A 115,158-nucleotide genomic window follows, 5' to 3' on the forward strand; every position below is an offset into this window, starting at 1 on the left:
GACTCAGCTCTTACTGACTATTGATGGACAAAAATGGCCCATCATGTCTGCAACAGCTCATACTTCCCATGTGAATCAGGTCTGCCCTGATGAAAAAGCCATTTCTATATCTTAGCAGTGATTCTTTTGCATCCCAGATTACAGCTTGATGCAGCTCTCGGCATCAAAAACTTTTGAAAGGCTATTCAACCTTGGGGGGAAATTCATTTCAGGGCCTAAACAATGAATACAGTTGCAAAACTTTAACATCTCTCATTTCACATGTGTACACTTGAATCATCCTGACAACCAAGGACCACCATATATGCCACTACAAACAGTTGTAAAGAGGAATACATAGTGTAATCCCAACATAACTACAACTTCATTTAAAGGCAGCATTTTTTTTTTTATGTTCTCTTTCTGCTTTCGGTACTCAAGGCAGTTATTTTATTTCCCATTTTTGGTAAACCTTCTATTAATCATCTGGATCCAATAGCCAAAGAAGAAGAAAAAACATCCCTAAAACACATGTAAGGATTGTAATAGCCATCATGTAGGATGGGCAGAAGACTAGCAGAGCACATCCATAAGCACCAACCAATAGTACAGTAAGAGGACATGATGAAAACTCCTTATTTGCAACACACATACAGACTCAATCATAATTTCAATTTCATATGAGCATACTAGACCAAGTTAAATGGCAAAATGCTATGGGATTCTAAAAACTTGGCATTCAGACATATCAGTCATAGATAGAAATATAAACCATGCCGTTCAAAAGAGACTAAGATTAAAAAAACTAAGGAGACAAAAAGATCAGAACCCATCATCTCCAGCAACCAACATCCCAATAAGCAGGGATTAACACCAGATAACCAAACATAATGAAGGAACTTCCAAACAGAAGACCACATCCCTATCAACAGTGATGGGACAAGCTTCTGTATATAAACTGGAAATAAACTTCACTAGTACTGATGTTTCATTACCTGACAAGGAACATTATCTGAAAGCAGACAACAAAGCTTGGAGAGCTCCAAGTACAAAATAATATTTCTGGAATGATATTAATTTCATTTGTTGACAGACATATCAATTAACACATTATGTCCAAATATTCAGAACTTAGCACACTTTCATCCCTAGTTGAAGGTATAGAATTATTTAATGTTGTAATCAACATACTTCAAGGTGCTTCACAGATTTCAATGATCAGTATGAAGAATGTCCTTAAGCTCATGCAGGAAACGGCTCTGGGGTTCAGTATTAGTGGATGGAAGTTAAAGGTGGAAGTTCGACTTTGTTAGGTTTGCTCATGTTAGACTGTTCATTGTGCACTAGCTACTAGCCTGTTCTAGCCTGGAGACTTTTAGAGGTATGGATCTGCTAGTCTTACTTGCTAGGGAATTGTGAGAATTGCAATGCAGATATCTGGAGGGGACCTAGGTTGAGAGAACTATTTAAATGCACCATTAATATGAAGGTATTGCAAGTAAATCTATTGGTGGGGTTCCAGACTTACCTTCCATTCATCCCAAAGATCTGTCATCTGCTCAATAACTAGAGCTATCCATTTGTCACCTGCTCCCACCATGTCCTTTAGTTTATCCTCTTGCTATAGCTGCCTCTCTCGCTCCTCTTAGTGCCACAACCAAGCTCTTTCTCTGTGCCCTGGGATTACACTAAGCATATTAACATTTTCTGCTAACAGTGTTACCTTTATGTGCAGAAAAAACTATGAGAAATGTTAACCCACAATTCTAAGGATGAGCAAGAAAGATCACAAACAACAGTTTTAAAGAGAATCTCCTTTAATTTTAAAAACATTCGAAAATGGTACCTTGCTGATAATAAAAATGTGACTTAATGGAAGTCTTACGTACAGGTTAATATTACGTATCTGTACCTTAATCAGTTTCTTTTTATCGTTCAACTCCATCAGCATTTAAGGGAAGACTAAAAGAAAAAAAAATGTATTCCTTCCAAACTCTCAGATCCTGTAAGAAAAAAACCCTACTTTTTCATTTTTTAAAAAAACTTGGGGTAGTGCTTAATGCATAAATCTAGTTCAGGAGAACTGAGTATGAGTTCCCTTTGTAAGAGTACCTGGTTTGGCTGACTTGACTAAAATGCTTTCTACACAACTGCTTCATTTGCCCCAACTCTTCATTTGTCCCCCATCTTTTAAGAATTTTGCTAGGCAGCTGTGCAATACTCACCTTCCTCTCCTTGAACTACCAGTATTCCCTCTACCTAACCAACGGGAGAAAACTAAAATATGGCCACTAACTTGTCCCCTTCTCTTGCTTTGTTTGCTTTTCGTGGGGGAAGAAGAAGGAAAATAATTATGGCTATTATGTAAGAGAACAACCTCTAAGAACACCCCAGAGAAGAAGCACTTTCACTTCTATGGCTCCTCACTCCTAGGAGAGAAGTATCTCATGGAGCCAGGATTTCTTTTGCCAGGGGGTGACCACAGAAGCAAAGATGCTTTTGTCCTACAGCATTTTCTCTGGAGCCGGGGGCTCATTCAGTTCTAAATTAGCCCAGCACACGAATCTTTCTGGAAGCCCGGCATATCATGACATTATGAAAGATGGTTGTCATTTGGAATTGGTTTAGCCAGTGATGGGATTCAAATAATTTAACAACCGGTTCTCTAGGTGTGGCTCGGTGGTCATGTGACCATGTGGGCGTGGCCAACTCAACGTCACTTATGTCGATGGCGCTTAGCTGTTACAATGTAATAAGGGTTAACCAGAGAGGCAGTTTCTGTAAGCAGGGCAATAAAAATTAGGCTAGAAACAACACCAGAATGTTTCCTTTTTGCCTTCCTTACAGGATTGGCCCTGTAAAGTGGGAAAAAACAAAATAAGATTTCTTCCCCACAACCAGTTCTCTGAACTGCTTAGAAAGTTAACAACCAGTTCTACCGAATAGGTGTGAACTGGCTGAATCCCACCACTGGGTTTAGCTCATTTGTATGGAAGACTTCCAAGAATGCTAAAAAGTAATACTTGAAAGGAAAATGGGATACAAGCTACATTTTTATTTAATTGGGAAATTTATTAGAATGTTCCTTATATAGTGCCGAGTGAACCATTTACTTTGGGGAGTGCTATCCCGCCAGAGTGCCTTATGCACTTTATATGGCCACCTACTTGCTCAAGCAACTCTAGGCACTTACAAGCAGTAAAAACACAGTATAAAAAATGAAAATAATTAAAAAAAAACATTTCCTCCCCCATTCCCCCCAGTGACGCAAAGTCAGATGATGCATTACATGGGGTCCTCCATCCCACAATGGGTTTCCCAGCCCTGTTGGCAAAGCCAGGACTTCAGGGCTTATACTATTCATGCTCCTTGGATGAAGAAATTTGTAGAAATATACGTGGGGTACTACCATTTTTACCCTCCAATTCTTACCTGAAATTATTTTGACTTGTGTTCTTCCTCCTTGGTTGGCTCTGGAATTTCAAGGGCTCCCGCTATGCAAATGACAGACAAGTCAACCTATTCTCCAGCCCTGGGGAAAGCTGAACACTTCCATGACTCCATAAAGAATGGAAAACTGGACTGTTGTACGCAATGTACAATTGTTTGCTTCTAATGTACTAATGATATTTAGTACTGCATTTAGTACCATCATTCAGTTCATACATGCTCCATAAGATACATTTTGATCATGTTGGCAGTTTTGTGTAAAAGGTTGTTTGCATTTTTCTACTGGTTTTAAACAGGGGTGGGCTTCAAAAATTATAGCAAGGGGCTCTTTGTCTGATTGCTGGGTGGGTGGGGCCATGGTGAGCGGGGCCTAGTCAGTGTCCTGCACCATAGCGGAGTGGTGGGCATTTTTACCCTCCCTGGGCTCCAGAGGCTTTCCTCAAGCCTTTGGGAGGGCAAAAATGGCCTCCCCAGGCTCCGGAGGCCCTCTGGAAGCCAGAAACGGGCCCTGAACTTCCTGAACTTCCGGTAAGCCTGTTTTTCACCCTCCCTGAGCCGCCGAGCACCCTGCATTTACCTGCATTCAAAACAGGCCGCATGGGGACTCCTGGGAGGGGCGGGGCCAGCCAGGAGTGGGATTTGGGGATTCTCTGAATTGCACAGAATCTTACCTAGAGATTCTCCCAAACCTCTGCAAACTCCCAGCAGCCCACCCCTGGTTTTAAACATATTGAAGTATTCTGAAAAGGAACAGTGCCACTTCATATAGACAAAAAGCACCTAATATTTATTTCCATTGTCTAGTCTACAGTCAATAAAACATGGCATGCACTAAGAAAGTGCATCTTAATGCTTATTCTACTTTTGACTTTTGGTCCTGTGAACTTGATTGACTTTTTGCTGAATTTTTCCTTTTGTACTTATTAAACTATCTCTGAGGAGGATCTTGTGACAAAATTTTGAAAAAATGGGAACTGTGCAAATTTCTAAGTTAGGCTATCAGAGAAAAAACTAAAGCAATATTCAAGATTTTTTTTTTAAAAAAAGAGGAAGATATACTAAGTGAAAGATGGCTTCATGCAATGATAATCTAGATTATTCAGTAATTTAGGTGACTGAAATTTGTATGAAAACTTCAAGAAGTAAAATACAAAGGCCAGAGTAAATGCATATAGAATCAATTGTTGGTATGATTTCTCACTAGAAAACATGAACAAAATATGTTGGCTTGGTTACATTCTCTGTACTTTCCCATCTTGTCCTAAATCTTCTGAATCCATATTTAATCTCAACTTCCTTTATTTAGAATTGTAAAACGTATTATCAAAGCAGGAAGGAAATGTACACCACTATAGTTTAAAACATTACAAAGATGAACATGCAGAGACGATGATCAATGATTTATAGACTGCTTCTTCAGAATTTTATCTGACAATGGCTGTTATAAACCCCTTGCTTTGGTCTTTTCCCCCCTGTACTCATTGTAGAGTAACATGAGAATCGGCTCCAAAAAAATTATTGAGACTTGTTCAAAGGATCTTCATGCTGATGAAATTATACTTCTCTGATTTAATTCTAAGGTGGAAAAGAAATTTCAGTTTGGAATGAGTAAATTGCTGACTTAGATTATGCCTGTGAATAATGTGAATTGAGAAAGGATTCCAACTTTGTTTGAAACATCTATAATAATGAATAAACCAAAGTGAAGAAATTAATTTTCCAATCCCTCCTGATCTCCTCAAACACTTGCTTGATTTAGAATTCAAAATGCTGTTGAAAGGCCGACTTACTTTGCAGGATCAAGGCTTTAAATGCCAATAACCAGCCAACTTCCATGAGAACAATTAATTGCATTGTATTCCCCATGCTTTAACCTACATAAAAGGTTTAGGGAAATTGGACAATGCATAGCATTTTTGTCAATAGTCTGCTGTACACTAGATTATGCAATACAACAAGCAAAACTCTACTCTATCCAATTTCTTCCAGTGAATATAACCAATAATCTAAAGGAAAAGGAAAGACAAATAATAAAAATTGTATATGCATCATTAAGAAAAATGTTATTTATTTTGAAAATAACACAGCTGTGACAATATTTTTATGAAATCTGGCTAATAGTGGTTGCTGGATGTAGAAAGATAATATATGAGCTATATTGCAACAATTGTAGGCTAAAACATTATAGAAAGATGGAAAATTAATAAAGATGAAACCAAGTTTGCAAAAATTGATAGACGTTCCAGGTTTATCATGTTTCATTCAAGACACAAACTGTTGGTTTTAATTCTCTCTTCTTAATATTATCAAAACAAACATATAAAAAAACAAACAAACTCTCAAACAAACCCAATAACCAAGCAAGCCAGTTATCAGCAATATAAAAGTACCGTAGTGAATGATTCTGTTTAAAAATATTATATTATTATCGTAGGTCAAATTATGGCTATTAAATTCACGACACCATAAAGGCCCTTTGGTTAATTGACTCTTGCTTTGTCCTCTCCATCTAGCCGACGTGAAGGACTCAACATTGCTCACTCATCTAACTTCAGGAGGACAAGTTAGAACTGGGAGGGCTTGGTGTTATTTGGGATAGGAGACCTAGCAAATTGGAATGAATGGAAGTGTCTGAAAAAAAGCATAGCATCTAATAATTTGGAGTTAGGGGAAGGGAGATTTCTTATCAATTTTCTTTCTGACAGATTAGCTGAGTGAGGAGAAGCAGTAGCAGCAGCAGAACAGTCTTCTATGGAAGAAAACCAATCTTTACCTTAGATCAACAAATGTTTCTGAAAATAATGTACTAGTACTTCACACTACGACATGGTGATATTGGTGGGGTGCTCTGTATTGGCAGTGTCCTTGGTTGTTCCTCTTGGCCGGAAACAATTTTACCTAAAGCACCTAAACCCCAAGAAATGCAATTGAAAAACTGTTCAGTTCAGTGTGCTGAAAGGCAAATGAAGCTCCTTGTCAAGGAAACTGTTAAAGTTTTTTTTAAAAAAAAAATAATCAGAGCTAATACTGCTGTGAATTGTATCTGGCCCTGCGTTCTTAAAAAACTAAGCAAACCTACACCGATATCCCATCCCATAATTTTGTTAGCTGCCTGTCTAACTTTTGACCTGCCTCCTTATTATTTTAAGAAAAGATGTAAAGAATGGATCCTGGCTTCACTTGAAGGCAGGTGGCCTACCTGGGAACTAAACTATTTGACCACTGAAATGATTAACTGTTCACTTTTTAAATTTGTTTTAAATCAGTTTGTGACAAATGTGCAATGTATGATTCATTTGAAAAACTATAATTGCCTGTACAAAGTAAGCTAAAAATTAAAAATATATATCATAAAATAAAACATTTAGGAATGTAGGAGTAAGTTGTAGTGATGCTATATTGTTAAAGACTAAAAAGCATATTAGAGATGTAACTATGGGTTCCCTTCTCAGAAACCTTATGATACAATTAGAGGCTTGATGCTTTTTGTATTTTCATTAGACAATATAATCAGTTGGGTGATAATTAGAAAATGTTATCACAAAATAATTTTAAAAGCTGATTGAAAAAAGTATATAATATATTTGAAGGAGATAGACATAGTACTGGCCATAATTTATAGAATAATTCATTTTAGCTATTGTAACACTGGACTTTAAATTGGCATGTTTGCCTGCAAACATTCCCTAACTCTATTGTTGCCACATCAACTAAATGTTTATAACAAATAGTCTGACTGTGCCTTAAAAAAACAACAACCAAATATAACATTGAGAAAAGCTAAGGAGGTAAATATGAATATTATTTCAAAAATGGAAAATTGTTAATAGATCAACCAGAGGAAAATAATCACTATATATACCCTCCTGTCTATCTGTATGATACTCACGCATGCACACGCACGCACACATATCCTAACTATAGGTATATAATATACCTGTTCTACTATTAATACAATGTGATCAAAAGTAGCTAAAATACTTTTTAAAAAGAGGACAATGAGGCACTTTAGAACTACCTCTGGTAGAAAAGAGGACACTAGAATTTTTTTTTAAAAAAGCCCTTTTATAATGGGTTGCTTTCTGAGTGAAGCAAAACTGGAATACATGTTTGCATTGTGCAGAGCAAAGGAGACATGAAATGTACAAAAGCATTTCGGCTACCTGCTCATTAAACCTAAGTAGCAGCCAATGGGGAGTACCGAGGTATCGTCAGTGGATTAAAAAAGGCAAGATGGCAGCCACAGCCAAAGCAATCCTCTTCATTGTGCCATATTACTACAGATAGGGCACTAAATGAATGGTGGGAGACCTCCAATTTATGTAGGGTAAGGCACATAGGAACTGGTACGGGACCTAAATCTCCTAGATTTTTCTGCCTAGTAAGTAGATCCACTTTTGAGCATGCTGGAAGGTATTTTGGGCAGTGGGTATTGCAAACCAAAGTTATTAAGTGCTGTCTCCAGCCTCAGAAAGACTGAATAATGATAATCAAGTCCAATTGCTGGAAATGACAAATGCATGCCAATGTAGCTTAACTGGCCACAATAAAATTGCTTCTTGCATCCTGGGAAAGTTTTTCAATTTCCTAACCAGCCCTACAGCCTTAGGATTTTGTATTAGTAGTTAAAAGTCCCATCAAAGGCTACATTTTCCAAGATCTACCTGTTGCAACTAAATACCTCTAGGATTCAACAGAATACAATGGCGGTTACTAATAACCCTCTGAAATAAACCAAAGATATAGCTGCCAATTAGGCAGTGAGGCTTTTTGCTTACAAAGTGCACAAGCAGAAAGAGGAAAAATGTATGATCCATTTTTCATCCTCTTACGGTCTTGGATAAATCCAAGCATTCCTTTTTAATCTCTTCATTTTATCCAATGAAAAGGCAGTCTGCTGAAAATGTAACATTGATTGTTCCTTTTGATGACTTGCCTCAATCTTTAGATGAGTCTCCATGCACTCTGTATTTTTTTTTTCTTCCCCAAAAATGCTGCTTTAGCTACTGTCCTCAGCTACTGCCCGGGCAGCTGCAGAATCAGCATTTACTTTGGAATGCTGAAATGAAAGAAGAAAGGCAGGCTCCAGCTTAAATGTCTGAGCTTGAAGTTCAGTAATTATAAATCTTAAACAATGGACAAGACTTTTCTGAGTCTCGAGTGATTTCTGCATGGGACTTCTCCTGTTCATCTGTCCATTTTCTATCCTTTCTAAGGATACATTTTTAAAAGCATCACTTGATAATCCAGTAAGCGAGTAACGGTCAAGTAAAGTTGCAAGAATCAAAAGGCATTTGTCCCAATTGGGCCCGGTAGACTCTTTTGCTTGACCTTATGGAGACGTGCTTTTGTCACGGGGAGAGCCATTTCATCCAGAAATTATTGTGGCTATTAAGTGAAGATAATATGTTATAGATTTTCTTCTGATATTCTGATTTAGCAGGTGGAAACATGAATGACGAACCAATGCGTATCGTGACGGAAGAGCAAATTCTGCATTAAAGGTTGAAAAAAACGTAATCCCAGTTCAGAAGCCACAATGAATTATCACACAATACTGACTTGAATTGTTCTGATTTAGTCTGTGGTCCTACTCCAATACTCCTGGTCTCAGAAAGGACCTCTTTCGATAATTCCAGGCTTCTGTTTTAGGTTACAGATGAAGGAGGGATAAGCTGCAACTGTATTTTGATATGATTGAATGAAGGGAGATATGCACGTTTTCCCACTGGGTGGAATTCCCCAGTACTAGCATATACAGGAACACAGAGCACTGGTAACCCTAGCAATCTGATTTTGACTCAGATGCTTGTTCTTCTTCTTGCTCGGGGGCTAAAGGACTGTCACAAGATATAGTAGATGAAGTGTTTGCTTCATTCAGAGTTGAACTAAAATTGAGAAAGAAAAAGAGTGAGAATTAGGACCATTCAATTGTGGTAGACATAGTTGAATGGCATGAATCATCTTCATTCTTATCATCATCGTCACTATCATCACAATCATTAGCATCAGAATCATCATTATCCAGTTTGATTTTGGAGCCAGTGATGCAAGATGACAGAAAAATTCAGGAAAACTTGCTCTAATTTTGAAAAAGAAATAAATTTCTAGAAGATAATTTGGAGGGGTTATTTAATGAATATATTCTTCAACAGAAGGCATTCTGCAGGCCTTAAAATTCTTTTCAACAATATTTTTCATATATATATATATATATATATATATATATATATATATATATATATATATATACACACATACCTATATACATATATACATATATATACATACATATACATATACATATACATATACATATACATATACATATACATATACATACATACATACATACATACATACATACATACATATATATATATATATATATATATATATATATATATGTATGTATGTATGTATGTATTTCTCTTTAGCCAGGTTCTTCCTAAGTAAACCAAGATTTTTATGCAGCCCTAGTTCAGTGAAATCCCAATCCACTAGTTTCTAGGCTTTTTTCAGGTAGCCAGCAAGCACCCTGCTACCCATCGGGAGACTAAGGAGACTAAGGTAGATCTATTTCGGATTTATAATCCCTCATCAGTTAGCCACACCTTCATCCCATGTATCCTCCCTGTAAAGGTACACTATTTGTTTTTTCTTTTTGTAGGCCTTTATGTGTATTTCTCTTTAGGCAGGTTCTTATATATATATCTCATATATATAGCCAAATATATGTATATTTCTATGTAAAAAGTTAAAATCTCGGTGTTTTCCAGCATCATTAAAAGTCTGTTAACTGAAATAAACTCCTGGCTAAAATCCCAGCTTAAAATCCTCCAAAATCCCAACAAAACACTTTTTAAGGTCTTTTGAGACTCTGGCTAAAATCCTAACCATCACTTTAAAAGTTATCTTTTTGGCAACGTTTCGACAAGCTCTCTAACTTGTCATCATCGGGCCCCTACTTTCAGTTTAGAAGCTGTGGGTATGTTGCGAGATCGGAGTTGTCGCTTTTCTATGTTCACTGCTGCTGACGTATGCTGGTTAGCCTGCAACTTTGTGGCCTGATTGGAGAGCAGCAGTTTTTTTCTCCTGCTTCATTATCCTATATATTTCTATATGTATATTTATTATAGTTTTCTTCGTTTTACATCACAGTTTCAAACTTTGCAGCAGCAATATACCGGTATACATCCACATTTTTTTCTTTTATATTATATATTCTATTATGTCTCTTAAATGCAATTTCATATTCATAATTATTGTTTCCATATTTCTAACCCAAATCTCTCTATAATTATCATTCTATGTATTTTATTTTACATTTTTATAACATCCTACTATAATATTTACAATAAATATTCTGTCTATCACTATACTTACATTTATTTCTAAATTCTAGTCCACTGATCGTCTTTCATTGTTACTTTTCTAAACTTTGCATCTACTCTCCAACCATTTGTACCATACGTCCCAAATTAGATAGTGTTCTGTTTCTTCTTTATCTTTAATTTCGATTGTCAATCTATCCATCTCAGCAGAGTCTAATATTTTCTTTATTATCATTTCCTCAGAGGGTATATTACCATTTTTCCAATTTTGAGCATATACAATTCTAGCTGCTGTTATTACATTGTAATATAAAGTATTGGCTTATTAAATTATATTTCCCTGTCAATATGCCTAATAGAAATAGCTCTGGTTTTAAATCTATTTGCTGTTTTATCATTTCCTCTATCCACTTTTTTATTCTTATCCAGTACTTTTTTGCCGAAGGACAGGTCCACCACATATGATAGTATGTTCCCTGTGTCTGTTTACATTTCTAACACTCTGGGGACTGTTTGGGAACATTTTTGTTAGTCTTGCTGGCGGTAGGTGCCATCTATAGAACATTTTATATAAGTTTTCTCTATATGCTGCTGACATTGTCAATTTATAATTTCTTTCCCATAGCTTTTCCCAATTGTCTAATTCTATGGTATAGCCGAATTTTTTTGCCCAGGTTATCATATTTTCCTTTACAATTTCTTCATTTTAAACCTCAAAAAGTAGTTGTAAATTTTTTTTATCAATTTTTCATCTGTCCCCTGTAGTATCCTGTCCAATTCTTGTGGTTCACTATAAAACCCATAGTTTTCTACATCTTTCTTATACCTCTTCTGAATTTGCATATAGGGCCACCAGTCCAAACCAATTCCCTAATTTGTTAATTCCTGTTTTTTTTTTGACATGAATCATCTTCATTATTATCATCATTGTCACTATCATCATAGTCACTAGCATCAGAATCATCATTATCCAGTTTGATTTTGGAGCTAGTGATACAAGATGACAGAAAAATTCAGGAAAACCTGCTCTAATTTTGAAAAAGAAATAAATTTCTAGAAGATAATTTAGAGGGGTTATTTAATGAATATATTCTTCAAGAGAAGTATTCTGCAGGCCTTAAAATTCTTTTCAACAATATTTTTCATATTATATCTTCCTAGTCAAGAGAACAAGCAGTTGGGACGGAATAATGTCATGGTAGGCGATATAAATTAAAAATATTCTAACCTTGCTCTGCTGCTAGAGGCCTCCGGAGGGTTATTATTGTCTCCCTCTGGTTTTGGATCAGGTAAAGGAATGATATAATCATTGTCCACTCCATTCTGCTCCACAGCTGTATAGAGGACAGAACTTGAACTGACACTGTCACTTGCAGTGGACCTAGAAGGACTGAATCCTGTGTTCCTGGGCCTTGTACGCATAATAGCAGGGTGATCACTTTTCAAGAACTCTTCGTTGACCTGTTGATACTTCTGCTCGCACGCAGAGGCAATGAGAATAGAAAGAATGGATGAGTACATATACCTATTCATCTACAGAGCTCTACATTGAACAGTGTTTTATACTTGAGTTATAATACATCTGGACCAGAGGCGGGTTTCAAAACCTATTGCTACTGGTTCACTTGTGGGCACACATGTACTTGCGCGTGCAATGCTTCTGCGCACGCAGAGAAGCATCCAGGCAGGTGGGTGGAGCCTTCTGCCACCGTCGCTACAAGTTTGCCCGATCCAGGGTGAACCGGTAGCAAACTACCACTGATCTGGATGTTGCAGTAATAGTGAATATATTATCACTGCAATTCCAAAGATATAGAATTCATGGTTACTGAAAATGGATAGATCTTACTTTTAAGTAGATTTTTTTAGACATATATGACATATCTCCAAGACATATATACATATCTCCAAGAGTAAATGATGAGGTAAAGTGCATTTCAACATGGAGACTATGAATGCATTCTGTGTTTACCTTTGGTTTTTTAGAAAAAAAACCCAATGCATTATATAAATGGTCATGTATCTATATTTTGCTTACTTGAGATATGCCAGCTTTATCTTTCAAACGTTTGAAGGGCTTTTGGACCATGAATGAAGCTATTTGTCACATGAAATCTGGTTTAAACTGGGGCTGTAGTGCATATCTTGGTTGCAGTCTGGTGGACCAATCTGTAGCCATTATATTTCATCAGATTCCTTTTCTGTCTACATGCCTGATTATTTCAGAATCACGAGCACACTGACTGACTTCTTGAGGTCACCAGAATGTAACAGAGTTTGAACAGAACAGTTCAGAAAATGCCAAATGTTAGGTTTGGTAGAAAACTATTTAATATTTATGCTGTCCTTTATTGCCTCCAAGAATGTCAACAAATTAAGATTTGAATTTTGTACATTACTTTCTAAGTTTATAGCAGCAGTTCAAAAGAAAAGATATTATCTAGATAGATTTTGATTTAAAAACTGATCATCTTTCTCTGTTCAGGTCAAATATAGTTTACCTTCTTATAGCTGTCTGTTAGCAGGTTCCCCATAAGAAGTACCAGTTGAGAGAAAGAAGGTCGAATCTCAAACTTCTCTTCCCAGCATTTCTGCATAATTTCATAGCTAAAAACATATGAAAGAATATTTCAAGGTTTGGGAAAGTTTTGAAAAGTGGATGACATTTCCCTATAAAGACAATTGTTTACCCAAACCACTCACATTTCATTGGATGCATGGGTAGGTTTGGACATCCGGTAGCCACGTTTAATAGCATTATAGAATTGGTCATTCATAGGCAGTTCAGGATATGGAGTCCCACCTAAGAGCAAAAGAGTGAACTTAAGCAACCACCATTTCTTTCTCAATTTCACACAATGTCAGTGGTTGTCGGGAATGGTCCCTCACAGACAGAAAAATGGATGACAGAAAACACTAATATAAATAGAGAAGATTATGTAGATAGACTACAGAAGTAACAGTTTTTCATTTTAAACACAGAATAATTGGATGGGAGGATATATCAAAGGTTAAGTTGCACAATCCTGACCAAAGAGACATACCTAGAGTGAATATTTCCCATAGAAGAATCCCGAAAGACCACACATCACTTAAGGTAGTGTAGAGGTTGTTGAAGATGCTCTCAGGGGCCATCCATTTCAAAGGCAAGAAGGTCTAGTTAAAAAAAGTAAAACGGATTTTATTTTTTTTAAAAAAACTTCCCATAGTACTGACCACTGAAGGTTTTTGAATGGTTACTTTGCTAATGATACTTTTCTGTGAATGTTAATGGAACTCGTTTGGAACCTAGGAAGAACTATAAATCCATCTCAGTCAAGAAGGGGATCTCATGACTATAACCTTGCTATTGTCAGTCCTGCTCAGCATGATTCGCAATATGACAAAGTGTGACTCTGATCAGCTGTAAAACACTTAGTCAAGTAATTAACAATAATACGAAGTTTTAAATTTCATATGTAGAGAACGGATTGCTGCTTCAAAAGTAATTTAAATGATGATCCCAATCCAAATCCAATTTCAAAAAAAGGACGGCTATTTCAAAAACACAGATGGAAGGAGAAAAAACTTCACCATTTTCTTTACAAGTTACAATGTATGGAGAAAATTCCACCTCTTGAAAGCTAGTAGGGCTTTAGTGAGGACACTGCCTCTAACGTTTATTGGTGTCTGGTCATAATTTTGAGTCTGCAGGCATCCAAATGGAGCAACTTGTACATAGAGACAAGTTACTTACTTGCCTCTTGTACTTACATTGTAAATATTATATGTATTGGATTGTTTCCATAGTGAAATACGACAGTGCGGTGAGGAAGAATTGGAAATTCATTCAATATTAGAAAGACAATATAGCCGCAGACTTTTGGTGCCTCTTAAGTGCAAAGTAACTCTTTGGGCTTTCCAAAATAACTGACAACTCTCGATAGTTTTATTTATTTTAATAGTTTCTAGTTTTAATGGATTTTATTTGTACTGAAATACATCCGGAGAACTGTTAGTCATAGACTATCCTATGTAAAGAATGGGTGTGAGCTTCTAGAGATCAAAGAATTTAAAAACACAGCCTGAAATAATCTGGAGTAACATTAAATTGGATAGGAAAAAAAAATGGACTGGAAGGACAGCTACATTATGCTTGTTACCATCATTTACTGTATTCCTCTCTCCAGTTTATGCTTTTCTGTGACATGTGAAATCAGTCTGCTTCTGTTTTTTTCTTCTTCTCCCTTTAGCAGTTTGCGTACTATTCTAATAACCATCTTCTAGACTGAAAGAGGGCTCGGTTGTGCAACTGGCACAAAAAGAATAATTTCCAGGAAGAATTGCAAAAAGCCAGGGGTTTCGTTTCCTATTTAGTGGGGACAGTGACAGGGTAAGGGAGATTTAGAGACGTGCCTTCTGTTTCCATCTGTGCAAAATGATTCATATTGGGACTCTGGTCATTCTTATGTTGAGGCTTTCAGGGATTGAAACCAAAGTTTATGTATGCACATACACACACACACACACACCAAATTCAACAGAAAGCGATCAGCATGGGAATGATAAAATCAATTGGGTAATTTAAGTTTTATGCATGAGGAATTTGGGAGCTTGCTTATCTGTATCCATAATGATTATTATGAGCATGTTGTACTGTGTTAATAATATAGCTATATAGATATTAGCTGAAAAGAATTGATTGGCAATCTGAAGTTCATTAGATGTTTCAGATTTCAGCTCCATCCAGGTCTTCCCAGCTTAACCAATGAAAAGGAATTATACAGATTACAGTTCTAAATATATGGAGATTACCAAATTGGTGAAAATCTCTTTTTAAATTCAGGAAAAAGTTCATATTTCCGGAGACTTAGAAATGAAGATACTTCCATGCAAAATCATTTATGAAGAATATCAAAAACAGGTACAATTATCTGGTGGGTGAAGCCAAAATAATCTATGTGGAATATTTTGTTTCTTTCTGAAACAAAACTCCTTGAGATACTTTGCGATTTCATGATAAAAAATAAGTCACAATTTAAACGTTTAAATGAATAAACTTTAGAAAAACAAAAATCATTAAAATTGTTAAAACAATAACAGCAATAGCATAAACGTGTAGATCTACTGTGTTAAAAGTGTATAGAAAGAGCCAAATTATTACGACTCATTTAAAAATTATCAGGGAAATTGCTCAATGTATACTTTTGACAAGGCAAAACAGGCATGCGCTGTTACCACCAACAACCAAGAAGCCGTAACTATTCAGGCTAAGTTTGGTCTAATTAAAACAGAATGAAGATGTTGTCTTCTGAGAATTCATGATTCCTACTCTTTTAATGGTGGCTCCATGTGCGTATATGGCTAGCCACATAAAACAAATCTTCAGAATGCTTGAGGATTTAAAATTTAGATTTGTGGGGTATGTGTCTTCCCTATGAAATTAAAAAGGTCAGGTGGAGCAAGGATCCTAAATGTATGTTTAACTCTTCTTATTTTGGTTAAAGGGGCCACCCACAGGCCAGATAATCTCACTACTCACATTTCCTTTGGAAATATAATTTGAATCCCGCATGATGTCCCTGGCTAGGCCAAAGTCACAGATCTTCACCAGTTTCCCTTCGCAGATCAGTACGTTTCTTGCAGCCAGATCACGGTGCACACACTGGATAATAGGAAAAAGACATGCTGAGTATGTAGACATATATCTTAGGTGTCCTAATTTTTCTTTCAAAAGTAATTATTGTGCATTGGATTTCCTCAGAATGAAGCAACATCACAACATGCAGTGAGACATGTAATGCACATGATGAAGAGTTGCTCAGGCAGCTGCTCTAGAGACATGTGGAAATACCGCTGCCTAAGCTTTATTGTTAAATGGGGTCGAAAGAAGAGGCAGGACTCTATATTGTGACTTCAGTTTTTTATTTTAAAAGATTGGTAAACTTCTTGCCTGGCTGTCTGACAGCTCCCTCTTTTAAAGGGACCTGTCAGGCAGCCCAGCCACTGAAGTTACTTCATTTTCCCGCTGCTCAAATGGACCAATGAGCGCCGGGTATGTTAATATCTCTTTTTGAGACCGGACCTGAGTGAAGCCTTTGCTCAAGGCATCACTCTCTATTTAAATATGTAACATTTATAACTTCATTTTGTCCTCTCACACCGCAGTCTCATTTTGTAAACTTCATAATCCTTTGCAAAGGTGGTGCAAGAAGACCCACAAAAATGCAAGTAGCAGTGCTTTGGCTGGGATACTTATTTTTAAGACCATTACCCCTGGGACTGTCACAGGTCAAAGCATATTTGGGGTCAGTTTAATATTTATTTATTAAACTTATACAGTTCCCACCTCATTGTTTGGGGCAACCATTAGGTGAAAACAATGGTACACATTCATATTTTTTTGCAGCTGCTGCACACTGCTGGCTCATATTTAAATGGTTGTCCACTAGGACTACAAGATCCCTCTCACAGTTATTACTATTGAACAAGGTACCACATATACTGTACCTGTGCATTTTGTTTTTCTTGCCTAAATGTAGAACCTTACTTTTCTCACCATTGAATTTCATTTTGTTAAATAGCACCCAATGTTCAAGTCTGTCAAGATTCTTCTCTATCTGAAGCCTATCCTCTGGAGTGTTGGCTATTCCTGCTAGCTTGGTGTAATCTGCAAATTTGATCCAACCCCTTTATCCATCAGCCTGCACTCTAAAAATAAGTGCATGCTGGGAAGACAGATGTTCTGACCTGGTTTCCAAATATGACAAGCACACGTTTTTTAACTAAATGTTCCCTTTATTAGGAGCACCAGCAACCCCGGCAAAGAGTCTCTCTCTCCCTTAGAGGGTAACTAAGTCTCTAAGTGAAGCTTGCTCCCCTTCCCCCTGAAATGGCTCCAACTCACCAGGAGTCTCTCTTACTCACCACCCTCATAATGAAAGTCCTGGAAGGTGCGCCCATTTTTTCCCCCAGTAGCGGAGACATACACATACACACACACACATACATACATACATACACACAAACACAAACACACACACACACACACTCCGAAGGCGCACCCAACTCTCACTTCCTATTAACACCTTTCTTTGGAGAAATAGAATAGAATTCTTTATTGGCCAAATGTGATTGGACAAACAAGGAATTTGTCTTAGGTGTATATGCTCTCAGGGTACATAAGGAGAATAAAATACATTCATCAAGAATAAAAAGATACAACACTTAGTAATAGTCAAGGTTACTAATAAGCTATCAAATTGTACTAGGAAACAAATAAAAACAATATAATTGAAAGATACAAGCAACATGGTTATAGTAATAAGTGGGAAGTAGGAATTGCAACCAGCCACAAGGGAACAGAAAAACTAAGAAATAGTTTGTTCCCGTTGTTTACTATATTGTGGCATTTCCCCCCCCCCCATGGTTCCAAAGAACCTAGAATCCTACAAAATTGCAGAATTTGATTTTGAACACTAAGTTTATACGTCATGTTAAGCCATCTTTTGTTTTAGCACTGTTTGTTGAATAGCCACCATTGCCTGCTTCACATAACGTGCTGTGTTTTAGAAACTATAAAGGCTGAATTCATACTTCATTGCAGAATTAGTTCCTTGTACTTTGAGATGCTGCAATTCTTTTGCCCTTCAAATTCATTATTTATTACATGTACTGTATATGCCACCTATCTTGCTATTCAAATTCATTGCTGGGTAGAAATTGAGAAATTCTCTGTTTTACAGTCAGGATGTTTCCCAGCCATATTTTTTTTTTACCTTGTGGTACTAGCAATTGCTTGTGACATCCATACTGTATGTGACATCTTAATGCTGGCTTGTGAGAATGCACTTTAGGAAAAACGACAGATTATGTGGTAATTTAGAAGCAGTTTCTTTGTCTGCACAAGTTTTAGTCTTTTTTTCTCCTTGTCACCACTATTACCCAAATGCCTCATGTGACCAAAATGGCTCAACCCTGATCAAGGTTATGATAACATAGACATGCTGATGAGTGAGTTATTATGTCTGAAATGAATCCTGTGACACAATTAATTGGATTTTTTATGATACTTACTAGGCTGCACTACAAAACTTTTTTTGCTGCTTGAAGGAGAAGAACCCTTCCATTTAATCCAAGATGGATTAAATATTAAACATTAATACCCCAAGTTAACCAGGTTTGGGAGCATATAATAATAATAATAATAATAATAATAATAATAATATTATTATTATTATTATTATTATTATTATTATTATTATTAATAATAATAATAATAATTTTATTTCTATACCGCCCTTCTCCCGAAGGACTCAGGGCGGTGTACAGCCAATTTAAAAACACAAGACACAACAATAATTAAAAATTAAAATAATTAAATAGATTTGGCCGATTTAAAACCCCAAAAACCCCATATAAAGCAAAATATATTCACCAGATCTTCTATTTAATTGGTAAGGAAGAATACAAACCAACAGTTGGCGTCCCATTCACAATCTATCAAATCTGTATTCTGAGGGACTACCTCACTTTGCTTGAAGAATCTGAACATACATGACCTAGTCTTTTCTTACTGAATGCCATGGCTTTTGGTTTGTGCATGCAGGGGGATTAGATAAACATGGCTGGTTGTGAAAAAACGTTGCAGTAATGTCTAAAAAAACAACATACCAAAGTCTAGTAACATCTACACTAACAGCCCTCCTATTTATCCTTTTGAGAGAAACACCCTTGTTCATCTCCACCTCTTTCTGTTTTTTTCTTGAGCACAAACACGTACTCAACCATGTCCCCTTTTCCTTTGAAACCAGATATCCATAAATATAGTTATATAATCCTGAGTGCAAATATATTTACGTTTTTAGAAGCTAAGAACTCCATTCCCTTAGCCACTTGGAAGCTGACTCCAACAAGATCAATATAGGTGAGAAGAGGAGACTCGCTGATCAAGGTCGCTTTTTCTGAAGCTGGAAATATAAAATTGTTTATTAAATCACCTTTTAAAAGGACAGAGACATAAAACCTTTCTGCACACATACACTATAACGGTCTTGCTGGAATATAAGATTCTGGAATATAAGATCAATGGAATCAGACGCTTCCTTCACCCAACATTAAATTACACAGGTGATCCTCAACTTATAACCACAATCTGTTATTGAGCGAAGCAGTCTGTCATGCCTCAGAGTACAATTTTTATATATACTGTTGTTGCTCTCTAGCCCCATCTAGTGGCCACAGAGATAAATACAATTATATTGTTTTGAAGCTGATCCAACCCCTTTATCAATCAGCCTGCACTCTCAAAATAAGTGCATGCTGGGAAGACAGATGTTCTGATCTGGTTCCCAGACATGACAAGCACACAGTTTTTAATTAAACGTTCCCTTTATTAGGAGCACCAGCATCCCCGGCAAAGAGTCTCTCTCTCCCTCAGCAGCGTAACGAAGTCTCTAAGTGCCTGTGGAAAGTGAAGCTTGCTCTCCTTTTCCCTGAAATGGCTCCAACACACCAGGAGTCTGTCTCACCACCCTCATAATGAAAGTCCTAGAAGGTGTGCCCGCTTTTTCTCCCAGTAGTAGAGACACACACACACACACACACACACACACACACACACACACACACCGAAGGCATGCCCAACTCTCACTTCCTATTAACACCTTTATTTGGAGAAATAGACTAGAATTCTTTATTGGCCAAGTGTGATTGGACACACAAGGAATTTGTCTTAGGTGTATATGCTCTCAGGGTACATAAGGAGAATAAAATACATTCATCAAGAATAAAAAGATACAACACTTAGTGATAGTCAAGGTTACTAATAAGCTATCAAATTGTACTAGGAAACAAATAAAAAAAATATAATTGAAAGTTACAAGCAACATGGCTACAGTAATAAGTGGGAAAAGATGGATTCTAATAAGGAAGAAAAGAATAATAGTAATACAGTCTTAGTTAATTATTTGACAGTGTTGTGGGAATTAGTTGTTAAGCAGAGTGGAGCCAAACAGCACAAAACTGTGCCAGCCTCAGCCCCCATAGTTGATCCAAAAGGATACCATGGTTGATAGCACTGAAAGTCACTGAAAGGTCAAGGAGAGGAAGGATAGTTACACTACCCCCATCCTGCTGTTGCCAAAGATCACTGACAAGTGTGACCAATGCTGTTTCCATCCTGTAATGGCCATGAGGGTATTGGAATTGCTGTAACTTTGGCCACAGGCTTGTAAATCCTTTTGTACTACACTGTTGTAACTTTGAATGGCTGCTGAATGAATGGTCATAAGTTGAGAACTACTTCTCAACTGGATGAAGCATTTAAGAATGAACAAAACTTCATTTTGTTTGTAATTACGCAAACTGTTTTTTGGTAATCTCTTACCTGAAGGCGAATAGCTGTCCAGCTCATAGGTCGCACCATAATTGGAAGAATCAATGTCTACATACTTGATTTCACCCTTCATGTCAGACATGGGCACATAATCCAGTGATTCATCCTTACTCATGTCCATGTAGCCTCCATCACTTTCTACAGATATGGATGTATGGCTGCAAAGAGGGATAAGTTTTTTAAACCGTTTGTCCCCTTAGAACAGGTTTCCAGTAATAAGCCACCTCCAGTATAAAATCAGGAAGGCAAGAATCAAAACTTAACAGTGTTTTCTTTCCCCCATTATTTGTTTACAATAGTAAAAGCTGCCCATAGGCAAAGAAAAGGAACAGTGCAAGAAAAATTATTTCACCGAGGAAAAGAAAATTAAGTGCTGTGATTTATACACACATTATTTATTGACAAGACTGAATCAACGATTACTGCATGTGAGACATGCAGAATGTCCATGTGGTCAAATATCTGAGTTATGAAGCAGTTTGCCTATCAGTAATTGAAGGCTATTATATAATAGCCTTATTATTATAATAGGGCTGGACCTTTCACTTTCTATTAACACTTTTCCTTGGGGAAAGGAGCCAAACCAGTGCAAAATTGTGCCACCCAGCTTCAGCCCCCATAGCTGATCCAAAAGTATACCATGGTTGATGGTACCGAAAGTCACTGAAAGATCAAGGAGAGAAAGGATGGTTGCACTACCCCCATCCTGCTCTTGCCAAAGATCATTGGCAAGTGTGACCAATGCTGTTTCAATCCCAAAACTTGGCCTGAATCCTGACTGAAAAAGATCTAGATAATCTGTTTTATCCAAGTCCCTCAGAAGGTGCTAGGCCATCACCTTTTCCACAATCTTCAGCAAAAAGGGGAGGTTGGAAACTGGACGGATGTTGTCCAGGCTGGTGGGTCAAACCATTCCCAGGTAATGAGGCAAGACCCCTTCCCAGCATGTCAAATGGACTTACTCCATGCATGAGATCCAACTCAGAATGAATCCAAGCAACTTTGTCCATCAGGTGTTGAACATATTCCACTCTGCAGCCCTGAAGATGATCCTCTGAGCATCTCTGTCCCAGGAGGAACTGGGTGAGCCAGTACAGGGCTGACAGGTGACACACTAAGGGCAGTTGTTTTGCCGGTCTAACTGCTATGAGATAGACCTTCATAGTGTTCTGACACAGCCTTAACAAGCAATGAGAAACCACTTACTCATAAGTAAACAAACCCCCTTTTAAAACAGGGCAGGAACAGTCTTTATTCACATTGGATAGACAAAACTAAAAATAATTAATCACAAATGAGAATCTTTTCCCCTTCTGAAACGGGGCACAAACAGTCTCTGTTCACATGAGAACTCAAGATTAAAAGTCCTTCAATGATTAAGTCAAGCAGAAACAGTCCCTGTTCACCCCAGCTGAGGCAAATTCACTACCTATCATTTCCCAGCAGGGAGACTCAGTTGACACCTCAAATACAGAGCCATTAGTCCAGACAAGCCTGGTTCCGGCAAAGGAATCCGACTTGATTGATTCCCCCGTTTGACTCTCGCAGCCCAACGTCCAAGTCCACAGCTGCCCGGAACCAGTCGGCTAGACGGGGTGGGTAATCCTGGTATACACATGCTTGCCGGAGGTTCCCAGTCCAGGCCCATGTGAAATTGATGGACCAATAGGCGCTCTGGCCATGCTCTCAGCCTCCCGGCGATCTTACGGAAGTCATGCACGTACTCCTTTGCCGACCGACCCCTCTGCTTAAGGGCCATAAGCTCCCCTTCTGCCAGCTGTCATCTTCAAATCTTGTTCTCAGCACTTCTAGGAATAGTGCCATATTTGCCAATTCTCTGGCATGGTTACTATGTAGATTGGCCACCCAATCCGCAGCCTCCCCTGTGACAACTGCCATGACTGCCACTATCATCACCCACTGGGATGGGTAAAAGCATCCATAAAGATCCATATGGCTGAAGATCTGACTGAGGAAGAGGGCCACCTGATAAGAGCTGCCACCAAACATGGTCTGTATTGGTGGGGGACCCCAGATCGCCTGTTGAGGCCACATCCCTGGGGTCCACAGAGGAGCTTGGTCGGGTGCTCAAGCCATACCTACAGCTCGATTATTGGCCTGGTGGGGCCCTGGTTGTCTTCTATGGGCCAGCTGACCCACCTCCTTCACCACAGGGCCCCTGCTTGGGGCCTGGTCCACGCCTCACACAACATCCCCCAAAGAGGAGGCTTGGTCCCAGGTGCCCTGACATTCTATACCCCTAGACTGGCTGGGTACTTGATCCAAGCGTAACTTTGGACTGGCAAGATGGAATCCAGGGCCTGTGCCCCTCTTGCCATGTGACTGATGGTTTCAACCCTGTTGCCCAAGGTTGCCAGGAAGGGGCATCGTGAAAACTGGCTTCTCCAAAACGTTCTCTCAGGATATTCATAGTATTAGCATCAGGACCCATGGAATAGCTCCACTCATCCTCTTCATCCTCAGTCCAGCTTCGCTCCCTCCATCCCTGGAAGGGGCTCCAGCATGCGGGGGTATAGGCATCCTGGGCCCAGCAGGTCCAGTCAGGGCAGAGCTATGCCACCATTCCCCTGTTGGTTGGTTGATTGATTGATTGATTGATTTTATTTTATTAGATTTTTATACCGCCCTTCTCCTACTGGACTCAGGGTGGTGAACAGCCAAGGATAAAAACATCACATGCAAAATTTAAGATTAATTTTAAAAGAATTAAACAAGTTTTGGCCCAATATAAAATTTAAAACACCCCAACTAAAATCAATTATAAATTAAAAATATCTAAGGGGGGGGAGGCAAGCCAGCCCAGCTTGATGAAATAAAAAAGTTTTAAGGGCAGGACGAAAAGCACAGAGATCTGGGATCCAACGTATCTCCGGGGGAGGTTGTTCCAAAGGACAGGTGCTGCCACAAAGAAGGCCCTCCCCCTGGGGGTTGCCAGCTGACATTGCCTGGCCGACAGCACCCTGAGGAGTCCCTCTCTGTGGGAGCATACTGGCCGGTGAGAGGCTATCAGTGGCAGAAGGTGGTCCCGTAAGTACCGAGGCCCTAAGCCATGGAGCGCTTTAAAGGTGGTAACCAACACCTTGAAGCGCACCCGGAAGACCACCGGGAGCCAATGCAGCTCACGCAGGAGAGGTGTCACATGGGAGCGCCCCATTGCTCCCATAATCCCCCGCGCGGTCGCATTCTGCACCAGTTGGAGCCTCCGGGTGCTCCTCAAGGGGAGCCCCATGTAGAGAGCATTACAGTAGTCCAGGCGAGAAGTGACGAGTGCCTGAGTGACCATGTGTAAGGAGTCTCGATCCAGAAAGGGACGTAACTGGCGAATCAGGCGAACCTGATAAAAAGCCCCCCTGGCCACGGCCCTCATATGCTCTTCTAAAGACAGTCGTGCGTCCAGGAGGATGCCCAAGTTGCGAGCCCTCTCCGTGGGGGCCAGTAACTCGCCCCCAATAGCCAGTGATGGCACCAGCTGGCTATATCGGGACACCGGAAGCCACAGCCACTCGGTCTTGGAAGGGTTGAGTCGGAGCCTATTTCTCCCCATCCAGACCCGCACGGCCTCCAAGCACCGGGACATCACTTCAAGGGCATCATTGGGATGGCCTGGGGTGGAGATGTACAGCTGAGTATCATCAGTGTACTGATGGAACTCCACCCCAAAACCACGGATGATCTCACCCAGCGGCTTCACATAAATGTTGAACAGGAAGGGTGAGAGGACCGACCCCTGTGGCACCCCACAAACAAGGCACCTCGGGGTCAACCACTGCCCTCCTGCCAACACCAACTGCGATGGGTCAGAGAGATAGGAGAGAACCACCATAAAACGGTGCCCCCCACCCCCAACCCCTCCAACCGGCGCAGCATGATACCATGGTCTATGGTATCAAAAGCCACTGAGAGATCTACCAGGACTAGGCTAGAGGAACAACCCCTATCCCGAGCCCCCCAGAGATCATCCACCAATGCAACCAATGCCATTTCCGTGTTGTGCCCAGGCCTGAAGCCAGAGTGGATCTAGATAGACAGCTTCATCCAGGTACCATGGAAGCTGTCGCGCCACCACACTCTCAACAACCTTCGCCACAAAGCAAAGGTTGGAGACTGGACGGTAGTTAGCCAAAATAGCTTTTTTTATCATGCAGATACTGCACAAATTCCTCAGCCTGACCCTGAAAGGGATCCTCCCGCGCTCCCAGATGGAGAAGGGAGTGGGTCACCCTAAACTGGGCGGCTGGGCAGTTATCTGCATGTGATATGTAACCAGTCCCAGCTCCAGTTAATGTTCCCTCCGCCATCCTGGGTAGCTCAACCCTCTGCACTCAGCACTCCAAGCAAGCAAGAAGAAAAGAGAGAGAGTGCTGACTTTCTCTCAGCCTGGCTAAGCCAAGCCCGTATGGATACAAATAAAAGCCAGGATCCAACTGTGCAGCTGTGATGCAGAGCTTTATTGCCACTACAAGCCCAGACCCAGCTCACACCGAGTCAAAGTGTTCTTTAAAGTCAGTGCTGAGAGCTTCTGGCTCTCAGCGCCTTTTAACGCCACCTCCCCAGCAAGCCACCATCCGGCGCCCGAAGGCCCTTCCCCTCACAGCTGACCGGTGGTGGTTCAAATGGGTCGCCTGGTGCAGCTTTCCGCTGTCACCTGGGAGGCCCACTGGGATCACCGCCTTGCTGCTGCTTGGACGCCGCAAGGATCACTGCCTTGCCGCTGCCTGAATGCCTTTCCGGGATCGCCTTGCCATTCCTCCCATCTCCGTCAGCTTCTGCTGCTGCTCTGCTCACTCACCCCCAGGTGTGTGTCGAGCCCTGGACTGGGGCTCGACACGGTTGTCTACAACAACAAATACTTGCTATTTGTTTCCCAACCAGGGAGGGGCTGGCTAGCATCTACGAATCCTCCCCCTAAGAGCCAGCTTATTGCTGGCTCTCCTCTCCCCTCTACGCATACGTACAATTGGGATGGGCCCCATCTGTTCCTCCCCTTCTCTCAGCTCAGGCCCTGAAGACAGCCGTCTGTCCACCTGGGAGTGGACAGAAGGCACCAGATCTGTCCTTGCCTCTGATTCTGCTTCATCATCAGAGCCTTCAAAGGCTCCAAAGCTGGCTTAGACTTCTCCTCCCCCTCATCTGACTCTGTTGGCATCTGGCGGGCCACAACAAAAGGAACTAGATAATCTGTTTTATCTAAGTCCCTCAGAAGGTGCTAGGCCATCACCCTTTCCACAACCTTCACCAAAAAGGGGAGGTTGGAAACTGGATGGAAGTTGTCCAGGCTGGTGGGTCAAACTATTCCCAGGTAACCAGACAAGACCTCTTCCCAGCATACCATATGGATTTGCTCCACGCATGAGATCCAACTCATAATGAATTTAAGCAACTTTGTCTAACAGATGTTGAACATATTCCACTCTGCAGCCCTGAAGATGATCATCTGAGCACCTCTGTCCCAGGAGGAACTGGGTGAGCCAGTACAGGGCTGACAGGTGACACATAAGGGTGGAGAAATAATTTTGTTTCACCAGTCTAACTGTTATGAGATAGACCTTAATAGTAGCTCTAAATCATGTCTAATGGGAGTCATTCTCCAGCAACACTCTTAACATCTCTTAACCTTTTCAAAACCTTCTTTTGTGACCATAGGAAGTGATGGGTCAAGAGAGCTGCAGGGGAATGATCCTATCCAAGGCCTTGAACTCTTAGGTTCCAGGGTGTTACTAAGGACCATGCAGCAAAACTTCCAGGATATCCCCCAGTTCCCTTTGGAACCCAATATGAGAGAAATCTGATATAATATTTTTAAAAACATGACATAAAGTGAATAAATCCAATCTGAGTTGAATTGACTTTAATTATATTCTGTTTATAAAGAGGAAGCAATCCCCAAAGATCTTTTTGAGGGTACCAGGATCATTATAACTAAAAGAAGCAGGGTTTGGGAAGAACACAAAACTCCTAATCCTCAATGCTGTGGCACATCAAAGAATAAATCTATTCTGGTTTTTCAGTGAATTTTTGCATATGTTTCTGTATTGGTGGGTTTTGCAATTTGTTATATTTGTGTTTCTAAACTCAGCCTTGCTATTGATACAAGTTGGGTATGACTATGTAAACAGATAACTGCAATTAGATTTACAGGCACCTTTGCAGCCGGTCCACACGCATGCCATTCCCATACAATTCTGCTTCTTGCTTGGCCTTCTCACTGTAGCACTGCAGGAAGGTGTGCTTGTTCCTGTGTAGATAGTCCACCAGGTCTCCATTGCGACAATATTCGGTTATGATGTAGATGGGACCTGTACAGAAGGCCATTTTCAGGAAGTCAGAGAATACCTTTTGTTCATAAACTAATGATGGACTTGCTGAAGTTTCAAGTCTTTAAAAGCATTCATTTGGGGTATTGAGGTAATTGAGCGCTCCACTAAACTTCAAGGCTACCATTTCCAAACAAAAGCTCATCTAGAATATTTCTTCTTTGAATACTAGATTTTTTGCATGATGGAACATTTTACTTAGCGAAGCATGTATTTTGGGGGAATCTCACAGGTGTAGTGAATATAGTCCAGGTTAAAATAATATTACGGTACTTAAATGTGGGAAGTAGACTTCCAGCTCTTTTTCTGTATGTCTGTATCTGAGAAAGAGATTAGTCTTTTTTTTTTAAAGTGTTTAAATGTCTCTACATGCTTTTGTAGAAGCTTGTAAACATACCCTTATATTTCTCAGATGTACTGTATGTCCAATTTTCTTTTATTAAAAATCAATAATGCTACGTCAAAGATCATTTGGAGTATCATTACTATTGCCAAGTATCGAATAATACAATGGATTGATACTTTGAGGATATCTGATGGCCAAATTACCCTCTCCTTACGCAGATGGATCAATTCATATGCTTATTGGTTGGTATTCTTCTATAAGTAGTGGAACAGAAGACACAAAACTCATTTTCCCAATGAAGAGACACAAAAGAGTTTTGCATATAAACACACACACTTGTATGTGTGTGTGTGTGTGTGTGTATCTATATATCTGAATCCATATCTATATTTCTGTTGATCTATATGATCAAATAAACATTGATTGTATCTGCAATCAGATTACAATAAAATAGTGATTGTAAACAAATGATCAAGCACATATTGATTGCACAGAGATTTGTGCTGCTGTCTCTTGGAGCATTTATATCACACATCTGCCATCTACTGACTATTCCACTACAAAGCAAGAACTTTTAACTGGATGAACATGTGAACCAGCTCCTGGTACCCTGTTTCCTGCACTGACTCTCTACTGCTTTCATTATTTGGATTAAGTAATGTTTCTTTTTTCTTTAAGAGTTGCAAATACCTGCACAAATTACACAGCATAGCATACCTTCCCTAACACTGGAACCTGTTCAAAACCAGGAAAGTAGGCAGGACATGCAAGTTATAATTTTTAAAAACTGTAATGTGATTTTAAACATTTCAGCAGGTGGCAGGAACCCTTTTATTTTGATAAAAATAAATATATTCCAGTGTAGCTATATCAGATGATGGTCGTGTTATTTACAAACCCGGCTATTTTCATAATCTTAAAAGCATAATTGAAAGACAGCTAGCAATTTTGATGCAATGCATATAGAGAAGAGGACTTTTTCAGAACTAATCTCCATTAACATTTGAATTTATTTAGTGATCAGGACAGTCTCTATAGTATTAAAAGCAAATAGCAAATAAAGTTGTGTGTATAATGGATTCAATAAAACTAGCAGGGCTTTCATTATACATCAAAGGTGGTTCCATTCAAGGCACACGCTACGTGGCCTTGGCTGATCTTGAAAAGCTAAACATAGTTAACTGTCATCAGTAATTGGATGGAAGACCACCTGGGAAATCCGGGGCTGTGTATGAAATGGAGATTTTTTTAAAAAAAGTCCTGGAAAGGCAAGACAAACTATTAGTGCAAAATTCTAACTAGACTTCTCTGTGTAAATCAGCAGAAGTTGAACTTACATTCTAATGAAGAAATTGAAATATGTGTGGTTTGGAAAGAGGTAAATGCTAGTGTTTCTTATTTCCATTGGATGGAAATTGGGAGGGTGATAAAAGGCAGGCTATGTCCTTTTCAGAAAACAGCTATACAGGAATAGCTCATTAACTTATGAAAACATGAACACGTTCATCTATTTGCCAAACTCCATGCCAAATTAAAAGACAGCAATTCCAGTAAGTGGAAGAAAATGGCAAGGGGAGAGAGAGAGAGAGAGAGAGAGAGAGAGAGAGAGAGAGAGAGAGAGAGAGAGAGAGAGAGAGAGAGAGAGAGAGAGAGAGAGAGAGAAAGAGAGAGAGAGAGAGAGAGAGAGAAAGAGAGAGAAAGAGAGAGAAAGAGAGAGAAAGAGAGAGAAAGAGAGAGAGAGACATCTGGGTTGAAGAGATTAAAATGAAAACGGTACCTCCTTTGGTGCAAGCACCAAGTAAGTTCACAATGTTCAAGTGAGGCCCAAGGTGGCTCATGATCTTCAGTTCTGACATCAGAGCCTGCTTTTCACTGCTTCGGGCTGTGGCTGTAAGGTGGATGAATACAGTAGTGAAATATGGATACTTTTTAAAATGCAATCCACACTGGGCGTATACAAGAAAGAAGATCGGGACAATCTTGTTGGGTACTCAACCAGATTAATCATGTAAGCTATTATTTAGATAACATTATACATTATATGGACACCGTTATGTATGCCATGGGATTGGTACCAAAGATAATTGAATGGGAAGGTAGATAAACAATGAATATGACAACATATTGTTAAACGGCCTAAAGGAGAAAGCCAGGCATGGAAGACGGCATGATTATTTGTATTTCCCTGTGCTGGGAGGAAGAAGAAACAGTCGAAACTCACACTTGAGCATTTTCACAGCAACTCTCATGGTGGACTGGGAATGGCTGAGGCTGTGAGCAATTGCTTCCACCACACGGCCAAAGGCTCCAGAGCCCAATGTACGTCCTGCAGCAAGCAGAAGATCAAATAGCTATGCAATTTTTGCTTCCTATAAAACAGCTGAGAATAGTAAGATTGCAGCAGTCAAAAATTCAATAAAATACATCGTCTTCTCTAACTACAAACAGCTATGATGGGGAGGGCTTGACAGAATTGTTGTTTGGACTGTCCTTAATATGAAAATTTGGGCAGAAAGAGCTACGCCACAGGGAATGACTTAGGGGTGGACCAGGGCTGGCCTCTCCCTGACTGATCAGGTAAAGAGTGTGATCCCAATTAGCAGAGTATGCTAAATGTGACCACTAGAGGCAGAGTAATTACAAATTTTGAGCTTCACATTCTCAGACGATTTGTTTGTCAATGTATTAAATTTCTAGGTCACCTCACTTCAGATTACTCTCTGGACAGCTTCACGGAATTTAAAGAAACACCAATACTAATACTCTTCCTTCATTACTATACTCTTAACTGTCAAGGCCACTGTGATGATATTCATGAAATACAATTTAACAACTACATTGCATTCAGAGTACCAAAATGTATATTGTTTATACAAGCTTGCTGATTATTTTTCTAAGCCCACAATGTAGGGGCTTTTCTCCTCTGGCATTAACATGGTTGATGTCTCCTTGGCAACCTCTTTTTTTCCTTCCTGACTCAGCCTTCCTCTTATTCCCAGCCCAGTTCATGTTTATGAAGCACCTCACCACATAGATACACAAATGTGAATTACTGGGTTTTCCTATAATATTAAGTAATACATATTATATTACAATTTGAATATAGTTATTCCTGTAACCCATCTTTCAACATCCTTTAAAAGTCTCTGAAAAATATGCTGCAGATCAAAGGATGAGGCTTCACAGTCTAAGAGCCATCTAGTAAGAAACGAGATTCAGACCTGGAATTCTGAATGCAACCTTCCCCAACTTTATACAGATGAACTCTCATCCTCCCAACTGTCATGGAGAATGTCAAAGTTGGGGTTGAATGAAGAGGCAGAACTCGGCTCAGTGACTACAGCTCTTTATTTTAAAGCTGATACAGCAAAACTTTCCTGGTTGTCCAACAGCTCCCTCTTTTAAAGGGAGCTGTCCAGCAACCTGGCCACTTAGGTTGCTCTGATTTCCCGCTTCTCGATGTGCACCAATGATTTTAAACTATAGCCATTTCCCGCCTGGGAAGTGGACCTGAGTGAAACCTTTGCCCAAGGCTTCACTGCCTATTTACATATTTAACATCCCTCCCATCTGGAAAAGACATTATCCAATCAGTGAGGTTCAACTGATGTAGTCATGCAGGTAGGCAGGGCATTGGTGGGTGTGACCTGTGCAGCTCAGTTGGAACAGCGGCGGCAGCCTGGGCAGTCTGTGGCTGCTTTGGACTCAGCCAATGGAAACATCTGGAAATTCTTCTGGAGCTTGGCTGACTCCGCCAGAGTCGACTGCTGCAGAACACTTTGCTGGATTCTTGGTTCCTCAGGTGGGTGTACGCATTGCCTATCCGGGTGTGAGTCTAATGTGTGTGGATCCTCAAGTTGTAGGTCGACTTCTAAGGGTGTTTTGGTTGTTGTTTGGGTAGGATTCCCTTCTGGTTGCCTAAGGACAGAGTTCCTTATTTGGAGGCATCTAGTTGATCTATGTGTCTCCTCCATATTTTCCATTCTTCTAGCTCCACTTGGTAAGAGAGGGGACTGATAATCATGATTATTTTGGCAGAGACCCAGGAAGGACTCCTGGCATAGTTATGGGCATATACTAAGTCCCCTATGCTAAATGATCAGTGCTGGCTGGTCGAATCGGTGGGTACCTCAGCATTGTAATTGGGGTGTAGTCTGTCTGGTTGTGATCTTAGTTTGTGACCCATTAGTAATTCTGCTGGGCTCCGATTTGTGCTGGCGCTAGGTGTTATGTGCTATACTAGGAGAAACTTGTCTATTTTAGCCTGCCAGTCTCCAGGGCCCGTTTTAGCTAGTGCTTCTTTGGTTGACCACACCATTCTTTCTGCTTGACCATTGCTCAACAGATGGACTAGGGCATGTTGGATTCCATGCTCTGCTAGGAATATCTCAAATTGATTTGCTGTGAATTGGGCCCCATTGTTAGAGACCAGGACGCCTGATAGTCCATGGGTGAAAAGAAGTCTCTGTAATACCTTGATGACTGATTCAGCCATTGTTGTGGTCATAAGTATTACCTCAACCCATTTTGAATATGCGCCTACAACTATTAGAAATGTTGACCCTGGACCGGTCCCATGAAATCAATGTGCACTCATGACCAGGGTGCTGTGGGGGTTTCCCATTCCCTCGTGGGTGCTGTGGGTGCTGCTGGTCTGGATTCCTGGCATGGAGTACAAGTAGCGACCCATTCTGTTATCTTCCTATCCATATTTGGCCATCAAACATAGCTCCTGGCTAGTGCTTTCATTCTGACAATGCCAGGATGCCCCACGTGTAGTGCCTCTAGCACTTGTTTCCTTAGTTTATAGAGTACAACCACTTGATCCCCCCACAACAGGCAACCCTTTTGGGCCGACAATTCATGTTGTCATGCTAGGAATGGTTTAAAATCATCCCCCACTGGCCCCTCAGGCCACCCCCTCCACCCCCAATTCAGAACTTGTGACAGAGTTTTGTCTTTTGCTGAATGTCCCACTATCTTGGCCGATGTGACATGGCCAGATGCAAAATCCTCAATGAGAAGTATGGGTGCAACAGGGACAGGATTCTCTACAAAGTCTGGGAGTGGGCAGTGGCTGAGGGCGTCGGCGTGATGAATGTCTTTGCTTGGCTGGTGTATTAGCTGCTAATTATATGCTGTCATGAAAATTGTCCATCTCGTCATTCTTGGGGATAAAACGTTTGGTGTGGGGTGGTCCCCCATGAGATTGCCAAGAAGTGGTTTGTGATCTGTAATTATTTCAAAGTCCCTCCCATATAAGTATTCATGGAACTGCTTGACCCCTGCCACTACAGCCAGTGCCTCCTTGTCCAGTTGGCTGTAGTTTTGTTCCATTGCTGATAGTGTTTTTTGAGTAAAATGCAATTGGGGCCTTGGTCCCATTTGGAATCTGGTGGCTGATGATAGCCCCAACGCCAAATGGGGAGGCATCGCAGGTTAAGATGAGGGGCAGAGTCTCATTATATCAGATGACAATAGTTTCTTAACAGCAGAGAAGGCAGAGGCTTCTTTCCATCCCTAGGTACATTCCGCCTTCTTGTCTAGCAATCGGTGTAGCAGCTCAGCTACAGTTGCCTTCTGTGGCAGAAAAATACTATAAAAGTTTAACAGTCCTAGAAATACCTGGAGTTCTGTCTGATTCTTTGGGGTGGGGGCTTTCTGTATGGCTTTGACTTTGCTTTTGGTTGGGTGTATTCCCAAACCGTCAATTAAATATCCCAGAAATTCAGCTTGTGGCACAACTATCTGGAATTTTTCTTTTTTAACTTTAAGTCCGGCTTCTTGAAACTGACTCAGGACTCTCTTTAGTTGGTGGATGAGCGCTTGTTTGTTGTCCAAGGACACAAGGATATCTTCGCCCCCGGAATGCCCTATACTTTATACTTTGAAAGAGTCCTGGTGCCACACTTACACTAAATTGCAGCCAGCGACATTTAAATGCCCCTCTATGTGTTACAATAGTTTGCACTTCTGCAGTGGCATTGTCAACCGGCACCTGCTGATAGACTTGGGCTAAATCTAGTTTTGCAAAAGTTTTGCCCTTCCCTAAAGAATGCAATAAGTGAACGATGGGCACAGGGAAGGCATTCTGTTGTAATGCCTTATTGATCATGCATTTATAGTCCATGCATATGCAGATTGAGCCATCTGGTTTGATTGGTGTGACAATTGGGATCTCCCAGTTAGCATGATCAACTGGCTCCAGAACCCCTGGGCAATTCGTTTGTCTAATTAACTGTCTATTTTGGGCCGGAGAGCAAAAGGGACCCTCCAAGGTTTTATTCGGATGGGGTGAGGTTGGGGTCTAAGTTGAAAGAGATGGGTTTCCGCATGTACTTGCCCAAACTCATGTTGAAGATGTCTGTGAATTCTTTTGTCAGCTCCTTGATGGCATTGATGATCCTAAACCCAGAGAGTTGAACCACTCCAGCTCAAGCAGGCTTGGCAGGTCGTCATTCACCACCAGTTGCAATGGTCTGAAAAAATTTTTGAATTTGACTTGGAAGGATCCATTCCCTATGACAGGGATGTGGTTCCCTTGATAGTCCTTTAAAAGTATTTTCTGAGGCGTTAATCGTTTCTGTCAGCTCCAGAACCGCCGCCTTTATGGTTTTCCAGGACACAATGGTCATGTTTGACCCCATGTCCACTTCCATGTCACAGGGGGACCCCTCAATGAGAATCGTGAAATGGATCTTCTTTGAGTGGTGTGCATTAGAATGCCATTGATTGTTTGGTGTGTTTCTCTTGCTTCTGCGACTCAATTTTCTCTTCTCTTGGGCTCTGGAAACTGCACTTTTCAGAATCCCATTTGGGATGTAGGCTGCCCTGCAGGCTGCCACTGGCGGTACAAGGCAGGCTGGTTGATACGGTAAACCCTTGTTATGTGCCCCTTCCGCTTACATCTTTTGGAAATTGGTGTCTTGGAATCAGCAGCCCGCTCTGGGATGATTGCCCCCACATCAGGCACAAAACAGTGATCTGTCTCCTGGTTCTGGGATTTCCTTCTTTCTTTTGAATCGTAGGTAATGGATTTCATTGTCCTTATCTGTTGAGTCTTCGGGCTCAATGCTGTCTTGATGCATGGTAGCTGCTCCTTGCAGAGGCTGTGTATTCCATGTTTTTTGGATTGTCGGTGCTGACTTATTGGAGGCTTCAGTTGCTCTTGCTTCCTTGAGCGCTGTTTTAAACATGAGATTAGGCTTCGCTAGTGTAGATTGATGTCTCTCAATCTCAGAACAAGTCTATCTGCCATCACTTCCTCTATATTGCTGAATTTGTAACACGCTGCGATTTTTCGTAGGGCAGCAACATGTTGGTTAATCATCTTACCTTCTTCTTGATTCCTGTGGTAAAATTCGTGTTTGTTCACCATCATTGCCAGTACAGGTGCATAATATGCTCGGAGCATTTCCTGGAGTGTTGTCCATGATACCATCTGCACATCGGCTGGTTCTGCTAGTGCTTGAGCCATATCGAGAACTTCGGGTCCGCAGTAACTTAGGAAAAGCACTCTCTTCCTATTATCTGACAGACCCACTAGATCATTTGCTTCCAGGAAGCAATTAAATCGGAGCATATATGTTTTCCAAGTTTCCTTCGTTGGGTTGAATGGAGCTGGTGGGGCGTGCATGGTCATCTTGGAGGCTGATGCAGAGTCACAACTTGCTGTGATGATAGCCAATGCTAGGTGGATGCCCGGCTCAGTCCAACTCCTTTGTCTTTTGTTCTCTTCATATCCCACCTTTGTCTCCAGTGTTAAAATTGGGGTTGGATGAAGAGGCAGGACTCAGCTCAGTGACTACAACTCTTTATTTTAAAGCCGGTACAGCAAAACTTTCCTGGTTGTTCAACAGCTCCCTCTTTTATTATTTTTTTAAAAATAATATTTATTAAATTTTCCAACATTTAAAACACAAAACACAGATTTACACTCATTACAGCTTTTCCATATCGGTAACAATATCCTTCGTAACAATCATATCTACATAAGTTTTATTTCTATACCTCACTATCCTATATTATACCATTGTTTAGATTATAATAATACCTACTCACAGTCATATTATCATCAATATTATATTTTTCTTGTAGATTTTATATATTATATTTTTTACAATTTATACCTTACGTTTTACGCTTATTCTCAAGCCAGGTATACTATCTATTTCAAATTTGGTAGTACTCGGTTTCTTCTCTTTCCTTCATTTCCATAGACAGTCTATCCATTTCTGAACATTCATTAATCATTTGATCTGGAGGAGTATCAGCCTGTTTTCAATTCTGTGCGAAGACTATTCTGCTTGCCGTTAATATATGTAACATTATGTACTGTAGTTTTTTACCCATTTTCCCATCAAAAATACCCAAAAGAAATTGTTCTGGCTTCAATTCTATCCCCTGTTCAATTATCTCTTCCAACCATTTTCTTATCTTATACCAATATTTTCTAGCCTTGGGGCAGGTCCACCACATGTGGTAGAACATTCCCTGCTTGTAGCCACATCTCCAGCACTCAGGTGATTGATTTAAGAACATTTTGTCCAATCTGGCTGGTGGCAGATGCCACTGATATAACATTTTATAGAGGTTCTCCTTATAAGCAGCTTGTCAGCTTTGGAAGCCATATTAGGCCGGAAGCTTCCATGCTGCCACCTTCTCCTGTATGGGATTTAGTAGAGGGGTTGTCTGTAGACATAATAGTATTCTTTCTGTTGGTCAAGGTCAGGGCGATCCTGCATCTGGAGAAGGAGTGGTCGGAGTGATGTCTCGAGATGGGATGGTGGTTGATTGGAGCATGTGATTGACTGAGGAGTGAGGGGATGGTTTTGGGGATTTTGATTTACTGAGGGAAAACCTGGACCTCTCAGATTTGGGTTTCCCCAGAAGTACCAGTTTACCTATTCTAGTAAATAGAACTTTGAAAAATTCTTGCTTCAGAGTCTTTACTTGGAGTGGGGGTTTTTCTGGAACACTGACACAGCTGACATCGTTAGTTTATAGTTTTTCTCCCATAATTTATCCCAATGGTCTAATTCAATATTATGTCTGAAATTTCTAGCCCAACTTATCGGCTCCTTCACATTTTCTTCTTCCATTTTAAATCTTAATAAGAAATTGTATATTTTAGTAATCCTTTTTTCCCGTCCCTAATAATATTTTGTCAAGTTCCAATTGTTCTCCATAGATGCTGTATTGTTCTCGATCTTTTTTATACTTTGTTCTAATTTGCAGATACGGCCACCAATCAATTTTTATTCCTTGTTTTTAGATCCTGATCTGACTTTAAATTTCCTTGTTCATCCAATAATTCCAATACCTCACCACATTTATTGTCTATTATGTTTGGATAAATTATTGCCTCCATTGTTGATTTCCAAATTGGAACTTTCATGTAATTGTTTTTCCTAATTTTATCCCAAATATTTATCTAAGCATTTCGCACTAGATGTCTCTGGAAGTATGTATGAGTTTTGTTTATCCCTTCCCACAGGAATGTGTGCCATCCCAGTTGGAGATCATGGCCCTCTAGCGTTAATACCCTTTTGTTGTTTAATTGGATTCAATCTTTAAGCCACGTCGCTGCCACCGCTTGATAGTATAATTGCCAATCAGGGAGGCCAAAACCTCCTTTTTTTTCTAGAATCCTGTAAAAGTTTAAGTTTTATTCAGGCTTTTTTCCCCATATCAAATACATTTACCTATTATTTTATTTAATTGTTCAAAGAAGGTTTTCCCTAGTCTTATTGGTATTGTTTGGAAGAGATATAACAATTTGGGTAATACATTCATTTTTACTGTGGCGATTCTGCCAATTAGCGATATTTGTAATTTTGCCCAATTATCTAAATCTTTTTGTATCTGTTGTACTAATTTATCGTAATTATCCTCTTTTAGCGAGGAACATTTTGCCATCAACCAAATTCCCAAATACTTCACTTTTTTAACAATTTGGCCCCCAATTTCTCTTCCAATTCCTTATTTTGCCTTTTTGTAAGATTCTTAGTTAGTATTTTAGTTTTTTCTGTATTTATTTTGAGCCCTGTCACTTTACCGAATTCTTCAATTTCCTGCACTAATATGGTTCCCGTCTCCAAAGGATCTTCTATAATGAAAGCCAGATCATCTGCAAAAGCTTGTACTTTGTATTCTTCCTGTTTGATTTTCAGTCCTTTTATTGTTTGGTTTTGCCTAATTTGTATCAGTAGTATTTCCAATGATAGTATAAATAGAAGAGGGGATTTGGGACATCCCTGTTTTACCCCTTTAGTTATACTAATATCCTCCATTGCTTCCCCATTTATTATTATTTTCACCGAATCATTCCTGTAATTTTTTCCCCCAAAATTCATAATTTTTAATTGATTAATAAGAAAGTTTCAATTTAAATTATCAAAGGCCTTTTGGTTTATAAACATTAATGCCACTTGCTTTTCAGGATGAGCCTCATAATATTCTAATGTGTTCATAATGATCTGTGTATTATTTCTTATATGTGTCTATTGGGCAAAAATCCATTTTGATCAGAATAAATAATTTCATTTAATATTTTTTTGGCCCTTTCGGCCATTATTGTCACAAATATTTTATAGTTAACATTAAGTATGAGATTGGTCCCCCTTTTAGCACTCTCCAATTCATGGTCCCCCTCCCTCTCTTTTTTACTCTTCCCTTCCATTTCATAATTAGCGGATTATGGTCCACTTATGTATTTGGTGTTATCTCTACCTCCGCTATATTTTTACTTAATTCCAAATCCATCCATACCATGTCTATCCTGGACCATGAATCATGTAGGTTAGAGAAAAAGGTATACTGTCTTTTTTGTGGATTTAATTCTCTCCAAATATCCTTTAAATTCAGCTCTTGCAGCATATCCAAAAATGTAGTTGGTAGTGTTTTTCTCTTCTTCCTTTTATTTTTTTCCCCCAGATGTGTAATCTTTTTTGGGATCTGCCACCGCATTGAAATCATCTAATAAGCAAATATTTTCCAGTTCTAATTCTACTATTTTCCCATGCAGTTTGTGATAATATACCCTTTGTTTAGTGTTTAGTGCATAGATAACTGCCAATGGGGTTCATTTTTGTCTTATTATTTCAATTAATAGTGTTCTCCCTTCATCGTCTGCGTAATTTGTCTCGGTTGTAGCCAATCCTTTATGTATACTGCTACACCCCTCTCTCTTTTTTTTTTAATGCAAGAGCCAAATAGAGTTTCCCTAATTTGGGGGCTTCTAAAATGTTACCTTGTTGTCTTTTAATATGGACTTCTTGTAAACATGTAATGTCCATATTTTGTTTTTGGAGTTTGGAAAGTACTTGTTTTCTTTTAGCCGGAGAATTTAAACCGTTTATATTGATTGAGATTAATTTAATTTCTTCCATATTATTGTTTGTTAATAGTCCTTGTTCCTTTCCTTGCTTTTATCTCCCGTTGCGTCCTTGTCCTTATCTAATTCAAGGTGTATTATTGCCTCTTCCAAATCTCGATTTGCTGCCAACAGTCTTTCTTCCATTTCTTCCAATTTCTTCTCTGTTTGCTCTGTTCTTGCCTCCACTGACTTTATTCTCTGTTCATTTTTAGCAATTGTCTCCTGTATTTCCCCCATTCTATCGTCTAATTTCCATGTGTCTTCTTTCACTTCGCCCCTATCTTTCTTCATTTCCTCATGGTTCTTACCTATAGACTTTTGCGTTTTCAGGATCACCTCTTGAATCATGTTCAATGTTGACTGCATACTCTGTAAACTTAATGAGGAACCTGATTTTTCACCTCCCAACATATGTCCTATTAATTTCTGTCCTGCTGGGGAGGCTGTCATCTGTGTATTTTTTTTCACAGATTTAGTGATCGTTGCCGTACTTGTCATGCTTAAACTCTTAAAGAGCTTCTTCTACAGTACCATAAATTGCCTATTCTTTACTTTCTCAAAGAACCTTTTTCTAGTAAAAATTCCTTCTACTTTGCTCACTTATCATATATCTACTATTATTAGATAGATCTTTATCCTACATCAATATTCTCTCTATAACTTAACCGTTATTTTCCAATGTTAATAATTACTTATTTAATTAATAGTTCAACAGTTCTGATTAACAATACCGTTATCAATTTCAATCTCAATTCATTTACTAATACCCAAGCAGATAAAATATAATAAATAAAAATTGTATATCCAAAATATTAACTAGGCTTTGTATATCAAGACCCGACAAATATTACCTCTTAATCAATTTATAAATTTATCTATTTATAAATATATCCAATATATAAACCTATGTATACCTCTATGCAGTTGTTTATGTTTATGTTTATTGGACTTCTATACCGCCCTTCTCCCGGAGGACTCAGGGCGGTGTACAGCTATATTAAAACACATATAAATTTACAAAGTTTAAAACAATTTAAAATCGAATATATAGAAAGATTAAAACAAACATACACCCATTATAAAATTCGTATTAGGCTTATATATATTAGTTATATATATAACTTATATATATATATAACTACTAGTTCGTATTAGTTATATAAACGTTACCATCAATAATTTAAATAATATATACTAAATATAAATATACACAGTAATAAGTAATAAATAGTAAATATACATGGCTGGTATCTGATATATGCAATCCAAAGTCCTTCACCAGTTTCAAAAGAGTTCTTCTAAGTCTTGCTGTTCCGTCTAAAACTCCTCCGTCCTCCGCTTTCCAGATCCAAAATGTCAGCTTCCCTCTAATATGCACAGTCACTGCCATTTCTCTTTGCTCTCCAAGCCTTAACATCTCAGTCTGTATTGAAAAATACTTTTGTGCTTATTCCTTTCTTATCCACTTTCCATGATCCACAATCTCTAATCACTCGACATCCATCGCCGCAAATTCAGTTTCGCTGGTTAATACAATTTTCCAACACAGTTCTCATTCAGATCGTCAGCTCACACACCCTCCTCTTTTTACCGTCTTCTCAGTACTTCACTCCCACCACCAAGGCGCCAGAGTCTTCCCACTTTGGAGACTCACTTGTCCATCAGCTTGTAGCTTCCACCGATTTAGAGAAGCAACCCAGTATCTCACTTTGTCCTGTCACTGTCCACTGATACTTCTCGCTGCTTCTCACTCTTTGCTTCCTCCACCATTCAGTCAGACTGTCATGCCTCCGGACCCGACCATTACAGGTCTCTTTCACACTGAATTCAAGGGGTTCCTCCTTCCACAACGGGGGATCGCTCTTCTCGCCATCATCCCTAGAGTATCCCGTCTACGATGCTGACCCCTCCAGGGTCAGACCTTGCCTCTACCGGCCTCCAGATGCAAAAAATTGGTCAGAAAGAATGGAACGCCATTTTTTCAGTACCACACCACTGTGACATCACCCTGGAAGTCCCTCAACAGCTCCCTCTTTTAAAGGGAGTTGTCTGGCAGCCTGCCCACTGAGGTTGCTCTGTTTTCTTGCTTCTTGATGTGCACCAATGATTTTAAACTACGGCCTTTTCTCACCTGGGATGCGGACCTGAGTGAAACCTTTGTCCAAGGCTTCACTCCCTATTTACATATTTAACAAAGAAGAATCAGTAAAATGGTTTCATTATAGATTAAATCTTTCTGTTCCCCATAGAATTGCATTAAAAAAAAACCCTAATTTTAATTGCAAGAATGCTATCTGTTGTCATACAGTGGCATCTAACTTCTATGTATTAAATGTCTCTCTTATCCTGCTCTCCTCTTCTCACCTAAAACCAGCCTGTCCCTTGGGACCTCCCAGCTGGAATCATAAGGCAGTTGCATAGGGTCCACGTAGATATATTCATGCCCATCAGAGCTGACGGACTCAATCACCTTCCAGCGAATTTCATATCGAGGCTTCTGGTAGAAGGAAACAAAAGAGTTAGAAGATGGCAGGGCTACTCCACTGCAAGAAGAGGCTCCCTCTGGAGATCTCCTCCTTGTGCAATTTGCACAAGGTATTATTGCACACCCAAACCTATAGTCTGTCTTTACGTACAAAGGCCTTTCTCCAAGTGCTGCCTCCCTCCCTTCCTTAAGAGAGCTAAAGTAATTCAAGTGGTACATTACAACATCAGCAGAAGTTTCTGCACAGAAATAACCCGTCTTTGAATAAGGATAACAGCCTGTAACTAATCCCACTCATTCACTGGGACCCCAAAACAGTCATTTAAAAGCAGCTCCATTAGCTTTGTTAGCTTCCATGCTATAAAAATAAAAAATATTTTACAAACTTTTGAACTTTAATACTATCTCCTATAGACAAGTATATATATGTCCTACATTATGGGGAATTTTGTAAGTACTGTAATCTCTGATTGGCATTTCAGATTATTCTCAGAACCTTGACATAGTAGACTCACAGTTCATAATAATTGAAGTTAAGCAAATCAACTATCATTGTTAGAGCTATTATTCCTATGGCTTCAGGAGTTTGTTCAGCCAATTGTTCTCTGAAATTCAGCATAATTATTTAAAAGCTGATAATTGAATAGTCTGAGACACTAAGGGCTAAAAGCAGATTCTTACTTTTCGCCACAAGAAAATGAGGATCACCAGGAAAAGAACCATAAGAATCACAAAAGCCACGATTACTGAAATAACGATCACTTTAAAAGGTAGATCTAAAACAAGAAACAAACAGAATTACTAAATTTACTTATACCAATGCTGCCCCAATATACTTATTTAGATTCTTAATCCATTTTTCACCTGCAAGGTTTATAAAGAGACTTAAAATAACAAGGTTACCATATTCCTTTTTAGTCTGTCCATGCTAATTACCCATAGTATTGTTGCTAGTAATTTTGAAAACTTTTGTGCTTTTTGATAGATAGATAATGTAAAAAAAAATTGCCTGTTGTTCATATATTTCTCTTTCCCTGCTTCTGCCTGCCTTTTTCATGTTTTTGCTAGTTAAATGTTTTGACACTTACTGATGTTTATTAAATAGCGTTAAGCTATATTTTTGCTAGCTAAGCTGAGTGGCATATGTGCTTGATGTGATCTGAATATCGGGACTAACTGGGATGATGCTGGGTGCAAACTAAACTGGAAATTACCCATAGTTATCACCGATGTACAGCACAGCTAGGGAACACAAAACCACTTCTGCCCACGCCAGTGAAATAACACTATTACTTATCTACATGTGTGTCAAAAAATAATAAGATGGATATTGCAGGACTCACTGTATGGAACCAGTGTGATTTGCTGAGTGTGTGCACCAAGGAGATTTTGAGCTGCACATTGGATAAAGATAGGCTCATCTACTCTGTGAAAGTGGAGCTTGCTTGTCACAACATATATTTTTCGGTCATCTTCATAAGTGAAATTTGTTTGCAGATTCATTTCTTCTGAGGTGTTTCCCAGGATCTTAGTAGTTGCTCCCGCACACCTGTTTTGGAAAGCAAGCAAAGAGAGTTTAACCACTATCTCCATTATACTGAGCAATATGTTACATCTCTACAGTACCATATTCCTCTGTCTCTGCATCTAAAGGTTAGTCCCACTAAAAGTTTTCCCAGAAGTAGGTTCTGTACATTCAGGAGCTCCATGCTTAGCTTCTCAAACTGTCCTACTATAGAGTGAAGTGTTCAACCCAGAGCAGGGCATGCAAACATATATTTCAGCCACCTTCCTACAAGTAAAAAGGTCTGTAGCCTGGGCAGTGTTGGACAGGAGAGCACTTGGGAACTCTTTGGATGTTTCCTTGGTATCCATGATGGAAGAAAGACAGAACAAAACTTCAATAAAAAGAAAAGTCTTAAGTGTGTCCATACTTGAAATATACTTCTACAGTCACCACATTTCAAAAAATATATTGCATGTGCAGAAAGGGGCAAAATGTTTAAGAATTCAGGAATATCCTATGAGGAAAGGTCATCAGAACTGAGGCCTTAGGAAAAAGATATTGGATCATGCATATAAAGCAGGGGTAGCAACGGAGAACGGTAACCACCAAGGCATCTTTTGGGAAGCCAAAGAGCAGCAGCTATTACTCTTATAATTATTCTGCAGTTCTCTCAGAGTACTTATGGAAAAAGCATAATGGCCAATAATTTTGGCCAAAAACAGCCACTGTGACACCACAGGAATGATCAGGGAAGGTTTGTGGGAGTGAACATCCACCTCTTCCACCTCCCCCTTCAAAAATATATGGGATAACAGAACCATTCCAAAACAGGGCTGAATATGCTCAGTAACCATGGAAAGTTGATGGTTAATTAAAAAAAATGAAAACAGAGTGGGGGGGGAAACGGAGGATAACCTGCTGGAATTGGGGGCTTGGAATGCTGGACATGCATGCACTTATGAATGCACTGAGACATTTTGATGCTTATTTTACTTCTTGTGAGATTCAAATCATGCTCTAACCAGCAAGATCTGAATTTACCTCATGTACTATATAATGAGATTATAAAAAGACTGGTCTGCAGCAAAATCCCATGGTGAGTTCTTTCCTGCTGCTCTCCCCACCCAGAACTTTAAATGCAAAAGCACTCAATATGTTTGGTGCAAATGTTCTCCTTACCATTTGTCATTATTACAGGTATACCAGGTAACCTCTGGTTGGGGCATTCCTTCTGTAGTACAAATCACGGTTTGCTCACCATTTGTTTTGTTGCTACTGTCTCTCAGCTCAGTCACTGTAGCTGGGACTGGTTATATTGGAGAAAAGAATATGAGATAACAAATAATTGGTGATAGGGGTATACAGTTTTTGCAAGGGAAAGCTTCCTGAAAAATGAACAATACAGTACAAAGGATACTTTCTGAGAGTCAGATGTTTAAATTCACTGCTATATCTTGCTCAACTGATATTCCATTTATCCTATACTCTATTTTTTTAGAATTTTTTAAACTGAGTGGTTTTAGTTTCATAGCCATGCATCTCTGGAATTAATTTTATTTGGAAATCCCCTAAAGTTCTGGTGACATACACAGTTACCACTAGTTATTGAGCAATATTGCTACTTGGAAGATTGCAAATAAATAATGCATTATAGTTACAGAGCCTGTCAGTAAATTAATGATCACATTAAATCACAGAAAACACGGCAACATTATTACCTAATAGCCAGACTTGTTGTTATGCACACAGTGGTCCTGCATTGAAGACACACTTTAATGCATGCACAGCAATGGGAGAAAATTTCCACCATTCTACACACACAAAAATGGCAGACTGAAGGTGCCATACGATTTTCATTCATGTGAACCACTGCAAATACCCACTAAGATAACATGCCAAGGTGTGATTTTTCTTAAGAATTATTGCATAAACAACAATTGGCTAGGTATGCTGAATCATAAACCATGGTTTTTGAGTAATAACGATTGGGTTTACACAATATTCTACGCCATAATGTAGCTTTTAGGCTTCAGATTAGCATGTTGTATGAATCTAACCAGAACCGTTTAGGTGAATATGAATTGACTATAATCACAATCACTTTGGCTAAGAAGTAGAAGGATAAGTAATTGTTAAACTGTGGGAAATCCAGAAAAAAATAATTAAATCCTTTAATTAATCAAATGATCATAGATAAACTAAGGATCTCCACTTCCTGTTGACAGAGAGCAATTTAGCTCATCAAAGCAGCATTATCCTAATAATTAAATGTCAAGATGACATTTAAATTGAAGCCCATTTAGTAGTGTTGCGCATGTGACTCTCATAAAAAAAATGGTGCCGTTTCAACTGCAGTGTTGTGGCTGCCAATTTTACTTTAAAAATTAAATAAAATTCCCATTGCTTCATCCCCCACAGATGCCCCTGCATTAAAATTCTTGACATGCAGTGTTGAGTTTCTGATAGCTTTTACTAACTTTGAGCCAGGGAGCTGGACATGGACAGTAACACATGACAAAGGAAAGTCTGGAGTAACAACCACACAACGCACTTGGAAGGAAGAATGGAAAACTGTTTTACTCCTTAATGGGACAATTTCAAGACCCACTAAAAAGTGACAGCTTTAGGAAAGGAAGACGCTTTTTGCTCGAGAGGCATAAGAAGCCCTTGAGAACAGCGTCAAATGAAAATTGCATTAGATGATAAAATGACCCATTTATTTATTAGCCACCATTCTTCCCCAGAAAGAAAAAAAAAAAAGACACTCAATCCAAAGATTCTGGGATTTTAGAACAATAAAAATAAAAGGAATATTAAAACAAAAAGCAATAAAGAATACACTATGGCCCATAAATATATCTTAGACATCATAATTTTCCATATTAAATAAAAGGTTTTAGCATCTTTTTGAGCAGTGAAACAATGTGAGCCAGGCTCTACAGACAGAATGTTCTGCAATTTGGAGGTTATGCAAGAGAAGGCCTACTTTCTAATCCATGTCCCCTTTACTTCCTGCCGTGATACTTTAAGACGGCCTTCCTATTATCATTTCTCCAATACTCCAATTTTTCCTATTTATGTTTACATTTTGGCTAAAAAGGGGAAATCGTGCAATGCTAAATTCTTCTCTTACAAATCCCATTATACAGATTTTGCAATTTTCTGCCTGCCTTGCCTTTGAACCCAACTCCACGTCTCCCTGTTTAGACTGCAATCATCCAAACAACCGCTTGATGGAAGCAAGGCTTTTATTGAACAAGCAGGAGAGAATAAGAATATATTTGGAAAGCATGACTGATGACAGGAGCCTCTCAATCTCCTTGTTTTAATAAGATTCCCCTCATCCTTTGATTAGCTGCATGAAGGAACTGCAAGTGTACCAGGGACACCCTACTGCGTGCTAATGTTCAGCTGTAGCTGATAAAGGAGGGATATGCGGACATTCACAGCTTGCTTCATTTTCCAAACTGCCCTCCTCTTTTCCAGGTTCTGAAAAGACCACAACAAAAGAGGACAGTCAATTTCTTTGATTCTCCAGATGGCATTGGCCAGAAATAGGATCATGTTCTCAATCAGAGACCCCTACACACGTCTATTCTTCATTCTGCCAGTTTCTGCCAGTGGACTGTCTTTGGGTACTCTCGTTGACATTGACAAGTGATAGCCAATAGCTACAGTTCTTGAACAGAGGTTCCAGGCAGGGGTGTGGCTAGCCTAGGAAGCCGCAAGTGGTTTTTCTCCCCCATCACTATCCTTGCTCAAGAGGAAACATATTCTCTTTGGATAGCCAAGACTATCCTGTGCTAAAATTGGCTCTGGAAGAAAGTTATATTTTTTCTTTTTGCAAGAAATCTCATGACATTTCGCGTTCCCAAAAGTCTTATGAGAGTCCGTGTGATATACATGTAATCCTTGACTACTCATTTAGCGACTGGTCAAAGTTACAGCAGACTCCTCCCCCACTCAAAAAAACCCCTACTTATGACCAGGTCCTCACGTTATAACTGTTATAGCACCCCCCCCCCCATGGTGATTCACCCTACTCTTGGTATAGTTAAGTGAAAACTAATTGCCCTGTCCTGGATATTTAAAATATGACTTAAAATAAAGATACATTTAATAAAGTATAATCTTTGCAAAGAGGTTATTTTGGCTGTAAATAAAACTGAGTGATTGCAAGGAGGTGTGCTCACCATTAATCTGCAAATGAAAGAAGAGCTCTTTTGAGTCATCTTCGTGAAATGCTCGGACAGTGTACAAACCTCCCTCACTTGCTTTTACCCTTACGAGGGTCAGAGTAGTTTGATACCTGGAGAAAAAAAGAATCTTACAACAGTCGAGATAGCGGAGCTTATATGGAAGCACAAATTATGATACTTTTCAAGGGGGAAAATTTTCACTCAAAGAGAGAAACTCAGTTAAATTAAAATGAATTGTGATATTTGATAAACTAGAATTGCCATCATGTATTAAATGAGAACTAACTTAAATATAGTGTGCCATCCCATTCGGATTTCTGATTTAGGAAATATAAGTTCCTGGATGCTTGATTTATATTGGACTAATTCTTACAGAGAAAGGGAAACAAAAAACATTTCCCTTATCTTTATATTATTACTATTATCAACTTTTTCCAAATGGGTGCAAAGTTTTATAAAATCCATTAGTGATAGAAGATTTTTCTTAATAAAGGGAGGATAGATCCCCATCTATGATGTATACAATATATCAATTAAAAATAATAGATGGCTTAACGCTGCATATACTAAAATATTGAGATGAAACAGTTTACCTGGTTTCTGACAAATTCCTGCTGTTGATAGCAAAATCACTGTTGCTCTCAGAAGTCAGGGGCTTGTTATTCTGAAACCAGATGATGGTTGGAGTTGGATAGGCTTCGATCTGTATCAAAAAGGTGTGACTTTTGTGGAGTTCTGCAAATACGGTCTCATTCAGAACAGTGTGAAAAGTCACAAAGCCACGCTCTAGATCAGAAAGGGTAAATCGAAAAGACACAAATGGACCTATATTAATTTTTTTGTTTCACAATGTGAGTTAATGATGAGGATAGTTAATTGGTTCTCTGTTTTAGCACAAATTGACTATTTTAATAAGCAGCATAAAACTATGTGTTTTAAAGAAAGAACTTCAACTTGAATCTTAACATTACTATTCTAATTTATAAACACTGTAACCTGGACTTAGCCTTTCTGCAATTAAGCTTTTTTAAAAAATGAAAAAAATAAAGTGCCAACTTGTGTGAAGAAAGGTCATGGTTCAGTGAATAGCATTACTAGTTAACTTAATGCTATAAATGTTAGAGGATTCTTTTTAAAATTTTATTTTAACTGATCACAGAACAGAAATCACTTATCACTGCTTTGTAGCAGAGGTGAAATCCAGCAGGTTCTAACAGGTTCTGAAGAACCGGTAGCTGAAATTTTGATTAGTTTGGAAACCAGCAAATACCACCTCTGACTGGCCCCAGAGTGGGATGGGAATGGAGATTTTGCAATATCCTTCCACTGCCACTCCCACCAAGCTACGCCCACAGAACCGTTAGGGAAAAATTTTGAATTTCACCCCTGCTTTGTAGTGTACTGTCACACTACCTTCTTTTTTTTAATGAGGTATAAAGCACAGAAAGTTTGAGAATCCTTTTTGTTACCTCCTCCTTACAGTGTTGGATTGGTCCAAGGTGAGTTGTATTAGAAAACCTGGAATATCTGTTTTCTTTCTTGGAGGCTAGAAAAAAAAATCCCTTGCTCTTTAGCAGGGGACAGGCGGATCTGCAAAATAGGTTGTTTTTATTTTTGGTGGCTTGCTTTTTTCAGAGAGAGAGAGAGAGCAACTGTTTTGAAACAGAAGTTCCTCTCTATGGAAATAACCAAAATGCATCAAAACGTTAGGCAATTTTGCCTAGGAATTCCTTGATTTTCTTTAGTTCCCCTTTAACATGAAGCGTTATTTTGAGAAACTTTGCAAGCAAATATTTCTCTGTTTCTGAATGAACAAAACTATCAGGCAACTAATAAAGAAAATACTGCTTTGCTATTTTTGTGAGCAATTTGAGCTGAAATTTGGCATATCTATCACATAAGGTTTTGTGAAAGAAACCAGAGTCTGGAACACAATTCCAGTTTAATAATAATAAAAAAAACCTCCTGTGCCACTTAGGCAATCTATGTTTTTTCCTGGGGAAAAAAAGTTGACATCTTGAGCAAAATATAAGAGATGCCTTGTAGTTTTGTTTAGAGTCTTATGACAAATGTGCATTTCTTAAACAAAATAAAATGATACTAGTAAACTGATTTACACATTACAGGTAGTTCTCGACTTATGACCACAGTTGAGCCCGAAATTTATGTTGCTAAGTGAAACATTTGTTAAGTGAATTTTGCCCCTTTTTATGACTTTTCTTGCCACTTTTGTTAAGTGAATCACTGCAATTGTTAAGTTAGTCTGTTAAGTGAGTCTGGCTTCCCCATTGACTTTGCTTGATGGAAGGTTGCAAAAGCGGACCACATGACCCTAGGACACTGCAACTGTCATAAATATGAACCAATTGCCAAGCATCTGAGTTTTGATCATGTGACCATGGGGATGCTGCAAAGGTTGTAAGTCAGGGGTGAGTTCTACTTACCTTTACTACCAGTTCGCAACGGGGCCGCGCGCGCATGCATTTTGATGACATCGGGGTCGGTGGGCGGAGCCTCCTGCCGGTTTTACTACCGGTTCTATAGAACCAGTGTGAACTGGAGGCAACCTACCAACTTTCACTGTGTGAAAAGTGGTCATAAATCACTTTTTTCAGTGCCGTTGTAAGTATGAACGGTCACTAAATGAACTGTTGTAAGTAGGGGACTACCTGTATTATTATTTTTCAATTGAAATGAATTAAAAGGGATTTGTTTTCCAATGTTGCCTATGAAAATCAGCACTATGTATACTACTGAAATGCCTAAAGGCGTAAAAGTTATTTCAGGAAGAGTATCAACCTGGTGACAAAGAAAAAGATTTCGCCCAACATACCAATCACTCTGATAAAGATACTTTTTTCTTCTTTTTGTCCAAAATATGTATCCGTGGTCTCACATACATATAGACCTTGATCATCAAAGTCTGCATTTGGAATGGTTAGGATGGAATTAGTATGATGTTTGACTCCTGGAACGATATGTGTCACGGGTTCTACTTCCTTGCCTACCTGTAAAAAGAGGAAGTAATACTGAGTTTCCAAAGCTCAAACAACAAGGAACATAACCATATGCTGTCTCAAATGATGAAATGCTTTCATTTAATGTATTTTCTTTACTGTGAAAATATGACAATTGTTCCTCTCTTGTTAGTAGAGTGTCCGATGGCACGTGTGACACGTAAGATTTCAGGAGAAAACATACCAATAGCAAACCTGAACTATATATGATAAAAGTTGCAGTATACCTTTTCTCTCCTCAAGAAGCAGGAGGCTAATTCTCTTTTGTAGAACACTTCTTCAATGAGGATATTTGATAGGAATAAAAATATAAATCTGCTACTCTGGATGATAAAATGCACATCTTTCTCAGCTTCCATGTTAGTTTTAAAAACAAACATGAGTTGCAGCAGAAAATATCGGTGGAATACTGCTTTGTCATATCAATAATCTCAGATACACAGAAGAGAAGTGAAGGGAAAAAAAGTCTCTGAATTGCAAAATAATTTGCAGAATGACAGAGCTAAATTAAATACTGAGAAAGATGCTGCTGATTTCTGGAACTGAGCTTTAGGATTTGGAAGATATGCCTTAAAGCAGGGGTGTCAAACTTGATTTCATTGAGGGGCCTCATCAGGGTTGTGTTTGACTTCTGGCAGGCAGGGGTGTGTGGCCGGGCGTGGGGGCTGACCAGCTTGACGTCACTCGTGTTGAGGGTGCCTGTGGTGGCCCAAGCATTCTGCCAGCGAAAACATGCTCCTTTTCACTGGCAGAGGAACCCCGGGTGGGTTTGCTGTTTCCAGGGAGGCCCTGTGGGCCAGATCTAAGCACCCCAAGGGCGAGGGCCAGCCCACGGGCCTTGAGTTTGACAACCCTGCCTTAAAGCATTCTCCTTTAAAGATATGGGGGCTCTCTTGGATCTAGCACTCATGCTGGACAGTCACATAGCTTCAATGACAGGGAGGGCCTTTTATCAGAGATTGCCGATAATCCAGGTTCACTCCTACCTAAAGGAGAAAGACCTAGTTTGGGCAAGTCATGTGATAATCTCAAGGTTGGTGAATTGTAAAGCTGTTGTTTAGCCAGTGCTTGAAAGTGCATCCAGAAATTGTTGTTGGTCAGAATGCAGAAGCATTCTGGTTGTCCATAATAACTCACCTGTTGAAATAGCTTCACTTCTTGCTAGCTGTTTTCTGAAGCCAATTCAAAATGTTCACAATGGCAGATATAGTAAATACTTACATAGCTGAGGCCAAGCTACTTATTGGACTATTCCTGTATAATTGACCATTATTTAGGGGCATAAATATAATTAACACCAACAACTGATTAGGCTCTTCCTATGGTGGGGCCAACATAAATGGATTTGGTAGAGTATACACAATACACATTTTGTCATTTTGGCTTTATTGTCATTAGGAAAGAACATCTGTAGTTATTTCTGTAATAATTAAGAAAGGAAATGTCTTTGTTTTGCTTAGAGGACCAAATATTTAATTGCCATTTTGCAGTAATGTCTAAGCATACTTCTTTAGAGAAGATATCTCGGAGTCTATTTTATTTCCTATGATTAGAATAGAATTCTTTATTGGCCAAGTGTGATTGGACACACAAGGAATTTGTCTCTGGTGCATAAGCTCTCAGTGTACATACAAGCATCAGGTGATAAATCATGACCACAATCATAATCCAATTGTCATGAATCATAAGATAGAACACTCAATGATAGCCGTAAGATACTAAATAAAATAACCAGCACAAATCATAACAACAAAGTGATAGTCATAAGATGCTAAAGGAATAGGTAGAAAGATATATATTTAGAAAGATATTTAGAAAGGTAAGGATAAATAATAGTAATACAGCCCTATTACATGGTTTGATATCCTAGGGCATAAGATAGTGTTGTGGGAATTAGAAAACACAGACACAAATGCAAACATTCACACAAAGATCCATATCTCTTTGCTTACCATCTGTCCAGGATAACTCCAGATATAACTGATCAACTCAATGCCCTTTACGGTACATGTCACAATGATATTTTCACCTTGTTTCAAAATAGTTTGCACCGCACTGATAGAAACATTGATGAAGGATGTAGGAGTGGAAGAAACTGTAAAAGAACAAAACTAGTGAATAGGGAAGAAAGTTAGCTCACAGCAACTTCTATGAAAAAAACAATTGCAGCAAGCTCAATCAATATGCTGCTGTCTCAGAGTGAGAAAATTGTTTTCTGTGGGTTTCACTGCATGGACAATTTGAAAACTTCAATATTAATAAAGCATAAGATATTAACAGTGAATAATAATTAGCCCAGTATGGAACTACAACAAGAGCCCCTAAAGTGGAGTTCTTGATGCTCTCTGGGTTTGTTTGCTTGCAGATGTTTCATTACTCAACTAGGTAACACCCTCAGGCTGATGATGTTACTTAGCTGGGTAATAAAATGTCTGCAAGCAAACAACAAAGCTCAGAGAGCACCAAGGACTCCATAGTTCAACCCTGAGGTAGATACGTTCTCTTCTATTAGAGCCTAAAATTCTTAAAATCTTGTGGAGAACAGGGCAAAGGCCTTGGCCTATCATTGAACTTAATCACAATGGAGATCTGATTAAGTTTCTGCTCTGGCAAATCAACAAGGTGACCTGACATGACCATTCCCTCAACTTCAGGCTGAAAGATAGTCAGAAAGATAAATTCACATTATAATAATCAGACAAATGCCCTATATGCAAAGCAACTTAAATATTATAGCTCAGATCAAACAGATCAGCCTACTATAACAGACATATCAGCCCTGCTCAAGTGCCAAAGAGTAGCCCATTATTTTGGCAACTAATGATGTAGTTTCCGCTACAACCTGTTCACTTCTCAGTTGTTTAATGAATGTGCTCTCACTGAAAACAGAGGTATTTTTCCCCAAAGGAAATACAAGATGGATCTCTTTGCAAAGCTTGCTCAAGATTTTTAGTAAAGCAGATATACAAGATTTATCAATTCCACCCACCAGAATGATGCCAGGAAGCAATGAGCAGAATCCGCTCTTTTGTCTTTTTCAGATGAGCACAAGCTTTTTTTTTTTTAAAATAGGGCTTCTCTTCTGTGTGGCGTTCCCATTGCTGGGTGGCGCAGTGATTAGAATGCAATATTGCAGGCCAATTCTGCTGACTGCCAGCAGTTCGATTCTGATTGGCTCAAGGTTGACTCAGCCTTCCATTCTTCCAAGGTCAGTAAAATGAGGACCCAGATTGTTGGGGGCAATATACTGGCTCTGTAAACTGCTTAGAGAGGGCTGTAAAGCACTGTGAAGCAGTATATAAGTCTAAGTGCTATTCCTAATGCACCTCTATCTAGGATGATGTCTTGTTTTCATTCAGAGGATCCTTTCTGCTCCACACACTGGCTAAACCTATAATAGTGAAAACGTGTAAACATTGAGCCAAGATTCACCTTCGATATTGTAGACATAGAATGTTTCAGACTCAAACTCTTCATCTTCTATCGTTGCCTTGCAGATATAGGCTTTGTCTTCAAACTGTCCTTTAAAGCCTTGCTGTGGAAAATACATTCCAGGGACTGGATCATTAACCCTCTTTTCATGAAGAGAGACCGTGGCATTGGGGTTTGTCACACGGCAAGGAATAATGACTTCCACAAAGCCTGTGCTGAACACAAAGGTGTCTTCCTGGGTGCTTGGTAGGAAAGGCATGGAGAGATCTATGAAGAAGAATGGAAAGAAGCTGGTTTTGTCATCGACTAGGGAGGTATCTAAATCACAAAGACTGAAGATAGATTGGTTACCTCAAACAGCCTCCTAAATCAGGTTTCTCCAACCTTGGCAACTTTAAGACTTGTAGACTTCAAGTCCCAGAATTCCTCAGCCAGCAAAGCTGGCTGAGGAATTCTGGGAGTTGAAGTCCATAAGTCTTAAAGTTGCCAAGATTGGAGACCTCTGTCCTAGATGCAACAAGGAATACACTTATGACCAGAGCAGCTCAATATGGAATGTGGAGGAGAAAGGCAATGATGATGTTTTCTCTGCAGAGGGATGTGGCTTGGTTCTTCTCTATTACACTGTTCCACAGTATAATAGATGTGTGTGTGTATTGGGGTTTAGCATGTGTATAAATGTATGAGTGCATATATATGTACATCTCCACAGCTGGTATGATAGGTATTGGTTTTAAATAGGCCGCAAGGTTGTAACTTTTATATATGGAGGCAGCAGAGGAATTTATCTCAAAGAAAAAACCCTGTGTATTAATCCTGTATTGATAGCATAGATCGGTTTAAAGGAGGAACAGGATTTTTGCCTCCATTTCAAAGTCTTTATTCTCATAGACAAAATTTGTTAGGTTCTGCATTACATTGGTGGCCATAGCCAAAGCTCAAAAGTAGGTAGATCTTAAGGTATACAGCTTTGATGGCGAACCTATGGCATGCGTAGCCATATTGGTGGGCATGCGAGCTCAGCTCTGCCAGCTGATTTTCGGGCCTTCTGGGCCAACCAGAAGTAGGGAAACAGGCTGTTTCCTGCCTCCAGAGAACCTCGGGGGGTGGGGAAGGCCTGTTTTTCTCTCTTCCCAGCCTCCAGGAGGCTTTCTAGGAGTCTGGGGTGGGCGAAAACAGCCTCCCCCCCCGGAGACGGAAACGGCCCATTTGCCAACTTCCGGTGGGACCTGAAGGCCTGTTTTTTGCTGTCCCCAGCCTCCAGAGCCTTTCTAGGAGCCTGGGGAGGGCAAAAACGGACTCCTCCCCAGAGTCCTCCAGAAGCTGGAAATGGCCCATTTGCTAACCCTACACGACTCCTAGAAAGGCTCTGGAGGTTGGGAACAGCAAAAAATGGGTCTTCCAGTCCCACCGGAAGTAGACAAACGGGCCATTTCCGGCCTCCAGAGGGTCTCTGGAGGGGATGGGGGAGGCTGTTTTCGCCTTCTCCAGACTCCTAGAAAGGCTCTGGAGGCTGGTGAGAGCAATAAACTGGGCCTACCATGCCGTCATGTGCTAGGTGCGGAGGGAACGGGGGTGGGTGGGCGTATGCACATGCATGGGGGCAGGGCACATAGAATTATGGGTGTGGACATGCGCACGCAATACAACCCACCCACCCACTCCTGGCCCCCAATGGCAAAAAGGTTAGCCATCACTGGTATACAGTATATGAAAAACAAAAAAGGATATTTACATCTAGACATCCTACTTCAACTTTTGAAGGTCCTCCCCAGCAGGTAGAGATGATAGTAGGAAGAAGCAAATACTGTATCATTAATATTCTAGGAAAAGTAGTGTGGCCTGGAAAATATGTAAATTTGACTGAGTTATCTGGAAATAAGCCATGTTTGCATCTAGAACAGAGAATCATTGTTTTTTCTTCTTCTGAACTTTCTGTTCATTCCACAGAACCAAATACCTGCATATACATGAAGCATAAATTACAGGATTAGAAGTATCAAAGTTGTGCAATCGCCATTACCTGGCACAAAAATGTAGATGGCCTTTCCATCCAGGGGTTGATTGCTGGTACAGAAATATTCACCTGTGTTCAAACCAGTCAAGTTCCTTAACGTGAGGGTGTTGGTAAAAATGGTGCCCCTTTTCTCCAGCACAGTGTCTAATTTGGTATGCTTGTTGTCTGTTTCCCAGTTAACCTCGTCATTGCCTGAACATTTCAGGGTAAAATCAGTGTAGAGATTGAGGACAACTTCGTGGGCACTGGGAGTAATTTCCAGGGAGCTGATTTCTTTCACACCTTTAAGAAACCATTTGGAAATCAAATGAGCAAGAGACAGAACATAAAGGATAGCGGAAGAATGTACAGAGATGAATGTAAGGACAGGGATAAAAACAAAGCAACTGTAAAATCTAAACATTTGAACTGCTTGAAAAGCAAAATCATTTTCCATTTGGAGGCAGGGGCTAGAGGCCAGCCAGTCAAGATATTTGATTAAAAACGAATTCATTGCCATGAATGAAAGGGTCTTGTTTTCATCTAATGCCTTTTCCTTCTAGGAAGAGCCTGAGATTGGTCTCAGGCAGAACAATAAATTATGAGTAATTGCATGATGTGAGTATAATTCAGGCATTGTGTACAGAACAACTGGAAAACTCCAGTGTAATAAGGATTTTTTTTCCTTCCTAGAACATGGCATATTCTGACCCATTAATTTTGACCCCTGTTACTGAAGTGTCTGCTGTGATTTGTGTTGAAGAAATCTAAACAAGCTAAGGATGTGAAATGAAAATGAAAATTGCCAGGAAATCCATGGGAAATGATACAGTAGAAAGCATTTTCCTGAATTGCTTCCTACAAATCTCAACAATGTGCCTCTTTTCTCTGCTGGCAACAACTCACCTCTTTCAAAACTTCCATATCCTTTCCTAAAGACACTCTTTACAGTTGAGTCACCAACCAGAAGAAGGCTTCTCTTTTTAGATAACCTACTCACCATATTGCTGATTTGCAACACCTGCAACCCTTCCTTATCCAAGACCTCTTTTTCCTTGCCGACTACAATCTCCTGCCTAGTTCAGTCATCATCACCACAAAAAGCTGAATCTGCCATCTTAGTATGAAGTTCAATAGGAACACTTAACTATTATATAGGGACACACCAAAAGTATTATGTTTATGATCCACAGCTCTCACTCAGGCAGATCCAACAGTTGTCCATACTGCCCTTCTCCTGCAGGGTCTTTGTGGAAGAGGGGGCTGACAGAGGGGCAGCTCAGAACATACCAGCTGAGTCGGCCACCTAATTTCAGCCTGAAGAGCTAAACTAAAGACTAGACTAGCAATCTGTCCATGTAAGATAGCAATTTTCATACAAATAGGATAGTGCCCAAACTTTTAAAAAGTCCCATGGAAAAATAGCTGCAAAACAAGTGTTGAATGAACAAAACATCCTAAAAATAAAATTGCAATCTCATAAGCACCTACCAAGGATGAATTACTGCTGTTTTCAAATTACTGCTGTTTTTAAGACTACACTTGCTCAGATGCACACATCTGGTCAGAGGTCCTCACAATAAGTAACTTCACAGAGTTGTAAGTTCACAGAGTAACTTTAGAGAGTTGTAGTTATAAGATTCATGTGCAGTGAAGAATTTATCACTGCCTGAACACAACTAGCTGTCACATCCTAGAAACTTTCATCAACCAGAAGGGACAAGTTCTAATTGATACAGTAGATGGTTGCACTGATGGCCTTGAAGACTCTGCCCACTTTGTCAAGTCCAACAGCATTTGCACTATTCTCAGATAACTGTACAAGATCTTTCCCCAGGTATCTCACATGGATCTGCACCATGTATGGATTCCAACTGGGAATGAACCCAAGTGATTTTGTCTGCCAGGTGTTGAACAGGTTCCTTGGTGCGTTCCTAAAGATGATCACCAGAGCTCTCCTATCCCATGAGGGACTGCCAGCTGGAGGACACTCTGAGGATGCAATAATGATGGAAAAATAGTAATGTTTTTCCACTATTACCACCACAAGCAGCTCTAAGTGGTATCTAGTTGGAATCCTCTTTCATTTTCTTCCAGTGATACTCTAGGTGTCTTTTAACACTTTTCTGAACCTTCATCTCCTCCATGAACCATGGGAAGAATTAGGGCTGATGAGTCAAGAGAGGTCACACAGACATGATCCTATCCAAAATCTTGGCTGCCCTTTGATTATAGGACGTTATCAGAGCTTTGGCAGGAACATGCAGACATCCCCACTCTCCGATATTCCCCAGTTCCCTCTGGAAACCATTTTGTTGCCATTAGTTGCCAGGGACAGATTGCTGGAATGGGTCTGGCCTCCCTGTGGAGAGAACAGCATAAGAGAATCTGAAGGCCAACAGGGCATGATCTCCCCATGACAAGGAGGATACCAACAGGTTGTTCTCCACTAATCATGTTACCATTGCTTTGACAAGCAAATCATATCTGGCATGTGATTACTGTCCCGAGTTGGACTTGACATGATTTGGATTAGGCCCATGGCTGTATAGTAGTCATGATCTCCTGGTCCCCTTCCAAGGCCATACCCACAGATGGCAGATTGAAGTTCCCCAGGACCATAAGCCTGGGAAACTCTACCACTAACCCTGAGATGGCCTCCAGCAGCTCAGGCAGGGAGACTGTTATGCACCAGGGAGGCTGGTACAGTAGGCAACACTCCCACCTGATCTGATGAGCTCAGCTTCCAGAAAAAGTCCCATAAGCCCAGCTTTCCAGGTTTCCCAGCCAACTTGGGAAGCAAGGCCCTTGAAGGCCAAAAGAGATTCTCAAATGGTTAATGCCACCCTTCTTCCCCTGCCCTAACCCACCTGAAAGCAGAGCTATTTTCTTCTGGAGTCTGCCAGATCTCAGTGATGTGTGCGCTCCTTCTCAATAAGGTCTTGGATGAGGAGAGCCTTACTACTATCCTGGCATTCACCACCAGCAGCTAAACCACAAGGCCTCCAAGGATTTCCAGGGGCTGGGAGTGAGCTCAGAGCACAAGAACATGCCACTGGTACTAAGCATTGGTGGCATCTTCTGCTGAAATGGCCTGTCCTATGGCTCCCATAGCAACCCATGCCCGTCACCACTGTTATTTGTTCCCATGCCCAAGAGCCCACAAGATGGTCTTCGCCCTCCGATCCTGATCTCCCTCCTTTTGGACCACAGGATTTGACATTCGCTTCATTCCCTTCACGTTCATTCCCTCAGACACTTTCAGTTAGTGGACTTCTGCTCCATAAAACTCTGAATTCAACTCAAAGAAGTATTAAGAGCTCCTCCTTTATAAAATAAACAAATGCCCTAGTTTGCTTTTACTTTTCCCACATCTAAACAGACTTTGGACTGGTCTGCAGAATATTCACTTCAAACATAGAATTCTCACCCTGTTCTTGACTGTTATTTTATTTATAAAATTAAAAGATGAAAAGGTACAATTATTGCAGAAATAAAACAGGGTGTAGAGAAAGTCAGCAATGGAACTTAAGCACCAAAATTTAGGGGTGGCATTTAAGACAGCAATGGTGGCAGAACTCTTGGAAACTGGAAACTGTCATGTTGATTCATTTGATGCCAAGGTTCTGCATCCTTATTTTGTGAGTCCCCGGCCTCAAGGATGTCTCTGAGACGGCCTCTCTAGCTGCCTTAAGTCTTTCTGTTTATTTAACAGACCACTGCAGGAAACCCATGCAACTTTCAGGCTCCAAAAATGATCCCAACTCATGGGATCAATGTGTCTGTGGCCTGCCAGTACCCAACTGCTCTTTCTTCCCTTCTTTTCAGAGAAGGAAAAGGAGAAGGCTGAAAAAACTAATAAGAGTTCAAACTAAACTGAGGCATTTATTTATTTATTTATTTATTTATTTATTTATTTATTTATTTATTTATTTATTTATTTATTTATTTATTTATCTATCCATCCATCCATCCATCCATCCATCCATCCATCCATCCATCCATCCATCCAATTTATATGCTGCCCTTCTCCGTAGACTCAGGGCGGCTTACAATGCATTATAGCAATAGCCTGCATACTTTTATGTATATACCTGCTTATTAGGGCTTTCGCCCCCCCCCCCCACAAGCGGTGGTGTTCTATACAAAGCTGGCTTATTGCCCCCACAATCCGGGTCCTCAATTTACCTACCTCAAAAGGATGGAAGGCTGAGTCAACCTTGAGCCTGGTGAGATTTGAACTGGCACTAATTGCAGGCAGCTGGCAGCTAAGTGCTAACACTTAACAGCACTTAGTCCACTGCACCACCGAGGCTCTCCCTCCCCTCCCCCTACACTAATGAATCCCAGGTTTGTCATCTGAGAAGATGGAAGTTTCAGAGGAGTATTTTTGGTAGGGTAACCTGCATCTGCTTTTGCCTTATATTCATTAAAACACCTGCTAAAGATGTAGAAGTCAGCTGAGAAGGTTTACGTTGATGATCCCGGACTCATCTTTAGTAAAACATACTGCAATTAGAAAAAGAAAACCAGACTATCCAAGGTAAAAGTGGGGATGGTATACAAACCACTTGTTTGAATGCCTTTTTGAAACAATATTCATGTTCCTACTGAAACAAAGCACAGTATTATCAACTGAATTCGATCCAGAGAAGAAAAGTATTATTTCAACATATAAACAGGGCTTTTTTTCAGCTTTTTTTTTTTCTTGAGGCATTAACCTTCCTATCCTCAGGGCTAAGGAAGCTTCTAAAGCAGTAGTCCAGAAAACTCTGCCTGTCTGGTGCAAATGCACAAATGGTTTGCATATACAGCAGAGCTTCTATCCTTGGACTCCAGCTTTAATTGATTATATCCAGCACCAACACCTTTAGGGTGGCTAATCAAAAGTGGCCATCAACATGGAAGTAATTTTCATGGAAATCAATGGGACCTATATATATTAAACGGGCAGTGAATTGGTTGACTTTTGTTTAATATAACAAATTCTGTAAGCCTGAGTTACAGAAGTATGTGTGCGAGCGACGACTGCATGTTGCAGCTAAGAGGCAAATGCTATTCTTTTAAGATGAAGGTATCAAAGCAATTGTATATAGACAATAATGTCACAAAATGTGATTTGGGAGAATTTCTTTTTTCTCTCTACATGAAAGATAGCCAATCACAGCCTCTCTCTGTACAAGATGGAAGTTTTGTGAACACTTTCCATAGAAGCATTTGTGCCCAGGTGTTTACTTACCTGTGAGGAAGAGGACCAAGAAGACTAGCATTTTCTGAAATAAAGCAGGCATCGTGGCTGTCAGTTCTGTTTCATACAGTACCCTGTAAAAAGAAAAGCCAAACCAGTGATGCATAGGAATCTGGAGAGTGAGCAGTATATGCCATGGCCAAGGGTAGATTAATAAATATTGATATATTAGAATCATATTAATACAATGAACGAATGTCTAATCTGTTCCTTTCTTTGGGGTTGTCTATGGCAGCCAAGGTAGTGACTATCTGCTTTAATGGAGAAAAGCAATGGGTGAAGGAAATTCAAGCCTAACCCTAACTTTGACTTTTAATTTGAACAATCAGTATTGGTGCCAAGTGTCTCCACAATGCAAATCTTTGGGCTTGGAACTGGTTAAAAAAAAAATAGACGATGTCTCTTGCTTCTTACTCTCTTAACAATATTGGTTTAATAGGTCTTAGAGTTCATTGTTGTGGGAAGAAGTCACAAAATCCAAGCAGCAGCTTGAAGCCATTACTGATGACTGCATGACTTTAGTTTTGGAAAAATGCTGGCACTGAACCATAACCACAACATCCCAATGTAATAAGATAAGAAGCATCTTGTGACTACTTTTCATAATTTCTTACGTCATCTGGGGTCAATTTACTTTACAATTTGGACATAGCAGCTGAATGAGGTATATATCTATGAAAACCACTATATCTTACTTTTTTTTTCTTTTTTGTATGTAGTGATTCATATCCCGAATTCCACACATCTTCTCTAGATGGATGACAACCAATGCTTTGAACTTGGAGATAAAGAAGTGTTCCAGAGCATGCTCTGAAGTCCTTTTTCTTGTCTTTGAAACAGTGTGTTTATGTGAGTATGCTCATATTTGCAAAGTGCCCATAAATAAATTATATTTGTGGCATATGTAAGTTCTATTTCCTTTTTATAAGTGAAAAATTGAGCACCGAGAAACTAGATTGAGCAGACTGCCTTCTCAGGTACAGTCAAATTCTTAAGGCTGGGGCCTGTATCATTTCAACAGAAAAAGGATTTGGAGAAAAAAATGCAACATTCTAGCAAACTGTTTTGCAACTATATTTACTTTTGAAGAGAGTGCGATAAAGAACTTGTGATACTATCATCTGATAATATTGATAGCTCCTGGTATTTCAGATCTTTTTTGTTTGTAAATATTTTTTATTTATTTTTTTCAAATTTAAACATAAAAACATAACTTTCAAGAGCAAAAATCTCGATCCGGTCATAGATGGTTACCACTCTTATATTCCTTTCACAAGTTCAACTCACAATTTCCATTACATCTTTTATAAATAAACAAAAAAAGAAAAAAAAAGAAGATAAAAAAGAAATTCAAAACTTAAGAAAAAACCAATTTTACCTCAAATTTAACATTTTCATCTATATAAATCCATTATATCTATCCAAAATTAGTTTCAAATTTGCTTTCACTCATTTTTACATCTGCATAACAATTCTAAAAATATCTTTATTCTTCTTTACCTTATGTCTTATACAAGTCATATCAAAATAATTTTTACAATATTCTAACCTCTTGTTAAGTGTTTACCTTACAATTTTATCACCATTTATTCTTAGTTTCAATTCAATACCACTCCATTTTTATTATATTTTATAAAACAACATTTTGTCTAATTTTAATCCTTTGACCCTTATCCTCAAATCAGTTTACCTTAGGTTTTTTTTTCTCCCAGTTTACATATTACACAGATTTCTCACAAAGGCATATTTTATTTACTCCAATTTCTAATATATTTTCCACTATATCTCCTTCTAATATTTAACTATCTTCCAGCTTGTTCTATTTGATTAATTCTCAGCTTGCTCCCCTCCAAAACACCAGCTATTTAGTTGATTTGTGGGATGGATACCAACTAGATAAGAGTTTGAGACGGTGGAAATACGTTGGAATTAATTCAAAATGCTGGAAACAGCCAAACAAATAGGAGGAGAATTGGAGGAGATTGAGGAACTATTCTGGTATTTCAGATCTTAAGCACCTCTTAATATTGATCATCTGATAATATTGGTAGCTCCTGGTATTCCAGATCCTTAAGCACATTTATTTGCCTTCTCAACAGAGTTTCATATGCAAATCTAGAAATACAGTAGGGTTGCAAGGCTCTATGTAGATTCTGTAAAGAAAAACTATATTCCCTTTGCATTGAACCACAACTTCTATTGGCAGCCTAAAAACTGTACAAATGTAATGGAGGGTACAAATCCTTCTACATCAGGGGTGTCAAACCTAAGGCCAGCAGGCCGGATCTGGCCAGTGGGGTGCTTAAATCCGGCCTGCGGGGCTGACCTGGAAATATCAAAGGACTGGCCCACGGTTTGGCCGCCTCTGCTGGAGGCCGGGGAGGCTGAAAATGGGCCATGGGGTAGGGGGTGGGGGTGGGGGTTTGGGAAAACGGGCTGCACGGCAGGGTGCTGCAGGAGGTGTCCGTCCCGTCTACCCCCTGCCCCCCCCAGCCCATAGAGGAGAACTACAATGCTGATCCGGCCTTCGAAGAAATCCAATTTGACACCCGTTCCACATGAAAAACATCCTGTTAATTCTATCTATCTATCTATCTATCTATCTATCTATCTATCTATCTATCTTTTTTCACATCTCCCTATAATTAAAAACCTTTAATTATAATTAAAGATAATTAAAAACCTTTAAAGCTTCATTTTGTTCCCACTAAACTTAGACATGGAAGGGGATATAAAGTTTATCAGTGCATTGACAGATCTAGTTACCATCAATACTACTATTATTGATGGTATATTGAAAAATATTTTCACTGCTATGACTCTCTGAAAATTATGAAACAAACTATCTTTTCAATCCAAGCAAAGAGATGAGAATGTAGAGTAAATGGAAAGTATGCTATTGATCATGAATTCCTATTACTATCTACTATAATATGTTTTAAACATCTGTTCCAACCGTGCTGATCATTATTATGCAGATGCATCAAATGCGAAAGCCTGGAATGAGAAACACTGGAAAGGCCAGTAGGACTTACAGCATTTTGGATTTAAAGGCAAAAAGTTCTTGTTTCCAGAGGAGTAGCTGGATGATCCCCAGAAGGAGCTGCGGACAGTTTCTACATGCTCCAACCTTTTTGCTGTAATAAATTTAGAGATTATGCAAATTGCAAAAGATGGCATCATGCCAGGGACTATCCATATCCACAGTGGAGCAAGGGGTGATGAAGCTGATATCAGCAACATCATGGAGTCACAACACACATCACACCCATTTTCTAGATACCCCAAAGGGATGGAGTGGTGGCATGAGGGCTCAATGGTTCCTTTGCCATTCTGAAGAAACTGGCAATTTAATGTGGACTATATACTAAGGCTCACAGAATGATGTAAGGAACAGTATCTTAGAAGAAACTATTAAAAACAGTAGAATTAGTTTGGGAAATAAATGGCTGCTGACTGGGGAGAGATTTTATCGTTTTGAAGATTAACCTGAAAATTATCTGCAGCTAGGAAGGGGCTACTTGCCTGTGAATTGAACTCTTTCTGTAATACTTAAGCAGAACTTTTCATTTCGCATAGATCTTGATGTAGCTATTTCTACAACTGGATGTCTATCTCTTTAAAAAAGCAACTCCCTTATGTACCGTAGTACCACTCTTAATTTAAACTGCACATTGCACTAATGGCCTTGTGGGGGTGACGTTTATTTTTCAGGAATCAAGGAACACCAACAGGATGAAGCACAAGTAGAAGAGTGTATAACCTTTCTCAGTCCTGGGTCCCAACTGTTCTCCCTGAAATTCTGTCTTAATGCAAGAAGAAAATGGCTTTGCAGCAGCCTTTAAACTTGCTCAATACCTTATTATTTCCAACACTGGAGTGCACTTCACTGTCTATGTTTCAGGGAGAACTGAAAGGCCACAAGGATGTGAACATTTTTTTATTTTGATGGAAGTAAACCAGGCCCAAACTTTAACACAACCATAGAATGTGGGTGTTAGCTATTGAACCAGGGCATGCTCTGGCCTGTGGGTTACATGCTCAGTACGCTAGAGAAATAAATTCTTAAATGATATGTGATCATCATCTATTTTTGTGTTGCTCAGCTTGAATTAATTGATTTACCAGTAAATCCCAATGTGTTTCTGATATTCAGCAACTTTTCCCCCCGAAAGCCTTGGGATTCTTTCTTTTCCTGCTTTCCCAGGTTTTGTCTACAAGAAGAATTTGTTTCCTGTTTATTTAGCTTTGGGAACATTTGTGTGCCCTAAATTGCCTAGCTGCATCTACATCTAAATCCACTCAAAATAATCCTGACCTAAAATAAGTGTTTTACTGTACAACACTCAGCTCAGAGTTATTTCCACTGTAATCTGAATTTATGAACAGATTCTATGTTTCCTCCTAATTTTTCCCAGGATAAAGTTCTACAATGTTATGGCAAACAAAAGAAATCATATTTCATTTATACAAACAAGTTCGAATACCACTGTTGATGTTTTCTTATCTGATGAGTTTAAGAAAAATAGTAAATTATCACTAAAAAAAAAAAAAGAACTGTATGTTGGATCATCATGGCCATTGTTCAGCAAAAATAAACTTCAGGCAGCATCAAACTGATACTAAAATTTCTATATGAACACAAAGAACAGCTAAAAATGATACAATCCAATTAAAACTTCTAAAAGTTATGGCAAATAAAAGGCACATAATAAAAAAATTGTTCTGTTCTCTGACGTAATGTCATATTGCAAGTAGCCATGGTGGCACAGTGGTTAGAATGCAGTACTGCAGGCTACTTCTGCTGACTGCCAGTTGCCAGCAGTTCGGTAGTTCGATTCTCACCAGCTCAAGGTTGACTCAAGGTCTTCCATCCTTCCAAGGTTGATAAAATGAGGACCCAGATTGTTGGGGGCAATATGCTGAATCTGTAAACTGCTTAGAGAGGGTTGTAAAGCTCTGTGAAGCGGTCAATAAGACTAAGTTCTATTGCTATGTAAGTTTAGTGGGGCAATATTTCAGGTTTAATTTACCATTAAAAGGATAATCTCACCACCTGTCCAACCATATATGGCAAAGGGACAGGAAAGGTAACCTTTCCAAGTGACTTTGATCTTAAAGAGACAGTACTTGTAGTTTGTCAATCTCAGAGGACAGTCTGAACAATCCATTCTGAATAGGTGGTACACACTTGCTAAAAACAGAACAGCCAAAATATCCAAGAGTGATACTCCCATTCTCTGGTACTACTTTTGTAACTTCAATTACAACTAACTTATAGAAGCAACTACAGTTGACAAATAACAGTTAGTCAAAACAGTTTATAAAAACGTATCTCTCCTTGAGACCCACGTTTGTGATTGTAGAAAGTAAAAGAAACAATGAAATACAAAATATTAAGAAAAAAGTGAGCTATATTATGGGACACAAGAGGATATGGCATTACAAATGTGAATTGAGCAAGTATTAGCATGTTTATACTCGGAGACAATATAAAGAAATGCTTGTAAGTATAAGCATTAGTTGTGCTGATCCTGATACAGATTGTACAAGGGGATTAAACAAGTTGGTTCTTGCATCAACTTTGTATTTATGTAAAGAACCAAGGTGCCGAAACTGTTATTTGTCAACTGTAGTTGCTTCTATTAGTTAGTTGTAATTTGGAGTTACAAAAGTAGTATCAGAGAATAGAAGCATCACTTTTGGATATTTTGGCTGTTCTGTTTTTTAACTGTTGTAGTGGAGGGCCTCCAATATGCAGAATGTAAGAATGTTGTTTTTTAAAAAACAGGCCCTTCTCTTCAACTTCTTTTTTTCCAATTTTGACTTGGTGAGAAAGACAACAAAGTGACTGACTCCTCTTACGAGAGCACTCTATCTCTTATGAGTCCCTTTCCCAGAAAAGTTCAATGTGCCACATTATCCACAGACAACCAATATTTCCAACACTTGAAAAAGTGACTCTTTCTGTCTACTCTTGTTATTTATATAAAAGGTTTTAAAGACTAGTCCTAGAATCCATGTTTCATTCAAAAGCCATATGGAGTTCATCAAATGCTGCCTGTTTGACCTTGCCAGACAGAATACAAATAATTAGCGTCACACATTTGCATCTGGAGATAGGGAGGCGTATCAGGGAGTTGAGGTTGCCTCTGGATAAGCAAGACATGATAACAAGGGTTTTAATGATAAACAGTACTTGAGTTACCCTGGGAAAAGAGAATTGAGAAGAAATTGCTGTGAAAAGATGGCAATGCTTGCAAGCATTGCAGAACCAGTGGAAACAAGCAAAACTAGACAATGAGGACCATGCTCATATTAACATGCAAATATTTACAACCCTAAATCTTATTAAAACAGAACTTTTTTCTTTTATATCTTTAGGCTTCTTTAAGTATTTCTTTTTCAATTCCGATCTGTGAGCGATCAGAAGATGAAAGTTTGGGCAAACACATCTTTTCTTATTGTACTATATTAAGTTATATCAAACTGAGGTGTTACATTGGTTTGAGTAAATATATGGGTACAATTCAAAATGTTGGTTTTGACCTAGAAAGCCTATATGCATTGTTCTGGGATTTCTTCAGGACTGAGTTCTCTAACCAAAATCGATCTTTCTGATCCATGCATAGCAAGATAACCTGCTTAAAATTCCCCATTACCATAAGGTAAGATGGACTGAGATTCATAGGAACTGTTTCTCTGTGGCTACACCTGTATTATGGCACAGCCTCCTCGTGGATCTTAGTCTTGCCCCAATATTATTGGCATTGTGGAATTTGTTACCCAGATGTCTTTATTGGGTTACTATGTCCAATTTTATTGTTTTAGTCCTACCCTGAATATTTTAGTCTGTTATAAGTACTCCATGAACAGCTAAGATTCTGGTTGATCAGCACAAAATGGACAAATACATAAATACGTGCACATGTTAGTGTATATTTAAAAAATGTTGAAATGGGAAAAAATAGGTTGATTTTATATGTAGCACAGATTTATTCTCCCTATTTATTCCTAATTTTTGTTTTTGTTTTTTCAAGTGTCCAGTCTAGAAGAAATGATTTTGTTCACATCCAAGTTATCCACATCCAGCCCATCAGAATGGTGCATCATTAGCTGCCAGTAAAAATCTCTGAAGTGATCTGAAACTCCCCCATAGACTGGATCTGCCTTTTCTCGTTGTTCAACACTTTATGGTTAAACATTGGTGTTGGCAAGCTGTAATTCCAGGGGTGGATATATAACCCAACACTCTCCTTGTGGGCTCCAAAATTCCCTACAGCCAAAAATCAACAGATCAGTTTTTCTGTTTTTGGGATAGAAAACTCTGATATAGTGTAAAAAAAAACCCCAATATTACTTCTTCCCAAAGCTAAACAAAATTTGAGTGAGCCATTTTAAATGGACCAATCTCCTGACAAACTAATTGTAAAATAACATCCTAAGTCTCCTACTCATACAACTTTACATTTTCTTTCTTCTAGGGAATATACAGTTTATAGAAATAGATAATCCTTATTTTTCTCTCAAGCACCAGGTATGAATATAAGGGTATCTATGAAGCAGTTAATAATACTGATTTGATTGGTGAGCTCCAGGTTTCTTCAATTAAGCAATGCCATCTATTGGTACCCCAGAAATGTGGCTTCTCTATCACAGCACCTACCATCTAGAATGAGATCCTCTCAAGATCCATTTTGGCCCCAACCCTCAGGTGCTTCAAAGGCTCCTGAAGACTTGGCTCTTCCCTCAGGTCTTTGGTGAGGATGACTGAGGCCTCCTTTTTCCCTAATCTGTTTTCTTTTGTTTCCACCTAGTTTTTATTCTGTCATCTCTACTTTTGGAGGAGTTTGTTACTTGTCTTGTTTTTGTCTTTTAATCATATATAAGTTGCTAGAGTTTCTGGGAGTCAGACAGCCTATAAGTTAATAATACTAATAATAAAACATTAATTGCAAAATATAGCTTTACTTGGAACACCTTACATCCTATGAAGATATCTTTAACACCATCAAACATATGCCTATCCCAGGTCCTTGGGAAGGACTTGATGGGTGGATAAAAATGCCAAATGCCAGTCTAAACATCTGATTGACTATACAAGCAACAACAATAAAAATAATGTCAAAATAGCACCTGTGACCAAATGATTGAGATCACACCCTTTTTAACGTGTGTGGCACATGCTGCCTGCATGTAAAAAGAAGTGGGGCTTCAGATGCCTGGTTACAGCTGCCATTTTGTTGGGGTTGATCCAGGGGTGGGTTCTAAAATTTTTTTCTACCAGTTCTATAGGCGTGGCTTATTTTGTGGGCGTGGCTTGATGGTCATGTGACAATTATTTAGGATTTAGCAGAGGTACTGGTCTACCAGGCTTTTAACTGCTTGCAGAGCTGTACCAATCTACCCATTTATTTTTGCAGGCACTAGTCTACTCATGTATTTTTGCAGGCTACCATTTATTTTTGCAGGCACCAGTCTACTCATGTATTTTTGCAGGCACTGGTCTACCCATTTATTTTTGCAGGCACCGGTCTACTCATTTGTTTTCTTTTAACATTGATCAGCTGTAGGGCGGCCCTTTGAAGCCCTGCGGCAAGAGTTTAAACAGTTTTTTTCCCTCTAGCCATCAGCTGGGACTCAGGAGACAGCAATAGATTGGGGGTGGGGCCAAATAAAAGGTAAGAATAACACGGGGGGTGGATGGGTGGGCCAGAACCGGTTTGGTGACATCATATTGTCATTGCTACCGGCTCGAGAGAACCGGGCCGAACCGGGAGGAACCCACCACTGGGTTGATCCCCTGCAGATGTCCCTTTAAAACGAATAAGGAAAGAAAAATATAAATGTTGATAGTTCCGACTGACAATATCATGCTCCCTTCTATTGCTATTCCTTTAGAATCAATAGTAGAACCTATATTTTCCTCTAGTAGAAAAAAAAATCACTTTTTTTTGTTCCTAGCACAGATTGCAAAATAGGAAACTACTAGCCCATCATGGGGACTGAAGGGAACCAGTAACCAAACTGTTTGTTATTAAAGCAAAGGAATGTGACTGGAGGAGATGAGAGGTCATTTCATTCTGTGGTCAGCCTGATTTGAGTGGGAAACAGGCACTTCTTGCTCCCTAAAATCCACTCTGGGGAAAGTACAGCTGCTGCAAAAGTCTCAAATGAGACTATTTCAAGAATTAGACAGAAACATTCCTCACATTACAACATTACAAGGCCCACTCCTGTCTACCGAAAGAGCAATGAACAGGTGACTCTTTTTCTCCTGCTTACACCACAGAAGAGCCATTTGAAAGCAATGTACTATAGATGCTATTTTATATATAATGAACATGTTACTGTACCAGCATGTATGTTGAATTTAAACACAGCTTTACTCTAAGATATCCCTGAGGTGAAATAATTAGTGGATAATTAGTTCAATATTGAGGCCCATACTTGATATATATCCTAAATATAAAACATATTGTTTTATAAATATGTATTTGCCCTGTAAACATACCTTATAATATACCACTCTTTACTTTGAACTATGGTGCTGGAGAAGACTCCTGCAGGTCCCTTGGACTGCAAGACGATCAAACCGGTCAATCCTAAAGGAGATCAACCCTGACTGCTTTTTAGAAGGCCAGATCCTGAAGATGAAACTCAAATACTTTGGCCACCTAATGAGAAGGATGGACTCACTGGAGAAGAGCCTAATGTTGGGAACGACTGAGGGCAAAAGAAGAAGGGGACGACAGAGAATGAGGTGGCTGGATGGAGTCACTGAAGCAGTAGGCGTGAGCTTAAATGGACTCCAGAGGATGGTAGAGGACAGGAAGGCCTGGAGGAATGTTGTCCATGGGGTCGTGATGGGTCGGTCACGACTTCGCAACTAACAATAACAACAACCACTCTTTAATATATATAATCTTCCAAATATTAAAGATGTAATGTAGAGTAATAACATACTGTATTTGATAGTATTCAGAAATATATTTAAAAAATTAAGAAATATTTGATGGGCTAAGAAATAGTTGAGAATTGTGCTTTTTAAAAACCTGCATCTAATTTTCTTTAATTCATCTCAAATATAATTTCTAAGGTAGGTAAAATGAGGACCCAGATTGTGGGGGCAATAAGCTGACTTTGTATAAAATATACAAAAGTATGAAGGCTATTGCTTAACGCATTGTAAGCCTCCTGAGTCTTCGGAGAAGGGCGGCATATAAATCAATTTTTTTAAAAAAAATTCTCAAACATGCCCATTTCCTTTTTTTTTTCTTTCTTTAAAATGCATAAGCTTTACAGTTCTTTGGGAGAACAGAATCAACTTTAATCCATTCTTGGTTTATAATTATAGTGAATTATCAATATCAGTCAAATACAAATATATGGTACTCATTCACACAAGATTTTACAATCTTGTACCTATTTTGAAATCTCATATTGGCTTTTCTATTGCCATTGTCAATCTGCAACACAACTGATAAAGTAAAGTCCCCAGGAAGATTGCAAAATGAGACCATTGAAGAGAACCAATTCGTATCTTGGTATTTTAGATGTATGGTATATGTGACCAACCTTGATTGCAAAAGAAGCAGTAGTGGAAGAAAGCAAAGAAGAAAAACATCCTTCAAGTCTAATGTAAATAAAAGGTAACTTATTCTGACTCAACATAGCCAAAAGGTGGGTAGAGGAAGACACTTCTAGTTTATTTTTTTCACTGTATTATGTTTTTAAGCAACATATTATATCTGGTCAGTCACAATGTAATTGTACATTGTAAGTATATGCATAGCAAAAGCTATTCCTGAAATTTCCAATCAAGATTAATATTGCAACTGAAATGTCAAGATGTCTCTGTAAACAGAACTCCAAATATTCATATTTACTTAAATCTCCTTGTGCACCAGCTACCTGATTCAAATTAAATGAACATCTGTTTTACCTCTGACCTGTGATAGATTTGAAACTATTTGGAGGAAAAAAATACATTTTCTTCATTTAGATGGTCTTCATTACAATTATCCTCCATTAATTAGTGAAGAATTTTACATTGCAACAGTAAGAAAGGTAATTCTACGCCTGAGTGGCGTAGGAGGCTAATGCCTCCTAAGGCAGCATTTAACATCTAGCTGCCTGCAATTACTGCGAGTTCAATTCTCACCAGGTTCAAGGTCGACTCAGCCTTCCATCCTTTCTAAGGTGGGTAAATTGAGGACCCAGTTTGTGGGGGCAATAAGCTGACTTTGTATAAAATATACAAAAGTATGAAGGCTATTGCTTAACACATTGTAAGCCGCCCTGAGTCTCCGGAGAAGGGCGGCATATAAATCAAATTAAAAAAAAAAATTATTTAAGGATTAAATAAATAGACCACTTCTATCTGAATTTTTGTTCTCCTTCCTTTTTGCATTGCAAAATAGTACATTATCTCTCTTAATTCAATGTTTCTTACGGATTCATATTTAATAGCCAAAAGAACAGGGTACTTTAAGCTGGTTTACCTGGTAATAGAACATCTAGTGTTTCTAATAAATATTATATTGAAGTATTTTTTTTGTCACAATCATTATTATCAGAGTCTCTTATTAAGTTATCTCTTAATAAGAGTCTCTTATTTTTTCCAAAGTCACTTACTGACTCTGGAGTCAGTTAAAAGGCATGGTTCCCCTGGCCTGGCTATCCAACTTTCCTACTCAGAGGAACTTCTCATGATAATTGACAAGTCTGGCCAGGAATCGGGTGGGTTCTACTTACCTTTACTACTGGTTCGCATTGTGCCCCCCCCCCATGCGTGCTTGCTTTGCTGGTGCCCGCGCGTGCTCTTCTGCACATGCGCAGAGACTTTTGCGCATGCGCAGATCACTTCTGATGATGTCCGGGTCAGTGGGCAGAGCCTCCTGCCAGTTTTACTACCGGTTCTATAGAACCGGTCCAACCGGGGGCAACCCACCACTGCTAGGAATCCTTTGGATTCTAGTCTCTGGGACCCAAGAAAGTGAAAGACTTAGTCTTTCCCTTAGTCTCTGCCAGCGATCACCACCCAAATCACTACACAACTCAATCTGCTGCTTATGTGGCTAGGGGAATTCATAAGAGTTATGAGAGTAGAGTTAACTCTTTCCAGCCAGGACAATAGCCAATTGTTGAAGAACATATGTGGTAAATAGAGTATTGTGTCAAGTTATCTTCTAAGCTGTATGACCAGTCATTGATAAAATAATACTTTACACATATTCCCACTTAGCCTGTTGTGAAGACACCTCAATGACTATTTCTTGTCAGCACCTGTATCTTAGCCAACATAAATAATGGCTATGTTATTAGCCAACATAAATAATGGCTTCAAAACTCAATTTTTTTATGGACATAGATCAACATACAACTCAAATATCTTATTGTTCAGGTTTGCTGGAGATAGCTTTAATTCCCACTCCCCATTCTCTTGAAAAAGACTAATTATTTGCAGCTAATAGCAGAAACTGGATGCTATTTTGTATAGCTATCTTAATGACGACTGATCAGCTGAACTATACCGAAAAGTAGGCACAGGATCTGTAGAGCCACAAGAGGGTTCACAAATCACTTATGCCATGATAATATATAATTAAGCAAATTCCTAAGCATATTTGTAATTAAGGAAACAGCATTCTGTGCCAAGATCAAAAATAAGGGCTGTTTTAGAAACACCCTGATGCATATACATCAATGCTAAGATAATAGCAATTGGTACAAAGCCAAATAAAGGATTTCACATTTTTAAAGAAAAAATCTAAAGAAAAATGGGAATATACATGCTAGGACTGATAAAAAAATAAAGGCATGCAAATGGAATAAAGCTACAGTATATATATTTCCATGCTCTTTGTTGCTTCAATTAGCATTTTAACTGCTTGGACCAAGAACAAACATCTTAGTAAATAACAAATTGGTTGAGTGCCCTTTATAAAGATTGGTATTCTCCCTTATGCACTTAAGGAAGAAAGATAATATCTTATGTCTGTTGTGGTTTACAATGAATGCATAATTCTTAGAGGAACAAAACTCTTTTGAAATAATAGGAAGAAGAGATGATAGTATGATAATATTATAGACAGACAGAAAGAGAGAGAGATGTAATTTTATATTGAACAATAAACAGGCGTTCCTAGCATGTTAAATATCACATAAAGGAAGTGAAAAGCATTTCACTTCTTTTCTATGTGTTTTCTTTGCTTTTCAAAGATGGGCTTGGCTAGCACACATTTCCAGGAATTCCCATAATGCTTTGCCAGGCAGAGATTCTGCCAAGCAAACCCAGCACAGCTGTTATAAATTAAGAGAAAATAAAATACAATATATTCCTCCTTTTTAAAAATGGATCTGAGTCATTAAGTGAGATCATAGATGCCCATGTGTAGAAAGGAAGTATGGCAGGAGCTTTAGTATTTGGCACTTTTCAAGGTTTTAAACCAACATTTGGCATGACTACATTTCACACTTTTTGGCAATCAATTATTCCTCCTGGAACATAGAGAAGTAAACTGTAAATATCCATCATCTAATGCAAAACTCTGCTTTGCAGTAAATTTAACCACTATCCTTTGTGTTGACTTGGTCTCTGTAAATTCATTTTTTTCCCACTCCATGAAATGAATAAATCAAAGGATTTTTTTCCACCCTCTTTTCCTGGAAACATCTGTTATTGCAACATCTGTCCTCTGGGGTCTTCAGAATCCCATGACATTATGTTTACTCATAGGCCAGATTACTATCAGAAAGACATTTTCCCAACCCCTAACTGAAGTCAAAAAGAATATACACATATGGATTGCCTTTGAAAATGCATAAACAGTTGATAATAAAACACAGAGGTCTGAAATTTGAAACCAAGCTAAGACTGAGGCTCTCGAGGGACTGGTGGTCTTCATGCATGCATGTACTGATATTCAATATCTGATAGATTTTTTCCCCTCTCTTTAGCTTCAATCCAGAGTGATTATTTACTTATTTTGACCCTCCTGGGGAATCAGAAAAGAGGAAAATGTGCCATTTTGGTTTAGCAGAACCTCTGTGTCAGTTTACATTGTGCACTTGGTATGAGGCTGCAGGTGAGAGCATTGGAGAAAGCAAAATCTCAATAAAATGTTATCTATTTGCTTGAATTGATCTTCATTGTGGGAATAATTTTTAGAGCCTGATCAGAGTATAGAAATACAGGGTAGTCCTTAACTTACAACAGTTCATTTAGTGAGTGTTCAAAAGTTACAGATAGCACTGAAAAAAAGTGACTTAGAACCATTTTCTTTCTTTTTTTTAAAATTTGTAATTTTATTATAGCATATATATGACATTCACATAACATACAACATATACATATCTTATCTCTTTTAAACATTGTTTCTTCATTGTCTTCTTTCTGTTATTTTATCTTTCCTCCCTATGTCTTCATTTTTTTTCTTTCTTTTTCCTCATTGTCCTTCCCCCCCCTTTGATTACAATGTTTTTTAGCTTTAACAAGCTTAACTTTATACATTTTTCTACAATTATTATATACATATTTTAATTATATCTTTAATATTTTTAATCTTTAATCTTTAATTTTGCTTTTTTATTTATATTGTTTTTGTCTGTTTCAATACATTTTTATTCTGCTCCATACATTTGTTACGTATATATTTTATACTTCTAATTTTTTCCCGATAGTTATTATTCTTTATTTCTCACCTTAAGCCATTTATACCATTTATTCCATATTCTATAATAATCTGTCTCTTCTTTTTCTTTAATTTCTTTTGTTAATTTATCCATCTCAGCACATTCTAAAATCTTATCTATCAATTCTTTCTCAGTTGGGGTTCTTTCCTGTTTCCAATTTTTTGCATATACTATTCGTGCTGCTGTTAATATGTGTAGCATCAAATATTTTATTTCCTTGGTATATGGTCTTGTAAAAATTCCTAACAGGAATGTTTCTGGTTTTCTCTCTATTTGTTGATCTATTATTTGTTCTATCCACTTCTTAATATTTGCCCAAATTTTTTTTGCTGCCGGGCACGTCCACCATAGATGGTAATATATTCCTTGGGATTTCTTGCATTTCCAACAGGTACATCTTTGCAAGTCTTGTCACTGGCAGATGCCATCTATAAAACATCTTCAACTGGTTTTCCTTGTATGCCGCCGATAATGTTAGTTTTGCATTTACTTGCCACATTGTTTCCCATCTCTCCAGCTCTATTGTATAATTAAAAGTTTTGTGCCCATTTAATCATTGTATTCTTCACTATCTCTTCCTCCATTTTATATTGTAATAGAAATTTATAAATTTTGCTAATTAGCTTCTCTTCTGATCCTAATATAATTTTGTCAAATTTGTGTTGCTCTCTTTGTATTTCGTACGTTTTTGTGTCTTCCTTACATTTAGATTGGATTTGTGTGTATGTCCACCAATCAATTTCTCTGTTTAGGTCCAATTCCAATTCTTGTTTTGATTTCAATTTTCCTTGTTGTTCTATTAGATCTTTATACCTTATTATTTTATTTAGTTCCATTAAATTTGGATGTCTTACTGCTTCTGTTGGTGAGAGCCAGATCGGTATTTTTGTATAGTGCTGCTTTTTAATTTTCAACCAAATTTGTAGTAGCTCATTCCTTATTATATGTCTTTTAAAGTAAGTGTGTGTTTTATATTTTCCATCCCAGAGGAATGCGTGCCAACCCACTTGTATTTCATGCCCTTCAATTGTTAATATCCTATTATCTTTTAGTGCCATCCATTCTTTTAGCTAAATTAAGCCAGCCGCTTGATAATATATTTCCCTTTCTGGGAGTGCTGTTCCTCCTCTATCTTTTGTGTCCTGTAATAATTTAAGTTTAATTCGTGGTCGCTTCTCCTGCCATATAAATTTGCATGTTATTTTATTCAATGTTTCAAAAAACTTCCCTCCCCCCCCCAATTATATTGGTATGACCTGGAATAAAATTAAAAGTTTTGGTAAAATATTCATTTTAATGGTGGAGATCCTTCCCATTAATGATATCTGTAAATTTCTCCCAATTATCTAAATCTTTCTTTATCTGTGTTACTAATTTATCATAATTGTCTTCTTTAATTGATGAACCTCTTGCCGACTTAGAACTATTTTTCACCGTTACAAACTTTGCAGCATCCCCATGGTCCCCTGACCAAAATTCAGATGCTTGGCATCGTATTTATGATGGTTGCAGGATTATGTGATCACCTTTTGCCAATTTGTGACAAGCAAAGTCAATGTGAGGAAGCCAGATTCATTTAACAACCATGCTACCAATTTAACTTCTGCAGTGATTCCCTAAACAACTGTGGCAAGAAAGGTCGTAAAACGGGGCAAAACTCATTTACCAAATATCTCAGTTAGCAACAGAAATTTTGGGCTCAATTGTGGTCGTAAATTGAGGATTATCTGTATTGTAACCTGCTGTATTTTTATTTATTAAATTTATATGTCACCCATCTTGCTATTCAGATGGCTTACAATGCAATAAAAATAGAAATCCAAAAGCAATTATAAATATAAAAGCAATTAAAATGATAAGGCTTAAATAGATTATAATGAAGACTACTTCAAGAGGTTTTCGAGAACATCCAGCTAACCACAACACAGTTCAAAGATACAGGTAGGCATTTATGCAGATACCATGTTATACTAATCTTGTAATAGCCACACAAATCATTAATCCTTAGTTGTGCAGTTTATGCTATCTTTAAAATATGTCTCTGACTTACATTAAGGATAATTTCCCTCACATTATCCTGCAGAAACATTTTTCTGCAAATCATCCAAAGTGTAACAGATTTGAATGAGATCGGCCCTATTTAGTACAGGTAATCCTCGAGTTACAACCACAATGAGCCCAAAATTTATGTTGCTAAGTGAAACATTTGTTAAGTAACTTTTCCCCATTTTACGACTTTTCTTGCCACAATTCTTAAGTGAATCATTGCATTTGTTATGTTAGTAACATGGCTGTTGAGTGAATCTGACTTCCCCATTGCCTTTGCTTGTCAGAAGGTCAAAAAAGCTGATCACATGACCCCTGGATACTGCAACCATCATAAATATGAGTCAGTTGCCAAATACCTGAATTTTGATCATGTGACCATGGGGATGCTGCAATAGTCATAAGTGTGAAAACCGGTCATAAGTCACTTTTTAAAGTGCCATGGTAACTTTGAATGGTCACTAAATGAACTGTTGTAAGTCAAGGACTACCTGTAGTTGAAGCCAGATGCAGAACATGCTTAGTTATGATGCTCCATTTGCTTCTCCCTCATTTTTCTTCAGATGCTCCAGAATGTTTCATTCTACCAGGTTTTCGTTGGGTATGGCATATCATGTTTATATAATTTGGATTTAATTTCTGATCCCATATTCCTGGTTAAAGTTATTATATAGTTTCCAATAATTTTAGGTGTTGTAAACTACTAAAAGATTGGAATATAAATAAAGATGTAATCAAATAAAAGTCTGATTCCCCAATAAAAGACTGAGAATCACTAATTAATAAATAATATCTCAAATATGAATAGAAAGATCAGCATGGCAGAAGATTGACTCTGTTGCTACCCAGCACCAGGCTGATTCTAGATCTAGGCCCAATTTTCTCAAGTCCACCAGATATGTTGATCCACCTAATTCTACTGGCAGCTGTTACCTATGCTGTCTGAAACTTATGGAAGTTGTAGCTAGAGCCATCTGGAGGGCAGCAGTCTGAAGAAAATTCATTATATAATGCAAATTTTAAAGAGCAAAGCAAATATAGTGATTTATATCTTTTATATCTTTTATATCTTTATATTTTTTATATTTATATTTTTAGATATAGCATCTAAAGTAGCAGCAACAATTAAAAATTAAGACTAGCAATTACGAAAAAAAGTTTTGTTTCTTAGTATACTGTAAATGTGGCCATCAATCATGATGGCTGAGTTGAATGTTCTTTCTGACAAGATATCTGCTGGAATTCACATGAGAATTCGAGAGCAAGAAACTGTAGGTCATGTCATAATTAACTTCCTAAGTTTTATTCCAGATAGACCACTTAGACCAAAGGTTACAGAATCCTATAAGGAGCTATTTAAGCAATTTGGTCCAGTTCAGCAATACAAATTAAAGCATTCATGAGAACTAAACACATCCAGCAAATACAAGCTCCCAACTTTTCTGGATTAATTCTACTGACAAATTACTCCTACTGTTCAGAAGTTCAATCAGAATCTGCTTTTACAACTGACATCCATAATTGCACATCCTGCCCTCTGGGATTACAGAAAACACATCCTCGGCTTTCTTGAGTGTTGATTTCCTTTTATATAGTTGAATATTATTATTGCATCCTTCATTTTCTCCCCTGGTTAGACTTTCCCAGTTCCCCTGATTGCCTACCTTTCCCTTCTTGGTACTTGTCCCAGATTGTATGAATCAGGGGTGGGTTCTATTTAACTTTACTACCGGTTCACAACGGGATCACTTCTGTGCATGCGCAGATCGCTGATGACAACATCCGGGGTGGTGGGCAGGGCCTCCCACCAGTTTTACTATTGGTTCTTGTGAACCGATCTGAACCGGGGGCAACCCACCACTGGTATGAATTTTCCATATATTTGATGGTCAGAACATCGTCCGTCAATCTGACCTTCACAATTGGTGGTTAACTATCTTAGAAAAGACTGAGTCAGAATAAAAATTCCTTTCCCTTGTTATCTATTAGCCTTTTGCCATTTTCAGTAAGTAGCTGTTGTATTTCTAATTTAGAGAATATCTATAGTCTTTTTCATTGTTCTTATTTTACATTAACTTCAACTCATTGAAAGCAGTAATTTTCCTGAAAAATCTTTACAAATCTGAGTAACCTATATATACACTAGGGAGCGGCGGCTCCCTAGGTGGCTCAGTGGCTAAGACGCTGAGCTTGTCGATCAGAAAGGCCGGCGGTTCGAATCCCTAATATAGGTCTCCTGTGTGAGCAGGGGGGTTGGACTAGATGACCTCCAAGGTCCCTTCCAACTCTGTTACTGTTACTACTCTTCCTTGATGACATTTCTGGACTTTCCACTTTTTTATTTTGCAATAAAAAATCAATATGCATGGATTAGATACTTTTAACATTCATACTGATTCGTACTCTGAATTTTTTTTTTTTGGCAACTGTCCCTTTTTAATCTCCAGTAATTCAGTGAAAACTTAAGACTTGCAACATAGTTGAATGTTCCACAACTGAAACAGAATTTAACACATTCAGAATTAGCAGAGATGGTGATATTTACCTGTTTGATTAGAAAAAAGCTCAACAATTGCATTTATTAGTGACTGAAAATCCCTTATGGACTTTTTTAGTGAAAAAAGAAAAGAAAAAAGAACTGGTGATTTATGGGTTTGAAGATTAGAAAGGGAAGCTTATGGAAAGTAGGAAATAATGATATAGCCTTAGAGAGAGAGAGAGCAAAGTAAAAATGTACAGTTGCTGTCAAGAAGCAATTTCTTTATAATCTTTCTTTTTCTATTTTCTTTTTTTCACAATTTACTGTTATTTTTTCTCTTATGACTTTTCTTAAACATTTATTTAATAACAATGAAACACATGCACATTTTAATATACTGTACACATCTGTTGAACAGGAATGAGGCTGTGGAGCCAACCCTGGAATATTATAACCATCTCATGCGAAGATTCCCATGGATTGGTATCGGATCAAGTTGATCCCCTGATGCCTTCCCTCATCCTTTGAAGGAGAAAGTTATCAGCAAGACAAATGAGGAATTTCTTGCTGAAATGTTCTTGGTTGGGTTTATCTCCCAATAGATATCAGGATAATTAAAGTCTCCAGTCACTATTACTTCATGGCTCTTTGAAAGGTCTGCATTTTGTTTTTGGGAAACATTATCCACATTATCTTCTTGGTTAAATAGTTGGCAGGACATACTTCTATATACTTAACCCAGTGCATTCTTTCTACTTGTTTAACCCATATTAAACCCAGTGCACTCTTTCTACTTGTTTAACCCATATGCTGTCCGCAGTGCTAACTAACATACTGGGCCTGGTGGTTCAGCAGACTGATAGCATTGTGATTAACACCAGCTGTCTGCAATTACTGTAAGTTCAAATCTCACCAGGCTCAAGGTTGACTCAGCCTTCCATCCTTCTAAGGTAGGTAAAATGAGGACCCGGACTGTGGGGGCAATAAGCTGACTTTGTATAAATATACAAAAGTATGAAGGCTATTGCTTAACGCATTGTAAGCCGCCCTGAGTCTCCGGAGAAGGGCGGCATATAAATCAAATTTAAAAAAAAAAATTCCCTCAAATTTTGTGCAGAAATAAACATACATGCAAGTCCCTCATCTCTTTATGTACCATCTAGATAGTTTGGGAGGTAATGCTAGGGAGCAACCAATAATTTGGTTTCTGCTGATACCAATGATCTGAGAAATGGTCTGAAAGCTAAATTTAGGTTGTTGTGTAGGTCATTTTCCAGGACCTCCACAATAACTTTCCCAGAAATGTTACCTGTTCCACAAGTAGGGCAATTAGGTTGAGCTGAGCTGAGTAAATTCCTTCATGGATTAGATAAGAGTGCCAACAGGTTAAATTTAGATTTCTGAGGCACTGGAAATAAGTTTGGAAGTAAGCCAGGTTATAAAGGATGGGCTCCATTTGAATCAGAGGATATCATACTGCTGGTGTTTAATATACTTTTATGGTAGAGTAGCTTTTAAACTGATATTGAGGAGGAGGGGAGGGAAACCGTTATGAATATATATATAATATGATTCTTTGCTGAATCTCTTCGCTGATGGGGGAGGCTTTTATTTTGGATCTGGTGGTTTTTTCCAGGTAGGTGGTGGGGTCTGTGTTTAGGGGTTTGTATATGGAGTCTTGGAGTAGGTTGGTTAATTTGGTTTGGTAGTCAGATGTGTTCATAACCACCGTGGCATTGCCCTTGTCTGCTGGTAGGATTATTATGCTGGTGTCTTCTTTCAGGTTAAGTAGTGCTGTCTGTTCCTCTTTGGGTAAGTTACTTTTGGGTGGCTTGCTGGTGCAGAGGATGTTGGTGATTTCGAGTCTGATTCTGTTTGCGTCGTCGGGGTTGATTTTGGTCAGGCTGGTTTCAACTCCGCATATAATGGTTTCAGTGGGGATGCTTTTGGGAGCAACTGCAAAGTTGAATCCTTTGGAAAGGACATTGGTTTCGGCTTTGGTGAGGATCCTATCTGAGATGTTATGCACTGTTTGTTTCATGTGTGGCTGTGAGGGTGGAGGGGATTGTTTCTGGCATTCTTGTAGTCTTCGGAGTTTGTTGGTGTGTGTGTCTGTCTTGAGGGTGGTCTGTGTTTCGGCTCTCCAGACAGCAAGTTGTTTGGATTTGTCCCAAAGTGCGGGGTGGATCTTGTTGCTGAGTTTGAGGTGAAGTGTGAGGAGATCCTTGTTGATTCGGTCTAGGAGGAATCTTTTTCTGTGGAGTTCTGTGAAACCCCATGCACCGCCTGCCCCACCACATACATCGGACAAACCAACAGACGAATAAGTGCATGCATAGAAGAACACAAGAACTCAGTCAGAAAAGAGGAACCAACTTCTTCCCTGGTCCAACACCTTAAAGCCACAGGACATGATATTGACTTTAAAAAGACCAGAACTATTGCCAAAACTGAACACTTTAACAACAGAATAATCAGAGAAGCCATCGAGATAGAAAAACGCCCACACAGCATGAACAAACGAGACGATACCTCCCGCCTACCAGCCATTTGGAAACCCGCCCTTATTGACAAACGAGTCCCTAACACGACAAATGACCCCAGACCCACACTCACGAGAGCCCCACAGGATGTCACCACCACACATCCACGCAGAAAGCAGACTCAAACCCACACTGATAATGAGCCATGACCTAGGACCAGAAGCCAGACCGCAGCTGCATCATTAGCCACTTTAAACCCCTCCAATCCATACATGAAGCAGACTGACACCCACCATGAAGAGCTTGCACGGCCACAAACACGAAGCCAAACAACAACAACGCAGCTCACCAGCTCAAATCCCCCTGCAACTCAGACTAAGCTGAGCACAACCAAGCCCCCACCCAAACAGAACACACCCCCATCCAATCAGAGCACAACCAACCCCCCATCCAATCAGAGCACAGCCAAGCCCCTAACCAATCAGAACACACCTCCACCCAATCAGAACACAGCCAAGTTCCCACCCAATCAGCTCACATCCCCACTAGCAGTTAAAAGGAAGAGACAGCTGCGATCTCACATTGCTCCTGGAAGCACGAAGCCGAGAACACCAGCCTGAAGATGACGAATGAGACTTCGTCGAAACGTCGCAAAGACACTTCCAATTTTACGTGGGAGAAGACCCGAATAACCAAAGACCTACATACACACACACACACACACACACACACACACACACACACACATATATATAAAATCAAAAAACCTTTATTAAATTTAAAATATTAAAATACTAATACAGATAGGTCTGTAACAAAAATAGGTCCATGATAATTGTACAATTCAATGTCGTACAACAGTACACAAATCTTAACTCTATACATATATTCTCAGATATTCCTTCTTGATCGAATATATGTAAACACAATTTATGCTTTATTTTGATCTCTATATTTCCTATTTTTATTTTCTATCCATTGATACCAGTTTTTCCAGGTTGAGTAATATTCCGAGTCTTCCTTGTTATTTAATTCTATAGTAAGTTTGTCCATTTCTGCACACTCAAAAATTTTCCGCATTATTACACAATCTGATGAGTATATATTTTAATGGTACTTATAACTCATCCTAATAACCAGCAGACTCTGGGCAGTATAGGCTACAAATCAGTGGTGGGTTGCATTGCTCCCGGTTCTGTCCGGTTCTTGCGAACTGGTAGTAAAAGCAGTGGGAGGCTCCGCCCACCCACCCGGATATCATAATGGACGATCTGCGCATGTGCAGAAACTTCTGTGCATGCATAGAAGTGCGCACATGTGTGCGCATGCTTTCCCTTGCGAACCGGTAGTAAAGGTAAATAGAACCCACCCTGCTACAAATACAACTAAAAGAAATAGAATATATACTTCAAAATAAAAAGATCATTGGAAAGCAAAAACAAACTCAAAAAACAAACCCTAAGGTTGATTGGAAAGAGGGCAAGGGGATGGGGGTGATTTTTCCAAGAAATAAGAATAGTCAAGAAAACAAAGATCATATGCAGATCACAGAAAATCAAAAGGTGAAACTGTTTAGGAGCTTATATGCAAATGCCTGGAACTGAAAGCCAAGGTGGAAGGTTGGAGGATCAAGAAAAAAAATTACCGCAGACATTAGAGAAACATAGAATATAAATAACCAATAGGATACAGTTGTCTCTTGAAAAAAGGCAGGGAAAGTATACTAAGGGTAGAAATATCCTGCTTGTCCGAAAGGGTAGAGGCTTTCATAAGAACTTACAAAAGGAGCAAACCCTTCCACTGAATTGCTCTGGATGTCCAGAACCAAGTAAATTTGAGGTCTTGGCCAAAAAGCTAAAGATGACCTTCAAATGGATGAAAATGAAATTACAGAGGCATTGTAAAAAGAGACAGCATGGATGACATGGACCACCAGATGAATATTAAGAAATTAAGTATTCTGGACACAACAAAGGGATCACATTTCTAGATACCTTAAAAGATTGTGTCCTGGACCAGCTAATTAAAAAGTCAGCTGCAAAATTCAATTTCTTGTGATAGAAAACATTCCTTCTGGGTGGGATGGTTTCACCATCTTTTGTTTTGATACTGTGTAATGGATTGAACTGACGTCAGGCTGTTTGCTTGTGAACTGTGTGAGAAGTGGCTCTCACATATATCTACTAGCCAGTGGTGAAATTCAATTTTTTTTACTACTGGTTCTGTGGGCGTGGCTTGGTGGGCGTGGTGTGGCTTGGTAGGCGTGGCTTGTGGGCATGGCAGGGGAAGGAAACTTCAAAATCTCAATTCCCTCCCCACTCCTGGGGGAAGGATATTGCAAAATCTCCATTCCCACTCCACTCTGGGGCCAGCCAGAAGTGGTATTTGCCGGTTCTCCAAGCTACTCAAAATTTCCGCTACCGGTTCTCCAGAACCTGTCAGAACCTGCTGGATTTCACCCATGCTACTAGCATATGTTTGAGTTCAAGCTCACCTTGGGTCCCCTCCCCCCCCCATATTACTTAAGCATTAATATATAGGCAATGAAGGTTTATCAGTTCACATTCTTCCTGATTTCTCACCAAGTGTTGTAATAAGGGCCTGTTATAGCAATGCTCCCTTTTCTTCTACGGATCACTAAGCAGAATGGGAAGAAAACCTATAATAAGGGATCCATCTCTTGACAGCCAAACTGCCAAGAATTTTGGAATTCATTATTCTATTACATTTGGAGAGCACCAGGTATTTATTTGTCTGTTTGTTTATTTCATTTAGAAATAAACTCCCTCACAGAGTGGCTCTGGCTGGTGTCAAATGTTAAAAACATAAAAACCGAAGATATATATATATATTTTAAAATAGAGGCGAGGATGGTTAAAAATTGATATTACATATGAATTAAAAGACAGGGAAATGGACTTCAGGGTGCTCACTTCATGGTTTAGAGTTGATAAATAAAAACCTCGCTGCCATATTGGGAGGATTTAACATTCTTCAGCAATAGGAACTATAAAGGATGACAAAACCCTAAGTCTGATGCTACATTTTTCACCCTGGCAGCAGTGAGACAAAGCTAGTAGTTGTCAACATTCTCATGATGTTAAACAAGCCCTACCTGCACTGGCCCATGAAACTGTTATATGCAGTAAGATCCATCTGAAGCAGTCCTGACTTTCCAGATGTTCACTGCTTGAGTGTCTGACCTTTGAAAATGTTTGGCAAGTATTTATAATGAGCAACACAGATATAATGGAGGAAATGACTATTGGAAACAATTATGATTGTTTTTATATATTATGCATGACCCCAGTTATGTGACTCAGCATCTCTGATCTTAATTATTTTCTCATAACAGAAACAGATTGCCTCTGAAGCTTGTGGAGATTTAGCATGTATTTGGGTATATAGCTTTACTTCTCTTCTGACTTATAAATAAGCAAGCATGTTAAGTATATAAATATATATACTGTATGTATCTTTTTAAACCTTTCTGGAGCTGAGCTTGCATCTGTGAACCTTTCTCCTGGAGCTAGATTATGCACAACAGGCAGAAGTGCAAATGAGCAAGAATCACGTGCGATCATGAACAGGCTTATTAGTCAATTCTTCGGAAGAATTAGTTAATTCTTCAAAAAATATATAGGACCACTACGTCATAACCTTCCTACTGCATTTCAGGGGTAGGAGAGAAACAGAAAAGAAGTGGTTTGTGTTGTAAAAGCTTAAAATAAAATGAAACATCTGTTTGGCAAAATGCCAATGTTATAAATAAGTCTCGGAGCATTGATATTCACCCCACTCAATGCATATGCTTCCTCTTTCTCCTTGTTAGCATCAAGAAACAGTCCCATAGAGCCTTAGGTTGCTTTGGAAAAGCAGACAAAAAAAAATCTTGGAACTGATTATGGGAAAATACCTTTATGGACACAGAAGGGTCAGGCAGAGAGAATGCCTGCTGACGTACCTGAGAATACAGCAGAAAACAGGAGCCAAGTGCTGGATTAATCTCCAGAAAACACAGTAGCTCCTGCTATTTCAGGCATATATATAATGACATGTGTGTGTTTATGTATATTGTATACAAGTTTGTAATTATATGCAGTTTCTACTCTTTTTATTTTTAATTTTTTTAATTTGATTTATATGCCGCCCTTCTCCGGAGACTCAGGGCAGCTTACAATGCGCTAAGCAATAGCCTTCATCCTTTTGTATATTTATACAAAGTCAGCTTATTGCCCCCACAAACTGGGTCCTCTAGTTGAAGCTCTAGTGCCATTTTTCATTTTTAGCAACCATAACTCTTTCCATATCTTTTTTTTTCTTAACTCCAGCAAAAAGTTGTGAAAATGGCTTCTTAAATTCCACTCGCAGATCTGTATAAATTAATGCTATTCTGGTCTGCTCTTTCTGCCAACTTGTATTTATGAACCATCCTGAAATATGCCAAACTTGAGCAGTGGCAGGCAGGCACCCAGTTGGGCTATCATGAACAGCAAATGTTTCTTTCATTGCCCAGTCAGAAAAAGGGGCATTTGCACACTAACAATATGAATAACTTTAGTTGGTGGGCTGAACTAGAGAGCAAAATATTTTTGGCTAACTCTGAGCCAAAATTCAGTATTAGCATAGTTTTCACATGCATTGCCTGCTTCTTCCTTTAGAAAGTAGAGTGTATCCTCCCAACTTAGGCCAAATCTCTTGGGACAAGTGCTTGTGATTGTTAATTTCTCTAAGTGGAAGCAGTCTGGAACATTCCTGAGTCATAAGGCCCCATCTTGAAAACATGGGATAAAGTTAGCATTAACAACTGGTACACTGAGACAGCTAGTCATAGTTTCCACAGTAACAGTTCTTCGCCAGCTACCAAAATCTTTTCTCGACATTAGAGTCAAAAATCTACCTGGACATTTTCAGATTTAGGAAAAAAACCCTGTAGGAATAAGCCCTTAGTGTAATGGGGAAGGAAGGGGGAAGGACTAAAACATTTTTAAACCCTGGCAACTAACCATCTTGACTTCTCTTCGTACATTGAAAAAGTTCCTGCCTTCTAATCTCAGCTACTTAATTCGTTTATCCTTCCAGTTCCCTCAAAACACTTTTGGAGGTGAAAAAGTACTGGCCATATATAAAAGCCTGGCCATTTATAAAAGAAAATAACTCCAGCATTTTAAAAGCACGTTTTTTAAAAACTTATTTTATTTTGGAATAAGTTGTTATTTCCTGTTATTTGCATATGAGATCTTCTAAGGTTTGGTTTTAATAGGAATGCCCTTTTATCAATTTCATGGCATATAATCTGGAACAGACTTCTTCAACCTGGTATTTTCCAGGATGTGTTGAAATGGCAACTCCACAAATTCATCAGCCTGCATCTGGAGAATACTGGGTTGGGGAAGGTTGTTCTAAAAGAATCATTTTCAGTGTTTTCTCACTGAAGGCATGTACAGTGATAAGACAAAGATGCCTTGCTCTTTATATTATTATTCAAATGAAAAAGGAAGCATTGTTTCAGACATGCAGAACATTAACAATATAAACACACTAATAGTAGGTTAATAGAAATACCCATTAAAACTGAATATTAAATGCTGGGGAAAAAACCACGGAACTTTATATACCCTAGATGCATGCCAGTACTTAGTAGGATTCCTACAGTCAGAATTCAAACGAACTATATTTTCAGTACTTTATAAATGTGATTTATCTTTGACTCTCTTCCAGAAATTCAAGATTTAGATCTATGGGCAATTCTTTCACCTTACAACCCTACAGGCACTATTCAATTTCCTACATTTAAAAACAAATCTTCTTGAGTAACATCAGTGCCCTCCTTTATTTTAAAAAATGCTTCTGGATTCTAAGTGGACCTCACAAAAATGAAGTTTTGTTTTCTTAGAAAATAACATTATCTTTAGAAAAGTAAGAAGGATGGGCAGCCACAGTTGTATTTTGGACTGTGCCCACTTGCCCAGAAAATATTTTTATAGGTAGCATGGAGCATTCTGGGAGCTAGGGGAAAATGGTTGGCAAGGAACATTCTAGTAAATCAGTGCCTTAAAACTAGTCATATTCCTCTTGGCAATCATCTTGCCAAAGCACCCTAACATGTCTTCCAAACATGCCAATCATCCCCAAATTCCAGGAATCTCTAGTTTATACATACACAGTTCACAGTGCCACAGTGCTAAAATAATATCAGTGTTATTTGGTACGAGTATATTTTTTTATTCATTTGCCTTATTCATTTGATTAACATTTTCAGATTTTTTTTGCTTGAACATTTTCTATGTCTGATTTTATCTAGGTGGAGATTTTTTGTGGGTGGGTGGGTGGGATGGGATGGGGAAAATGTGAGGGAATCACTGGCTGAAGGAGAGGAGGCCCCAATTGGAGGTGAGTAGGTTAAAAGACATTCCCGCTTAGAGTTCATTCAGGGGAGGAAATATTTGAAGTCTACTTTAGGTTTCTATTTGGTGTTTCCCAAGGGAAAGCAGACAATCTGGTGAGATTTTTGTAAACTGGTCATCAACAATAAAGAAACCCATTTTATCATTCTGGGAGCTGTTGCTTGCACTTGACAGATAGCCTAGTTGGAAATTCAGCATAAAAATATATGAAAAAATAAGCAACGAAGCCATTCAGTACCTATACTGACATACTATGTATAGACCCAAAACCTGTATGAAACTAATCAGAGCAAGAAAATCACATTGCAGGAACAAAGTTGAATGGGGCACGATGTATGGGGAGCTGAAAAGGAGGAGTGTGAAGAGACTCAATAATATTATTAAGTTGATGGGAAAACTTCATTAATTTGCAAAGTAGTTTGGTGCATCAGAAGGTCTGGATACAACTTCAGTATTTCAATCTGTGTGGCTGCAAACCAAATAGCTCCTCCCAGTTTGCATGCTGCAATGCTTCATGATAGGTCAATTATGTGTTTCCTCCCTAATATCAGCCCATCAGATCACAAACCAGGCTGAGGCACTGAAACTTTCCCCTCCTGATATTTTACAGGAATTCTTATTTTCTGGATCACTCAGTGCATTACATCAGTTTGCTTGAACCATGAACCCAATGCCTTAAATCCAATGAGTAAGCTAAGATGAGTATTACACTAAAGTGCAGGTCATAACTTGCATTGATATATTGATATAAAAACCAGAAGGAAAGATATGGAGATTAACCCTATTAGACTGCGAAACAATAAAAACAAGGTGACAAGTAATACAAGCATGTGAGTTAAAATATCTTGTGCACATTTGAATGCTCTTCTCTTTGAGCAATAAGTGTGCAAATCGAATCTGCAAATAAGGACCCAGTACTTGCATGGACATTTAAAAAAACCTAAAGTAAAGCAAATAAGGACGCAGTACTTGCATGGACATTATAAAAAACCTAAAGTAAAACATAAAATCCTAATACATTATATCAGATGAGTTTAAATGAAAGTCGCATTTAGATACACAGGAAAAGAAATGCTGATACGTCACATTACCTATACAAGAAGCTGATCCTAAAATACTAATAATCACTAAGAAGTTGCTGATGCTTCCAATATGTGACAAAGTCTGACAAAATGTCGCTTGTGTAAATCTCATAACTGCTCACTTACAGGAAAACCCAAACAGGTAATAGATTCCCAACACATCGGACTAATCCATTTGTATCGCTTTTCCAGTACTATCATTTTCTTGGTCATGCAGGATTTTAAGGAGTTGTGGCTGAATTCTCAACATTACCAAGACACAGTAATTGGCACCAATTAAATTGCTACATTCATGTTTGAATTGCTTTTACTGGCAAGTCTCATTGTCTTATTTATACTGAAAGTATACTGAAAATATGTTTGCTTGTGGTTTACTCTGAATCAGGGCCAGGAGAAAACAAATCATTTCAAGTCTCCATTCTGAAGATGGTGTTTTCTCTTTGTAAACTAGACGCCACCTCAGTTCTGCGGCATTATTTATCTTTCTCTCTTGCCTTGGACAAGCTATAAAATAAATTTTCATTTCTTTGAGGCTTGTGGATGCATTTTTTTTCAAAAAAAAATTATTCTACTTTCTAAAGAACTGCAGACTTGGGCATTTTCCAACACATAGTTGAAACTAGGAGAAAAATTCTTTCAAGCTGGAGAAGCCAGAACATTAACTGTTCAGTACCCAAATATCACAGCTAGATATAAAAGCTCTGAACCCTATATAGATTACTGAGAATGAAAATTATAATGTCCAGATTTCTCCCCTGCCCTGGAGGATTTTTATATCATCAGATTAAACATAGAAAACGTATAAAGGTTGCCATAACAGGAGGAAAATCACAGTGATCCATATTATGTATATACTAAGCCAATAAGGAGAAAAATACTAAAGGATATTAATACAAACTATCAACCTTCCTATCCTATATTAGATAATTGAATGACAAAAATCTGAATAAATATGGCATGTATGTTCCCAGAATTTTTTTTGTCATTTCCTATCTCTGGCTGTTCTTTGCCATATTCTTCCAGTTTAATTCTCCCATATTCTCTCCAAGTTTAAGTTTCCAAAGAGATATTTTCAGAATTGTATTTTCCTTCCAGTGCTGGGCAAAATATGTTCTTGCTGCTGTGAGCACATATTCCTTGTGGGGTTCCCCCCCTCAGGATTCTATGTAATAAGAAAAAAATGTGGTTTCATTTCAAATTTGATTTCCAAAATGTTCTGTATTGCACCATGCTTGTCTTTCCAGGACTTTACTTGTCACCAAATATATTCTGTTTCATATCATTTCATGTTCCATGGCATTTGTGACATTTATTACTGCATGGTTATGAATCTTAAGGATTGTAAATAGAGTTGGATAACTTCTGTATATACTTACCATTTTATTAATTATGGTACCATGAGATACTTTGTCACTGCTGTGATGCAGAGCTAACACACAGGCATTTAATGCATTCACACTAAAGGCAGTGTTCTGGGAATGAGTTGAAGCATTTCTTTGTTTAGTTATTGCAAAAGAACTACCCACTAAGACTTGCAGAAATCCTACTGCCTTAGCTTTTATTTTATTTCTGCAAGTTTTTTTCTTTTAAAAAAATTCTTTCATTCTTTCTAAAAACAAGCCAATCTCTGTAAAAGTCAAAAGTCCTCAGTGAGAAAGGAAATTATTCTTACTGCTGGGAATATGAAAGAGTAGACCCTTGTGTTCTCTTCTTTTCCTAATTTAACTTAATATACTTCTTTTTCTTCTACTTCATCCGATGAATTTTTAAGGAACATTGGAGGCCGGCTGAATCTGTTGTTAGCTTAGTCTTTATAACAGGGACAAAAGAGATTGAAGAGATTGTAATCAAGAACAAAGAAGAAGGGATCCCTCCTACACCTCCTCACTGGCATATTGGTCCCTTGATTCTTTTTTTTTTTTTTTGCATGCCTTGCTTACAAAAACATTTCCTTTTAATAAAAGATGATGGATCACAGCTCTTATGCAGTTTTATCTGACAGCATGAAAATACTTCATTCCTGTAAAGATAGTTTCTTCTTATGAACTGCTTTTTAAGTTGAATTACCTATGGTAATTGAATTTAAATAAATAAATAAAATAAATTTAATTAAATTAATTAAGTTAAATTAATTAAAAAAATAGGGACGCAGTGGCTCAGTGGCTAAGATGCTGAGCTTGTTGATCGAAAGGTTGGCAGTTCAGCAGTTCGAATTCCTAGTGCTGCATAACGGAGTGAGCTCCCATTACTTGTCCCAGCTTCTGCCAACATAACAGTTTGAAAGGACCTAAAAAATGCAAGTAGAAAAATAGGGACCAACTTTGGTGGGAAGGTAACAGCGTTCCATGCGCCTTTGGCGCTGAGTCATTCAGGCCACACGACCACGGAGGCGTCTTCAGACAGCGCTGGCTCTTTGGCTTTGAAATGGAGATGAGCACTGCCCCCTATAGTCGGGAACGATTAGTAAATACAGTATGTGCGAGGGGAACCTTTACCTTTATCTATGGTCTACTTGTTGCTTTCCCCCCCTCACTTATTTCAATTGGCTAGTCCAGACTTTCTGCTCTCTTACCAAAAAAAAAAAAAAAAAAGAGATAAATATTTGTATAAACAGTAAGTAGGAATCAAATATCTAAGCAAAGTCACAAATATTTTTTGTTGTGCACTTTAACTTTGGCAATTTCACATTCCAGCAGCAACTGGTCAGTAGAATACCAAGGGGATATTAATAAGCTTGTTGTGCATTTTTGAAACAGAGGGTATACCCATGGTTTCTAAAGTATTATTAATATATTCAGAGAGTATACAAGCAATAACTTACAATAATGCATAATTGAGCAGAAAATTAATTATGCCCTATTACTCATCCATTTAGAAAGGACCCTGTAGATTTATTTAAACACGAATGCCAAGAAAAAAACACATGCATTCCTTTCATACATTTTAAAGGGATTTCCCCCTTTTTTGTTTATACAAACAAACATAATTCCCAGCATCATTTTAGTTATCTACCAGGATAAGCCAGGCCAGAGCAATTTGAAAGTCAGAACAAACTTTAATTTTGTATCCAAAATGAGAACATTGTTCTGAACTGTAACATAATTAAATGATTCAAGTCACAATTCTCAGGTCATAGATTCACACTAACAATAAAGAGTATCTATTGATCTATGTATTCTTTTAAACTAGAGTCAAGAAGTAATAAAATAAACTTATCTCACAGTGGTGGGGAAAACAGGAGGCAGGAATGCAGGTAGTCCTCATTTAGCAATCATACTTGGGCCTGGCAACTCGGTCGTTAAGCGAAGTGCTTGCTAAGTGAAAGCATGGCCATGTTAATGATCTTACTTCAACTAATACTTTGCTTCATGGACATGAAAAGGTCATAAAAATGAGCATTGGTTGCAAAGTTATTTTTCATCATTGTTGCAAGTATGAATGGTAGCAGTTACTAAATGGGACAGTTACTAAAAAAGACTCCTTGTATTAGGTTTGCTTGCCACCTTGAGTTATACATTAAAAAAAGATGGAATTATCGTGCGAGAATACCTCTAACACCATAAAACATCTTCCTATCCCATGTCCTTGGGAAGGACTTGATGAGGGTGGGGGTGTAAAAATGTCAAATCCAGTCTGAACATTTGACTGACTGTGTGACTAACCATAACTGGAAAAAAACAAACAAACAGCATCTGTCAATTGCAAAAGGCAGCTTTGCATGAAGCATCTTACATCCAGTACCTTTAACACCATCAAACACCATCATTTCCCTCTTTTGGGAAGGATTCAATCAGTGGATAAAAATGCCAGCTTGCACCTAAGCATTGTGCTGACTGTGTAACCAATCATCATCATCATCATCATCGATCTGCCTACTCCATCTTCTTGGGAAGGACTGGCTAGGAAGACAAACATGCCAAATCCAGTCTAAACATTTGGCTGGCTATGTGACCAACCATAAAATTGTGATGCTAGAGGTGGTTTCTGAACTTTAAACATTGTAGTCATAACCCAAGAATCTTCCTGGGAGAATTGCACATAAGCTGCTATACATGAAGATCATCCTTTTAAGTAGATGAATTGTGCCATTTGCAATCAGAACCCTGAGATTAAGGGGAGGGGGCTAATGTACCAGGTCTCCTGTCTAGTTTAGTGACAGTAGCTGCAAGGAGCTGACAGTTCTGATTGCCTGACACAGGATGCTTGCACATGTCCCACTGCATGCTGGCTTTAGTACTTTGTCATACTAAAGCTGGAAATAAGTTTAGGAATAAGCTAGACAAAGAACAGAAGAGGTCAGTGGGGAATACCGTAGAGGTCAGGCACTAGGTCAGGCATACCAACAAAAGGCTAGAGGTTAAAGCTGAATCCAGGCAAAATTAATGTTGTGCTTTTAGCAGAACAGCAGTAGGAAAATGCAAGTGGGATCACACAAAATAAAAGAAGAGTAAGGGGCTCTGACAACAGCTGTCAAAATTGTAACATTCCTCAATAAATGCAACATTCCTCAGGACTAGAGAAGTAAAATTTCCAGAAACTTTGAATTCTTGAAGAAAAACTCAAGTGTCTTGAGTTTTCTGTCACTTAAGCCTATATCCTCTGCTACCCTTACTTTCTGTGCCATCAGGCTAGCAAAAGAATTTCACTCAGAAAAAAGAAGCATTTTTTTTTTTTTACATCCAAGAGAATTTTTGGAACTACCACTTCCTGCTTCTGTCAACTTCAAGGTCTTCCTTCTCTTGGTTTTCTAACTCCAGAATTTTGAGATTTTCCTCCAGGATAGGAGAGAACATCAATCAAGTTACAAGCCAGAAGAAAGCTGAATATCCAAAACAAGATACAGAATTAGAATTCAGTTACCACAATCCCTGGCAACAGTTAGGAAAAGCAATGCAATAAAACTCAATACAAGTTTTACTACATATATAATTTTATATGCCTCACAGTTGTTTTTACTCTCATATCAATTAATGCTTCTTAGAGTATGTTATGTCCCAACTAGTTCAAATACTATGTCCAACTGTTAATAATAAAGGTGGGAAGTGCTGAATTTTTTTTCAGGCAGGAAGTATTGCCTAGAAGACAATTTTCTTCAAATTCCAGCATTCTTGATTGTTGGAGATCTAAAATGTTGAAGGGCTATGTAGAGTGGCTAGAAGTTCATTTTCATAAATGATGGCCTAGAAGTTTTCTGGTGAATATTTTAATTCCCACATATTTGGTGACCTAGAACAATCAACCAGCTGAACAGAACAAAAGCAACCATATAAATCTTTAGTATCCAGGTTTCTGTCTCATATACAAGGGCTAATTTATTAATTATATGGTAGAATGTCTCCCAAAATTTAGAGCATCATCCTCCAAACCTCACTGGTAGATCTGATGTACTACTTTTATATTCAGATAATGCAGCCTTCATCTTCTATTTCACCCATTGGATTGAACAGAGCCCTATGAATTAGCAAAAAAATTAAAATCATGGTTGTTTCAAAAAATTTAATCATAATTATAGGAGACAAGGAAAAGGGAATAACACTAAATAGGTTCAGATCTTCAAATATCTCAGACTTATTTTCTACCCCACTGGCTTGTGGAGGCCCCAAACTCAATCTCTATATGAGGTCAGAAGTACAGTTGCCATACTAAAAGTTTTCTGTATGATAGAAGGTAATTTACCTATCTAGTGGAATAAAATTATTTGAGGGCAAAGTATAGTGCGGCTGTCTTAAAATTTCCAAATGTAAGAATTTAGAACCATTAGATGTTGACCCCCCTCTCCAGTTGTACAATCTGTTTTACACTTTGTGTGGAAACTACTTGGTGTCACCCTAATACACTGTAGAGTCTTCTCTACAGTGTATTGATTTCAATTGGACTGATCAGGCCAAAGCATTTTTCAAGCAACATGCCAGGTACCAGTATATGGCATGTTGCTTATATATAATCTATATTAATTACCAGTAAACGAATTCACAAAAATGTGCTCCTTTACAATACTATCTGTACAATACCTGTACAATACTATCCTTCAAACCACAAGAAGATCTTTCCCACTTGCCTGCTAAAATGCCCTCTCCCCTCTGCTCTTTTGGAAGATAGATTCTGTAACATACCTAAAGAGTTGCTCCTATCTCTGCTTCCTCTGTCTCTGCAGCGAAGGGGAAATTGAAAACATGGATCATGTGTTACTGCTGTCTTTTTAATAGATGTCTTCTAGATTTTAATAGAAATCTACAAGACATGTATAATGTATATTTCCCCATTTATCATATGATACCCAGGCAGGTTGGACTCTGATTACCTTATTCTCCTGTTAATTGACCAGAAGGCAGAGATTTAAATATAGTGTAGCCCAGTTTTGTGTCAGAACTATGATCAAACATAAATACCTCCTCCGAGTGAAGCGATGCTGAACTTTGCCTAGGTTGCCATTATTCAATATATTTTATAATCCCGTCTACTTTACACACATACCATTCCATGTCTTATCTTGCTATTTTCTTGCTGTACTTGGTTGGATCATAACCGTCATAATCCCAATCAAGTCCTAGTAGGGCTTCAGCAGGTACTAGGTTCAATGGAAGTTGGAATAACTTTACATTCTCCTAGGATCTTGTTGATCCTACTACTTCTTCTTTATGTATAGTTATCTACCTTATGTAACAAAAACATTTAGACTATAGATTGTAATTTTATAGGTTCCTATCAGGCCTTAATCCATATACTTTGCAATTCTATGCCAATAATTCTTTTTTTTTTTTTACTTTTGTATTATTTCAGTATGATGTTTTATTTCTATTTTAGAATGATTGTTATGTTGCTTTATGCTGGTCTATGACCAAAATAAGCAATAAACACACGAGTAATGAACCAATTGGAAATAGTGACTACGATGTAATTCCTGTGAAACACATGAGTGCACCAAGGTTGGGGGGAGGGAGACTAGTATTAGCCAGTGGTGGTATTCAGCTGGTTCTATCCGGTTTGAGCGAACTGGTAGTGGCAGCTGCGGGATGGTCCGCCCACCCACCTGGACGTCATCATGTCCCGTTTTTGCTGCTCTGCGCATGTGCAGAATGCCCTGCGCTCACATTTGTGGACCGGTAGCAAAGGTAAGTGACTACCACCCCTGGTATTAGCACATTTGATTTAAAAAGAAGGAATTCCTCTAAACAGTAAATGTTTTTTTAAAAAAAAATTAATAAAAATTAAAAGGGAAAATAGAGGTCTAAGTCTTCAGAATGCTTAGAGATCTCAGTATTTTGAAAAATGTCACCATACACGCTAACTAGAATACTGTATATTGAAGCTAAAACTAAGATCAGAGACTCTCTTGTGTCAAGCTTAGATCCTGATGTTTACCGTATAGGGATCCATCCATGTAATTCTGGTGGAAGCAATGTGGAAGTTATTTGCCATTGCCTTTTTCCAATGTTTCCCCCCCCCTCCGTTTCCCATGTGTGTTCCTAATGGTCTTAAGGTTTATCCAGATCCAACCAATACAGCCAAGCTCTTTGCTCACATCCAGGCAATGTTAGTTAGAAGCTGCTACTTACAGTTAGAAGCTGCAACTAACCAGAATGTTTTACAATACATCTGAAGTAAGAAATGTTGGGGGAGTTGGCAGTCTATCAGATAATAGATATGCTACAGAAAGAAATGGAATTGGAAGATGTAAGATAGTACTGCAAACAGAGGTTACCAGATGAAATCATAGGCCTTCAGGACAAATCATGACTAAATAAATCATTGGGTCCAGACAATATCCACTCAAGGATACTGGGTGGATACTTGGATTTTAATAGAGTAAAAACAAATGTGAAGTTGGTGATCTTCTAATGCAAATATTCAACTTTTCCCTAGAAAATATCTTTTGATTCTGAGGACTGGGAAATAACCTAATTCCTTTGCTTTTTTCATATTTCTAATGCATTCTCAAATGCACATGATATGCGTAATAAGACCAACACCAGCTAAATAACTTTCAATCATAAATTCACATTATTGGGAATAAACAATAGACACTTTGAAACATTATTATAAAATTAACATATATCACATTGTTTAGTTCAAACCTTCCCTCCCAAAAAAGGAACATTATAAAAGAGGGTGGCACTAAAAGGATAAAATTTATTTCAGTAGCAAGAAAGCAAGCCTATGTTACAATTGTGTTTCTTTCAAATAAACAGAGGGATGTTCAAATAAACAGCTATGGGATTTGTGTTCCTGCCTCATTGCTGTATTTTAGTTGCCTGTGCATTTTAATCTAGATGGCCTGTCGTCATGGCATTCTATAGACTAGTCAATTTTGCTGTATCACCAACTGGATTTGAAATGAAGTTGTTTCTCAAAGACCACCCAGGAAGTTAATTTTTGAAATTGAAATCAGGATTTGTAGCAAGTAGTTCGTGTTCTTTCACAACAGTGCTTAAGAAGATGCCCTACAAACACACATGCACTGAATGTACTACACTGTGAGAAATACTGGTGTGATGAAGTACCCACTCTGGTGAGTTCATAGGTCAAGTAATAGAAAAGTTCTAAATGAGCTCTTCTGAGCTCACAATACTTGTTTCAAATTCGAGACAGGTTGTTCCAGCATTACTGGAAGCATCCCAATACTGTTCCAGTCATTCCAGAAGTTTTTCATGCTCAATTGTTCTAATTTGTGTTCAGAATGGGGGCTTTGGATCTTGCAATGGGGATGTTTCAAGTTTCAGATACTTGCAAATTGGTCAAAACAGCATAAGGATATTACAGAAAAGCCAGAAAAACTGTCATGAATTCAAACTGGAGTATTTTGAACTTGTACCCAGGGCATCCCCTCTCAGAAATTTTTGAATTCAATTTAGTTTTCTTGGGACATAAATGCCAGCACTGTCTATAAAGGAGAAAAAATCAGTAGCAGGTGATACAGAAGATGCCTGAAACATGGAAAAGTATAACTAGCCATTTCTATCTTTCCAGGAGATGTTGCTGTAGCAGCAACTATGCTAAAAGCAACTATGCTAAAAGAGCCTTGGTAGTACAGTGGTCTAAAGCACCCTGTTATTAAGAACAGCTGCCTGCAATTACTGCAGGTTCAAATCTCGCCAAGGCTCAAGGTTGACTCAGCCTTCTATCCTTTCCTCTAAATTGAGGACCCAGTTTGTGGGGGCAATAAGCTGACTTTGTATAAATATACAAAAGGATGAAGGCTATTGCTTAACGCATTGTAAGCCGCCCTGAGTCTCCGGAGAAGGGCAGCATATAAATCAAATTTTTTTTAAAAAAGTTTTTTTCTTCTGCAATGATCAGCAATATTCTGAGAACAGTATATTATATCATCCCTTTTCACTTTTAGTGTTTAGCTCTCCAGAAAGCCATTTTCACACATCATGGAGTTCATCTTTAACTAATGAAAGTAAAACCAGTACAGTTTTAATACTCTTGAAATCTGAGCTTAAAGCTATTACAAAAAAGGATGCTAAGCAGGACAGAGGGAGATGCTTTTTTCCATCCTCAGGCAAACCAATAGACTTTCTTCTTTCTTTTTTGAGTCCTTATGGTATTGCAAACAATTTATGTTTCAAATGCTAGCCACTGTATTCCATTGGATGGACACAAACAGGAGAAAAATCTTATTTTGGTACCCTAAACTGAAATTAGGAGATGGGAGTTATTGGGCTGAATGGTTTGTCCCCATTTCTCTTTTAGACCTTTGAAGTTCAGCCCCTGAAATAAGGGCTTTGTAACTCCGCTTTATATTGAGATGCTCCTTGGGAAGCAGTGAAAGAAAGAAATTGAGGGAAAACGAAGCATTTAAATCTTTGCAAACGCTGCGTTTTGCCCTTTTGGAAACCGATCCCAAAAGCAAATATGGTTGAGCCCTCCACATCTGGATCCGTTAAAAACAAAGTTTCCATTTGCAACTTGTTTTCAGGCTGGTGCAACAAATAAAGAGCTGAAGAACTAAAAGCAAAGGGAGACTACAGAAGGGCTTACCTTAACTTTGCAGAAAGGGCTTTCGCCAAACGGCGCCCAGAACTTGCTGGGACTCCCCTCCAAAAGTTCGTTTTATCTTTCTTCTGAAGTTTCTCCGACTGCCCCGAGTCCTTCAGCTGAGCTAGGCAGTCTTGCAAAAAAAAGGAAAAAGGAAAAGGAGAAAAAAAAATGCCTGGGGAGGGTTGTCTGAAGCTTGAAGGGGCGGGACTGGGGGGGGGAGGAGGAGGAGGAGGATGCCCAGAGCGCCCACTGCCTGGCTAGAGCCTCTGGTTTGTTTTTTTATTACCCCCCAGAGTATTCGTCACAGGATCCTTAAACCGAGCCCTTGCTCCAGCTCTGCAGCGGTTCTTTTAAACCAACAAGAAGCCTCTGCCAGGAATGAGGCTTTGCGGTTGTTGATTTAATCCTACTTTGGGTTCAAACTTTTTGGATCGTACTCGCAGACAGAGACAGGAAGGATGGAAAGGGAAAAAGAAAAAGAAAAAGAATCCTTTTGATTTTTTTCCCCTCCCTTTCTGGAGAAGAGGGGCAAATTAGGGGTGTGTGGGGAAGGCTAGCTCCAAGTAACTGGAACTGGGAGGCGCAGGTCAAAAAAGTCAGAGGAAGACGAGAGCTGGTGCGAACGGTCCGAATCCCATCCTCCAAGCGGTCCGAATCTCATCCTCCAAGCGGAACAATCCCAACCGAATCGGTGTGGGTCTGTGCATGGTGCAGATCTGTTTACAACTGGACTTTAAAGGGTTGCGAGCGTCTCAATCCCATTCTGTGTCCCTCTGGTGGGGATGCCTGCTTTCGATTCTGGCCTTTAACCCCCCCCCCTCTCCGCCGCCGCCGCCACCCCCTTCCTACCAGCCTCCATCTTTCCCTCCTCCCTCGGTTCGCCCCTTTCTCGGGATATGAGGAAATGTTTAGAAAATCCGCGGCCGACGCCAGCCGCTGACTCATGTTTTCATTAAAGAAGGGAGGCCTCCCGCCACATGTGAGGAGCGCTGCCCGCCCGTTCGCTCCTCCTCCTCCTCCTCCTCCGGCCCCGCCTCCGCTCCCCTCCCTCGCACCTTCTTGGCGCGGAGTGGGAAGCTTGGAGAGGCGTCCGGACCGGAGGGTGGGGTGCGGGGGAGAGCGGACGTGGTGGGGCTTATCGGCGGAGATAACCCTGAGTTAGCGGCCTGCCTTGTTCTTTCTTTGCTGGGAGGGATCGCTGTTGGAAAAAGATTTTGCGAAGGACACCCACCACCATGGGCTGGTTGACACACAGACCCTTAGGGAGACGTGCGCGTGTGAATCAGAGTTTGCTTTCTGTGTTGATAGCTTCCCCGAATAGGGGCTGTTGAGGAGGCCCCACACAAAAGGCCATAGGGCGGTGGGTGGGTTGTTTTGAGTGTAGGCATGAAGAAAAGAATTGAGATACTTGTTCGGTGGGCTTTTGATGAGGTCAGGACAAATTCCTCAAGGAGTCATTCTGCTAGGTAAAAATAGAAATAGAAAAACAGAGTTGGAAGGGACCTTGGAGGTCTTCTAGTAGTCCAACCCCCTGCCCAGGCAGGAAACCCTACACCACTTCAGACAAATGGTTATCCAACATCTTCTTAAAAACTTCCAGTGTTGGAGCATTCACAACTTCTGCAGGCAAGTTGTTCCACTGATTAATTGTTCTTGAAAAAAACCATTGCTACCAACCTGCCTTCCATTGAGGACCTGTATACTGCACGAGTCAAAAAGAGGGCTGTGAAAATATTTACAGACCCCTCACATTCTGGACATAAACTGTTTCAACTCCTACCCTCAAAACAATGCTATAGAGCACTGAACATCAAAACAACTAGACACAGGAACAGTTTTTTCCCAAACGCCATCACTCTGCTAAACAAATAATTCCCTCAACACTGTCAAACTATTTACTAAGTCTGCACTACTATTAATCTTTTCATCGTTCCCACCATCCATCTCCTTCCACTTATGACTCTATGACTGTAATTTTGTTGCTTGTATCCTTACGATTTATATTGATATTGTTTCCTGATTGCTTATTTGTATTCTATGACTATCATTAAGTTGTACCTTATGATTCTTGACAAATGTATCTTTTTTTTTATGTACACTGAGAGCATATGCACCAAGACAAATTCTTTGTGTGTCCAATCACACTTGGCCAATAAAAAGTTCTGTTCTGTTCTGTTCTGTTCTGTTCTGTTCTATTCTATTCTATTCTATTCTATTCTATTCTATTCTATTCTATTCTATTCTATTCTATTCTATTCTATTCTATTCTATTCTTGTCAGGAAATTTCTCCTTAGTTCTAAGTTGCTTCTCTCCTTGATTAGTTTCTACCCATTGCTTCTTGTCCTACCCTCGGGTGCTTTGGAGAATACACAAAATACACAAGGCTTGACACTAACTCCTGAGAATACTGGCCAGCTGAAAAAATAAATAAATGGATCTTGAAAGAAATCATCCCAAGAGTCCTCACTCAAGACACAAATGACCAGGATCAAATTATCCTACTTCAGAAATGTTATGTAAAGACTCGGGTCTCTTGGAAAAAAGCTCTAATGTTGGGAAAAGGGCAGAAGGAAAGACAGAAAGAGGACAACCAGCTGCAAGGTGGATGGACTCAGAGTGGCGAGGGGAGCACATTTGGAAGTGCTGAAGGAACAAATTGCATAGAAAAAAGTCTGTGTGATCACTATGGGTTAACAACCTGATGATACATAATCAGCCTAAATAGGTTTGTACCTGGCTGAACATAATTAAGTGTGGATGATAGTCAGGGGTTAACATGGTTAATATGTGGATGGAAGACCACCAGAAATCTCAAGAATTTAAAGACAGGATATCCTGGAAGAAGACTATAGCAAACTAAGCCTTTTCACTGCTAAGAAAAAGCAACCGTGTATGTATCTGAAGTTAGAGATGAGCTTTGGTCAGAGAACATGTATTAAAAACCAAGTTTTCAGGGGCTCATTAATATATCTTTTAATGTAAATGTATATAATTTGAATATGGCAGATAAGTAGAAAATTATAAATACATGGGCATATTCATAATTGTTTTGCTCAAAGTTGGGAAATTTAAAAAAAAATCTCAGACAACTTTCTGGGGCCAATTTGTTGGAAAATGGCAGTGAAACATTAAAGGGTTAAGCTGTGAATACTTCATAAACTCTTCCCTGGACTCTCTAAGAATCCTTGGATATTCACCAGTAAATTAAACCAATAAATTTAAAAAGCCAGTCTATTACCTTTAGTTTTTGTAGGATGGTATCTCATTGTCATTATTCAAATACAGTTCCACTGCCAACCCAGTTGCCTTCTGCACAAGATAAAGAAGAAAGTACTCTTTTGTCCTTGATTTCAAATGCAAAATATCTTGAGCCAACCTCAAGCCAAACCTTTTGTTTAGGGCCAAACAAAAAAAGTCAAAGATATAAACACAGTTTCATGTTCTCTGAAACATAGCATATATAAATGTGACTGAAAGCCACCATCTCTAATACCATTGAATTTGGTATCATTAGAAGATCCACTCAGTTTTTGGAATGTCAACATCTTGATTTCACATCTAAGCAATCATATGTCTACACTATGAATTGATCTACTAGTATGGCTGAACTCCTCAATAATACACCACAATTGAAATAAGTGGGGCTAATTCCTCAGTATTCATATTCAGGCAATTTAGTAAATACATTATTCTATGCTCAGAATTAATTTACTCAGTTCAGAAGTTGCACAATGCAGCCTTGTTTGCCTAGATTAGCGTAGGTGGAATTTGAGAAAACACAGTGCTTAGTAGAGAAGCAACAGGCATAAAGTTGTACTGGTTACCAGTTTGATTCTGGGTATGATTTAAGAGATGGCTCTTATCTATAAAGTCCTTCAAGAGCAGCTTATCTCCAATTATCTCTGATGTTGGCAAGCTCCATGCACAAAGCTTGTAACATTCCTCAGGAGACCTCTTCTCCATTGCTGTCCTGACCTTTAAAACAGCACCTCCTCCTCCTCCTCCTCCTCCAGGATCCAGCTAGCTCTGACCTTGCCAAGCTTTCAGAAGGCATTAAGGACCTCTTATTTTCTCCCCAACTTTGGGTCTGGGATTGGTATGACATACTAGAAAATTTTTGTTTTCCCCCAGCACTTTTTCAATTTACATGTCTTTGTTTTTGTTTTTTTTTAATATCTTTTTATTATGTGGTTCTATTATACTGTTCTTCAATGATGAGTGCTGTCCTGAATTGTATGTTGAATAGGTGTCTATAGAAATTGTTCAGCTAAATAAAATCAGAGGTGTTGGTGTTTTCCAGAAGCTGCTGAATGCTTGCTTGGATGCATCCTTGTTAAGCTTAATTTTCTTGACCCAAATGACTAAAGCAAACTGAGTTTATAAATGTGAGTTTAAAGCCATCACAGAGTATGTGATTGAACAGACTTACAAGTAGTCCTCACTTAACAACAGTAATTGGAATTACAATATTGAATTTCCATTGCTAAGCAACATGGTCATAAGGCACAGTGTGATGTGACTCCATTGCTTAGCAACAGCAATCCTGGCAGTCCCCATTGCTGCTATTAAGCAAGGATCTCAGGTTTTTATTCAAGGACCTCAAGTGATTTTGACTTGTGATTTCCTGTTGGCTTCCAACAGGCAAGTCAATGGGGAAACCCTCAGGGAGAGTCCTGCACTGTTTTCAAGCAGGCCCACAGACCGGTGAGTGGTATGGAGTGTTGCCAAATGAGGTGTGATGTTGCTGCATGAGTGTGGCTGAGTGCAACTACTTTCATGCACTTAACAATTTGTTTATGACACTCTCCACTTTTTTCTTCTGGTCCTCTATTTAGCAGCTGGAAGATACATGGAGTTCAAAACAAACAACTTCAGTCTCTGCCAACTGAGTTTGTTAATCTCTAAAAAGACTCATCTTTAGGCCAGTGTTGGCTGATTACTTTTACTCTGGAAGGGCTTTTGAGCATGTTCCAATTGTTTTTATTTATTTATTTATTACTTCCCCCCCCCCCCAAAGTACAAAATTTAGACTTCTTGTAAGGTCAGCTACTACACACCATATCCTCTAGAGCCAAGCTATTTGTTAATTCGCTTGTTTATTTATTCTTCTCTTGGTGGAATTTGTAGTAATTTAGCAGTAATAAATAAACTTGTAAGGACACTATGAAGTGCGGGGTGGGGGGAGGTATTCCCTGAGATCTCATAACGAGCTCAAGAGAAATAGCAGCAAGAGCAACTTATAGGTGCAATTTGTAGCCTTCCCTGCCAGTTTCCCATAAATGGCAATTGCAGTTGGCAGTCACAATGGCTGTTGCAAATGAGAATTAAGTGAGCATTGAATGCTACAACTGTTAATAAGCTAGTTGCCAAGTGGCTAGATCACAATTATGTACCCACAGGGTACTTCAACAGCCAGAACTTTGAAGACTGGTTGTACTCACCACCATTGCAATTTCAAACAGCCGCTGAATAAGTGGTTGTTAAACGAGGACTACCTGTGCTTTGTGCAGATGACATTTTATGTTGCAAATTCCTGAGAACTTAAAGCACAAGTGGAAATGGTAAACATCCGACATCTTTATCAAAGGTTGGAGGGTTGCTTTTATCGGCGCATAAGATGTACCTGCGATGAACTAAGATTATTTAGCCGCAGGTAGAAAGGAAGAGAAGGTTGCATTATAATGATGCAATGATTGTTGGAGTCCATATGCTGCATTAATTCCTGAGCTTAGATGGCATCTCAAATAGCCATATCAGGGAAACAACAATAGCTCCAGGGGAGAGAAAGCTTTTCTATAGGCTCCATATGCTCCTTTTGGAGCACTGAAAATAGACCATCTTGAAGTATTTTATCAGTCTGGAAATTAGTGCAATAAGGGTCCTGAGATGAAAGAGCAAATGGTTTATTTTATCTGCAATCATGGCAACATATTCTGAAATGGAGCCCAGAGTGAAGCAGGAAGTTCTGTAATGATGTCTGGAGATATCACATATCCAGGCCCTGGATAACCATTCTATACAGCTCACTCCTGATACTGATGGATTCCTATCTGAATGTTTCCCCTTTTAAGAATTGAAAACCTGCAGACTCTGCGTCGGAAAACGAATAGCACAGGATTATTTGGAATCTTTCTTTTGTCATTTATTTCTCATAACAGATTTCCCCAGGCAGCACCTCCAGATGAATTAGACTGCAGCTCCCATCTTTTCTGGCTTTAGAAATACTTGCTGGATTGATGGAAAACTAGAGAGGTGTCAAGTTGAAGAAGGTTGCATTAATTCATGTGATGTTAAACAGTATTTTTTTTCCTTTTGGGAGGGAATTCCTGCATTGTTTATGTTCTGTATAGATTTGAGTATAGCAGGGAAAAATAAATGACTGGGCTGCACACATTTTTCCATTAAGGATAAATAGTCTCTTGGATGTGAATTCTACAGTGTAAGTTATGTCTTTTATCTTGCTCCTCTCATTCCTTAGAAGACTGAGACAAGAATTAGTGATAAGACTAGGATGTTTAACTTTGCTTAAAAGTATCATTTTAAAGAGGCATTCTTGAATTCATGCCTCATTCTGAAAATATGATCCCAGTAAGTGTTGCTAATTCAGTTTGAGCCCTGCTAGGAATGCTGTACTCCTTACTTATGAGTAATTAGGGCAAGGAATATTTATTGGAACATTGAGTCCATTCAAAAGTAGAATGTTTTCTGTTTCTTCTGACTTTTTGAATGCTCTAGAGAATATAAGAATAACAGTGTTGTTTTTTAGGAATTCTGCAAAAAAAAAAATAGATTTAAAACCATGGCACAACTTTAGGGATAGTGCTTTAGACCTCTATGGCCCTTGAAGTCTCCCAAATGTCCAACACCAGCAATTGGTGGGCAGATACTGATGTTGTATTGATCTTAGAGAGGAACTAATGGCACGTGTGGCTAGCAACATCCAGACCCTTGAACAAATCTGATAGAGACCCCTCAACTTGAGACAAACTCAAGGCCTGGGAGAACAGTCATGACTTTAGGGCTTCTCTTTCTCTCCCTCTCCCTCTCCTTCTCCCTCTCCCTCCCCCTCTCTCTTTCTTTCTCTTCTTCTTCCTCTCCCTCCCACTCTCTCTCTTCCTTTCCCTCCTTCTGTCTCCCTCCCTCCCTCTCTCTCTTCCTCTCTCGTCTTCTCTCTCTCCCTCTCTTTCTTTTTCTCTCTCCTTCTTCCTCTCTCTCCCTCCCCTCATCCATATCTTTCCAGAAAAACCAGCCCAAGGTGGTTTTATTCCATTGTTGTACACTGCCCAGAATCACCTTTTGTTAAATGACTGTATATATAAATTCATTATGACTGTATATATAAATTTATTTATTTGTCAGCACAGACAAATCCTACCTGTCTTCTTCATGCTGAATAATGGGAAAGAGAAAATGCATCCCTGTTATCTATCAGGCCAGCATTACCAATGTTGTAAAACTACCTTGATCATTTTTGTAGGGTTCCTCTCCCCTCCCCCCTCCACAACAGTAATAAGCAAAATTTTGGGATCAACTCAGCACTATATCAGGCAGATTGGGAATGGGCATACCATTTTGAAAGCAGTAGAGTAAGCCAGACTGCAACTCAGATAGGCATGTAGGTGCAGATTTTAATTTAATAGCATGCACATAACCTTATTTAGGTTGTTGCAGCCAGTGGAACATATTACATGGAGTTGCAAGAACCTTTAGCTAAGCCTATCTAAGAGCAATGTACTTGTTGCCAGAAGAGGAAGACAGCCACTTTTAAACCATGTATGAGAGCAGTTTAGCATGGCAGCTGAATCCTATTTCAGCACTGGGGATCGGACAGTGTCTTTTACTGCCCCCAGGAACAGCAAGCCAGCTCAGGAATGCATTTACATGGCCCATAAACTCTGTTCACTAACGCTTTCCTGGACTTAATGGTAGGGGAGGTCTCAGTATTGGAAATGGGTTGTATTCATTCTTCCCCTCAACATTATATGCCTTGGAAAAGATACTTTATCTTTTCACAAGGAAGTACAAAATGCCACTGAAAGGTTACATTTGGCAGAGAACTTTTTTTAAAAAATCCTGTCTTGCTCCTGTTCAGCCCTGAGTTTGTTATCTGAGTTTGTTCGTTGCCATCTCCTCCCACTTATGACTGTATGACTGTAACTTGCTGCTGGTATCCTTAAGATTTATATTGACTGTTTCCCTATGACTATCATTAAGTGTTGTACCTTATGATTCTTGACAAATGTATCTTGTCTTTTTATGTACACTGAGAGCATATGCACCAAGACAAATTCCTTGTGTGTCCAATCACACTTGGCCAATAAAGACTTCTATTCTATTCTATTCTACACCAGGAGAAGGGCAGTCATGCTAAGAGGTTATATATGTTACCCATGAAATAATCAAGGAGCTTTTAAATAATAACTGAAATAGGCATCCTGGTCCCAAGTCACTTATACAAATGTGGGAGTTGTTTGTTTTAGTTAAATGAAAAACCTTATGACCTCAGATGTGTTAATTGCTGATGCCTCATGGCTGAAAAATGTCATGCTTTCCTTCACTGTCTGTTCCAGTGTTTGATGCATTTCTGTTTCCTAAAGTAACAGGCAAGAAGGAGGTTTCTTCCTTATTTGTATTGATTGTGTGGATCCAGTTACCAAAAATGAAACTTTCTTGATGAGGAATCAGAAGCACAGCAGTGCACGATGCTCCCTCTCTGGTAGCATCCATTCCTTCAGTTGCATTGCAATAAGGCAGTGCATAACCTCAAAGTGCCATATGGCACTGACCTTTTGTCTGTAGATGTGGCTGTTCCCAGAACTCCCCCCCCCTATTTAAGTGCTTTGCATAACTAACTTGGTGGGAGAATATTCCCACCAGAGCAGCAGCCCTGCTCCAATGTGAGTAATAATAGCAGTGTCTTCCGGTTGCCCAGTCATTTGAGCACATCTGGAGACACTTACATTCTGAAAGGATTAACCATTTGCTAACTGAGATATTGAAGATTTATACAAGCAAAGATAGGGGAGTGGCAGTTCACTATACCAATTGGTCTGGTCTGTTTCCCTTTGCTCATTTTGGAGTTTCACTACTACCCATTGCCAGAATGGTTTCAAAGAAATCCGGAGTTTGGCTCTACAGTGATGCTGAAAAGTTTGTGAACCCTTTTGAATTTTTGATATTTCTTTATAAACATGATCTAAAATGTGATATGTTCTCCACACAAGTCCTAAAATTAGATAAAAAGAATCCTATTAAACAAATGGGTCAAGGACATTATACTTGTTCATTGATTTATTGAGGAAAATAATCCGTAGCTATATATGAGTGTGTGGCAAAAATATATGAACCTCTAGGATTAACATTTCATTTGGAGCGGAAATTAGAGTCAGGTGTTTCAATCAATGGAATGACAATCAGATGTGAGCGTGGGAGGTCCTGCCTTATTTAAAGAGCAGAAGTCTGAGTATTCATTATGAAAGACTGATCTTTATATACTTTTGTTTTCCACTTGCATATTTGCTTTAGTTTTATACTTTTGATATGGTCAAATAACTACATCAATAAAATTTCTATTTTATTCTACAACATAGGTATGTGGAAGTTTGGCAATGGCTTAAACAACAGAGATTTCTGACAAACAAAACAACTGATGATGCTCACCAGGCTGAAAATGGCTACACAAATTATTCCAAACAGTTTGGACTGTATTTGTCCACTGTTGGGCAGGTTCTGTACAAATGGAGGCAATTCAATACCCTTGTTAATCACCACAGGAGCGGTTAATCAAACCAGGATTACTTGCCATCACTGATGGAACTATGAATTCTAGATTGTATCATCAAAATTCTGCTGGAAACTGTCAGGGTATCTGTCCCTGAAATGAAGTTCATGAGTAAGAAGGTCATGCTGTAAGACAACAACCCACAATATACAAGCAAATCAAGCAAATAGCAGTTAAAGCAAAAGAAAGTGAATGCTTTTGAATGGCTGAATCAAAATCTTGACCTTAATCCTATAGACATATTGTGGAAGGATTTGAAAGAATAGTGTTACATCATGGGACACCATTAGGAACGGGATAGTCATGGTTACTAATAATGGATAGCCGAAGATAACATGGAACGTTTGGGAAATGCGGGGGTAAATCTTATGTTATATACCACTTTTTTATACAAATAATTATAGTATAATTCTCGTTTATTAGGCTCACCAATATCCCTGAGTTGAACTCTTCTGTAAGGAGGAATGCGCTAAAATTCTTCCAAGCTGATGTGTAATGTTTGATTGCAGTTATTGATGCCCAAGGAGGAATACATAAAAATAAATGTTTACACATTTTTTGTCATACCCAATTATGTTGCTTGCCACTCCCTTGTCCCCCTTCCAGGTTTTCAGATCTATATGTAGGAATTTGGAGGAGATAAGCAGCCAACATTGGTAAGCATCCCCAGTTTCTACCAATTTCACTCTTTCCGCATATTGCATTCTAAAACTGCTTGACACAGTGAAAAAAAGATTATAAGAGTTTTGTTACATTCTTACAACAAGCATATAAGTCTTTTTTCTATCATTTTTAATGGCTTATTCTGGGTGAGGGGAGTTGGCCTCCTAAAACAAAGGGACCGAAGGCATCAATCTGTCCTCATTGCCATAATAAAGGCAGTATCCCAAATAATGAAAGTATTTGGACAGAGTTGGAAATGGGGGTTGCCTTTGGGCCTTCAGGCAGGGTCCTTCCTCCCTATATCTTTAAAAGATTGGTTTGTGTCCTCCCTCCTTCCAGCTCTGCTAGTTTTCGCGACATGGCGCTCCCATGTAACACCCCTCCTGCGCGAGCTGCACTGGCTCCCGGTGGTCTTCCGGGTGCGCTTCAAGGTTTTGGTTACCACCTTTGAAGCGCTCCATGGGTGGGCTCCTCCGGGTGCCATCGGCCAAACAATGTTGACTGACGGCCCCCAGGGGGAGAGCCTTCTCTGTGGGGGCACCTACTATCTGGAATGAGCTCCCCCCAGAGATACGGAGGATCCTGGATCTGCACACCTTCCGCCACGCTCTAAAGACCTTTTTATTTCACCAGGCGGGCCTCGCCTAACTTTCTCCCTCTTTTTAAACAATTTTAATATTTTAATATTTTTAATATCTTTTAATTTTCAAAGTTTAAATCTGTTTTAAATTGATTGGGGTTTTAATCTGTCTGGGCCAAATTATTTAATTCGATTTTATTTCTGTTTTTTAAATTTTGTATGTATGTATTTTATTGTTGGCTGTTCACCACCCTGAGTCCTTCGGGAGAAGGGTGGTATACAAATTAAATAAAAGTATAAAAGTATAAAAGTATAAATGGACAGATAAAAAAATTCCCAAGTAAGTATGTATAAGTATGGATGGGACTAATGTGAATCTCAAGTGTTACTGTCAGCGTTCCAGAAAAACCCCAACTCCAATTAAAAACTCCGAGGCAACCATTCTCTCAAAGTTCCATTTATTAGAATAGGCATACTGGCACATCTGGGGAAACCCGAAGCTCAGAGTTCGGGGTTTTCCCTCACTAAATCAAAAAACCCCAAACCATCCCCTCACTCATCAGTCTGTCAATGGTCCAATCACCATCCATCCCATCTCAAAACATCACTCCAACCACTCCTTCTCCAGATGCAGGATTGTCCTGACCTTGACCGAAAGGAAGAATGCTATTTTGTCTAACTACATTCCCTCTACTAAATCCCCCCCTCCTACTTTCCCACACTCGAGAAGGTGGCAGCGTGGAAGCTTCTGGGGCTAATATGGCTTCCAAAGCTGACAGTTACAATGATTTTTTTTTACCCCTTTGCATACATGACAAAATCTGTTATTACACCAATATCTATCTTATCTGGGTGGATCTTTACAGCTCTACCAGTGTGTGGGCCAGTTCTTTAACTGGGAAAATAGTTTGAGTTATTGTAAAGCAGATTCAGCATTGTATTAATGCTTATGCCAATGTTGCTAATGTGTGATGATAGACAGCCGTTTCACTTCTGCAGCCCACTCCTTGCTCAGCTATATTCTATTATAAGCTGATATACTTTTGAATATTGGCATATACTATGGAACATACTTGGCACACCCACACTTCCTCTTGCCCAATTTTACTACTTCATACATGGTCATGGGCTTTGTTCAGAATCAAGCACATGGTTCTGAACATCCTACTGAACAGATATTTTTGGAAGATAATTCTGTGACTTCAGAGAAGTATTTGTTTTTTCTTAAAGAGTATCTAATTCATTGCTGGCTTTTTGAATAGGGTTGTGACATATAATGCAGATTTAGTTGCTGAAATGTTCCCTGCTTGAGCCTTGTGTGCATACAAGGCTGTGGGCTGTGGATATGGGCTGTGTGCCCATATCATTCTGGATCACATTTTTAAATATCTGCTTTTTTTCTCCTACTCTTCAGCCCTTCATACTAGATCAGATGAAGAAACAGAAATGATATTTTATTGTTAGAGGATATAATAACATAACCTTGAAAGTCTATCAGTTTTTCTCTGTCCCCTGTTATACTAAAAAAAAAAAAAAATCAAAGTAAGGTTATTTTAAATTACTCTGTCAAGATTGCTTCAATCTCTGGACTATGTAATCACTTCCCCAAGTCTCTCCTTAATAGTTCATTCTTTCCTCCCACCTTAGCAGCTGTTTCATACCTTCTCAAGGTCAGTTTTAAACTCCTTTACAACTCCAAACTTAATTTCTTGTTGCAGTTGGTATTTTTCTGTGTAACTGTACTGGGATCATTGCTTATGTGCTGAATTAATCTTTTTTTTTATCTTTCACTTAGATGTATGTTGAATAACCTAGGTTTCTAGTACAACTGTCAGTTGAGTGCTTCCAGGGAAAATGCTAAAAGCTAAAATCCGGCTAGTGTATATTATATCTGTAACTGTTTGCTACATATGCATCTTAAATAGAATAGAATAGAATAACATAGTTGGAAGGGACCTTGGAGGTCTTCTAGTCCAACCCCCTGCTCAGGCAGGAAACCCTACACCACTTCAGACAAATGGTTATCCAACATCTTTTTAAAAATTTCCAGTGTTGGAGCATTCACAACCTCTGCAGGCAAGTTGTTCCACTTATTAATTGTTCTAACTGTCTGGAAATTTCTCCTTAGTTCTAAGTTGCTTCTCTCCTTGATTAGTTTCCACCCATTGCTTTTTGTCCTGCCTTCAGGTGCTTTGGAGAATAGTTTGACTCCCGCTTTTTTGTGGCAACCCCTGAGATATTGGAACACTTTTATCATGTCTCCCCTAGTCCTTCTTTTCATTATACTAGACATACCCAGTTCCTGCAACCGTTCTTCATATGTTTTAGCCTCCAGGCCCCTAATAAATCTTTGTTGCTCTTCTCTGCACTCTTTCTAGAGTCTCAACATCTTTTTTACATCGTGGCGACCAAAACTGAATGCAGTATTCCAAGTATGGCCTTACCAAGGCATTATAAAGTGGTATTAACACTTCACGTTATCTTGATTCTATCCCTCTGTTTATGCAGTCTAAAACTGTGTTGGCTTTTTTGGCAGCTGCTGCACACTGCTGGCTCATATCTAAATGGTTGTCCACTAGGACTCCAAGATCCCTCTCATGGTTACTACTATTGAGCAAGGCACATCATTGACCTTTGTCTTGCAGTACTTCCTGTAGCTTTGGCACCGATTAAGCAAGGCACTACTGGTTTTCATACATTCAGCATAACCTCCTTGCCTCTATATTCATTACTCTGCAAATCTGCTTTATGAGGGTAGAGATGCTCACATGATATACTGTATATGGCATGCAAATTTTCAGTCATTTTCTCTGACATTTTCCCCTTCTTGTAAAAATTATTATACCTATTAATTTGAAACGTTGCCCATTTTTTAACCTTGAGTCATATTTATACTTTATATTATTTTCATTGATTAAATATATTCACGTACAAACCTCAAAGCCCAACCCTATACTACAGGATCAAAATGTGGGCAGCTCCATAGATTCATTTCAATTTGAAGCCCAAGACAAATTAGGAATCTTTTGAATCAGACCAATTTTAGGTGATTTTTCAAATCATTGATTGTAGATTCCTGGTGCACAAGTTTTCTAAACTGAATATGTGCGGCAAAAGTTCTTTACTCTGTTCTTTGTAAGAAATAGGTGTCAATTCCCTACTTCCTGCACCATCTACTGTTCACAGGAGGTAACTAAAGAAAACTTTCCTAGTGAAAACTTGTAACTGGAAATTCTAAAACAGATTGTGCAACTACAGTCCCTGACAATGATCTGTGCAATGAAACATTTTTGGTATATTGGTGTGGAAGGAATCGAACAGGGTATTGGATATCAGAAAGTTGACGTGGAGTACCAGGAGATCTTAGAATTTCTAGGGATTTTGACTAACAATAAATGGAATTAGATTAATGTACTGATTGTGCAAAATGGGAATGTTTTAAAATAAATAATAAATACGTTTAAATATTTTAGAATGTTTTTGGTTATTAGTGTGGTTTAATTAGCTAAACTGGGATCCTTAATTTTCTGAAAGTCACACACATAGTATTTCTTTGAAGACTACATTTGCAGCATTATATGGTACTTGTTCTCCAGTAAATGTTCCTTTTAGCATTTGTGTAACATTTCAATATTATTACGTTTTCAACTGACTGGAAAGTTCTACATGTAAGTTGGCATTACGTCTTTCTGAAATAATTCAAACAAATAGTATTTTTAAAAAGATTATTGGAAATGCCTTTTAGAATTTTTGTGCACATTTTGGAAATAAATGAATTATGGATAAGAAAAATAATTCCAAGAGAATTCTTGCAAGTTTACCCAAGAATTTTTACAAGTAACCTTATAATCAGAATTGGGTCTTAAAATTCTGGA

General features: G+C 38.8%; 1 protein-coding gene across 1 annotated transcript; it reads right to left on the bottom strand.

The window, feature by feature from the left end:
* Positions 1-5,480: 5,480 nt before the first annotated feature.
* On the bottom strand, positions 5,481-101,269 carry PDGFRB (platelet derived growth factor receptor beta). Its single transcript, XM_060688520.2, has 23 exons — positions 100,259-101,269; positions 61,072-61,154; positions 55,860-56,135; positions 53,837-54,103; positions 52,357-52,499; positions 50,221-50,395; positions 47,981-48,173; positions 47,382-47,497; positions 44,368-44,494; positions 43,025-43,230; positions 42,363-42,457; positions 41,561-41,693; positions 30,041-30,145; positions 29,597-29,707; positions 27,302-27,455; positions 21,130-21,296; positions 19,602-19,711; positions 16,285-16,407; positions 13,808-13,919; positions 13,467-13,566; positions 13,265-13,370; positions 11,992-12,236; positions 5,481-9,317 (listed from the first exon to the last, which is right to left on the bottom strand). Exons 2-23 carry the CDS (start codon positions 61,121-61,123, stop codon positions 9,212-9,214), a joined length of 3,222 nt encoding a protein of 1,073 aa, XP_060544503.2. The 5' UTR covers positions 61,124-61,154; positions 100,259-101,269; the 3' UTR covers positions 5,481-9,211.
* Positions 101,270-115,158: the final 13,889 nt, after the last annotated feature.

This window comes from Pantherophis guttatus, chromosome 2 (genome assembly GCF_059756535.1).
Source record: "Pantherophis guttatus breed Tessera chromosome 2, ASM5975653v1, whole genome shotgun sequence".
NCBI classification, from domain to species: Eukaryota; Metazoa; Chordata; class Lepidosauria; order Squamata; family Colubridae; genus Pantherophis; species Pantherophis guttatus.

What these genes read in the sequence shown, in the direction of transcription:
- PDGFRB (XM_060688520.2), bottom strand. Translation starts at nt 61,123, where the DNA reads ATGCCTGCTTTATTTCAGAAAATGCTAGTCTTCTTGGTCCTCTTCCTC. An exon ending in AAGGGACAGGCTGGTTTTAG is followed by an intron (nt 30,146 to 41,560) that starts GTGAGAAGAGGA and finishes TGCTTGCTGCAG; the next exon opens with GACGTACATTGGGCTCTGGA. An exon ending in CGTGTGGACCGGCTGCAAAG is followed by an intron (nt 21,297 to 27,301) that starts GTGCCTGTAAAT and finishes CCCTCTTTGCAG; the next exon opens with CCATACATCCATATCTGTAG.